General features: G+C 53.6%; 6 protein-coding genes and 1 non-coding gene across 7 annotated transcripts in view; 4 read left to right on the top strand and 3 right to left on the bottom strand.

The window, feature by feature from the left end:
• PIGQ (phosphatidylinositol glycan anchor biosynthesis class Q) overlaps positions 1-32165 on the top strand; it is a 39483-nt gene extending 7318 nt beyond the window's left edge. The window contains exons 3-11 of the mRNA XM_069870158.1: positions 4610-4741; positions 5889-6009; positions 11651-11777; positions 13394-13547; positions 17236-17347; positions 19543-19623; positions 20804-20918; positions 24798-24859; positions 31612-32165. Coding sequence (XP_069726259.1) covers positions 4610-4741; positions 5889-6009; positions 11651-11777; positions 13394-13547; positions 17236-17347; positions 19543-19623; positions 20804-20918; positions 24798-24859; positions 31612-31764 — 1057 coding nt within the window. The 3' untranslated portion in view covers positions 31765-32165. The remainder of the gene's footprint in view (positions 1-4609; positions 4742-5888; positions 6010-11650; positions 11778-13393; positions 13548-17235; positions 17348-19542; positions 19624-20803; positions 20919-24797; positions 24860-31611) is intronic.
• A 9012-nt stretch (positions 32166-41177) lies between these two features.
• Positions 41178-83026, top strand: RAB40C (RAB40C, member RAS oncogene family). Its single transcript, XM_069870253.1, has 6 exons — positions 41178-41503; positions 63236-63296; positions 65874-65934; positions 77310-77387; positions 77767-77989; positions 80053-83026. The coding sequence occupies exons 1-6, from the start codon at positions 41362-41364 to the stop codon at positions 80331-80333; spliced, it is 846 nt and encodes a 281-aa protein (XP_069726354.1). The 5' UTR covers positions 41178-41361; the 3' UTR covers positions 80334-83026.
• Positions 83027-86638: 3612 nt separating this feature from the next.
• Positions 86639-92648, top strand: WFIKKN1 (WAP, follistatin/kazal, immunoglobulin, kunitz and netrin domain containing 1). The gene is made up of 3 exons (XM_069870525.1): positions 86639-86716; positions 87284-87523; positions 90949-92648. The coding sequence occupies exons 1-3, from the start codon at positions 86639-86641 to the stop codon at positions 92437-92439; spliced, it is 1809 nt and encodes a 602-aa protein (XP_069726626.1). The 3' UTR covers positions 92440-92648.
• Positions 92649-92901: 253 nt separating this feature from the next.
• Positions 92902-96507, bottom strand: METTL26 (methyltransferase like 26). Its single transcript, XM_069869807.1, has 6 exons — positions 96307-96507; positions 94288-94450; positions 94097-94156; positions 93658-93725; positions 93373-93451; positions 92902-93290 (listed from the first exon to the last, which is right to left on the bottom strand). The coding sequence occupies exons 1-6, from the start codon at positions 96498-96500 to the stop codon at positions 93243-93245; spliced, it is 612 nt and encodes a 203-aa protein (XP_069725908.1). The 5' UTR covers positions 96501-96507; the 3' UTR covers positions 92902-93242.
• A 110-nt stretch (positions 96508-96617) lies between these two features.
• Positions 96618-96688, bottom strand: TRNAG-CCC (transfer RNA glycine (anticodon CCC)). Its single transcript has one exon. It is a non-coding gene; the product is annotated as a tRNA-Gly (tRNA).
• A 2793-nt stretch (positions 96689-99481) lies between these two features.
• MCRIP2 (MAPK regulated corepressor interacting protein 2) lies at positions 99482-104245 on the top strand. The gene is made up of 5 exons (XM_069870279.1): positions 99482-99582; positions 99679-99745; positions 102714-102841; positions 103067-103168; positions 103759-104245. The coding sequence occupies exons 1-5, from the start codon at positions 99531-99533 to the stop codon at positions 103827-103829; spliced, it is 420 nt and encodes a 139-aa protein (XP_069726380.1). The 5' UTR covers positions 99482-99530; the 3' UTR covers positions 103830-104245.
• A 474-nt stretch (positions 104246-104719) lies between these two features.
• ABCA3 (ATP binding cassette subfamily A member 3) lies at positions 104720-136022 on the bottom strand. The gene is made up of 30 exons (XM_069870283.1): positions 135778-136022; positions 131000-131264; positions 130322-130449; positions 130053-130218; positions 127009-127268; positions 126172-126288; positions 125141-125261; positions 124483-124656; positions 123641-123822; positions 121932-122078; positions 121450-121579; positions 120489-120643; positions 120000-120155; positions 119029-119239; positions 118626-118776; positions 117146-117244; positions 116693-116885; positions 114791-115094; positions 114198-114471; positions 113415-113619; positions 112883-113102; positions 112490-112648; positions 111768-111940; positions 111202-111336; positions 110860-111054; positions 109804-109991; positions 109537-109707; positions 108946-109133; positions 108776-108849; positions 104720-107253 (listed from the first exon to the last, which is right to left on the bottom strand). The coding sequence occupies exons 1-30, from the start codon at positions 135829-135831 to the stop codon at positions 107122-107124; spliced, it is 5127 nt and encodes a 1708-aa protein (XP_069726384.1). The 5' UTR covers positions 135832-136022; the 3' UTR covers positions 104720-107121.
• Positions 136023-137321: the final 1299 nt, after the last annotated feature.

Genomic DNA, 137321 nt, shown 5'->3' with positions numbered 1-137321 from the left:
AAAGCTAAAGAAAGGGATCAGCAATGTCCTCTCGGGTTGGGGGCTGGTTTGGCTGTGCCACTGTTGTGTGTTTGTGCAGGGGAGGCAGAGCAGCGGGGTTGGAGATCTCAGAGCTTGGGTGCTGACATCCACCCACAAAGTGCTCTCAAGTGCTGTACATCTCCAGTTCAGGCATTTCTTCAGCACCACCTTGTGCTGCGGGATGGTCGTTGCAGTTCTCTTCTGAGGGATTGGTGAGCAGGGTTTCCGTTTCCATCGCCACTGAAGGTTTCTCGTGTGCTGTTGGGGACTTCAGGATGGGTTAGTATTGATGCAATAAACTGTGCACTCCACAGTCCATTTACAAACACCACGAAGCCCAGTTCCTCATCCAGAAGGGAGCACTGGTCCTGCAGCTTCCAACAAGGAGCAAGAAGGCAACCAGGGGTTCTGGTCCACGGAGCTTTCACATTCATGTGAGATCCTGGTTTGGAAAGATTGCTTTTGATCCAATATCTGGAAAATTCAGTCTCACTTTTGAAAAAACTTGGATTGGAATATCAAGACTTAATCCTACAGGCTATATTAATTTATTGCTAAAGTCCCTTATGTTGGGAATACCCCAGAGATCTCCTGCTGCCTAATGACACAGCGTCACTGTTTTGGGTTTGGTGGGAGTTTTTTTGGTTGGTGTTCCATTGCACTTGTGAAAATCATTCCCTGTGCTGTCTGGTGAACAAATGAGAGTGTTTATGGCAGCACAGAGTCAGTAGAGGGGTAGGAGATCACACAAGGAGTGGTTTTGGCTTTCTTCCTCAGTACTCGTAGAGATGGGAGTTTCTACAGCACATGCTGTAACTGTTATTTTGAGCTTTTAACAGTATGTTTGTATTTCTATTTAACTCAGTTTGTGCATGGATTTATTTCCCAAAGGAAGTGCGTAAGTGGGATAGAGGTTGTCCTCTTGATGTGAAATGAGAAGAAAAGAGCCAGTCATGGTGCAGAGAAGCACAGACCTCTGATGTGTCCTCTGGGCCTGTCCTGTTCAAGGAGATGCATTTACCTGGCCTGGGGTGCTCCTGAAAATCACAGTGGCTTCTACAAGAGACTCCACAGACAGAACAGAGTGCAGCCTGTCCTTCCCTTTAGACACCAGGGGTGTCCGGTCAGTGGGTGACCACAACCTCACTGCCTCCAGTCTGGAGCAGCAGTGGGTGCTAAGAGACAGGCGTTGGTGGGAGAGGATGGGCAGATCATCAGCCCAGTGAGCGTTTAGCATGGGGCCCCAGAGCTGTTGCTTTGTGCTTGAACTGAGATGCTCTAGCAGCTGTTGGGTTGGCTGGTAATGTGTCACCTTCAATCGTCTGCATGTAACCACACAGGCAGAGCCCTTCTCCTGCCCCCTTCTTTGCATTCCAAGCATCCTTCTCTGCTCTAGCAAAGGTTTGCTGTACCAGGATTTGTAAACACCAGGCTAGGATGTAATTGAAAGAGAAAACTCAGTTGTGCTCATGCCTGGGTGACCCTGCAGACCCCGGTCTCTGTGGTCAGTGGCCATGCCATGGCCCCACGGCTCCCTGCCCTGCACGCTGCTTTCCTCTGACACTTCAGATATTGCCTCCCAACAAGGCAGCTGAGGAACCGTGCATTCCTGTCTCTCTGAGGTGGGAGGCTCTTAGTGAGGAGCTGAGTAACTCGGAGGGCTCACGTTAAGAAGAATAATTCACAGCACAGTGCCTGCGCAGCTGGAGTAGGAAAGGGGAGGGGAAGAGGGCACCTCAACACTCTGTTCTTTAAGCTGACAAACCTTTCATGAAGGATGGTTGAAAACGCTCAGGAGGCTGGGGGGAGGAAGGGGAGAGCAAGGAACCGAGCAGGGCTGTCGAAAGCCATACCCTTGCCATTTGGGTGCAGTGTATAAAGAGCAGGCAGAGCCTCATCCTGACCACCCTGGACAGTGCTAACGGCGCTCTGCTTCTGTCTGGCAGGCTGAAGAACTCCACATGAAATGTGGGACGGCACACAAACATTGCAGGGACATCTCCAGGCCATGCTCACTAATGATCCAAACAGCTGTACAATCTCAAAAACAAAGCAGGATCCCAGGGATAATTTTAGTGTTTGGAGTGAATGTAAACTGAAGGAACATGCCAGAGTGGCCAGAGAGAGTAAGTAAAGCAAGTGACTGATGGTGAACGTAGGCTCCTTGCCTTCAGTGAGACACAGGGAGACAATGCGACAATCGTGGACAACTTTTGTGTAGAGGAAGGGAGTGCTCCAAATTATGTCCACATGTCATGGTTTAGTCCCAAAATGGCCAATTCCAGCAGCTAAAACCAAGCAGTTGGTCTCTTCATTCCCTATGCACCCACTCCAAGTGAAAGGGGAGAGAGCAATGGGAGGAAAAAAACTTCTAGGTTGGAAACTAAAACTGAAGTTTTAATCAAGTAATAATACTACCACTAATAATGGTAAAAAGAAGGCAATAGTAAAATATATACAAATATATGAGATTGCGCCCCTGAATGACTACCACAAACACTACAGAGCAGACACAAGGGAAAGGGTCTGAGGCTGGGAGGGAGCTGGGCCTGGGAACTGGATTGAGGAATGCACAGGTCTGGGAGCAGGAGCAACCAGACAGATGAGGTCCTTGCTGGATGTTGGCCATTCCCAGAAGAGCGGGAGACCTCTCTCTTGATCTCTCAGTTTTATCCCAAGTATGACGTGTATGGGATGGAATCCTCTGGTGGTCGGTTGTCCTGTCCACCCCTCCCTACAGATGCGGCCTTTTTGCACCAGCTCAAGGATGGCCTTCGTTTCTCTAGGAATAAGTACAAGCAATGGCCTCTCTGCACACCACTGCCCCGTGTCATCACTGCTAGAGAGAACACTGTCTAAAAAAACCATGCAGTTAACTATCAGGAAATGAAGTTACTTAGACAAGACTGAGCTGAAGTTAGAAAACTAATGGTGCTTTAGCTCAAACCACACCACCACATCAGAATTTATTCCTCACAACAAACGTGGTGCTTGGTGTTGCTGCACCATTCTTGCGCCTTCTGTGACCGGTGTCATTTCAAACTACTCAAATCACCATTTTTCCTTTCTTTATAGGTTGTATGGCAACAAAAGTAACTCCCCCAAATAAATGAGCATCATCTAGTGCTTTTCATCTGAGCTGTAAAATAGAACCTCATAAGGTTCAGAAGGCCAAGTGCAAGGTCCTACACCTGGGTCGTGGCAATCCACAGTTTCAGTACGGGAAGGGGGATGATGTGATTGAGAGCAGCCCTGAGGAGAAGGGCTTGGGGTGGTGGTGGATAAGAAGATAAACATGAGCTGACAATGTGCTGTCATAGCCCAGAAGGCCAACTGTGTCCTGGGCTGCGGAAAAGCAGTGTGGCCAGTAGGTCAAGGGAGGGGATTCTGCCCGTCTACTCCTCTCTTGTGAGACCTCATCTGGAGTATTGTGTCCAGTTCTGGAATCCTCAACATAAGAAGGATATGGAACTATTGGAGCAGGTCCAGAGGAGGCTACGAGGATGGAGAACCTCCCATACGAGGACAGGCTGAGAGAATTTGTGTTGTTCAGCCTGGAGAAGAGACAGCTCTGAAGAGACCTTATAGAGACCTTCCAGTACTTGAAGGGGGCTACAAAAAAGGTGGGGAGGGACTATTTACAAAGGCTTGTAGTGATAGGATGAGAGGAAATGGCTTTAAGCTGGAGAGGGAGAGATTTAGACTAGACATAAGGAGTAATTTATTCACCATGAGGGTGGGGAGGCCCTGGAGCAGGTTGCCCAGGGAGGTTGTGGCTGCCCCATCCCTGGAGGTGTTCAAGGCCAGATTTGATGGGGCCTCGGGCAGCCTGATCCAGTGGGAGGTGTCCCTGCCCATGGCAGGGGGGTGGAACTAGATGATCTTTAAAGTCCCTTCCAACCCAAACTATTCCATGATTCTATGAATATTTTCTTCCTCCACGGGTATTAACTTTGAAACCTGATTCAATGCTAGATGTCCTGTTACCTGTGTAGTGGCGGTCGCCTGTGGTGAGACAATGGAGAGAAGATAGAAACAAAGAGCCTGAGAGAGGAATTTGGAAGTAATAAAGAGGAAAAGCATAAAAGGATTAAGTGGAAGAAAAGGAAAAGAAGGGGAAAAAGGGACAGAAAGACAGGAACTGCAGCCATTTGTTCTGCTCAACTCACACCAGCTAGAGATGTGTGTGCAGTGGTTTGGGCTGGCAAAGCAGTTGCACCCTTTTGTGTGTCACACTGAACACAGAACTGCTTTGGTTCCAGTCTCCTGGTGACTTAGAGTGGTGTGCAATCCCCACGATGTATCCCAAAGGCCAGGGTAGAATCAGGATTGCCTTCTGGCTTCTTTAGAAGAGCAAGACAGTGGGTTCTACAGAATGGAATTAAGAGGTCTTGATCTGGAAAGGCTACTTTAGTGCTGTTACCCTTTAGGAGAAGAGACAACATCTAATATTCTCTAGTAGATATGTTGACACTGTCACTGGTTGCATGACCTTAGCTTTATGTGGGACACTTTGCATGGGGTTTGTGTGCTGTACATCTCCTGTATGGCTAAAGCCAAAGGGGCTGTTCCCATGGTGTCTCCGCAGGGTGCTGAAGTTTTGGCCATTGTCTTTCCTATGGAGCAAACTCTCAACTTGTGAGCAGCTGGGACATCGCCTGCAGCACCTCCAGGTCATCAGCAGCCCCAAGAAGGCTCAAAACCAGACTCAACTGATGAGGTATGGAATACACATGAAGTAACGCGTGTCTTTGCTCAAGACCTGTCCTCTCTGGGGAGCCCAAACCACGGATCCTGTGCCTGCACAGCACTTCGGGGTGCTCACTGCACCCCCTCATGTCGCCTTCATTGCTATGCTCCCTGATATTTTGCAGATCCATTTATATTAACTATCCCTTTTGCCAGATATATGCCTTTCTCCCTAGTCTGGGGTATTGCCCACAGACAGCTCGTGCTGTGCCCTGGTGAGTAGTGCTTTGTTGCCACAGCTCCCACAAGCTCCTTGCTTTCCCATGTACTGCTGCTAACCAAAAACTGCAACTAATGTTCAGTGGCACTTTCCCTAAGAGCAGAGTGGTTTAAATGCTTCCCTCTTCCACTCAGTCTTCTGGGGAGGCTTTCTTGCAGTGATTACAGAGCAGAGACTCCAGCAGCAGCAGCAAAGTCAGTGTAACAAGAGAAGCAAACACGCAGCACAGTGCGTGGAGCAGGGAGAAATGAAGATCTGAGACAGATATTGAATGCCCTGTGGCCATTACACCGGGAGTCTTGTTCGCTGTGGTTCTCTGAACCTGCAGTAACAGACTCCCAGGGAACACTTAAAATAGATTAGCAGCTTTGAAGGCCAGGAGTAACTGTGATTGTTTAGTCTGATTTCCTGAATACTTCAGGTCATGGAGTTTCATTCAGATGCTCCAGCAGTGGGGGGCTGTTCAGCACCCTTTAGGGTATGTTTGTGTACCCAGAAACACCATTTATTACATTGACTGGTGGTTCAACTGAAGTGGAACTCTTGGAAAGCCATCCAATCTCCATGTGGATGCTCCAAATGCCAGTAAATCCCCCCTGAGTCTATATATGCACACTTCATCTAATGTTCCGCTTTCTAGCTTCAATCCAGCTTTTCACTCCCCTTACTCAGAAAGGGTTTGTCATGTGGCAGGCTCTGAGTGGCTCTGGTTTGGCCACAGAAGTAGTGGCACATCAGTGAAAGTCAAAAGATCTCTACACCGTGCCTCTTCAATGACTTGTCCTGGTGTCCCTGGGACATTAAAAATGCTGTGTAAGTGAAGCCAACGGTTGTCATTGAAACATTAAACACTGTCCTTCCTTTTGTCTAACACTCTTTCTCTTTATCCTGTATGCAGGAAAGCCAACATCTTTGTCTCTCTGCTGGTGGATGTGGCACTGGGGATACTGCTTATGTCCTGGCTGTACAGAAAGAACCGAATTGGACATCTTGCTGACACTCTCATCCCTGTGGCTGATGTAAGTCTGACCAAAGTAATTTCTTTCACCTGCTGTGGGTACCGATCAACTCTTGATGCCTGGGGTAGTTGTAGGGCCATACACACAGGGATTCTGGAAAGCGTCCTGTCTGAAGTCATGCTCTTATGTCCCCTCAAGAATGGTGAAATCTTCAATAGGCCTGCTCGAAAGGAACACAGCTCTGCTTTGTGTGTGCAGTGAGTAGTGATTCACTGTTTAACGTAAGGCTGCTCCAGCTCCTGAAGTAACAGTTATGGCTTGGACAGAGCCCTGCAGCTCTGTTGAGTAGTTATCGAGCCAGAACACTTTTATTCTGGAGTCAACAGGAAGCGTCCTCAAGTTGTTGCTATATGGGGCATTTGAGAGTGCAGGTGTGGGATTTCGTGAGGAAGTCCAAAGGCATTGGCGAGTTGGGCTACAGACACCTGGAATCCTGTCTAAGACCTCTGGGGTACAGATGGCAAACTAGGAAAGCTTGCAGTGTCCAGTGATTTTCCCAAACATAATTCCTCTTGCCCACTAAGACCCCTCAGCATCGGCATAAATTCATGAAGAACAACTATGACTCATACTGTCCTGCTTTTCTGGTGGCTCATTTGAGGTTCAGAACTCCAATATGTGTGTTCCGTGGCAGTGGGGAACATATAATGTACTCCAGAGGCTGGAGACCAGCCTGCTCGTCTGAGGTTAGGTCCATTTTAAGAGCTTCTGTGTCCTGGGAATACATGTGCAGCCAGCACTGAGCAGTGCCGTGCAGCTGCACAGCCTAATCCTTTCTCTGCCCACTTTCCTTTCTAGGAGAGAAGGTGGATCTTTCCATTGATTTCTTTCTAGCACCTGGAGAATGTCCTCTCTTTGCTCTTTAGCTTCTTGGTTGGGAGGAATTTTACTTGGATTAGAGAATTCCAGCAGCAAATTCTTTTTCCTACTTACCCTGTCTTTCTTGGAAAGGACTCACATTTCCCTTGATGATGGTCTGCTTGGTCCATGTTTAACCCTTTAACCATTACAAGCCATGGGGCTCTCATCATTCTGGTACATATTGTGCTTTCCGAAAGTGTGTATGGAGTGTCCAGCATATCTGTGGGTTGTGATTAGTGCTATTTTCGTTATCTTTCATAGTCAGACTTTTAAGGATTGTGTGTTTTAACGGTTGTTGCAGGCACTATTCAGCAGGAGGCAGGGTAGGAAGGACCACAATCCTTGCAGTACATGTGCTCTTGTGTTTGAGTTATACGGTGAAAATATTTCTCTGAGTCTCATTCCTGAGGCTTTTCCCTTACAGATAATCTAGCTGGAAAAGTTTAAGTTCTCTACACCTTTCCCTGTGGGATTACTCCAAGTGTCCAGCTCTCAGAAAAACTGATTTATTAACAAGTCTGCAAGGAAGTGGCTTTTGGCCCCGTTCCTGTTTGTACAGGTGGCTCCAAGCGGGGTACCATCTGCCCAGTGTCTTTGGCAGATGGGCGCTCTCTGTGCTCAAGGTGTACCCAATCCCAGCACCTCTCTGGGATACGCTTGCTTGTGAAAGTCGCTTGGTTTGTTCCTTTTTCAGTAATCCAGCTCATCTGTCACTCAGCTTACACACCATGGTGTCAGTTGTTTTCACCGTGTCTCCTGCATGTGTGGACGTCATTGCCATGCTGTCACCAGGAGCTGTTTACTTGCTTTCCTGGAACTGCAAACTCCTCCTGGTGTGAGTGGCCCAGCAGCCAGGCGGGGCCTTTCTTCTCTGCTTCTCCAAGTTTATCAGTTCAGGCCACTCACAACTCTTCTTACTTTCCAGCCTTACTTTCTTCTTTCAAGCATGTTAGATAGTGGATATAAAATCGTTTGGAGTCCTTTTCCTGCCTTCAGTGGGCATTGATTTGTATGCATTATGTGCAGGACTTAAAAAACGCAGCTCTGAGTGATCCCAAAATACACCGATGACTTCAGCATGTGGCATGCAAGCCAGCACCACTTCTTCTCTAGTATGACAGGAAAATCTCCCCTCAGCCATTCAGCAGTAGGTTTCCTCTTTGCTGCTGAGTGTCCATCTGGTATGCATTATCCCCATTGCTTGGCCTTTCTCGAGTGCTTCTGTGCTGCCAAGTGCAGTAACGCAAGCTTTCCCATGTACAGAACGAGCTGCTTTTCCTTCCCTAACAGTCCTCATTATTCTGCTTTTGATATGTGCCCCAGATTTGACGGTGACTTTGACCTTACATCTCTGCATCTATTAGGAAAGAGATGACACCAAGCTGAGTGGTGCAGTTGTCACACCAGAAGGATGGGATGTTATCCAGAGGGACCTGGAGAAGTGGGGCTGTGTGAACCTCATGAGGTTCAAGAAGGCCAAGTGCAAGGTCCTACACCTGGGTTGGGGCAATCTGCACTTTCAATACAGGCTGGGGGAATGATGTGATTGAGAGCAGCCCTGAGGAGAAGGTCTCGGGGTGCTGGTTGATGAGAAGCTAAACATGGGCAACATGTGCTTGCAGCACAGAAGGCCACCCATGCCCTGGGCTGCATCCAAAGCAGCGTGGCCAGCAGGGCGAGGGAGGGGATTCTGCCCCTCTGCTCCTCTCTCATGAGACCCCACCTGGAGCCCTGTGTCCAGTTCTGGAATCCTCAGCATAAGAAGGATGTAGAACTATTGGAGCAAGTCCAGAGGAGGCCATGGAGATGATCCGAGGGCTGGAGCACGTCCGGTGTGAGGCCAGGCTGAGAGAGTTGGAGTTGTACAGCGCAGAGAAGAGAAGGCTCTGGGGGCACCTTAGAGCAGCTTCCAGTACTGAAAGGGACTCCAGGAAAGCTGGGAAGGGAATTTTTCCAAGGAATGATAGGACAAGGGGGGAATGGCTTTAAATTGGAGGGGGGAAGATTTACATTAGACATTAGGAAGAAATTCTTCATGATGAGGGTGGGGAGGCCCTGGCCCGGGTTTCCCAGAGCAGTGGTGGCTGCCCCATCCCTGGAGGGGTTCAAGGCCAGATTGGATGGGGCTTGGAGCCCCTGATGCAGTGCGAGGTGTCCCTGTCCATGGCAGGGGTTGGAACTGGATGGGCTTTGAGGTCCCTTCCAACCCAACCCATTCTGTGATTATTTATTATAAAAATACATGCATAACCTTATTTTAACCTCATTGATTTATTTTTGGTCTTATATTGACAAAGTGACCTTATATAACGTATAACCTTAGTGGTTCGATTGATTGACTTTAATATTGACAGACTCATAGCTCTGTGGGGCCTGGATGCAGCGCTCATTTGTTTTCCAAGCAAACTTCCCTCTGGTAGAAAGCAGATGCAGGTAGGTTATTTTGGCTCTTGACAACTGCCAGGGTCACGAGCTCAGCCTGCTGACGTGGGATCAAGCCGCATTCCCTGGCCGTCATACGTCCTCCTCTGATATAATGGTTGGCAAATCAGCACTTAGCTGGCAATTGTTGACGAGGCACAAGACACTGCTGAGTGCAGCTCCCACGTTCCCAGCGTGATGCGCTGCACGGTGCTGACTGTAATAACAAGTTCCTTTGTCAGTAAAGGAGGCAGCTGTGATTCAGAGGCACCTAGGGAGGAACTGGCAAGTAGCTGTGCAGTGCGAAGGGCTGATTTTGGGAACACGCTTTCAAATCCAAGAATGGAAAATGTGAATAATCTTCTCTCTGTAGGTGCCCTCACAACTCCTACCCTCCTTCATCTCCATCCCACCAGGCTTCCCAATGCTCGTCCTTGGTTTTGCTTTTCACAAGACAGCCTTCTTTCTAAATTACCCGATTCAAAGTGGTACATGTATCTGTTGTAAAACGAAGAACTGCTTAGAAACCGTCTTATTTGTTTCTCCTTCACGTCTTTCATCCTTGCTGATGTCTCTCTTTCTTAAGCTGTAATCTCTCCGAAACAGTTAAATATTTATCATAGATTAGGCCTCCAAAAATGTTACTGGGGCTTAGAGATAACTGGATGTAAGATGCAGTTCAGTCATGTTCAGCTAATCCATAAACAAAGCCAGCATAGAGGACGCTTCCTGAGCAATATTCTTAGATTATTTGTAAAATAGTCTAAGTTAGAGTCTGAACAGCTGTGACAGACATGGGGAAAATGGCTAGTGGGGAGGACTTTGGCTTTGCTCACTGTGATGCGCACGAGGTGCTCCACCTGGGAAGCTCTCCCTGTGCTCCCCGGTGCCCTCCCACAGTGCACTGTGAGCCCTGCTCCGTCAGTGTCACATCACCATTCGACCCTCTGTGTTTGTAGACTAGAGGAGCAAGCCAGTAAAGACAGCACAATGAACTCCTCCAACCCCTGTTAGAGTTGGTCCTCAACTTGTAATGTCAGCACCTCATTATGAAACCCTTCCCATTCCCTGTATCTCATTGATAAACCCTGCCCACATCCCTTATTCGTGACTGCAGCAGGAGTACTGTGCTCCCGGTCACCTTTTCTCATTCTGCTTGTATTGATCAGTCCTAAAAACGTCTGGCTGGAAAACAACCTGCAAGGTTGTGCCCTAGGACTGTGTTTTGAAATGCCCTGCCCAGCTAAGGAGCAGCAGGCAAGGGCACCTTCCCCAAATGGAATTCAGGAGCTCCTCTGGGCCTGGCAGCCTCCAGAAGAACTCAGAGCTGGAGAACAGCCCAGCTGGAGGATGCTTTCAAGCATTTAAATATTTCATTGAAATCTCCAAATGCTTTTTCTGAGTTACGAAGCCAACGTTTTAAATATTAAACCTGGTCTATTTATAAAGTAGCAAACACTCCTCAGCCACAGAGGTGAGATCCGCGGGTTGAAATTCGTCCTGACTTGCAAAGAGGCAGAGGGAAAATGAATGAAATGAAAAGACAGTCCTTTTGGAGAAGTGGATGGAGCCCTTAATTTTGCTGCTGCTAGGCAGAAAGTAAACGTTTGCAAACTCATTTTGCAAGGAACCTGTTGGTTAGTAAATAAAATGTAATCATTCCTTGGAAATAATTTCCCCTTAGGGGAATTATCCATATGAATGATGGGGAAAGTAGGCTACAGTGTGTCAGCTTTGGGTAGCATGGCTGGATTCTTCTTCTAGGGCTGCAGAGATGATCCGAGGGCTGGAGCACGTCCTCTACGAGGACAGACTGAGAGAGTTGGGGTTGTTCAGCCTGGAGAAGAGAAGGTTGCGGGAGAACTTAAAGCAGCTTCTAGGGCTGAAAGGGGTTCCAGGAAACCTGGGGAGGGGCTAATGATCAGGGAGTGCGGGGACAGGATGAGGGGGAATGGTTTTCAACTGAAAGAAGGGAGATGGAGATGAGATCTTGGGAAGAAATGTTTTGCTGTGAGGGTGGGGAGGCCCTGGCCCAGGTTGGGCAGAGCAGTGGTGGCTGCCCCATCCCTGGAGGTGTTCAAGGCCAGGTTGGATGGGGCTTTGAGCCCCTGATGCAGTGAGAGGTATCCCTGCCCATGGCAGGGGAGTGGAACTCAATGAGCTTTGAGGTCCCTTCGGACCCAAACCATTCTGTGATTCTAGGATTTCTGATGTAACCAGCTCTCTGGGTGGGTTTTTCCCATTGGTTTGCAGGGTGTGGTGAGACCACTTGGTGGGAGGCAGCATGTGCAATGCCCTGGACCTCCTAGATGTGGTAGCAGGCTTTTATCTCAAGCGTGTTCCCTCCGTGTGTTTGCAGCGCGTCGCTGAAGAGCTCCAGAACCTGCTCCAGTGGCTGATGGGAGCGCCAGCTGGACTGAAAATGAACCGAGCTTTGGATCAGGTTTTGGGCCGCTTCTTTCTTTACCACATCCATCTTTGGATTAGTAAGTGCAATTGTTTAACTTTTCACGCTCCCTTTTCATCTCTTCCCTCCTGAGTGCTTAATGTTTGCCTAGAGGTGAATAACAAAGCTAAATGCACTACTGCAAGTACCAACTTGCCTGTGAGTCTTCCTGCTGTGGGAACACAAGCCAAAGTTGGATTCCCACACAAGGAAGTCATGCACATTAAATAAAGTGCTTATACTGATGCTCTGCAAGAAGTGCAGGTTAGGACAGAGCTTCCTTACTCGCTGCCATTAGCGGTGAGTGCTCAGGGGAAGGTTTTGGGCCTCACAGAGACTGTCAGAGGCTTCGTCGTGGAAGAGGCAGCTGACAGAACAGGGATGAGAAGCGTGCTCTTGGGGATGCAGATACCAACCCTATCTTGTCACTGACTCCAACATGGTGCAATTTTCTTATTTCAAGTCCCCCATTGTAGTAACACACCCTGGTTGTCCTTGATAATGTCCTGAGTACAGCCATGAGGGACATGAACTCCATAGTTCTTATACTGATTTACTTTGCTCAGCAATCAAATATGGTCTCCTTTGTGTGACCTTGCTCTGCTTTAGTGGTGAAAGAGACTGTGTGCCTCCACACAACTGTGTTTTACAAAAGCCGTACAGGATAGCTTTTGTGGAAATAAGAAGAAAAAGGGAATTGTTGCAATACAGGTTGATGTGTGCGGATAAAACTGTAATTAGGATCCTGGGCACAAATCATAGAATCATAGAATCACAGAATGGGTTGGGTCTGAAGGGACCTCGAAGCCCATCCAGTTCCACCCTCTGCCATGGGCAGGGACACCTCCCACTGGAGCAGGGGGCTCCAAGCCCCATCCAATCTGGCCTTGGACACTTCCAGGGATGGGGCAGCCACCACTGCTCTGGGCAACCTGGGCCAGGGCATCACCACCCTCATCATGAAGAATTTCTTCCTAATGCCTAATCTAAATCTTACCCCTTCCAATTTAAAGTCATTTCCCCTCATCCTGTCACTCCATGCCCTTGTAAAAAGTCCCTTTCCAGCTTTCCTGGAGCCCCTTTCAGTACTGGAAGCTGCTGTCAGGTCTCCCAGAGCCTTCTCTTCTCCGGGCTGAACAACCCCAACTCTCTCAGCCTGTCCTCATACAAGAGGTGCTCCAGCCCTCAGATCATACTTGTAGCCTCCTCTGAACCCATTCCAACAGTTCCATGTCCTTCTTATGTTGGGGATCCCAGAACTGGACACAGTTCTCCAGGTGAGGATCTCACGAGAGTGGAGCAGAGGGGCAAAATCTCCTCCCTGGCCCTGCTATTTATGCTTCTTTGGTTGCAGCCGAGGACACAGTTCTAGAAATCTAGAAAAGCAAAACACACATGTAGCAAGGTCACCGCTCTGTTCAATTTGAGTGTGTCCTACCCTTCATCACAAAGCTGGACAGAAGCCTTTGGGGAAAACAGTTTTTGTTGGCCCTCCTAAAGAGCAGGTGGCATTTGAAGGAGTTTTCCAGTTTTGCTTCTGTGATGAAGCTGTGATTTCTGGAGCAATGTTCTGGGTGGGGAGAATCAGTCTGTTGAGAATGTCAACAGGAAGATGTCTCCTGTTGTCAGATGCTGACCCTTTGCAATGTTCACTAGGCTACATCCACCTGCTGTCCCCGTTCATTGAGATGATCCTTTGGTACGTCGGTCTTTCAGCCTGCCTGGGCCTCACTGTGGCTCTCTGCATCCTCTCCGACATCATTGCACTTCTGACCTTCCACATCTACTGCTTCTACGTGTACGGAGCCAGGTGAGTTGATCTCTCTTGGTTGTGTGTGGGGTATGTTTGTAGACAAGGGCCACTAGGTACTTTGGTAGGACACAGCTTTACTTTGTGGAGCATTCAGTGCTGGTGTAGTGCTGTTGAATTCACAGTTTAGCCAGTAGTTAATTTATTGCATTCTTTTATGCACTTAGAAGTGATGGCCAGAGAAAGGCAAGCAACCTTAAATATTTATTGTGGCAGTGACCTGGAAAAATAAAATTATGTGGCAGGTAGAGGACAAGAAGGCAGAAGACAAGAAAGCAGTTCATCCTTTCACTTCAATTCAGCCTTATAGTAGTCTCTTCCATTACACCCTAGTCAGTAGTTTTGAGAGGAGCTGGAGGATCATAGAATCATAGAATAACCAGGTTGGAAGAGACCCACCGGATCATCGAGTCCAACCATTCCTATCCTAGACCATTCCCCTTAGCACCTTGTCCACCCGTGCCTTAAACCCCTCCAGGGAAGGTGACTCAACCCCCTCCCTGGGCAGCCTCTGCCAGTGCCCAATGACCCTTTCCAGGAAAATTTTTTTCCTAATGTCCAGTCTGAACCTCTCCTGGTGGAGCTGGAGGCCATTTCCTCTCATCCTGTCTCCTGTCACTTGGGAGAAGAGGCTAGCTCCCTCCTCTCCACAACCTCCTTTCAGGTAGCGGAGAAGGAAAGGGGAGCCCTTGTACTTCTGGAGAAGCTCCCGTGCCCCTGCCTCTGCTCTGCTTTAGGGGTTCTGGTCTGCACTGCGGAGCGCAGATGGCAGGGTTGGGGTTACAGCATGGCTGTGACACCCTCGTAGTGTTACTGTCTGGAGCTACTGGAGAGCTCCACAGCCTGAGAGCCAGGCAGAGGCTCCGAGGGAGCATGTGGGAGTGCAGGGGGCGTTGGGCACATCCAGGGCATGGCAGGCTTCCTGCGCAAATGGTGCCACCAGCATGCTCTGTTCCTGCCCTCGGTTAACACGTGCTGCAGCAGGCTGCTGAGAGTGGCTGCTCTTCTGAGGAGATGAGAGACAAGATGATAAATAAAGAACTTTTGGCTTATAAAGTTCAGAACGGTTACCTTTCCTCCCCGAGCTGTGAGCAGAGGACTCTGCACTGCAGACGGTGGAAGGAATAGTGGAACTGCAGTTATGGTAGTTTAGGGAATGGTTAGAAATATTGAGATATGATTTGTGAATGGTGTCAGTTGTGAGGATGGAACTTACACCCCAAATCAGTGCTGTCAGTAACGGACAGTCTCCTCCGAACACCTCTAACGACTGGAATTTCTGTTTGGGGCTGTGAGGAATGGCCTTGCTCCTCCTAATTGTGCAGAGTGGAAATGGGAAAAGCATTTTCTCAGCTGATTAGTTTTCCCTTGTGAGCTGCGGGGAGCCATCCTCCCCGCCTCGGCTGTTTCTAAGGAGTGGAGAGCAGCTATTTGTTATCTCTCCACTGGCACCAAACACCCCTGCTGTGCCAGGTGCCCCGTGGAGAGCAGTAACCCCCATCAACATAGCCACCACAACACCTCGTGTTCCTGCAGCTGGTGGAAGAGTTTGCTGACTGAGGTGCTGGTGAAGCCCAAGGTTCCCTTCTGAAACAAACCACAGGGTGAAACGAGAGCAGGCAAGTCTGTGCAGGCAGCCAGGGAGGGTGGAGCGCGTGCTGCGGCAGGAACACCCATTTGGTGCCCTGTCATGGAGTGTGGGGAACATGTGTTCTCTTTCAGAGCCACTAAGCAAATGTGTACTGACTTGGAGGAGTTGTCCTGGGTGCTCTTCTGCCTAGGTATTGGGGCTCTAAGCTGTGCCTGCCAGTCTGGGGTCACCCTGCCAATTCCTTGAAGCAGTTGGTGTTCCTCAAACCAGATTCTTATTCAAGAAAAGACCCCTTGCCTTTGCTTTCACAACACTGCCTTGAAATCTGAGCAGCCTCTGCGCCTTAACTAGGCTGGTTAACCAGCCTGGCTTTTGTAGCTCATGCTTTCTCAGGCTCTGTTTGGCCCCACAGGCTGGTTATGTCCCCTTTCTCTACATCCCTGCAGTAAGTTTGCAGATGTCACTAAGCTGGGAGGAAGTGTCGATCTGCTTGAGGGCAGGGGGGCTCTACAGAGGCATGTGAACAGGCTGGGTCCATGCGCTGAGACCAGCAGCGTGAGGTTCAACAAGGCCAAGTGCCGAGTCTTGCACTTGTGGCACAAGGACCCCGTGCAGCTCCAGACTTGGGGAAGAGCATCTGGAAAGCCGCCTGGCAGAGAAGAACCTGGGAGTGTTGGTTGACAGCAGCTGAACATGAGCCAGCAGTGGCCCAGGTGGCCAAGAAGGCCAACAGCATCTTGGCTTGTATAAGAAACAGCGTGGCCAGCAGGCCCAGGGAAGAGATTGTGCCCCTGGATTTAGCACTGGTGAGGCCGCACTTCGAATCCTGGGTTCAGTTTTCGGCCCCTCACTACAAGAAAGAACTTGAGGGGCTGGAGCAAGTCCAGAGAAGGGAACGGAACTGGGGAAGGGGCTGGAGAACAAGGGTTGTGAGGAGTGGCTGGGGGAGCTGTTTAGCCTAGAGAAGTGGAGTCTGAGGGGAGACCTCATCACTGTCTACAACTGCCTGAAAGGAGGTTGTAGAGACGTGGGTTGCTGGTCTCATCTTCCAAGTGGCAGGCAATAGGACGAGAGGATGGCCTCAAGCTGCACCAGGGCAGATTCAGGTGAGACATCAGAAAGAATTTCTTCCCTGAAAGGGTTCTCAGGCACTGGAATGGCTGCCCAGGGCAGCATTGAGTCGCCATTCCTGGAGGTATTTAAAAGACGAGTAGATGAGGTGCTTAGGGATATGGTTTAGTAGTAGATAAGGACGGTTAGACTTGATGTTCTCAAAGATCTTTTCCAGCCTAGCGATTCTATGATTCCATGTTGGACATTGCTGCCCAGGGCTCTTTGTGCCTCTTCTCCATGCCAGGGCCTCTTTCTTCCTCTGTTATTCTATAGGTGTGTCTGTTTCCCACTCCTTTTCACCCCAAGCTTCTTGCACTGTTGCCATTTTTCTGTGAGGGACATGTCTCCATGTGTCGTAGCACCGAGTTGTGAAAGCCTAAAGAGAGGATGCGGAAAGGTTGCCACCAGCCATTTAGTTGCTCTCTTCCCACTCTTAGGGATTTTGGAAGCAGGATTTACTAAAGAAGGCGCAGGGGCTCCAGTCCTCACCCTGGCCTCTTGGTGCCGTGGAGGCAAAATTGAATTGCATTGACTCAAGTGTGAGGGGTGAAACCTTGGCTGCTCCTGTCGTGGAAGGGGTGTGAAGCAAGGGAATGGGGCAGATCTAAACTGGAAAGACAGAGGTGAGCTGGGGCGAATGAGCTTGCTGCTGCTTCTGCTGCAGGGAAGGTGGTGGCATGTGGCTGGTGATTGCTGCTGTTCGCAGAGCCCCCCTCCAGCAGCACTTGCTACTTCCCGTATGCCAGCGTCTTCATCAGCAAGAGAGAAATGGAGAGCCTTGCTACAGCCTGGCTGCCTGTGCCCAAGTACAGTTGACTGAGCAATTCGTACTTTATCTGCGTTATTCTCACACTGATTTCTTTTGCCGCCCTGAGTTCTGCGGCATCGGTAAGTGGGTGGGTGCAGGGTGCAGCGATGACAGCTGTTTTGTGTTGAAGCTTGGGAATTCACAGTTCTGATGCACAGTATCTTCTCTTTGCTCAGGCTCTACTGCTTGAAGATTTATGGCCTGTCATCCCTCTGGCGCTTGTTCCGTGGGAAGAAGTGGAATGTCCTCCGGCAGCGGGTGGATTCCTGCTCCTATGACTTGGACCAGGTAGTGCTGCGGTGCCAGGGCCTCACTGCAGGACACTGCCTATGGGCAATGCAATCCTGTCCTGCTGAGCTAATTGTGGAATCACAGAACGGTTTGGGCTTGAAGGGCCCTCAAAGCCTATCCAGTCCCACCCCTGCCACGGGCAGGGACACCTCCCACTGCATCAGGTTGCGCAAAGCCCTGTCCAACCTGGCCTTGAAACCCTCCAGGGATGGGGCAGCCACCACTGCTCTGGGCAACCTGAGCCAGGACCTCCCCACCCTCACAGCAAAACATTTCTTCCTAAGATCTCATCTCCTTCTCCCCTCTTTCAGCTGAAAACCATTCCCCCTCGTCCTATCCCTGCACTCCCTGATCAAGAGCCCCTCCCCAGCTTTCCTGGAGCCCCTTTCAGTACTGGAAGCTGCTCTGAGGTCTCCCCAGATCCTTCTCTTCTCCAGGCTGAATAATTTTGAGAGAGGAGCCAAGGAAGGCTCTATGGTATCCAGACAAGTGTGTTCCACAGTGCTTTGCAGCCGTGGCTCTTCAGCCAAGCATTCGGGCTCCGCTGCACTGCAGCACCCCTGCAATTCTCTGCATGTTCAAGGGGCCTCAGTCTGGCAAGTGCTGTGCACCTGAAGGCAGCTGGTGAGCTTCAGTGGGTGCTGCAGATGCTCGCAGCTCCTGGAGCCGCATTGGGTATGGGGGAGGGAGGCGGTGTAAAAGTGATGCCCAGCAGTGTTGCCACAGTAACAGCCATGCCAGCGTTTCTATTAAAAGGCCCTGTTCCATTCACGCTGCGCTGGAGCCTGGCCCACACGTTCTCTCTTAAGCAGCAGAGGCAGTTTTCTGTCCAACGCTGTAAGCTCTTTTTGATTTCTGAAATGCCACGCAGAAGTTCAGCAGAGCCTGAATGACTCCACACAGGCAGCTGCAAACATCACTAAAATAACACAGTAATATTGGGTAACTTCCAAGGCCAGTGCCTCTCTCTTGATAATCTCAAACTTCTTACGCCACAGTAGAGGAGTTGTTTTCCTGTTTCTTTGATGATGGAAAAGAGCCTTCGTGCCAGCAAAGCAGTTTACGTCAGGGCTCAGTCCTTCTGTGCTTTGAGGAGAATTGGTTTCACACTTCAGGCTTCGTTCTGCTCCTCCAGAGGCCTGTGGGAATGAAGTTGTTGGCCTGGGTGGGAACAGAGATTCAAAGCAGACCTTAAAAGGCTTCTGGAGATGTTAGGAAACTGCAGCAGAGTGACGGGCGGGGAGAAACAACTACTGTGAAGAGAATTGGTTGGGGAATGCTCTATTTCTGGTTGCGTGAGTGAAGCTGGGCTGTGGGTCCTCCTCTGTGACAAGCCTGTTGAGGTTATTGTCTTTCATAATAAACCACGGCCAGGATCTCTTTTTGCCAAAACAGCAAAAGCCCTGTGGCCTCTGCGTGCTGGAAGTGGTGACTGAAAACTGAAGAGTCACATCGCTGTTTGTCACAGCTCCGCATTTCTTCCAGTTGGAATTAGTTAGACTCACACCAACTGGGCTGGCCCAGAGTAAAAATAACTTTTCCTGTGGGCAGTGGAGTTAATGACACCTGTTTTCCTATGGATTTTCCTCCCTCATCCTCTGAATATTGCTCCCCCCACCCCAGTAACTCCAGCTTCTCTCTCTTTCCCTGTTCCCCACCAAGAAAGTCATGCGCTGGAGTGGCTGCTGTTCCTGGGAATGTTTATCAATCACATTTTGTCAGCTTTTCCCCTTGTTCTGCTAAAACAAGGAAGAGATAAAGTACTTCTCACTTCTCTGTAAAATCTCCTACCAAATTCCTACTTCTTTGTACCCTTCCACCTTTCCCCGGTAAAAACTGACCAATGGCTTTAAAACTTGTGTGGATGGAGAGGGGACAAATAATCTGATCCTGTCCGTCCTGTTTCATGAGGAAGCTGCCCTGAAAGAGGAGGTCCTGAGTGTTGTCTGTAAAGGAAAAACGTGCTGTCAGAATCCAGCTTATTTACCTATCCAGCTAATTAGCTTTATTCCTAATAAGTAGCCTTCTAAAAAGGTACTAAAAATATTCAAGGTAACAGCATTATGCACAGAGAAAGTAAAAAAAATAAATAAAATAAAGCCTTGCAGACTTTCACCATCTCACAGTTTTCCTATGGTTTTATTTTATTTTATGCTCTGCTAATGATTGTTTGTGTTTCCTTTCTCCCCTAGTTATTTATTGGCACTTTGCTGTTTACAATCCTGCTGTTCCTCCTGCCTACGACTGCGCTGTATTATTTGGTGTTTACTCTGGTAAGACTCAGCCCTCTAAGACAGTGAGAGAGAAAAAAAAAGGGTTCCTTGTTCTTGACTGTCATCCGCAAAGAAAATAAAAATTTGCCTCAGTGTCCCAGGAGGGTTTCGCACACAGCCCGTGTGGGCCAAGGAAGTGGAATTCAGGATACAATTAGACATTAGGATGGAATTCTTCACAATGAGGGTGGGGAGGCCCTGGCCCAGGTTGCCCAGAGCAGTGGTGGCTGCCCCATTCCTGGAGGGGTTCAAGGCCAGGTTGGATGGGGCTTGGAGCCCCTGATCCAGCGGGAGGTGTCCCTGCCCATGGCAGTGGATGGAACTGGATGGGCTTTGAGGTCCCTTCCAAGCCAAACCATTCTGTGATTCTATGATACATGTTTGTGTTCCTCCAAAGGGAATTCCCAGCGAATCCCAGTCAGCGGGACAAGCTGTTCCCCTGTCTTTGACTCAGAAGTCATTTCCATCCCCTGTCTGGAGTGACAGCCTTTCTAGTTTGATCCGGAACATTTGTCACAAGCAATGACCTCTGTTTAGCAGGGTCTGCTCAGAGGGCTGGACTTCCTTATTTGTCTTTTCTTCCCCCAACATGCCCAGTCCTCTCTGAGCCCTGCCTGGAGCAAAGTTTTCCATAGACAGTGGCCATCACATGGCTTCAACATCTTTTTTTGAGCCCTCTCTTTTCAGATAAGCTTGGCAGCAAAACTAAATGCAGCCTGACAAAAGGAGGTGCTTTAGTCACAAGGGACAGAAAACACAGGTCAGGAAGCTCTTTTCTGACTGCTTTGCTCTCGCTTAGGTGCTCTCTGTGGGGTTTCTTCAGGCAGAAATCAGCTCCTGCAGTTCTCTGTAAGAGAATAATTTACGTTCAGTGATACGTAGTGATGGGGTTTACTGGAAAGGGAAGCCTGTATAGACCATGGACATTGAAACTGGAATAGCTCTTGTGTCCTTGCAGGTCACAGCCTCTCCAACCGTAGGAGTTTCATTTCAATTGCGCCCCTAAGCTAAGACTGTCTAGGATCCTCATGCCGGATCTGGATGCCCCGCACTTGTAGACATCAAACCCCTTCGGAGGCTTAGTTTAGCACACAACAATGTCTGATTGCAGAGCTCATGAATTTCAAGTGTTGCAGCCCCTGTTTCTCCAAGGTTTTCTTATTGAACTGTTTCTCTGCAGCTCCGTTTGCTGGTGGTGATCGTGCAAGGCCTGATACACTTGCTAGTTGACCTGATTGACTCTCTGCCTCTTTATTCAATCATTCTTCGGCTCTGCAGATCCTACAGACTCGCAGGTAAGTCCTTCAGCACTGCACGTGCAGAAGGTCCAGGATTTTGCATTATGCATTGAATTTTGATGCAGTGGGTAGTGGCTTCTGAATGGAAAGATGCAGGGAGGCAGGAAAGAACCCAAGGCTCAGGTTGTGTAGTTATCCATCGCATTAACCAGTTATTGCAAGGAATGGGATGGGGATGGCAATGGAAAGGAATTTGATGCTGAAGCAGAATCAGGAGCACCTTTACAAAGCCTGTGGCAATGAAAAGTGGCGTCCGAACAAGCATCGTATAAATGAGTACATCCTTTGCTTCCAGTTCTAGTGTACCAGCTCAGGTAAAGCTTCTGAACGCTAAACAAGCTGTTAACCTTGTGGGTTGGGCTCTGGAACAAACCAGATTACAAAAATTACAGAAACACTTGGAAAACCTGTAAGTTTTGTACAGTTTCAAAGGGCTGGAACTACAGTGGCTGTGAGATAGTGGAGCTACTTCAGTTTTGTGCTGGCTTGACTAACTGAAGACCTGAGCTGAGGCGTTCGGGTTAATTTCAGAGCTCTGGACAGATTTCAGATCATTTTTCTCTTTTTGAGACTGATGTGTCCCCATTTTGAAGCGAGTCATTGTTTTTCCACTTCTGGTAACTGTTGGCATCGGAATAAAGGGTCGTTTTAAAGGGGTTTAACTGTCTACAGCTGTAGTTTGTGTAGTTAAAATCAAGCAGGTTGGTTCACTCCCATCAGTTTACAGACCATGCTGCAGGGACTTTAAATATAAGAAAGAGCTTGATCGTCACTGAACCAAGGCTTATCATCAAATGCAAAGAAAGCATGAAGCAACCAGCACCAGCATTATCTGTTGGAGCAGTGCCAGGCTCGATTTTGGGAAGGTAGAGCTGAGCCTTGTTACCAGCTGTGTTGCCTGTGCATGGGTGTCTTCAGGGGGTCCCTATGAATTTCCTGGCAGAGACTCCCTAAACCCTTCAGAGCTTGCTTTGTAGGGCAGGAGATGCTGCTGAAGAAAACCGACCCAATAGACAGTGGGTCATAGGGCAGACAGAAATCTCATTTTCACGGAGAGATGTAAGGCTATATATTCCCATCAGTCTCAGATTATTCCTCCTCAGCTTTGTTCTGCCTTCCGCAGGGTGATCAGCATCCATCCAGGCAGAGGTTTCTCTCCACAACTGAGCTTGTTACCTGACTTTGTTTGCTGTTTGTTTGCTCCTCTTTAATGTTTAAAGAAGAGAGAGCCTAGAGAAAAGAAGGCTCCGAGGAGACTAATTTAAAGCAGCCTTTCAGTACTGAAAGGGTCTCTAGGAAAGCTGGGGAGGGGCTTTTGATCAGGGAGTGAAGGGAGAGGGCAAGGGGGAACGGTTTTCAGTGGAAAAAGGGGAGATTGAGGTGAGATTTCAGGAAGAAATGTTTTGCTATGAGGGTGGGGAGGCCCTGACCTAGGTTGCCCAGAGCAGTAGTGGCTGCCCCACCCCTGGAGGTGTTCAAGGCCAGGTTGGATGGGGCTTGGAACCCCTGATCCAGTGGGAGGTGTCCCTGCCCATGGCAGGGGGTGGAACTGGATGGGCTTTGAGGTCCTTTCCAATCCAAACCATTCTATGAAGAAAGAGAACACAGAGATGCTGTGCTGCCTGCAAGATGAAGAGGTGTCTTTAAGAATTTCTACAGCCTGTGTTCCTGCCCCAGCACACAAACGTGTGATTGGAATGGTAACAGATGGAGCAGTTGAATCAAATTCAAAGGACTTCAGAGTACACATCACTTGATGTCCTCACTGCTGAGGTTTTGCCTCCCTTTTCAGACTAAGAATTTGAATAAGACATCCTCTGGCATATGTTACAGCAGCTGATTTTACAGGCACCAGCAAGATGGTTCCCCCAACAGAAATAGCTTCCCTGTCAGCAGGGGCTAGGGCAGTGTTTCAGTTCACCTCAGTTCAGTCATGACATGTGGCCTCCAAGTTCTTTAACTCAGTTTCTGAATCGATAAAGCATCGTATTGATAAAGCCTAGGTCAGGGTAGATGGACAATCCATCCACGCACAAGAAACAAAAGATGAGAAACATCAAAAGCACATCAGAATTGAAACACTTTGGAATTCAAAAAGCCTTTTACAAATGTGTCAAAGCTGGCATCCTCTCTGTGAGAGTTCTGGTTCCCAGTGTCAGCTCAAGGGATGCCACCATGGTTGGGTTGGATACAGTCATGTCGGTTTAAAGTGTGAAGGCAGGTACAGCAGAGGAGTTCATGGGTCTTGAACTCTGCCCACGCATGGTTGCCAACATGCTGCTTGATCGTGCACAGGGCACTTCAGTTTCTCTGTACTTCTCTTTCACTTTTCCCTCATATGGAGATCACAAACTTTGCAGCAGATTTTGTTGTGGTTCTGTAGGGGTGTAGGAGTTGCCATAGAGTCCCGGAATGGTTTGGGTTGGAAGGGACCTCAGAGTCCATCCAGTTCCACCCCCTACCATGGGCAGGGACACCTCCCACAGGATCAGGGTGCCCAAGGCCCAAATCCAACCTGGCCTTGAACACCTCCAGGGATAAGGCAGCCACCGCTGCTCTGGGCAACCTGGGCCAGGGCTTCCGCACTCTCATCATGAAGATTTTCTTCCTCATGTCTAATCTAAATCTTCCTCCTTTCCTGCCTGGAAAGCTGTTCCTGGAACAGATTGGACGCTTCCTTTTAGCAAAGCTCAGGGAATCACACTGAACGCTTCTTGTCATCCAGCACATCCACTTATTGAGTCCTGGGGCACTCAAACATCTTTTTGAAGCCATCGGGGAAGCCCCTGTTTCAATGTAACCCAGCAAAACACAGATAAATCTTTCATGTCTGATAGAAAAAAGACTTTGTGATTTGGGGAAGCACTTGAAACCAGCGCTGTCTGCAGGACAAGAGGTGTTCTTTCCCAGAAGGAGCAAAATGTGTAATTTGAATTAATTCAAAGCTTGAGGAAAAAGAGAAAATGTTTTGGTTTTTTAAATGTGTTAGAATCACACAGGTACTATAGTGATAGGGCTTACACGGCGGACGAGTTTTATTTCTGTTTGTACCCCTGAGCCACTGTTCGTCTGTGTCAGATCACATCAATACTCTTACCTCATCTTCTTACCTGTAGAAGGGAGTAATAGGGGCCCATGTGGCTGGAACAGGTTTGCAGAAGATGGATTGGTTTTGTTTCTATGAAGTGATTTGAGGTCTTTCAAAGGGTAAAACCTCGCTAGTCCTGTGTTTGAAACTTTGCATTGAGTGTTGGTGTGCAGCAGGTCACCGTTGGAATCCAAACTCTTTCCTATTTATCTTTGATGTGTTTGGAACATAGCAAGTCCAAGAGGAGGTATAAAAGCGGCAGATTTGGTGGGGTTGATGGTGTGTTAAAAACATGAATGTGGGGGTTAACAGGCAGCAATTGCTTTGAAGTGTCTTTAATGCCTCCAGGCCAGCCACTTCCCTCCCTTAGTCTGAAAGAGGGAGAGATTTGGGCTCCTGCTGTAACATAAACACTGGTTAAAGGTGAGTTCTCTGCCTGCTGTTAATGTGGTGTTCCATTCTGGTGGAAGTCTGGGAGAAGAGAAAGATTTTCCTCCAGTCTGGCTGTCTGATTCCTAGGATTTATTTGCTTCAGGACTGTTTTCAAGCTGGAAGTCAGAGGGCTGCTCTTAATGGAACCTAAGAGAAACACATTGTTTGTTGTTCCTCTTCAAACCACAACGGAGCGAATCTGAACCTCCTGCTGAAAATACAGAAGGATTCACAAATCAGAAAGGGCTGAAGCCTCAGTTTCTAGGAAATGGGTGCTTGACCAACAGAGCTGAACAGCAAATGCCATGGGCTTTTCTCCCAAATGGAACTGATTTCCTTGGTTTGTTTCGTTTCAGCTGGTGTGAAGTTCAGAGTCCTTGAGCAGCAGGATGGAAAACCTCTTCGACTCCTGATGCAGGTAAAAACCCCTTATGCCCTCCTCCGTGGCATTTCCTGCTGCTGGCTCCCCTCAGACTGACCTCAGATCCTTTTCAGCTGGAGCAGCTCTGGGACCAGGTCTGCTGAAAGTCCCCTCCTAAATATCAGCTGTGAAACAATGGAACAAGGGAAACGCCTTTCACATTGCAGTGCCTGGCTGTTGCTTTCTCTTCTTTTTAATACCTTGCTCGAGTCCTGCCTTTAGAGAAAATGGCAGCGTCCAGTGTGGAAATGTGAAAGAGAGGAGTAACATGGAGCTCTGTTACTTCTGGAATTAAGACTTCACCTCTTTATCACTTTGCTTCCTGCTCTGTGCAGCTTCACTGTAATCATTGCTGAGCACTGAGAGAAGCAAAAGGTGGCTGCTAAACCCCCCAGAATGAAGGACAGTGAAGGACTTGCAAAAGGTGTTCTCCAGATGTGCTGAAGAGTCTTCGTGGCTCCATGGTGCTGGCAGGATGAGCGTGTGGGCTAGTCAAGAGAGGGAAGGGCCTCCTGGTTTCTCCTGAGTTGCTCTGGTGAGATGCATAGGAAAAGGTTCCCTTTGCTTCTGTAACCCCGTGTTTCCATGCTCTGTCATCAGAGATACTACATCAGAGATACTAAAGGGGATTTTTTTCTGAGAAGAAACAGTGTGATTCTCCCTCTCTACTGTGCTCTGGTGAGATCCCACCTGGAGCCCCATGTCCAGTTCTGAAATCCTGACATAAAAAGAATATGGAACTGTTGGAACAGGTCTAGAGGAGACCATGGAGGTGATCCGAGGGCTGGAGAACCTTCCATATGAGGCCGGTCTGGGAGACTTGGGGTTGTTCAGCCTGGAGAAGAGAAGGCTCTGGGAGACCTTAGAGCAGATTCCAGTACTGAAAGGGGCTCCAGGAAAGCTGGGGAGGAGCTTTTCACAGGGGCCTGGAGTAACAGGACGAGGGGGAATGGCTTTAGCTTGAAAGGAGGAAGATTTAGATTAGACATTAGGAAGAAATTCTTCATGATGAGGGTGGTGAGGCCCTGGCCCAGGTTACCCAGAAGAGCGCTGGCTGCCCCATCCCTGGAGATATAGGTGTCCTTGCCCATGGAAGGGGGTGGAACTGGATGGGCTTTAAGGTGTGTTCTCACCCAAGCCATTTTATGATTCAACGGTAGCAGGGGAGTGCTTGGAATCTGCAAGGAGTGTATTGAATTTATACACAACTCTTGGACACTGGGGGAGTGCATGGGAAGGAATTAATTGCATCTTCCCTGTCCTCTTGCTCTTTCTACTACCCATCTGACCCCAGCCCTGTTTCAGTAGAGATCAGATCAGCTCGGAGGCAGCACACCAGCTAGTAGCGATTCCAGAGGGAATCCCTTCAGTGATGGCTTCTCAGGCAGAACTGGCAGTTCCTAAGCATGCTGGCCTCTCAGTTCCTGTGGTTCAGTAGGGTAAGAATCAAAATCTGTCATTCTCTGTGGCCAGAAGACTCCATAGAAAGGAAACCGAGCACCAAAGAAGAGACACAGGAGCTGCTGAGCAGGGAATTTGTGTGTTTGTGAGATGAGGTGGATGGCTTCTCCAGAGGAAAAAGATCGTGACTTAGAGAGCAGAGGCAGTGAGTCATATGAATATGATGAATTTTCCTTGGACCGCTGCGGAAAGATCCTTCTGCTATCTAGAGGATAGCATAAGTCATCATCTGCAGAGGTGGAAGTGCTTTAGTGGATGTCTCTCTTGGCCTTCTGTTCAAATAATCATGAGCAGAGAGTCCATAAAGGCACTTTCTTGTTTTCTTTTTTGCTGGTGGAAATGAAAAATGGGCTTGTGTCAGTAATTCTGCTGAATACACCACTTTCTGATAGGTCTTTTGAGATGATGATCTAAAAGCCTGTTTTTAAGTGATGTGTTAAAATCCTTTTTTGTGCTATGTGATGCTGTCCCTCTCTAGAAGTGCCCGGTGGCTCTGTCCCCACCCAGCGTGGCAGCCTTCGGAGCCTCCAGAGCCTCCAGAGCCATATTGCAGGGAAGCAGGCGGGCGTGCGTGGAACTGTGCCCAAAGCACTTTCAGCTCGGGGTGGCTGGGACATTCCCCACTGTCCTTTGGGGCACTGGTAATGGATCCGGAATCAATAACGCTGGGGCTGAGCAGTCGCTTTCACCTTGTGGTTCAGCCAACCGGCTATTTTTTATTTTTAAGATAGAATGCAAAGTCCAGACCCAGGCAGCCGGAGGGCGGGGGATGGTATTTCCATTCCAAATGCTACTTAATTTTCTCCAGGCAGTCTTACATAGGTCAGTATTTTCATTAGCGGTTACAATCATTTATTCTGGTGTACAAGAAGAAATCTTTCTGGCAGGGAGGCTCAGCTGAACTGATAGCCCAGGGAGAGGACATGGTGAGTTTGATTCATCTGTCGACCTTCTGCTAGGAGAGTCATCTTCCACAGCAATTGGTTTGAAAGGGGTTAAGCGAAAGAAGAAAAGGGAATGGATCCATTGTAAAACAAAGGATATATGTTACAGCAGGGTATATTACGGCTTTGGACACAGAAATTGCATAAAAGTAGCTCATATTACTGCTTACCTAATGAACGGTTGTTTTTGGTTTATCACAGAATCATAGAATGATTTGGGTTGGAAGGGACATCAAAGTCCATCAAGTCCCACCCCCTGCCATGGGCAGGGACACCTCTCACTGGATCAGGGGCTCCAAGCCCCATCCAACCTGACCTTGAACACCTCCAGGGATGGGGCAGCCACCACTGCTCTGGGCAACCTGGGCCAGGGCCTTGCCGCCCTAATCATGAAGAATTTCTTCCTAATGTCTAATGGAAATCTTCCCTCTCCCAATCTAAAGCCATTCCTCCTCATCCTATCACTCCAGGCTCTTGTGAAAATTCCCTTCCCAGCTTTCCTGGAGCCTCTTTCAGTACTGGAAGCTGCTTTACAATCTTCCTGGAGCCTTCTTTTCTCCAGGCTGAACAACTCCAACTCTCTCAGTCTGTCTTCATAGCAGAGGTTCTTCAGCACTTGGATCATCTTCGTGGCCTCCTCTGGATCTGTTCCAACAGTTGCATGTCCTTCTTATGTCAGGGATTCCAGAACTGGACATGGGGCTCCAGGTGGGATCTCGCTAGAGTGGAGCAGAGGGGCAGAATCCCTTCCTTCGCCGAGCTGGCCACGTTGCCTTTGATGCAGCCCAGGACATGGTTGGCCTTCTGGGCTGTGAGTGCACATCCCGGGCTCAGTGTGCAGTTCTGCTTGTTTGTTCCCATTTACATAGGAGAGGCAGGGGCCTACCTTGCACTGGGCATAACGCTGTCTCCTGTTAGTTCTCAGCAGACACGCATCACCACCCACTCTCACTGCTGCCTAGGGATGGTCTCCAGTGAGCCATGTTCTGTCCAAACCTTCCAGCCCACGCAGTGAGTAGTCAAAGGTCTGCGCACCTCTCTGGTACAGCAGCAGCTCCTGTCCTCCCCCAGCATGTTTCCACTTCCAACATCGTGGTTTACCTGCAGCTGAGGAAACAGGCAGAAAGATGTCTCAGGTTTGACTGGTGGTTGGTTTGGGGCAGGTTTCTTGGGTCTTTTTTCCTCTTTTTCCCTGTTATAGCTAACTGTCTGTGCTCACAATGTGATGAGGTTCGTTGGAGTCATGCAGAACATCCCATCAAGGCTGTGGTCGCTCCTTTGCCTTTAGGCTGTAGGATCTGTTTGACATGTGAGTTGTGTGAGTTTGGGTCAGACATCCCTCAGGTGTGAGCTCCGCTCTCCCCTGTCTGGTACCAATGTTCATTTTGATTGTGTTCAGAACTAGCGGCCTGTGAATCTCTTTGGAACTACTTAGTATCTGCTAACGAGTCAGTGTTCCACAGCCGGACTGCACGGGGTCTGGCTGTTCCGTGCCTTCCCTCAGCCTGCGTGAGCTGCTGCCCTGGCCTTTCACCCAAACCTCAAAGGTTTGCTTCTGCATAGGGGCATTTTCTCCTCCTGCTTCAGCAACGTTGTACTTTGAAACTAATTTGATAAAAGGTTTCCAGGATTAGTTCTAAAGAAGGCTGCTTGATCGCCCTTTCCCAGAGCTCCATCTTTGTAGGCAGTTGGAGTTCATCCTCCCTCTCTCCTTGGGCACTGGACAGCTGGAGCAAACTGGTGGTGCAGGCAAACTCTCAGAAAACTGGTTGCTCTGCAGTGGACAAAAGAAATATTCAGCTTTTGACAAAGTACCGACTGTCCGCGTGTGGTTTGCTGTCTCTCTTTCCTTTTTGTGGCTGGATTTTCTGCTGTAAATTATAGTCTGCTTTCATGCAGCTCCTTGCTTGGTTCCAGCATAGCTGGGCCTTTTCACTAGATGAGGATGTCCTTCCATTTCTGCCCACTTCCCAAGCTTCCTCTGGCTCTGTAAGTCTCCCTGCCTCGGCATCTCTCATGGTCTCTTTTTTGAGATCTGCCGTTTCTGTGCATTTGAGTCTTTTGGAATCAATCGATTGCTGTGCATCCTTGTCATGTATCAAATCTTGGCCAGGCTGGACTTGATCTGTCTCTGTACCCTGCAATACTTCACTGGAGTGAGATTTCCCAAGGTTTACATGCTTCGCTTGCCCCTTGTTAGCTGGACTAAGACATCTCTCTGCCTCCCACATCTTCCAGAAGGTCAGTACAGAAGCTTTGTGGCCATAATTGGAGGCCATGAGCATTTGTAGGCAGAAACTCCAAATGTGGTCATTCTTGGGATGGTGATGAAAATCAAAATAAAAAATATTATCTCAGCCAAGGAGACTTAATTTAAAATGGTAACAGGCAGCTTTCCAAGGCACTTTGTGGTGTGCATCCTGTTCTGCCGGGACTCGATTCCGCTGGGTGGATATGGGATTATATCAGGGTTAGCTTGAAGCCCAGCTGTGTGCTGAGGGCTTAGCACATTAGAGCAGCAGGCCTGTAAGAGATATGGCTCAGCTGGCACAGGATGGAGGAGTTCCTGGAGCCACAGTGCAGCCCGATGGAGCGTTGGGGTCTGTAGAATCTGTTTGACGCGTGAGCTGTGTGAGTTTGGGTCAGACATCACTCAGATGTAAACTCTGCTCTTCTGTTTCTCATACCCTGTCTCTCCAGCCACTCCAGCTCCTCACCCAACAAGGCGGCAGTTCCACAGCCTCTCAAATTCTGCTGCTGTTTGCGTCTGCCTCTCTTCTTGAAAATGATTCTAGGAATACTCCCTGCCAGCCTTAATTGGTTACTGTTTTGGGATGTAGAAGGCTGAACACCCTTAACAATCCAGTGAGGGATTCTGATGCTCCGAGAGTGGCAGCTTTGATGTTTGAACAGAGGCCAGTGCTGTGCAGGATTTGCCCTTGCCCTCTCTAGCTGCTTGTGTTTCTTCCAGGCCTGTCAGTCTGACCTCAGTGCCAGGGAAAGTCATGGAACAGGTGATCTTGAGTGCTATCATGAAGCACATGCAAGAGAACCGGGTGATCAGGCCCAGTCAACACGGGTTCACAAAAGGCAGGTCTTGCCAAACTAACCTGATCGCCTTCTATGACAAAGTGACTCGGCTACTGGATGAGGGAAAGGCTGTGGATGTATCTTCCTGGACTTCAGTAAAGCCTTTGACACAGTTTCTCACAGCATTCTGCTTGAGAAACTGTCACCTCTGGCCTGGAAAGGCGCACACTCTCCTGTGTGGAAAACTGCTTGGCTGGCCAGGCCCAGAGAGTGGTGGGAAATGGAGTTAACTCCAGCTGGAGGCCAGTTACAAGTGGTGTCCCCAGGGCTCAGTGCTGGGTCCAGCCCTGTTCAATGTCTTTATCAATGACCTGGATGAGGGCATCGAGTGCACCCTTAGCAAGTTTGCAGACAACGGTGGAAGTGTGGATCTGCTGGAGGGTCAGGAGGCTCCAAAGAGATCTGAACAGGCTGGGCAGATCTCTGGACCGCTGGGCAGAGTCCAATGGCAGGAGATTTAACAAGGCCAAATGCCGGGTCCTGCGCTTGGGGCAGAACAACCCTGAGCAGCTCCAGACTAGGAGAAGTCTGGCTGGGAAGCTGCCTGGAGGAGAAGGACCTGGGGGTGTTGGTTGACAGCGACGGAACATGAGCCAGCAGTGGCCCAGGTGGCCAAGAAGGCCAATGGCATCTTGGCTTGGATCAGAAATGGCGTGACCAGCAGGTCCAGGGAGGTTCTTCTCCCTCTGGACTCGGCACTGGTGAGACCGCTCCTTGAATCCTGTGTTCAGTTCTGGGCCCCTCACCACAAGAAGGATGTTGAGGCTCTGGAGCGAGTCCAGAGAAGAGCAACAAAGCTGGTGAAGAGGCTGGAGAACAGGCCTTATGAGGAGTGGCTGAGAGAGCTGGGGGTGTTTATCCTGGAGAAGAGGAGGCTGAGGGGAGACCTCATTGCTCTCTCCAACTACCTGAAAGGAGGTTGTGGAGAGGAGGGTGCTGGCCTCTTCTCCCAAGTGACAGGAGACAGGATGAGAGGAAATGGCCTCCAGCTCCACCAGGGGAGGTTCAGGCTGGACATTAGGAAAAAAATTTTCCTGGAAAGGGTCATTGGGCACTGGCAGAGGCTGCCCAGGGAGGGGGTTGAGTCACCTTCCCTGGAGGGGTTTAAGGCCCGGGTGGACAAGGTGCTAAGGGGCATGGTTTAGTGTTTGATAGGAATGGTTGGACTCGATGATCCGGTGGGTCTCTTCCAACCTGGTGATTCTATGATTCCTACAGCACATTTTCGTCACTGCTCTCCTTCTTCCTTCACAGATCAACCCTCTCTCATATGGCAGCGTGGTACAGACGTACAGGCTGCCAACCTACAGCTGTTACCCCAAGGATTCCTGGTCGTCGCTCTGCAAGAAGCTGTTCCTTGGAGAGCTGATCTACCCCTGGAAACACAAAGGGGAGAAGCAGGACTGAAGGCAGCAAAGAGCTTGAAAGACTTGGTCAGAAAAACATATTGAATCCTAATGCTTTTGGACCAAAGGATCTCAGAGCACGCAGCTGCTGGATCCCTTTCATTACATTTTGGTTACATGTGGGGGGCCGAATTTTTAAAGGCAAGTATTTTTACACATTATTTTTCCACTTTCCCCTGTGCTGTGTTTGTGTAACCTGTGAATGATTATTTCTGAAGCAAAAGGTTCAACCCCTCATTGCCTCATGAAGCCAGCATTTGCTAATGGAGGCGGTACCTCCCAAAGGGTTTGGTGATGTGTAGATCCTCCAGGTGAACTCCCAGGGCTGTATAAAACCAGCCTTTCGGCTGTTCAGTGTCACAATCATAGAATCCTTGGTTGGAAAAGATATTTGAGATCATTGAGTCCAACTGTATCTGTCCAGTGCTAAACCAGATCCTAACCAGATCCTGAACTAGACCCAGGCACCTTGTCTGTCTGTCTTTTTAATATCTCCAAGGATGGACACTCAACCACCTCCCTGGGCAGTCATTCCAGTGCCTGAGAACCCTTTCTGTGAAAAAATTATTCCTGATGTCCATTCCAAACCTCCCCTGGCACAACTTGAGGCCATTTTCTCTCATCCTATCACCTGTCACCAGGGAGAAGAGACTAACACCCACCTTTCTACAATCTCCTCTCAGGCAGTTGTAGAGAGCGATAAGGTTTCCCCTCAGCCTCCTCTTCTCTGGGATAAACAACCCCAGGTCCCTCAGCCGCTCCTCATAAGGAGATGCATTCTGCCAAAGGGTATTTTGGAGCTTTTATGCTTCAGCCTTCAAGCCAGCTGATGAAAACCAAGACGGAGGATCAGCTTGTGGAGTCACACTTTGGACCCGTCCACTGGGGTTGTCTGGGTTCATAGGAGATTTGTTCTTTTGCTTTCAGGTGGACTTGGATTCACCCCCACTGCAGCACCAGAGGAGGTGTTAAGCATAGAACCAGCAGGGCTGGAGGTGCAGAAACACCAACTGCTGTACAATTGTGCCTATGTGGTCTCATCTATGTTTTTTTTTCAACAGCAAAGAGTGTTTTGGGGAGTGCTGAGCCCTGAGCTGACACCAGAGCTGAAGCGCAGCACACAGCCTCAGCCCCCAGGCTGAGCCGTGGCAGTTGAGAGCTCTGGGCTCTCCCAAAGCTTGAGGTTTCTTTGCTTTGTTGCAATGTAAGGCGAACGTGGCTGTGCTGAGCCCCGCTCTGGCTGGCGTCTCTGCCAGATGACCGCAGCAGCCTGGCTGCTCACCCAGCTCAGGGCGGCGTGTGCTGCGCTCCCTGCCAGGGCCAGAACATCTCTGTTTCTCAGAGACCAGGGCAGAGCCTCATCGTGGGGTGCCTCGTCTCTTGTGCTTTCTGATAGTCAAGGACTAGGAATGGTTGGACTCGATGATCCAGTGGGTCTTTTCCAACCCGGTGATTCTATGATTCTATGACTTTTTAAAGTTATCTCAGATACGAGGCATTTAAATCCATTTCTGTCCCCAAAACTGTAGACATGTATCTCCTACGAGAGCTTTCCTGCCTTGCTTCCACAGTGCAGGAGTGCTCGGGTTTTGCGTGTCCCAGTCTGATTGCATGCTCTTTGGGATTTGAGTCTTCTCTTCCCTTCCTGGGGATGTTTTCTCTGTGCACACGAGTGTGATGTCCCTTTCGGTTGTTGTGTGGATGTTAGGCAGGAGTAGTAAGCTGCTTCCAGGCGTGCCAGCTCTGCTCACCCCAGCTGAAGGTTTTAGCGTCACCATAACCTGCTGTCACTTTTCACGCCCAAAGTGACTGCATGAAATGGGAGGTGAGAGGTGGGCTGGATCCTGCCCTGTTCTCTGACTGTTTAAGGAACTGGGGGTGGAGGAGGAGGAATGGGAGGAGGAGGAATGGGAGGATGCGTTGTGGCTGCATGGAAGGTTGTCTGCATGTTCGAGTGGGAGAAGGTGGAGGGGAGGCAAGGAGCCGCAGCAGGGTGCCCTTTCATAGAATCATAGAATCACCAGGTTGGAAAACACCCACCGGATCATCGAGTCCAACCATTCTCATCAATCACTAAACCATGTCCCTCAGCACCTCATCCACCCATCCCTTAAAACCCCTCCAGGGAAGGTGACTCAACCCCCTCCCTGGGCAGCCTCTGCCAGTGACCAATGACACTTTCTGTGAAAAATTTTTTCTTAATGTCCAGCCTGAACCTCCCCTGGCTGAGCTGGAGGCCATTCCCTCTCATCCTGTCCCCTGTCACTTGGGGGAGGAGCCCAGCTCCCTCCTCTCCACAACCTCCTTTCAGGTAGTTGTAGAGAGCAATGAGGTCTCCCCTCAGCCTCCTCTTCTCCAGGATAAACACCCCCAGCTCTCTCAGCTGCTCCTCATAAGGCCTGTTCTCCAGCCCCCTCACCAGCTTTGTTGCTCTTCTCTGGACTCACTCCAGGGCCTCAACATCCTTCTTGTGGTGAGGGGCCCAGACCTGAACACAGGATTCGAGGGGCAGTCTCACCAGTGCCGATTCCAGAGGGAGAAGAATCTCCCTGGACCTGCCTTCAGTCAGCACTTGCACTGGCAGGATACGAGTGTCCTACTCCAGCCCTGTGTTTCATCTTTGTACTTGGAGAGGTCACAGCAGAGAAGGGATTATGGCCCCAGGAACATAGGCTGCTTCAAGATGTCTCTGGTGAGATGTTTGGTTTATCTGTACCTGCGAAAAGCCTCTTGTGGTGCAGCCGCTGCCTATTCAGTCACAGCTTAAGCAGGAGAAAAGGAAGCTCTGGGCAGGTCCAGACATTCCTGAGCAGAGGAATCAAGGAGCTGCCCAGAGAGCCTTCAATGTCCTTGAGGACATTGTGGAGGGAGGCAGTGTTACACGTTCACTGCTACTGAGAGGAGATGTCCTCTTACGTTAATCCAGGGGAAAAGGGCACATCACTGAAGAAAGCAGGCATGGCAAAGCCCCACCACCACCACTGCGGACTCGGAGTGGAACATTACCAGATGCTTGAACTGAGGAGACAGATCTTTGTTGTTCTTTCACAATCAGTGCTCCAAATTCTTGTACAAATACAGTACCTTCTTGTTGTGGAATATCGATGCCCAAGTATTGCTCTCCTCTCCAGATGTGTGTGACTCCAGGTTGTGATCTGCCAAGTGGATGGATGCTCTGAATGATGTTTCTCACTTCAGCTTAAGTCAGAGGCAGGGAGCCCCATCCTTACCTTGTGGTCAGCAGAGGGATTTGCACTTCACCTCCCTCTCATGTTTTCACTGCAGCTACTAAATGAAATTCCTCCTGCTTCCTCCCATGCCTGCATAGTTTGGGTTATTAACTGCAGTGAGAAACTTCATTATTTTTGGTTTTGTGAAAATAATGTTCCTAAATATCCTGGCTTTCAAAATCTTTCTGAGACCAAACAGCTCGCAATGGTCCTGATCATGGTTGTCATCGGATCAGAGAATGGACTGGGTAGGAAGGGACCTCAAAGCCCATCCCATTCCACCCCCTGCCATGGGCAGGGACACCTCACTCTGCTTCAGGGGCTCCAAGCCCCATCCAACCTGGCCTTGAACACCTCCAGGGATGGGGCAGCCACCACTGCTCTGGGCAACCTGGGCCAGGGCCTCCCCGCCCTCATCATGAAGAATTTCTTCCTAATATCTAATGTAAATCTTCCTCCCTCCAATTTAAAGCCATTCCCCCCTCATCCTGTCACTCCAGGCCTTTGTAAACAACCCCTCCCCAGCTTTCCTGGAGCCCCTTTCCAGTACTGGCAGGGCCACTATGAGGCCTCCCTGGAGCCTTCTCTTCTCCAGGCTGAACAACCCCAACACTCTCAGCCCGTACTTTGGGACTGAGTGACCCGAAAGCCCCAGAGACAGCACAGAGCCATGAAAAGCAGATGTGACCTTCTTGTTGGGAACCTGCCATATGAGACCTTTGATTGCTGGATCTAGTTACTGAAGGCTCGTATTGACTCCTGGGATGGTGAAATAACAAACGGAGCAAAAAGCTCCTCCTCAGACCCAAGAGCTGGAATCTTCTGTGATGCAGAGGACCTTGAGTCACTCAGCTGGTAGACAACAGCCCCCCGTGGGTGCAGTTCTCCTGTCAGGCAGAACCCATGCCTGGGATTTGTTTCTCACACTTGTTGTTCTCCCTGCCCATGATGATGTCCAAGCCTGTGAGTTTCTTCTGCTGGACATTTGCCATGGATCTCCTCTCCCTTCCGAGTCACTGCGGTGGAATATTCTCCCACACCCTCTTCCGATTCTGCGCGGAGACATCACAACAACTCAGCAGACATCCTGCTTGGGAACATTTGACCTTATGTCATCTCTCTAATTAGAAGCTGGGATCAGCATCATCTTCCACAGCAGCACAGACTGGCCTAGCGCTGGCATTTCCTCGAGGAAGTGCCTGCTGGTAAGGGTCTGGCTCTCAGTTTATCAGATCCATGTTGTCCACATCAGTCCTTGAAGGAGTAGCTCAAAATTCCAGATCCTCTCTGATTCCCACCACCACCCCTTGCAGCTGGCACCAAGCAGGCTTTGCCAGCCACCATTCAGTGTCATCTTGCAGAGTTTTTTTTAATAGAATCATAGAATCATAGAATGATTTGAGTTGGAAGGAGCCTTAAGGATCATCTAATTCCAACCCCCCTGCCATGGGCAGTGGCACCTCCCACTAAACCAGGCTGCGCAAGGACCCATCCAACCTGGCCTGTAGCATTTCCAGGGATGGAGCAGCCACAACCTCCCTGAGCAATCTGAGCCAGGGCCTCCCCACCCTTATTGTGAAGATTTTCCTCCTTATGTCTAGTCTAAACCTGCCTCTTTCCAGTTTAAAGCCATTCCCCCTTATCCTATCACCACAAGCCTTTGTAAACAGCCCCTTCCCAGCTTTCTTGTAGCCCCTTCAGGTACTGGAAGGTCACTCTAAGGTCTCCTTGAAGCCTTCTCTTCTCCAGGCTGAACAACCCCAACTCTCTCAGCCTGTCCTCATACGGGAGGTGCTCCAGCCCTTGGATCATCCTTGTAGCCTCCTCTGGACCCGTTCCAACAGCTCCATCTCCTTCTTATGTTGAGGGTTCCAGAACTGGACACAATACTCCAGGCGAGGTCTCACAAGAGAGGAACAGACTGGGCAGAATCCCCTCCCTCACCCTGCTGGCCACGCTGCTTTGGATGCAGCCCAGGACACGGTTGGTTTCTGGGCTGCGAGCACACGTTACCGGTTCATGCTGAGCTTCCCCTCAATCAGCAGCCCCAAGTCCTTCTCCTCAGGGCTGCTCTCAGTCACGTCATCGCATTAATACTGCATTCCATTATTATTATTTCTCCCACCTTACAGTTCCCAGCGCCGACACAGCCCTCAGGTCGCCTCTACACGTGGGCATGGGGTTTGTGCAGGGAAATGTGACTCGCTGCCTGCAGAGCTCCATCCCAGAGAGAAACTGCCTTTGAGAAATACTTTCCTTTCCCAACCAGAGGAGCGTGTGGCAATGCTGGGAGGAGATCTCAGTAATTACTGCTCTGAAGGCGCTAGTTATGGTTTGGGGAGTTTTCGCTGCCTGTGCAGCTGGACTGTGCCTCATTCTGCTGGCACGTGTACCATCAGGCCCACACGTCTGTATAATCTATTCGTTGACTTCCACTCTCAGTACCTTGAGGCAGGAAAATCTCCTGCTTTGTTGTCACGCAGGTAGTGAGTTGCTTTCCTCCTGCCCTGCGCTGCCTGATCCTGCTGCCACACCACCATCTTCTTGCTTTGCTCCAGCCCTTAGTGCTTTCCTCTCTATACCTAGACCTGCTGACTACACCACCACAGAATCACAAACTAGGTGAGTTTGAAAAGGGCCTCTCAGGACCATGGGGTCCTACCCCCCTGCTCAAGCAGAGCCACCCAAAGCCAGTTGCCCAGGACTGTGTCCACATGCTTTTTGAATATCTCCTGGGATGGAGACTCCACCACCTCTCTGGATAACCTATGCCGGTGCTTGGTTACCTTCAGAGTGAAAAAAGTATTTCCCGATCTAAAGACAGAATTTGATGAGTTTCAATTCATGCCTCTTGTCCTGTCATCGTCTTATGCTGCACTAGGAGACACCACAACTCAAACCTCTTCAGTGAGCAGAAAGATTTGCAGTCCTGTGTCATCTCTGTTCCCAAGCAGTTGTGTTCACGGACTGCTCGACCATTCCTTTGGCTTCTTGCGGGGATCGGAGCCCTCTGCCACGAGCAACAGAGGGAACAGAACTGGTGGAGGGGCTGGGGAACAAGGGTTATGAGGACCAGCTGAAGGACCTGGGGTTGTTTAGCCTGGAGAAGAGGAGGCTGAGGGGAGACCTCATCACTGTCTACAACTGCCTGAAAGGAGTTGGAGCGAGGTGGATGCTGGTCTCTGCTCCCAAGTGACAGGAGATAGGATGAGGGGAAATGACCTTAAGTTGCACCAGGGGAGGTTCAGACTGGACAAAGAAAAAATTTCTTCACAGAAAGGGTTTTCAGGCCCTGGCAGAGGCTGCCTAGGGAGGTGGTGAAGTCCTCATCCCTGGAGGGTTTTAAAAGACAGGTAGATGAAATGCTTGGGCATATGATTTAGCAGTGGGCAGGTACAGTTGGGCTTGATGATCTCAAAGGTCTTTTCCAGCCTAGCAATTCTATGACATTTGCAGTTTAATGAGAAGTGTCCGAATGTGTTTGCAGGTGATGTTTGATTGAAGAAGTTTGATGTCCTGATTAAGAAACACTGGTACACTCTCTCTTTGCATTCTGGTACCAAGCGTTAAGCAGGAGCCAAGGGCTTGCCTTGCAGCAGCACTGGTTGATTTTAAATGTCACCATAAACACCATTTGAAGGTGATTTCCTTCCCACCACAGCCTTGATGTAAAACACTGCAGTCCTGCTTAGCAGCCCAGGGAACACCCCCTGGCTTAGGAAATAGCCTTGCTTCCTGCTCACTGCGGTGCCGTTCTGCGGACAGGAGCACCGAGCAGAGTGGTGGCTATGCTGACGGTGCCGGTGGCTCCATGCGCAGCAGGGACCGGAGTGGCTCTGCGTGTGCCAGCTGCTTGCAATTGAGAGCTTTGGGATGGAGGTGTTTGTCCTGCTGACAGGTGTGGACTTTTTGGTTAATTAAACCTTTTAATCAGAACTTGAATGGATTTTGATTACACTGGAGTAAAGATGTTGGGAGAAAAATTGAGCTCTCCCCTCTTGTTTAACTTGCTGCCTCAGCAGCGTGTGCTACGGGGACAGGGCAGGAAGGCTGCTGGAGGCTCAGCTCGTCATCGCGGCCCTGAACCCTGACCAGGCAATTCCTTGGTCTCTGCTCTCCACACACACAAAGTATTTTCCTGCTTATCCAGCTGAGAGCGTTTTGCTAAGGCCAAATCATGAGCCTGTGCAAGGGACACTGATCTGGTGGATCTGCCACAGACCTTGGAGACGGAGGGTCGAGGAGGTGCTCCTCCAGCTCTGTTTGTCCCTCTGATTCAGTGCCTGGGTCCATTCTTTTCTGTGAGCTGCCCAGGCGACAAGCCTCTGTGGCACTTACACAGCACAGGCTGAGCAGGAGCGCAAGCTGTTCCTGGGATGATGCTCCCAAAACAATCCCAGCACCCTGGGCCACCCACCTTCTCTTGTGATGCTTCCCAGATGCTGAGGGAACTGGCGTTGTTTAACCTGGAGGAGGCTGAGTGGAGACCTCATCACTCTCTACAACTACCTGAAACGAGGTAGTGAGGTGGGCGTTCATCTCTTCTCCCAAATGAGAAGTGATAGAACAAGAGGGAATGGCCTCAAGCTGCGTCAGGGGAAGTTTAGATTAGACATTAGGAAAAATTTCTTCACAGAAAGGGTTCTCAAGCACTGGAACGGCTGCCCAGGGAGGCAGTGGAGTCCTCATCCCTGGAGGGGTTTAAAAGGCGGCTGCCCTCAGAGGCCACCTTCCTCTGAGGGTGGAAGGTCCCCTTGGCTGCCCTCTAGCCAAGCCCTCTCCCTTCATTCCTTCTCTATCCTCCATCCATCCCTTCTCCATCCACCCCCTCTTCCTCCATCCCCTTTTCCATCAATTCCTTCTTCCTTTTCCCTCCACCCTCCCTTCCCTTTCCATCCATGAGTGACCCCAGCGTGGGCAGCAGCGCCTGGGCGAGTTGGGGTTGGTGGGGATTTGCCCCTTCAATTGCCCCAAACATCTTGGGCAGGGTGGAGGAAGCAGAGCCCCCGTGTGCTGCTGTGACGCTGCCCCTGGCGCCAGTGACACCCCAGCGGAGCCGGGAACCTGCAGGCTGATGGCCTTGGACAAACACACCGGCTCCTGCTCCTCCGGCACAGCCCTAGGGCTGGCACCGAGACTTAATTTGCTGCTGCACACACCTGGATGCCCACCCACATCTGGATGCCCACCCCACATCTGGATGCCACCCACTCCTGGGTGCCTCCACACCTGGATGCCCACCCCATGCCTTGATGCCCTCCACACCTGGACGCCTCACATCTGGACACCCACCCTACACCTGGATGCCCATTCCACATCTGGATGACCATTCCACACCTGGATGCCCCCCACAGCTGGATGCCCCCACAGCTGGATGCCCCCCACAGCTGGATGCCCCCACACCTCTTTGTCTGCCCCACAGCCGGGTGCCCACCCCACAGCTGGGTGCCCCCACACTTGTTTTTCTGCCCCACATCTGGATGCCCCCACAGCTGGATGCCCCCACATCCGGATGCCCACTCCACCTGTTTCTCTGCCCTACATCTGGATGCCCCCACATCTGGATGACCACCCCGCCCACCCCCCATGCCCCGGCTGGGCGCTGAGCCCCGCCGCCCCCCCCTCGGACTCGCTGTCCCGTCATGCTCTGCTCCAGCGCCCCCCTCGCGGCCGCGGCTGCCCCGCCGCAATGCACGCCGGGAGTTGTAGTCCGCGCGTGCTCCCGGCCCCGCCCCCGGCCAATGGGCGAGGAGGGGACCGAGGGCCCGCGCTGTTCCCCCCTTCCTCCCTCCTCTTCCTTCTTCTTCATCCGCCTCCCGCTGCTCCTCCCTCCCCATCATTTCTCCTCCCCATCCTCCTTCTCTCCCTCCTCCTTCTCATTCTCGCTCCTCCTCCCTCCCCATTCCCCTCTTCCTCCTCTGCCTCCTTGTCTCTCGCTCCTCCTCCCTCTTCCTCCCCATCCTCCTCCCCCCCATCCCTTTTCTCCTCCCTCTCCTTCTCCCCATCCTCCTCCCCCCCATCCCTTTTCTCCTCCCTCTCCTTCTCCCCATCCTCCTCGTCCTCTCCCTCCTCCTCCCCTTTCTCCTCCCCTCCTCCTCATTTCTCCTCCCCATCCTCCTCTCCCTCCTCCTTCTCCCTCTCGCTCCTCCTTCCCCCCCATCCCCCTCTTCCTCCCCATCCTCCTCCTCCTCCTCGCCTCTCGCTCCTCCTCCTCCATCCCCATCCCCATCCTCCTCCTGCCTCTCTCCTCCCCCTGCTCTCCCATGCTCCTCCTCTCCTCCTGCTGCTGCTCTCCGGCCGCAGGTCCCGGCGCGGGGCCCGGCGCGGGGCGGAGGATGCGGAGCGGGGCCGCGGGGCGCTGAGGGAGGATGGGCACGCAGGGCAGCCCGGTCAAGAGCTACGATTACCTGCTGAAGTTCCTGCTGGTGGGCGACAGCGACGTGGGCAAGGGCGAGATCCTCGAGAGCCTGCAGGACGGCGCCTCCGAGTCCCCCTACGCCTACAGCAACGGTGCGGAGGGGCTGGGGCTGGGGCTGAGATGGGGCTGGGGCTGAGATGGGGCTGGGGCTGAGATGGGGCTGGGGCTGAGGTGAGGCTGGGGCTGAGGTGAGGCTGGGGCTGAGGTGAGGCTGGGGCTGAGGTGAGGCTGGGGCTGAGGTGAGGCTGGGGCTGAGGTGAGGCTGGGGCTGAGGTGAGCTGGGGCTGAGGTGAGATGGAGCTGGGGCTGAGGGGTGAGATGGAGCTGGGGCTGAGGTGGGGCTGAGCTGGGGCCGGGGCTGAGCTGGGGCCGGGGCTGAGCTGGGGCCGGGGCTGAGCTGGGGCCGGGGCTGAGCTGGGGCCGGGGCTGAGCTGGGGCCGGGGCTGAGCTGGGGCCGGGGCTGAGCTGGGGCCGGGGCTGAGGCTGGGGCTGAGCTGGGGCTGGGGCTGAGCTGGGGCTGGGGCTGAGCTGGGGCTGGGGACGAGATGAGAATGGGATGGGGGTGCGATGGGGCCATAGCAGCACCGGTACCCACAGGGTCCTCGGGCAGGAGCATGGGATTTGCCTTTTTCTTTGTTATTCCCCCAGCTGGGAGCGTAGCGCAGTCGCTGGCAGCGGCAAAGCCACTGCTGTTACCTCCCATGCTTAAGCCCTGCAGAATAATTCAGCCAAGGAGGGGTCTGATCTAACCTGGGGATGCAGGAACCCCGCAGCCCAGCTGGACTCTTCCAAGCGGAGCTCGGCCTCGCGCCTTGAGCTGCTCTGCCGTGGCCAACGCCAGGGCCCAGCCGTACCCAGGGTGAGCAGGGTCCGTAACAAAGGAACGGGAGCCTTGTTTCCAGGCTGGCACTGCTCACCCTTGGCGGCTTGGCTACCTCCTGCACAGCTTGGCTGGCCACCTCCCGCAAACATCAGGGTTTCTGATGGGGCCCGCGACAGCCCAGTGTCACAAGATCGTAATTAAGAGCCAGGGAGCGGCGCAGGGCTGATTCCTACATCCCCTCGCTGCAGTCAAAGCATAACACGGCCTGGCAGGGTGCAGGTCCTGGGGTGGTTTGCAATCTGTCATCCTTCCCCCAGCCTCCGTGCAAAATAACATCCCCAGGGGCTTGACAGAAGTGATGCAGCTCGGAGCCGGCCTCATTGCTGCAGCTGGTGGGGCTTCGTTGTGCCCGTAAGCAGGAGTCTGAGGGGAGCGGGTGCTTCCTGATGCTCTGTGAGGCAGCTGGCTGATTTCGGAACGCGAAGGAGCAGCGTGGCTCCTGGCTCTGTGCTCGGTCTCCGGAGCTACTACGGCTTCGAAGAAGCTGATGCAAGCACGCACCTGCTCCATGGAGATTTACGGGGAGGTGGTGACTCAGAAGCCAGGATGCTTGTGAAATGAGAGCAGCAAATTCTGGAACTAGAAGACTGTGGTATCATTCTCCTCCTTGGGTGTCTGGCTGGGCTGGTGCGGTTTGCCTTTGGGGAGATGCTCGGTGCTTTTAAGCTTCCCTGAAAAGAGTTTGTGCCTTGGAACAAGCTGCCTGGTTGGGAGCTGTAGAGCTGCTCCTGGAGTTAGCGATTACTGAGCAGGCAGGGATGAAGAGGGTAACGGGGCTGCTGTTTGAGGTGTTAAAGCTGGAATTGTCTGCTGACAGAAATGGTTTTGCCTGCTGGTTTGAAGCAGGCGATGCAGGAGTAATAACTGCAGCTGTGGAGTGCGTGCGTGGTGGGTTCTGTGCTGTGTAAACCCCACAGAACTGTCGCTTTGGCTGTCGCTATAAACGCTTTGTCTCTGTACTCGCTATTTTAGAACAACAGCGAGCCACCATCTTTCCTCTAGGGAAAGAAACCCCTGTGAGCTGCGATTTTCAGAACCTTCCCTCGTCTTGCGGGCAGTCAGACCTCTTCCGAATTAGAGAGTTGGCTCCTGTACTGGTTTGTCACAGGGACAGACCTTCAGATCGGCTCCGCTTCTGCTCCCTCCGCGAAGCTGTGCGCCTTTTCGATAATCAGATGGAGTAGCTTTGAAATCTGAATGAATTTGATGGTGCTGATATTGCTGACAGCTTCAACAATCAGACTCCCTCTGTCTCTGGCTCAGCTGGGACGTTCGTATGGGCAGGGAACGCCGTGGCTCTGCCCTGACAGAGCCCGTCCCTCAGCGGGAAGGCACCTGGATGCTGGGAGCAGCAGCACTTGGCCTCCTTTCGCACACGTGTCTAGTGCCGTCCTGAAAATACGATGCTGAGAGGTTATGGAGAGGCTCCTTCTGTAACTCTTTTACTTGCAAGTGCATTTGCCCTCTGCCAGGGGAGGTTCAGGCTGGACATCAGGAAAAAATTTTTCACAGAAAGGGTCATTGAGCACTGGAACAGGCTGCCCAGGGAGGGGTTTGAACCACCTTCCCTGGAGGAGTTTAAAAGACGAATGAATGGGGTGCTGAGGAACATGGTTTAGTGATTGATAGGAATGGTTGGACTCGATGATCCAGTGGGTCCTTTCCAACCTAGCGATTCTATGACTCTGTCTGTTCGGCTCTGGGAAGGGGCACTTTTCAAAGTGATGCTCTGGAAATGAAGTGCTATATTTTTACTGCTTTCGTCTGCCGTATGCCTGGCTTCTGGAAGAGCGTTGGAGGGATTCCTCACGTCTCTGTGTGCATCTGGGTGTTGGAACAGCAGGAAACTGAGAGATCATAGAATCACTAGGTTGGAAAGGACCCTCTGGACCATTGAGTCCAACCATTCCTATCAGTCACTAAACCATGTCCCTCAGCACCTCATCCACCCATAAAGCTAAAGCTCTTTTTTTTTTATCAGCATCGCTCTGTGAGCTGTAAGCAGCGGGCAGCCGCCGCTTGCTTGTGTCTGGGATCGGAAAGCCTCGGACACAATGTGAGCCGTGTCTTTCCTGTAGTTGCTTCTGTCCTCCTCGCTCAGGATCCCTGAGCTGAAGCATCGCCTCTCGACACAGCCTCATACCTTGGCACCTCATAAATTTAGACACCGTGGTTCCAATTGTATATGGCAAGGCCTTAGCGATGTCCTGTATCTAAATCGATGCTAGAAATCAATCTGCTCTGTGGTGGTGGTAACTCCCTGGGTGCTGGTGGCCTTTGCAGTGCAAGGTGAGTGATGCCCCTGACCATTGCTGCACCCGAGCTCAATGCAGAACTTCTGGTGACATGAAAACAGCATGTTGAGGAGGAATTTGAGGTCTGTTTGTCGCCCACGTGGTTCATTGTAGGTTTGTGCTGAAATTACTGAGCGTATTGGTCTCCGGGAGCATCAGGGCAAGAGCAGGGAGTTTATGTCCAGTGGCTGGATATTGTCACCTCCCACCCCAGGAGAGTTTGGAGTTGAGTTGCACTTACGTTTTGCTTTCTCTTGGCCAGCTGCAGAATGCCCTAAATTAAGTAATCTTACCAGTATTTTGGTGAAAACATGAGCTTTTGGGAGAACATTACGGTTCTTTCTTCTGGGCTTCCTGTGTTGTCCTTTTCCCTGATCTGCAGGGACGGAGGCAGGAGGCTCCTCTGAGAGCCCTGTTGTTGCTCTTAACACCTGGAGGACCTCACCTGGGCACCGAAAATTCTGCTTTTCCTCAGATGCCCTCCCCTCTCAGCCCTCACTCCTTTCCTGAGGTGCCGGGGAGGGTGGCTCTGTCCCCTCTGTCATGAGCTGCCGTGGTAGGACGGGCTCAGAACGAAGCTGCCCCCCTCACTTGTAGGTACAAGTCAGCCACACGGGTCACATCTCACTTTGGTGTTTCGTTGTCTGTTTGGGGTCTGTCTTTGTGTCCTTGTCCTTCCCCAAGTACCCAGGTGGGACAGAAGCGTCTCTGGTTGCAGGGTGGATGGTGAGATGTGGTGGAGCCGGGTGTTGAAGCAGGTCTGGTGCGTGTGTCCCACCAAAGGGAGCGAGGCTGCTCCTCACCCGAGGGACGCAGGCTGTGTCACTGCCCTGTCACACCTCCACTCCAATACCCGGTTACTCGTGTGCTGAAATGATCTTGCCTGGCTAGTTTGTTGGCTTTGCTGGAGAAGCCTGTCCTGCTGGGGCTGTGTCAGCCCCGGTGAGTCAGGGTAGGACGCCGGGCAGGTTCGAGTGGCATCGCTGCCAGGTGACGCGGTGCCCTGCGTGCAGCCCATCTTCCCACGCAGCCGTGACTGTGGTGTGCTCCATCCTCACATGACGCAGGGCTTCTTCTGCAGCAGCCTTCCCCCTCACCTGCTGCCGTTCCCATGGGAAAGGAGAAACGTGTGTCAGGGAAAGAGTAGAACGTGGTTTGGAGCAGATGGCTTTGATTGGAAGGGGGACGGGTTTTCAGTTTTATTTTTTTCCCCTGTCCTCAGCTCGTACTAAGAAAGTGGTGAGAAGGAAGCCTTGTGCCTGCGCTCTCGTCTGCTTTTGAAGAGCATGTGGAAGCTAAATGGAAAGCGTTGCGCTCCCGCAGGGATGGAGCTGTGTCTGGCTGGGGTGCAGGCACCCCCTTAGCTGGGACTTTGTGTCTTTGAGCACCGTCCTTGGGTGCTCTGTTACCCCTCTGCCATCCAAAGATCCAAGGAAATGTTCAGAAAAAGCCAACTTAAGTGCTCAATTGCAATAGCTACTGATGAGTTTTATGGTTCAGATGAAAACCAGAGCTTTCCGAGGAGTTTTTCCCCCAAAGCAGCAGTGCAAGGAATGCAGGTTATAGGCTGGGGCAGCTTGTTGTGTGTGCAGGGAGCACAGTCCAGGGCAGTGCAGCTCCCTGGCTGGGAGAGGCAGAGGCAGCATCACTGAAAAGTGGCTGAAGATGCCACTTAGCCCAGGGAGGGGGTCAGGGACCGCATGAGTGCTGCTTAATTACCAGCTTGTTTATTTGAGTGAGCCGCAGCTTTGGATGTCTGTCCCCTCTGGTTGTATTTTGTGCAGCTGTCTAAATTTGGAAGTCCCCGAGCCGTCCCTTTCTTTGCAGCAGTTGCTCTCTCGGTGTGTCCTGTGAGCCCTTAGTCACCAGAAGCATCACCTGTAGAACCGCTTTGCTTTGTGCCACAGCAGCTTTCAGATCATACCCAGCAAGAAGAGCGGCTGTACCACAACCGGCATGCAGGGATAGAGGAAACGTGCACTTTGTCCGGCTTCCACGTCGCCGTGGAGGGCGTGCAAGGGGATGCTTCTCCATGCTCCTGGCCTGTTGAGGTTCCCAGACTGACCGGGGCAGTCTCTTGCCCCTCACCTGCATCCTCTGCATGTGCTGCTGTGTTTGCCTGCAGGTCCTGCTGCTGCAGAGTTTGCCATCACCGGTTCGCTTTCCCCTAATGAAAAGCTCTTCTGAAAGTTTGCTTTTCCTTAACAAAGCATGTGGCCGAGCCGTTCTGCTTTCAACTTCTGCAGCTCCAATAAGGACAGGACCTCTGTAATCACCCGACAACATCTTGCATCCCCTTCTCGAGCGTACACGGAGCAGTCGCCGGGTGTCCTGTGAGCAGGGACACCTCGGGCAGGGACAGCACTGATGTGGTGGCACCTTTTGGGCCAAGAAGGCCAATGGCATCTTGGCTTGGATCAGAAACGGCGTGACCAGCAGGGCCAGGGAGGTTCTTCTCCCTCTGGAATCGGCACTGGTGAGACCGCTTCTCGAATCCTGTGTTCAGTTCTGGGCCCCTCACCACAAGAAGGATGTTGAGGCTCTGGATGTTGAGTCCAGAGAAGAGCAACAAAGCTGGTGAGGGGGCTGGAGAACAGGCCTTATGAGGAACGGCTGAGAGAGCTGGGGGTGTTTAGCCTGGAGAAGAGGAGGCTGAGGGGAGACCTCATTGCTCCCTCCAACTACCTGAAAGGAGGTTGTGGAGAGGAGGGAGCTGGGCTCTTCTCCCAAGTGACAGGGGACAGGACGAGAGGGAATGGCCTCAAGCTCTGCCAGAGGAGGTTCATGCTGAACATTAGGAAAAATTTTTTCACGGAAAGGGTCATTGGGCCCTGGCAGAGGCTGCCCAGGGAGGGGGTTGAGTCACCTTCCCTGGAGGGGTTTAAGGGACAGGTGGATGAGGTGCTGAGGGACATTGTTTAGTGATTGATGAGAATGGTTGGACTCGATGATCCAGTGGATCTTTTCCAACCTGGTGATTCTATGATTCTATGGCACGAGAGCTGCAGAGGTGGAGCACTGGCGTGGGATTGCAGCTGAGTGCTCATCCTGGTGTTGCTGCAGTGTATCCAGGCTCTCTTTGGCATCAGCAGGGAGGGAAATATCGATCCTGGTGCCACTTCTCTGTGGCTACCTTCTCCTCCTGGCCTGGCCGTGTGCTGCCACGTGTGTTCCTGCTGGCTGTGGAGCAGTCTTGTCCCTGTCACTGCTGGACGCAAGCTGTCCAGAGGGGCTGCGCACCCACAGAAACGGTTATTTGTTTTCTGCCATGACAGTATTACTCGGAATAATGTTTTATTTTGAGGTTTTAGCGCTCTGATGCGAGGGGAATTGAGGCAAAATGTTCTAAGTGCAGCCTTGCCATCACGGCCCTGCAGTGGCTGCAGAATTGATCTGTGGGGGATGCTTCATCTGGACCGCCCCGGCCGTGCTGCTGGAGATCTCTTCCTCTGGCTGGTAGCGTGGAGGGAGGTTGCTGCAGCAATTCCCTGTGTCTGCCAGCATTTGCATCAGTGTCCTTCAGGGATGTTCGTTTCCCTGTCATCAGGGACGCAGAACTGATCTCATCAGAGCAGGCTTTGGCTCAGAAACAACTTCAGCATCTCTTATTTCTGCATTGTTTACTACTTACCCTTTGCATGAAAAATAGTTCCAAACATACGGTGTTGAAACTCTGCCTCTGCTTGATGTGGGAATAACTGGCTGTGGCTTCAGCTTAACACAAAACAAACCCTAAAACGAAGCAAGCAAACAGAACAACAACACCCACCCTGCAGACTGAGTGCTTGGCAGGGTTTGATGCCTTCAACGCTCTCTCAGGTCAGGGTTCAAGATGCACAGCACTGTAGGTTCTTGGGTGTGCGTTGTCATTTAGGGAGTTTGTGGGTTTGTTGTGATTTTGTGAAGCTGGGGACTTACCCTGCAAAGTTCTCAATGGCACCAGGCAGCTCTTGCCACCTCTAACCTCTGAATAAAAGCTTTGCTGTCAATGCATTTGAGCTCTAAGTGCACAAAGCTGGCACGAGGATAAATTGGGATCAGGAAGAATGTTCTTCCAGTAACTGTTTCTCAGAAGTTCCTCTGTGTTTTTTATTTTTAAAAAGCAGGTAGGCTTTGCTCTGTCCCAATCATTGTCCCCTCCTCTGGGTGTGTGTGGGGGTTTGTTTGGTTGTTTCCGTATATATAAGCCGCACAGGAAAGCCCATGGAAAATGTCTCCTCCTCCTCCGCCCTGTCTCTTTCAGCTTTTGTTTCCAGCTGTTCCCTGGCATGTTTTCCGCCGCCAGCAGCCTCCCTCTCTCGGAAGAGCAGAGCATCTTTCCCTTGTGCTTCGAGATGAGGGCTTGGAGCTGAGGTTTTATAACCCTGCTTTTCATCTCGTTCTCTCTCCCTTCACTCCTCACCTTCCCCTGGCAGCGCAGGCTCGGCCGTGGTACAGAACGTGATGTCATCCCGGTTTCTGTTTGATTGCAGGCAGAGGAGGAGGAAGGAAGCTCCGATGTGAAAATCTTCAGCTCCGTTTTGCTAAAGGCTTTTGCTGTGAGCTGGGACTCACCTGGAGGAGAATTGCCCTGGGCTGTGGGTGCCAGTGGCTCAGGGCTAGGTCCTGTATGTGTCTGCAAAAGCTGCATGTCCTGCAACGCCGTCTCTGAAGGCATTTGTTCCTGTAGGGCTTCTCCCTGCAGAGAGCATTTTTTATGTAGCCATAGTTTTTTAGCTTTTCTTCCTCTTTTCTGCCTCCTCTTTGTCTCATTTCCATCACCCAGCTGGGAAGCCAGGCAATATCATATCATTTTGAAGCTCTGGTGCCTGTCTGGATGTGGATATCGCCCTGGGGTGCTCTGTGCCCTGTGGGTGCTGAGCAGTGTGCTGCCCTTTCGGCATCGGGCACTGAACTTGGACAAAGACCCTCGTGACATTCAGACAAAATATTTGATATTTGAACCATCAGCAGTTAAGGAGGAGACAGGCAGAAAGGGTTGTGGAGGGGCTGTGTTTACCTGGCCATTTAACAAAAGGTGCTGTACATCTCTGCAATAATCACATTTCAAAAATACACGTTTTTTTCACTTCTATTTTTCCAGAGATGTTGTTTTAACTTATTTTCCAGCCCAGCATTTGAGTTCCCTGACCCATTTGGGGGTTTTATTGTGCCACCTTCCTGTCCTAGCAGATGGTTGCTCTGCACAACCCCGATCACATAAGCAGGAATGACCCCCTCTCCTATTTCCTTCTCTTGCAGTTCTAGCAGCAGCAGCCTGCAAGCAGTTTCATGGAGGATCCTGGGTAGTGCAAGGATTGGCTTAGTCCGTACGAGGCCAGGCTAGGAGAGTTGGGGTTGTTCAATCTGGAGAAAAGAAGGCTGTGGGGAGATGTTAGACCAGCTTCCAGTACTGAAAAGGGCTCCAGGAAAGCTGGGGAGGGGCTCTGGATCAGGGAGTGCAGGGATAGATCAAGAGGGAATGGTTTTCAGCTGAAAGAGGGGAGATTGAGTTAACATCTTATAGAATCATAGAGTGGTTCGGGTTGGAAGGGACCTCAAAGCCCATACAGTTCCACCCCCTGCCACGGGCCATTGAGAACACTTGCCCCATGTTAAGCTGCACGGTGCCGAGAGGTGGAACTCTGGCTGGGGAACCTCTTCCATATTCTGACAGTGAAGGGAGTTTGGGCAAATACTTGGATTTTTTTTTGAGTGTTGCAGGGTTTTTATCTCTCCAAGTGTTTGTATGGTAATCCAGCAACAGTGAGCATTGTTGTGGTGCCCTCTGCTTTTCCTCACAGCCTGGCTTTGTTTCCGAGTGCAGCTGTAGAGTTTTTATGGAGATCTGAACTGCAAAGCATGAAGAAACTCTTTTGTTTGTTGTCGCTTCTGTACATAAAATCATTTTTTATTTTCTTCTAAAGCACAAACCCACTTAACATCCCTGGTTCTGAGCTGACTTTGGACTGTTTTGGTGGCTTCCCGGGTGTCTGCTGAAATTGTCTGAGCTTTAGGAACACATTTGCTTCTGGCTCCAAACGCTGTTTTCGGCTGCAGTTGTCATCCTTACATGAGGCCAGCACAGAATTCCTCTCTGTGAGGACCTTGTAGCTGTTTAATGCTGCTGGGCACTGGATGGCGCGGCAGGGAATCGTAGAACCAGGGCTTGTGTTGGGTTGGAAGGGACCTCAAAGCCCATCCGGTCCCATCTCTGCCCTGGGCAGGGACACTTCCCACTGGATCAGGTTGCTCAAAGCCCCATCCAACCTGGCCTTGAACCCCTCCAGGGATGGGGCAGCCACCACTGGGCCACCTCTGGGCAACCTGGGCCAGGGCCTCCCCACCTCACAGCAAACCATTTCTTCCTAACATCTCATCTCAATCTCCCCTCTTTCAGCTGAAAACCATTCCCCCTTGTCCCATCCCTGCTCTTCCTGATCAAGAGCCTCTCCCCAGCTTTCCTGTAGGCATGACAAGACTTTTGCAAATCTGGGCTTCCTAGAGGTCTTGGAATAAGTGGTTTGCATTTGGTTAGTTGCAAAACCAACTGAGCAGTTACTTGTCTGAGATCCCCATCTACAATCCCTGAGCTGCAGGTGAAGGTGCCTGCGAATGAACACCCTCAGCCATGAGAAGCCCACTTGTGAAAGGCTTCCAGTGTAAACCAACAGCACTCGGAGATGGAATGAGGCAGGCACGAGGGGAAGACGAGGTATGTTTTTCAGGAGATGACCCAGAAATTTGGATAGCATCAAATAACTGTAAGGTGTTTGTACTCTGTCCCTGCATGTGTCTGTACATGCCGACTGTATCGCACGGAGCTGCAAAGCACCACGGGAGCAACCCTGAGCTGGCAGGTGCTCCGTGATGCACTGAGCTGCCTTTGGGGCCGTGTGCTCCTGGCCTCAAACCAGCTCCAGCTCATCTGCTGCGCAGTTAAAGAATGGGAAGCTCCTGGTTACCTGCTGGTGAGTTGTGCAGCAGGAGTGGATGTGGTGTTTGCTGCGTGAGCAGGAGATGATGAAGGCTTGAGCAGATGGCTTCTATCTCTCCCTGTCCCCCAGCCAGCACCGTGTTGGAGCTTCGCTGGTCTCCTGCGTGCCTGTTGAGAGCAGAGACCTCTTGTTCCCGTTCCCAGGGTGGCTACTCAGCTGCAGCTAACGACAGGAGTGCAGGAGTAAAAGCGTGTGCGTTGGAGCCCTCAACCCAGCTCTGCAGCCAGGTCAGGGGCTGTTGTGCAGTGGTGCTGTTGGGGGACTCCTGTCCCCCAGCTCCTCACAGAGAAGTAGTGGTACTGCCAACATGAGTGCCGACACCAAAAGGCACAGACCTGGATGAATCCACCTTTGGTTTAAAGTGTGTGTTTTGCAGAGTGCTCTTTTGATGGAGTTAATCTGTTGTTTGTCTCTCTAAAAAAAAAAGGTGATGGAGTGCGTGACTCAAACTGATGAGCTCATGTGTTGTTTGGAAGGGATTTTTTTTCTGTGGCTTACAGCTCTGAGCTGACTAGCTAAATTGCTACTGTTAATGTGCTGTTGCACACACTTTTTAGGGTCGGATGACTTCATCGGTTGTTGTTTGAATAGCTCGAATTCTCATTTTTCGTCAGCTGGTGTTCATGTGCTCATACCACGTTTTTTCTAAACAACTTAGTATCACTTAGAGCCGATGGAAAAAGTAGCCCCTCCTCTGAGTTATCAGGAGGAGCTGCAGTGGCAGGGAGTGCTCTGGTGTTTTACATACAGGTGCTGCCGCCAAGGTTTTAAGTCCCTTGAATTGGAGGATCCTGATCCCTTTGGATTGTCTTTGGTACACATTTTGGTGTGGGTGCTGGCCCCAGCACTGCCTGCCGAGCGGGTTTTGCTGTTGGACTAAAGCATCCGCTGGCTACACAACCTGTTGGTGTTGAACATGTGTCCAGCAGCTGGCAGCCCCCAGCCTCATTTGGCTAGAAATGAAATGAGTCTTTCTGTATCGACGACTATCCACAAGTGAACGATTCTGAGATGAGCCTCCAACCCCAGCTGCCTTTACACTCGTGGGCTGGTGAAGGCACCAAAAAAATCCGGAACCCAAAAACCCCCAAAATAAGACATTTTGAAGTACACTCATAATGCATCCCAGCTTTGTATTCTGCTTCTTGGAGCATCCTGGTTGCTGGACTCAGAAAGTGGAGGTTGGTGGGTGTTGGACATCTCATTATAAACCCTTCTTAAACGAAGAGGTGGAGGATGTGGGATGCAAGAGAGGGAACGTGGTGACAGGGGTTCTATGTGCGTGTGAGTAATAACTACAGTTGTGCTGTGGAAATACAGTTGTTCTGCAGGAAGGTGAGTCCCAGGAGCCAGTGCCCACTTGGTTTTGAGCCAAGAGGCTGTGGAGTAGCTGGTGAGTTTGTACAGTGCTGCCCATATTGCAGGAACATGCTCTGGAACTTCTGGAGTTGTGCTGTCTCTCTTGGCCTGCTGCACTCATCTTTTGACCTCAGTTTTGTGACTTCCCACCTCTTGTTTGTTCTCTTGGGTTTGTTGGTGAGGAGGGGACTGGCTGGATGTCTCTGCTTCAACCTTGCCCCTGGTGCTCCCAGCTGTCAGGTGTGGGGCGGTGCTGCTGCCCCAGAGGAAACAATTAGTGCTTTTCATCATTAAGTTGCCCCTGTGGAAGTGTGGATCGGGGTCAGTTTACCAGCCGGTGCTGTTGCTGGCCATTCCCTCTGCAATGCGTGGTGCACCACGCTCGCTCCGGCTTTCTGAAGGAGCCAGGCAGCTTCACACAGAGCCTGCATGCACAGGGGCAAGGCTTTCCATTTCAAACCCAGCCATGTCAGCCGTGGCTTAGAAAGGTCATAGAATCACCAGGTTAGAAAGGACCCACCGGATCATCGAGTCCAACCATTCCCATCAATCACTAAACCATGACCCTCACTCAGCACCTCATCCACCCATCCCTTAAACCCCTCCAGGGAAGGTGACTCAAGCCCCTCCCTGGGCAGCCTGTTCCAGTGCCCAATGACCCTTTCCGGGAAAAATCTTTTCCTGATGTCCAGCCTGAACCTCCCTTGGTGGATCTTGAGGCCATTCCCTCTCGTCCTGTCCCCTGTCACTTGGGAGAAGAGCCCAGCTTCCTCCTCTCCACAACCTCCTTTCAGGTAGTTGGAGAGAGCAATGAGGTCTCCCCTCAGCCTCCTCTTCTCCAGGCTAAACACCCCCAGCTCTCTCAGCCGTTCCTCATAAGGCCTGTTCTCCAGCCCCTTCACCAGCTTTGTTGCTCTTCTCTGGACTCGTTCCAGAGCCTCAACATCCTCCTTGTCGTGAAGGGCCCAGAACTGAACACAGGATTCAAGGAGCGGTCTCACCAGTGCCGATTCCAGAGGGAGAAGAACCTCCCTGGACCTGCTGGGGGGCTTCTGATCCAAGCCAAGATGCCATTGGCCTTCTTGGCCACCTGGGCCACTGCTGGCTTGTGTTCAGTCGCTGTCAACCAACACCCCCAGGTCCTTCTCCTCCAGGCAGCTTTCCAGCCAGACTTCTCCTAGTCTGTAGCTGCTCAGGGTTGTTGTGCCCCAAGTTAGCATCTGTGTCCGGTTAGCATCTGTGACACCCTGGGACTCGTTAGAATAAATAGTCATCTTCAGACACTGGTTGGTTATTGCTGATGCTTGGGATAAATGAATTTGTGCACTAATGGCACTGGGCTGACCTTCGCAGCACACGGAAAGGCTCTGGTTACCTGGTCTGTTGTAGAGTCAGAGGTGCAGCCACTGTACTGGCTTTTGCACAGATGAATTGATTGATTTTCCCTCTTTTAATCCAGCTGGAAGGTTTGCACAAGCCATTTGGAGGGAGAGAGTGGGAACTCTTGGTAGCTTGTGTCCTGCTCATATACGTATAAGACGACTGAGAGCTTATGTTACTCATGACTTGCCCATCCCAAAGGCCCAATGCATTGCCCAGCCAGGCTCTGCCAGTCCTGCAGGAGGGTTTCAAGAGGGGACAGCCTGACCAGACCCCTCCTGGGGCTGTCCTGGGAGCCTGGCCGGTCAGGGACTGCCAGGGAGGGAATAGGGCTCTCATGCGTCATCCCAGTTCCGAAAATCCACAGTTGGCTGTGGTATTCTTGCTGTCATCCACAGCATTGTCTGAACTGGTGATAAAGGTTTTAAACTCAGTTTATCCACAGCTCTTGGAGTTCTTGCTGCTGAGAAGCTTCACTGAAGATTCATTCTTAACATTTTCCTTTTGCAAAAGGGAAGATAAAAAGGGTTTACAAACCACTGATCCACTCCAAAGCTCTTCTTGGTGTTTATCTGCTTTTGTCATGGTGAAAACAATCATTTAAGACCAGCTGCACCCTGGGTGGTTGTGGCTTCTGATCCTTCCTAGTGTGTGAAGTAATATGAGCCGGCAGTGGCCCGGGTAGCCAAGATGCCATTGGCCTTCTGGCCAGTATCGGAAACAGCGTGGCCAGCAGGACCAGGGAGGTGATAGTGACCCTGGATTTAGCACTGGTGAGGCCGCACCTCAAATCCTGGGTTCAGTTTTGGCTCCCTCACTCCAGGAAGGACATTGAGGGGCTGGAGCGTGTCCAGAGAAGGGAACAGAGCTGGGGAAGTGTCTGGAGCACAGGGTTGTGAGAGGTGGCCAAGGGCCCTGGGGTTGGTTAGCCTGGAGAAGAGGAGGTTGGGAGGAGACCTCATTGCTCTCTGCAACTGCCTGAAAGGAGGTTGTAGAAAAGCGGGTGTTGGTCTCTTCTCTGAAGTGACAGGTGATAGGACAAGATAAAATGGCCTCAAGTTGCAGCAGGGCAGGTTCAGATTGGACATCAGGAAAAATTTCTTCACCAAAAGGGTTCTCAGGCCTTGGCAGAGGCTGCTCAGGGAGGTGGTGGAGTCCCCAGCCCTGGGGGGGTTTAAAAGATGGGTAGATGATGTACTCGGGGATCTGGTTCAGTAGTGGACAGGACTCAATGATCTCAAACGTCTTTCCCAACCAAATGACTCTGTGATTGCCGCAACACCTGGGTTACAGATTCATCACAGCTTGTCTGTGGAGTCAACTGTGCTGACTGGGAGGTGTTCGGTGCTGCCCCAGGAAAAGCAGGGTTTGCTCGGTACTCTTGACGGTGGTTGCCTGGTTTATAATCACAGCACGCATTTAAACTTTTCAGTTACTGATTTGCCAACTGCTCCCAGAGACCTGCATCCCTTTCTCCTGAGGATGCTCTTGAACACTTCACAGCACAACCCTCCACAGCTGGTTTCTCAAGCTCACTGCGACATCTCAACGAGTTAAAGATTTGACATGTATTCTCTATTTTTGTGTTTTCTATTCCAGCCCTGTGCTCTCCCCTCTTCCCAGCAGTCACTGGTCAGTGTGGCATTAAAACTGCAAACCTTTCAGAAGACCTTTAAGAAGTCCTAGACCTTTTTCTGGACTCAGCAGTGTTGGTGCCTGTAGAAAAACAGAAGAATCTGTTGGGGCTTTGGGGGGAAATCCAACACTTTCAGGTGGACGGTTGCGGCACGGTGGCTTTGGCTGCACCTGTGACAGTCACAGATGGAAGTTCCTCACCAGCCGTGCTGTGCGAGGCACTGCAATAGTGTGGAGAGTATTTCTGGTGGCCTGTGAGCCCATATTAAAGCCCCCCAGAGCAGTGCATTTCTCTAGGGCTACTGACGGATCTGGCACATCTTGGTCCTCAGTCCTGTCTTGCTCCTCAGTCCTCGGAGGACTCGGATGCCATTGTTATTAGAAGGGCTGCAGAACAGAGCCACTCTGGCTTAATTATATCTATAAATGAAATAATAATCCACCAAAAAGCAGCATTAGTCAGGTCAATTGATCGTATTTTCTTATTTGTATAATGCACTGAGTGAAGGGTTGACCTTGGCTTGTCATCATCGTACACCACAAGTTTTGCCCATTGACCTTAGATATCACTTTGAAAATGGGCTGGCTGACTTCTTTTGAATTATAAATAAACTGAACCCAGTTTAATTTAATTTAAAACAAAAGAGAAAGAAAAGCTGAGGCAGCATCTACAGCATCTCTGTACACTGGGGAAGCTGGTTGTGTTTTTAATGTGTCAGCTAACGTGCTTTGGGTGGACAAACAGAAAGTGAGGTGGTGGCTTCCAGCTCCTGCATCAGAAAATGATCCACGTAAGAACCGAGGTGACAAAAGCATCTTTGGCCAGTCTGTTTCATAGACACTGTAAGTGACTTTAAGTGATAGGTAGGATGCCTCTTGGTAGGACAGTAAGCGTGTCTAAAACGTGTCTGCATCTTATTTGAGGGCATTAATTTTTCTCCTATTTTTTTACCTTTGGGAAGAGATTTTTGAGCATCTCCTGGAATGACTTCTGCCCTAGATTTGGAAATAAACTATGTTCTTCTTAAAGATGATGGAGATGTTGCTGCTGGCATGCTGCAGTCCAGCCTTTGAGGGAGCTCACAGGGAAACCTGCTTTAATGTGGGGCAGCAGAGTCCCCCCATCCCTGTGTCATGAAGCCCTTCATCCCTCTGTCATGGAGTGATCCCAGTTGTACAATTTGGAGGTGTTTAAGGGACGGGTGGACGAGGTGCTGAGGGACATGGTTTAGTATTTGATAGGAATGGTTGGACTCGATGATCCGATGGGTCTTTTCCAACCTGGTGATTCTATGATTCTATGATTTTGGTATTTGCAACGGTGCAGCGAAGCTGTTGTTTAGGGGTTGAATCATTAGAGCACCTCTGGAGGAGAACACAGCATTGGGACCAGTAACCGACAACACAGAATTGACTCTAGGCTTGCACTGAGAGCTGGAATCGCTCTCGCCACAACACTAAGTGCGGATCACGTTGGAAAGCTAAAGGGTGGAAAAGGCACATGCTGCTCTGCCAGCTGTAAGGTTTTGCTGGAATCTGTTTTTTTAAGGGGAGGTGACCCTTCTGGTCCCCTGCGCCAGTGTTAGGGCAGGATCATCCCAAGAATCTGCTGCGGCGAAATTGCCTCCTTTTCTCTAAACACAGGGCAAGGAAGCAGCTGTGTTCACAGTAGTCGGTATTTGTAGACCCTCATTCACATAAGCCATTTAAAGCCATTTTCCTGAGATATTAGTCTGTTTCAGGGGAGAGCACAAGAGTGGCGTGTTCTACCTTTTCCAATGCAACTTCCAGTTCCCTGTGTCTGCTTACCTGCTGCCTCCCCTGTTGTGTTTCCAGTTGCTGCTCCTGCAGATGCAGGTGAGGGCTTGGCAGAGCAGAGGGATGTCTTTCTCCGAGCCCTGACTTCCCAAGAGGAATGGGGACACTTGTCATTTCTCTCAGAGGGGTTTTGCTTCCCACCTGCTCACATCAGGTGTAATCTTTCAGGTGGAAGCCTTAAGTTTAAACTAAGTTAGGACTGGGTGCAGCTTTTTTTCAGGTCATAGAATCACAGAATGGTTTGGGTTGGAAGGGACCTCAAAGCCCATCCAGCTCCACCCTCCTGCCATGGGCAGGGACACCTCCCCCTGGATCAGGGGCTCCAAGCCCCATCCAACCTGGCCTGGAACACCTCCAGGGATGGGGCAGCCACCCCTGCTCTGGGCAACCTGGGCCAGGGCCTCCCCACTCTCATTGTGGAGAATTTTTTCCTAATGTCTAATCTAGATCTTCCCCCTTACACTTTGTAGCCTTTCCTCCTCATCCAATCACTCCATGACCTTGTAAAAAGCCCCTCTCCAGCTTTCCTGGAGCCCCTTTCAGTACTAGAAGCTGCTCTAAGGCCTCCTCAGGGCCTTCTCTTCTCCAGGCTGAACAACCCCAACTCTCAGCCTGGCCCCATAGCAGAGATGCTTTGTGGTCTCCTCTGGACCCGTTCCGACAGCTCCATGTCCTTATGTTGGGGATTCCAGAACTGGACACAGGATTCCAGGTGGGGCCCCACGAGAGCAGAGCAGAGGGGCAGAATCCCCTCCCTCACCCTGCTGGCCGTGCTTCTTTGGATGCAGCCCAGGATACGGTTGGTTTTCTGGGCTGCGAGCACACATCCTGGGCTGCGAGGTCACATCAATGGAAAGTGTGCTGTGCTCTGCATGAGTAATTTGGAAGAGGTCAGACTTTCCTATCACACATCCTGCCTATTCCCATGGGAAAATGGCTTGCTTTCTTAGATACTCCTTATACCAATTGTCAAAGGGAATAAAGGTTTGGAATTCCCTGGAGTCTTGCCCGGGAGTGTGAAGCCTGTCTCTGTGGCAGGGAATGCGGTGTTTGACATCAGGCTCGGTGACAGCAGATCACTTTGCAGAGCACCCTGTGCCAGCTTGGCTGCCGCTCGGGAAAGCAGGATTGAAATGGCATCAGCATCAGTGGGAGCTACAGCAGGGCTGGAAAGACAGCAGAGGAGTCAGCCTGAATGCTAAATGAGAGCGAACAGCCCAGACTTGTCCTCCAAGCCTTGTTGCATCATGCTAGATATTGGTCAAGAAAGAGATGGGTTGATATCAAACAAGCTTTAAACAAGACGGGTGGCTTTTCCCCCAGTGCCATGGCCCCCGGGGCCGGGCAGGGCTGTGGAGGCAGCTGCTGGGCTGCTGCAGGAGCATCGTGGGGCGTTGGTAGCAGCGAATCCCTTCCGGGGGATCAAAGCCAGTTGTGGCGGAGGCGAAATGTCAGTCTCGCAATGAGCTGTGCCTGGCTGCCAGCAGAGGTGATGCTCAGGTGGGGAAAACCCTGCCGACTACAGAAATTCCATTGTAAAAATCTTCCTGTAACTTCTTGGGCTCAGCTGCCTGAGGTGGAAAGGAGAGGAGAAGCCCTGGTGTGGTGGTGGCCACTGGTGGCTGCTGGGACCCGCTGTCCCACATCCCTGTGAGAAGGGAGAGGGTGAGGCTGAGCTTGAACAGGGGAAGGGAGCCAGGAGCTGCTCTGAGTGCTAAACAGCAACAAAATACAGGAGAAAAAAACCATATTGCATGTAAGCTGTAAGGGGAGCTTGAGCTGTCCAGCTGCACCGAGTGTGTATGGAAGAGGGAAGCAGAGATTTTCTTCAGCTGGGCAGGTTTTGTCCTTCTCGGTGAGTTTATAGGTGGAGATTTTGCTCAGAAACCTCTTTGTAAATGTAGTCCCTGCTCCTGAGCTGGGTATAAGCTGGTTAAAGCACATTTCTCCCTCCAGCCCTGCTTAAAAGCTGACTGCAGGCTGGGATAAAGAGTCAAACCAGCTTTGCTTTTTTGGGAGTTCCTCGAGCCTGTTCCATGGCGATACCACGGGGATGTGACCCTCAGAAAGGCCCTTGCCCCTCACCTCCAGTGTTCAGAGGCCAAGGAGAGCAGTTCTGCACGAGGTGAGGATGTTGGGTGGCCAGGCAGCAAGCCTGGCAACTGGCAATTCTCTGGAAGTGTGAGGAGCTGGATTTAGTGCTTCCCTTTCGCTGTGCATTCAGCATTCGATGCCGAGTGTGGTGAGAAGCAGGTGCGTGGGGAGTGCTGGAACCCTGCTGTGGTGGTGAGCTCGCTGACTTCCCGGACAAGCCATGGGCTGCAGTCCCTGCCTGTACCCTGAGAAGGACGTCTGCAGGGGCAAGCACAGCCGTGCACTTCGTGCTTTCTCCCTCCGTCTCACACACCTTCTCTTCTGAGCATAGACATCACTGGGAATCATAGAATCACTAGGTTGGAAAAGACCCACTGGATCATGGAGTCCAACCATTCTCATCAAGCACTAAACCATATCCCTAAGTACCTCATCTACCCATCTTTTAAACACCTCTAAGGATGGTGATCCACCACCTCCCTGGGGAGACGTTCCAGTGCCTGGTGACACTTCCAGAGAAAATTTTTTTCCTATTGTCCAATCTGAAACTTGAGGCCATTCCCTCTTGTCCTGTCCCCTGTCACTTCGGAGAAGAGCCCAGCTCCCTCCTGTCCACAACCTCCTTTCAGGTAGTTGTAGAGAGCAATGAGGTCTCCCCTCAGCCTCCTCTTCTCCAGGCTAAACACCCCCAGCTCTCCCAGCTGCTCCTCATAAGGCCTGTTTTCCAGCCCCTTCCCCAGCTTCGTTGCTCTTCTCTGGACTCACTCCAGAGCCTCAACATCCTTCTTGTGGTGAGGGGCCCAGAACTGAACACAGGATTTGAGGTGCAGCCTCACCAACGCTGAGTCCAGGGGCAGAATCAAGGAAGGATATGAGGTACTTCTGCTTTGCTTATTTATCTTCCCTGAACATCCTTGGAGCAAGGAGCCATTGCAGCAGGAGCTCAGGAAGTTTTGCAGAGGTGGTTTCTGGTGGTTGCTCACTTTGGTCATGGCTGCATTGCTCTGCTCCAAGGCTGATGTTGCTCTGATTTAAAGTACGTGGCGTAGTTTCAGACGGGCACGGAGAGAAGAGGGGTTGAAAGCATCACTCTGGTGCCTGAACAGGAATGCATTTGCTGTGCTGGAGGTGCAGGCTGGGCAGTTAGGAGCATGGAGCCTCGTGAGGGCATCACTGGACTTGTGCGTTTGCCCTTTCCATTAATGAGTTTTCTACTCTTTCCACTCCAGCTGAACCTCTGTTGCTTTCAAGAGCTGATAGCAGAGTGCTTCGTTTCACCCCAACAGTGGCATTTTTTTGGAAGACTTTGTGCCCTAGAAATAGCGTGTTATTCTCAGTCCTTGTTGCTCACGTGTGTTGCTCTTCCATGCACCTGGGCTTCTGGCGTGGAGGATGCTGAGGACTCGCTGCTTGCAGGGAGCTCTTCTGTCTAAGGAGAAATGGGACAATTTTGCTTGGAGCAGAGGCTCTGGGGATATGGGATCTGAAACAGGGCAGTGGACTCAATTAGCCCCTTCCCTAATGGCCCATCAGCCTGTGCCAGGGGGTGATCCTGGTTCTGGAACTGGAAAGGGACATGTCTGGATGTCGCTCCTGGTTGTGGAGCTCCCACTGCTGCAGCGGAGCCGCTCGCTGCGGACAGGGGAGATTTATATCAGAAAATAAATACAGATCGTTCACTTGTCTCTGGAGGAAGATGAAATGCGAACTGTCTATTTTCTGTGATAAAGCACTGGAAATAGTTGGAATTTAAGATAATTATCTTTATTGCTCTTTATAGCACCATGTGAAGGGTGAAATCTAATTTATTGTTCACTAACAGGGAGCTCCTGCTGATGACTCAAGAAAATCCATTTGCTTTATTGACAAACTCGTCTGTTTGGTTACTGGGGCAGCGTTCTCCTTGCAGGAAATAGGAAACACAGGGCGTAACACAACAGTGAGGTTTTAATATAGATTCCAGGTTTGGTATCTGTTGGCAAGAGGGGCAAAAATGAAGCTCATCCAATTGGAGTAAAGCGACGCTGCTTTATTAAAGGCGATTATAAATTAGTTTAAACATTGTTAGGTGCACAGTGATGGTGCACAGTGCTTTGTTGAAGCAACTTCACTGTACTCAAAGCTTAGGAAGCTTGTGGAGAAGCTACTTTTCCCAGGCACCTGGTGCCCCTTGGCTGTTCCCGAGCCCGGGATTTGGGGAAGGGGGTGGGAGGCCGTGCTTCTTTCCTCCTGTGCCTGGGGCCACGACGAGCAGTGCATTCGGCTCGTCCGGACCTGTTGCTTGCTAGTGGGGTTGCCCCTTGTTTAAACAATTTCTCTGCCTGAGCATGAGAGACAGACTCCAGGTCTGTAACAGACTGCATGTCCAGAGGTGCTGGGCTGTGTGACCAGCACAGCCTGGCGTGGTGGCTTTGGTGGCTGCTGCTGCTCTGGAACAGTGGCTGGGTGGAAAGGAGTTGTCCACGCTGCCTTCTCAGGTGCTGCTAGAGAGGCTTCTGCCTTGCCTGACCCTGTGTGACACCCACCTAGAGCTGCTCAGGAGAAGAAACAGCTTTCTCTGGACAAGCTTCCAACGTCACCCACCTCCCACATGTTCTTTGGTTGTTTCAGGCAGAGGTGTTTGAGAGATGGTGGGTCTGCAGGCTCACTTAGCAGAGATGCTTCTAAATTGTTTGTCTCTCTGGTTCACCCCCCCCAACAAGTGTGTAATTTAACTCTGTCATTGGGATGATGCCACCGTATCCCCGACAGCCTGAGTCCTAATGCATTTTAACTGACAAAAGAGAAGTATCATAGAATCACTAGGTTGGAAAGGATCCACTGAATCATCAAGTCCAACCATTCCCATCAATCATTAAACCATGTCCCTCAGCACCTCATCCACCCGTGTCTTAAACCCCTCCAGGGAAGGTGACTCAACCCCCTCCCTGGGCAGCCTCTGCCAGTGCCCAATGACACTTTCTGTGAAAAATTTTTTCCTAATGTCCAGTCTGAACCTCCCCTGGTGGAGCTCGAGGCCATTCCCTCTCGTCCTGTCCCCTGTCACTTGGGAGAAGGGCCCAGCTTCCTCCTCTCCACAACCTCCTCTCAAGTAGTTGTGGAGAGCAATGAAGTCTCAAGTAAGAACAATCTAGGGGTTGACTGTATTTTCTGGAGGAGGACTAAGAGCTCCACAAGGATGGGCTTTGCCTTGGAGCAGAGCTCTGTCTCTAGCAAGGCTCTGTAGCCATCCACAAACACACAACACAGCAAGAGGGAGTCACCCTCGCTTTCTGTAAGCATGAAGTGATGGATGGGGATGGGGAGAGCAGAGATGTCTTCAGAGATGTCTGTCTCTGAAGACCAGTTCAGGGTTTGCTCAGCGTCTTATTGGTTTCCTTTCAGGAATTGACTACAAGACCACTACGATCCTGTTGGATGGCAGAAGGGTCAAGCTGGAACTCTGGTGAGTGTTTCTGAGATGCTCTGGTTGTCAGTGCTGGGCTGGTGGGATGCTGAACCGGGCTGCAGAGAGTGCAGAGCATCCCCGGGCATGCGGTGAGGCTGGCTCGCTGCTCCAAACTGGGAGTTACTCCAGCAAGCCAGAGCCCTTGCTGCAAGTCAAATAGCACATACAGCATCCTGTTCTGTGCTGGAACAGTCCAATTTCTGTCCATCATACCTGACCACATTCCCATACAGTCCTCAATCACTGTAAGCAATACGGCATTTTGCTGATATCCTAGAATGAGGAATATAGAATGGTTTAGATTGGAAAGGACCTTAAAGATTATTTAATTCCAACCCGCCCTGCCATGGGCAGGGACACATCCCACTGGATCAGGGGCTCCAAGCCCCATCCAGCCTGGCCTTGAACCCCAGGGACGGGGCAGCCACAACTTCCTTGGGCAGCCTGGGCCAGGGCCTCCCCACCCTCATCATGAAGAAATTCCTCCTTATTTCTAGTCTAAAACTGCTCCTCTCCAGTTTATACCCATTGTCTCTAGTCCTGTCACTCCAAGCCTGTGTAAACAGTTCCTCCCCAGCTTTCTTGTAGCCCCTTCAGGTACTGGAAGGTCACTATGAGGTCTTCTCGGAGACTTCTCCAGGCTGAACAACTCCAACTCTCTCAGCCTGTCCTCGTATGGGAGGTGCTCCAGCCCTCGTGTCATCCTTGTAGCCTCCTCTGTACCCGATCCAATAGCTCCATCTCCTTATGTTGAGGAGTCTGGAGCTGGACACAATACTCCAGATACTCTAATACTCATGGGTGAAGCCCTTTGTCCCTACAGAAGCTGGGTATTTCTCTGTGACTTGAGTAGAAAATTAAAGCAAGAGGAGTGAACAGACCTCACAGTTGGTGTCAAGAGTATGGCAAACCCCTGGAGAGCAGGACTAACTGGAGTGACCTGACACTGGGATGGAGATGGGAGAACGCTGCGTGGGAGGGGCAACTGCTGCCTTATCTGTCAGCTCCGGAGGGAAACCGGAGTCCTTCTGTCCCAGCTTTGTCTGAGGTGTGACCTGCTGGAAGCTGACACAGCAATCCCGTAGGTGAAGAAGGACGAGTGGGTAGCCTGCCTCACTTCTGGGTGTCTCATAGGGAATGACACAAGCCCCAAAGCCAGGGAGTTAAATATCCCCTTTGCTAACAATTGTATCAAGTAACAAGAGTATCGTTGATCTGCCTGGCTTGTTAAACTGGAGGGGATGCTTTGTTCTCAGCCTCAGTGATGGACTCCAGCAGCACGTAGTTTCGTGATTTAATCGCACCCTGCTCTCTGGAGCTAAGTGTCCCCATTTTTCTTACAAAAGAATGGAAGCAGCTCAGTTTTCTCTTCCAGCTGGTAGGTTTCTTGGTCTGTGCTTCTTATGTCCTTTTGTCTTTCTTGTTGGATGTTTATTCGAACATTTCAGCCCCAAGTGTGTAGTGACTTACTGCTTCTCTCTTGAAACTCTTCTTTTTATACTGAACTGGAGAACCTGCACAGGTCCTTTCCTGACAAGCAGGTAGCTTGTGTTTATGATGCTTTAATGTAACCTTTTACCATTGCTTTCCTCAGAGGAGAAGGAGGTTCAAGCACAGACTTAGACCGATGCCCAGGACCAGTTCTATGATCCTTGAAAGCTTTAGATCAAAAAGAATGACTGTCCAGAACCTGAGGTCACTGTAGCTGGTGCAGGTCTGTGGTTGAGAATTTCATCAAGCTCCTCAGTGATCGTTCATGTCTCTTTTATCCTGGCCCTGTGAACAGAAGTGAGAAGCACAGTAACGTGTCTGCGATTACCCTGACACGTTTCAGTATGTACTGGATGAATGAGTGTACTGGGCTCTGCCTTACTGTCCCAGCTGTTCCCACAGGCAGTGAGAAGTGCTGGTAATGCCATCAAACTGACTTGCACCATATCAAGAGGTACAGTCAGGACCAAGGAATGTGACAGAATAGCTCCGTATTGTCCCAGGGGGCTAGAAACGCTCTTCCCTGGGCAGGTTCATGAGCTCTCTGCGAGGTGTGATTGACCAGGTCTGTCAGATCCAGGGTATAAAGGTACTTCCTTTCATTTCTGGTTAAAACGTGTTTGGAAAAATAAGTAAAACTAGGAAGTGCAAGACAACTTCTCCTGTCTCAAGTGGTTGTGTTCATTTTATGGTCAATAAGCTGTTCTGACTAGAAGTCTGCAGTCTTGCTCTGCCTTTGAGCTTGCAGGGACTGCAGAGAACTAGAGAGAAGATCCTTTGCCCAAAGGAGTAAAATGACTTGTACATCATCAGGTGGCGCTGAGGCTGAGAGGTTTGTGGTTGTACTCTCTCCTTGGGAAACACGGTGACACTGAGGTCAGACACGCTCTGACTGTGTCTGAAGGTGGTGATGGACTCACCAACTCTTCCCACTGTGCAGAGCAATTTGGGTACCGAGCGTGTTCTAAAGATCCAACAAGATCAACACTGACTTTTATTTATTGGTTTTCAGGTTCTGCGGGAGATGTGCAGTGTGGGATTTGATTCTCCACATCTCACAGCTGTAACTTTTCTGTGTTGCAGGGACACATCAGGGCAAGGAAGATTTTGCACCATTTTCAGATCCTACTCTAGAGGAGCCCAGGTAGGTGCTGCTCTTGGCGCTTTGATGGGGAACCCTGCTTTTCCTTTGCGCTGTAAAATCTAAGGTGCTGGAGTAAAGAGCTCTGACAAGGAACGCAGCAAATGTCGAAAGGATGGGATCTATGGAAATGCCAAGAGGTGCTGTGTGTCATCTTGCTGCCTGGTGTTCTGGTTTGGTGAAAGAGTGGGAGAGAGGGGAGCGAATGCCAGAGTTTTTGGAAACATCTGTCACCGTATTCAGCATTCATTTCTGGAGACGAGCTGAGAAGCTGGGGTTAGAGAGGACAAGGCAATTCCAGCTCCAGATCTGCCTTAGCTTTAGTGTGGGAGCTCAGGCTTTCTGAGGTTTGTCAGGTTTGTTTAAATGTGGCACTGGCTTTCCCAGTGGAGTTCTTCCAGTCGGTGTTGCCTTCAAGTCTGTTCCAAAAATAGGGTGGCTCCTACTTGCATGCTTGATGCTGACTTGAAACTAGAGCAGCTCACTTGGATCATGAAGAGTGTTCCTTAAAGCATGAGGAAGAGCGTTGCAGTGTGAGTTTCTTTTCTGGGCCCTGCTCCAGAACTGGATGTGGATGCTGAACAGAAGAAACTTGTGGTCCTCTGAAAAACTGCTGTTAGTTCCTAGCACTTTTTCACTGGTTTATTCTCATCCTTTTAGTAACGTGACATGGTCCCTCCAGGATGAAGTTTCCCTAAGTTAAATGAAATACTGTATTTTCTCTTTTGTTTCTGAATTGGAAAACTTTGGAGGAGATTCCTCCACTCTTGGGCACTCAGAGTCGGAAGCTGTATATCAGCCTCCTGACTGTGCCGGTGTCCTGGCAGATCCCAGCCTTTGGAAAGTTTTGCTACCTTTTTTTCAAGCTCTTGCCACTATTGGTTTTGGCTTTTTGCTCCTTGTAGCTGTAGAGTTTTGCTTTCCTAACTGGCAAAATCCATCCTGCTCTCTTTCCGTAAGACCCCCAGCAAATTCACTCGTGCTGCAGATGTGAGAGCTCTTCGCCTGGGATGTGCTGTTGGTATCCACACCGGGGGCTGGTTTATTCCTGTTAGGGCACATCTCTGGGGCTGTGGGTGATTTGAGGCAGCTCCTTTGAAGCAGAGACCAATTTCCTGGTACTTGCAGAAGTGCAAGGCAAGGAGTGTTGGGGTGTGCCTCAGGCAGTGGGAGAGTACGGGATCTCCCGTTTGCAAGCTTCATCCAGCGTGTGAGTTTAACTTCCCTCTGCCCATACTGTGTTTCAGAAAAATCAACAGTGCCAATCCTAATGAAACCTGTGGGCTTGAGACCGTGGAACCTGCCTTACCAGTTGTAGATGACCAGTCAGCATGGTTTTCTGGTGACCAGATAATGTAGCTTTGGTCAGTCTTTTTCTGAGACCTTGCTGTGTCATGTGTCAAAATCAAACTAGGAACAGAAAGCAGCAGGCTTCCCAACTAACGTGCCTAGAAATATCATCTGAGAGCTTTTGCCTCTGTTGGCAGCATGACCTGCTTTTCCAAATTGCTGTGTTAGACATTTTTCCCTCTGTGTAGCCTGTGAGTTCCTCGGAGCAGGAGCTGTGGCTGCCCAAGGCTGCACCCTGCAGAGCCTGCACCCACACGCCAGAACTTGCTGTGCGGTGAACTGGGGCAGACAGGAAAGGCGAGATAGGTTGTGATGGGGATACCTGAACTGGATGGTGAGACAGGTACATGCGTGCCTGGAAACTGCAGTGGAGCTGTCAGACCCTTGCGTGGTGCATCCATTGGGTTCCTGCAGCCTCTCTCCCTGCAGGCTCTGGTGCAGGATGCCGTGAGGTGTTGTGTATCTGCCTGACCTTAAGTTTGAAACTGAAGATTGCTTTCCTCTTCCTTTCTCAAAATGAATTTCCTGACCGTCTTTGCTTTGGAAGCAACATCTTGCCCTTCTGCTCTATTTATCAGTGTTGCTTTAGGAACTCACCTGAACGTCTGCAAAGTTCACCTCATCCATCACAGCTGCTTATCCCTCCTGAGGAGTCTGTCTGAGAAGTGCTGGCAGTGACCCTGCAGAGCCAGGGCAGAGGCACCATTAACGCGACAGCTTTGTTGCTGAATGCCAGGCTGCGGAGCTCACTTGTGCAGCAAGGCATGGCTTACACCTTTTCCTTAAGGCTCACATTCTGCTTGGGCAACAACTGCCTTTTCCCAAGTCCCGTTGTGATGCCTTAATCCTGATCTTCCAAAGTAGGCAACCTTTACCCCTAAAACCAACAGAACTGCCCCAAACAAGGAGCCTGCCCAGCGGAGGTGGTTCCCACGTGAAGGGTCTTTGCTGCCCTCTGAAGTGTTGGTGAGGTGAGCACAGTGAGGAGCAGAGCGGGTGCCTCTTGAAGACTGACGACAAGAGTCCTCGTACAAGCTTCTCCGGGTGGCTCGGAATAAAACTTGGATTGGTTTCAGCATTGGTGGCTGGCTCCCACGTCGGAGCGATATTCCTGTCTTAGCAGGAATACAGGGGATCTCTCTCTTAATTCACCACATCTTTCAATGAAGAGGAAAATATCTCAGTTTAAACATTTACTGGTTAACCAAAGCAAGAGGGCTGTTTGTTTTGAATAACAAATGCCTGGGTGACTGCCAGAATGGACTTCAACACCTCCAGGTATTTTCAGAATGCAGAAGCCAACTTCTTCTGGCATAGCGTTAGCAGAAAGACAGCTTAAACCAGTGCAATCTTAGGGAAGAAGAGAGAAAATGCTCCCTAGGTCTCTAGTTTCAAGATGTGTTTAATGCTGCATGTTGTCCTGGCTTCTTGGCTTCAGCTTTCTGCTTTGCTCTCTGCTGCCTTGGTATCAGCAGGCTTCAGGACTTCTGCTGTGGGAAGCCTGATGCAAATCCAGTCAGAGGCAAGAGAAACAGCTTCTTTTTAGCCTAACAAACCAAAACCTCAGGAAGAATAAATCCACTTGAGAAGAGAGACATGAGAGTGGGAAAAGCTCTGTTTAAAACGCAGTGTGATATTTGTACAAGAACATCTTAGTATCTAACTGGCCATGAGCGGCTTCACACTGAAGATCGGCAGAAGGTTCTCACTGAGCAGAGGGGTGAGACTCTGAACTGAGCATCCTGTGAGGACCACACAGGGAGCTCCAAGCATGAGTTTCCAAAGAGGACTTGCCAGATTGGCTATGAGAGCAGGGGCTGGTTTCAGTCTGCCTGGGAGCAGGGTGAGTGTCTGAATAGCCTCTGCTTAAGAGAACACTTGGTATGAAAAGTGCCTTCAAGGAAGGGGAGTACCCTGACTTTCCCCCACACCTCACTGTTTCTCAAGTGTAGCTTTAAGAATCTAATCCTCTGAAGTAAACCCTGAAGAGGTTGCAAAGTGGAAAACTAGTCTCCAAATAAGGAACAGACCTTCTCCGGAGTTTTCCTTTCCCCACAGCACAGCCTCATGCTTTGCTCTGTCAGGATGGCAGGCTCGTCCTTCCCCAGTCCAAGGACTCTTCTTCAGCACCTCAATGCCTTCGCCAGTTTAGACTCCACACCATTTACCTGGTTACCCAGCCATAGGGCTTTCATCTTCAGCAGAAACTTCTTCCTCTTGAAAACATCTGAAGTAAAATAGCCTTCGCTGTTCTTGTTGAATTGGCTTCAAATGAGGACCAGTCCCTTCTTGAAGCTAAGGAGGAGCAGCCATGTTCACCTCAGGATTTGTGAGGACCACAGCTCTATCTTGCTTTCTCTCCCTCCTTGCCTTGCTTGGCTGATCCAGTCTCATCAGGGATGCAGTGAGCTCTTTGGCTCAAGGTGGCTTGTGGCTTCCTGGTATGCCTAGGACCCTCCTCCTTTTCTCTTCTTGCTTCCCTAAGGTTTTAGTTTCCCTTCTGTCACAGCTGCTTTCACCATCCTTTCCCTCTTAGGCTCTGTTGGGCCAGCAGGTGCTGGCTGCATCACTTCGGGGTCTCACTCTGCGGCCAAAGAGGAGCAGTTGTGTCTGGGATAGCAGAGCACCAGCCTCCAGGCTTTGATGGGGCAGGGAGAGTGTGCAGGTCACCTCCTGGTGACTGCAGGGCCACAGGAGGTTGGAGACAGAACCCCAGACTCCCAGACAGAACCCCAGAGGGAGGTTGGAGCTTGCAGTGTTGCAGGAGGATCTTTCTATTAATTGCAGCGTAGTGGATGGTGAAAGCCATTCACTGGTGCTCAAAGATGCTTCAGAAGTCTTTCATTTTGCTCTTGGACTTCTGCTCGTTGGCTTTTTCTGCTTGGCTTTAAGGTTGCAGTCATGCTGGCAGCAGAGCTGATGCGCTGTTCTCAACTGTTGGGTGCAGCTGTGGCTCTCCTGGCTGCTGTGAGCAAGTGCGAGCTATTCCAAGAGTCGTCACGGAGGGGAGAAAGAGGCTTGCGGTGGTGCTTTATGATCTAGCAAGGAAGAAGCAGTGCTGGTGTCGTTCCTGATGTCCTCACATGCCGGTGATTTGAAGTGTTTCTGGAAAAGTTACTTGCCAGCTCTTCCCAGGCGGTATGATACAAAAGGTCCTTCATGAACAGTTTCAGACCATCTACAGGAAGATATAATGACTGTTGAAAAACACTCCCATCTTACTGCAAGGCTGCAGCCTGAACAGAATAATGAATGTTGCTGAGTTCTGCTTAGGCAGGCGATTTGAGCTGCTGCTTATCCTGTTCACAGGGCTTCTTAGTATGCAGAAAGGTTGTGGCTTTATTGGCAGCTCAGCAGATTTTGGCTCTGGTCAACCTTATGGCTTTCTTGGTTGCTGCAAATACTCTACCTGTCTTGGGATCATCTGGATGGGGTTTTCCAGCTTCTGGAGGAGCCTGCCCTGCCTGCCAAAAAAGTGTTCATCAAAGTCTCTGTGATGAATAACACCCTCCCAGTGTGTTATGCTGTTGAGAAATGGTTTTGCAGCAGGATGTCATTGTCCATGAGCCAAGGTTCAAGGTGCCAGCTGGAAAGCCATGAGCAAACGTAGCTCTGAAAGAGCATGCAGGAGAGACAAAGTGTTCTGGTTGTCATCAGTGCTGGGTCTTTTGTTTATAGTTTACTTATTCTTATGGGCCACAGAAGCCCAGTCTGGGGGGACCTTCCAGGCTTCTTCAGCAACAGCTCTTTCCCATTGGTGGAGAATGGCAGTGAGGGACATAGTATCACAGAATGGTTTGGGTTGGAAGGGACATTAAAGCCCATCCAGTTCCACCCCCTACCATGGGCAGGGACACCTCCCACTGGATCAGGGGCTCCAAGCCCCATCCAACCTGGACTTGGACACCTCCAGGGATGGGGCAGCCACAGCTTCTCTGGGAAACCCTCATCGTGAAGAAATTCCTCCTTATGTCTAGTCTAAATCTTCCCCTTTACATTTTGAAGCCATTCCCCCTCATCCTGTCACTTCAGGCCCTTGAAAAAAGCCCCTCCGCAGCTTTCCTGGAGCCCCTTTCAGCACTGGAAGCTGCTCTAAGGTGTTCCCAGAGCCTTCTCTTCTCCAGGCTGAGCAACCCCAACTCTCTCAGTCTGTCCTCGTAGCAGAGGTGCTCCTGGATCATCTCTGTGGCCTCCTCTGGACCCGTTCCAACAGTTCCGTGTCCTTCTTCTGTTGGGGATTCCAGAACTGGCCACAGGACTCCAGGTGGGGTCTAAGAAGAGCGGAGCAGAGGTGTCCTGGCCACCTCCCTGTCTGCCTGCACTGAGCTGAGGGCTTTGGCTGTTGTGTGAGCCCTTCCTTCCCCCCAGCTATATTCTTGTGTGCTTGTGTGAGCAGCTGAGATTTGGCTCCTAAGGTCTCTGAAAAGCTTCTTTGCAGAAGCTTGCTTTGCCCTGATGGGTGAGCGTGTTGCTTCTCTGTTGCCTCTAAAAGCTTATGGCTTGTGAGCCTGGTCTGGGCACCTGCAACGAGCAGACAGGACTGGGGTTTGGATTTTTTTTCCCCCTCGGTTCTGTGGACAGATCTTTGTATAAGCTCCTGCTGAAAAGAAGTTTGGGTTTTGGCAGAGTTAAGTGTCCACATGTGCTGCTGGGTACAGTAACAGATGATCTCTCAGCATTCCTTGCTCACTACGCAATGTACTCCTGTGGAAATTCCCATGGCTGGTGCACTCAGGGCTCCACCAACCCCAATCGTGTGGACCAGAACCAGAGGGGAAAAGTACTTTGTGAAAAGACCTGAGACAGATCTTTGGATAAGCCCAGTTGTCTTCCACCTCATGCAGAAGCCTGTAGGCAGGTTGAGGAGAAAGTGAAGACAGTCAGCTGGAGGGTTGGTGAGAACTCGAGGACACCCTTGATCTGAGAACCTGAGTGCACAGTCTTCGCTTCGTGCTGTGGGAGCCTGGGGATCTAACGCTTACAGAAAGTCTCTGTGAAACTAAAAATTGAGATGTGTGGTGATATTGAGAGAAACCCTGAGGAGAAGGACTTGGGGTGCTGGGGGATGAGAAGCTCAGCATGAGCTGGCAACAGGTGCTCACAGCCCAGAAACCAACCGTGTCCTGGGCTGCATCCAAAGCCATGGGACCAGCAGGACAAGAGGGGATTCTGCCCCTCTGCTCTCCTCCAGAGGGAGATGTGCCTGCCCATGGAAGGGGGCTGGAACTGGATGGGCTTTGAGGTCCCTTCCGACCCAAAGCATTCTCTGATTCTCTGATTAGTATTGCCAACCATTGAGGCACGTGGAGAACAATTCAGGCTGCAAATGAAAAGCTGTTCATTTGTCCAGTTGAGTCACTTAAAATTCTGTGCACATTATTCCAAAGGAGACTTTTAAAAGGAAAAACTGAAAAAGCCCAACAGCTCTTGCTTGGAATTGTGTGAAGAGCTGGAGCCGCTCCCTGTCTGCCTGCGTGTCTGGACTGGTCTCTCCAGGGGAGAAAATGGTGGGGACAAAGTGTATTTGGGATGTGTGCTCTAGAAACGTGGTGGCTGTTGTGTGCCAGCACTCCTTGGAAGAAGGATGAGGTTACCCAACAGCACCACAAGCTGGGCAGAGGTTTTTAAGACTGATCCCTCCACCTTCTGCTGAGTAGAAGTGAATCTGGTCCTAAATCCCTGCTGGGGAGGGTGAGGAGCAAAGTGAGGCATTAGGCAACTTGGCTTTGGTGTCTCCTGACCTTGGGGCAGCTTTCCTTGGCAATCATAACTCTAGCTGTGCATGCGTGGAGCTGCGATGTGACTCAGAGGGCAAGCTGGAGAGCTGCATCTCTGCTAGCGGTTAGAGATTGTGGTCTTGACCCTCCACCCTGCCACTGAGAACTTGGAGCTGCTTTTTTGCTGATCTATTCTCCTTATTCCTATTTAAAGAAGATCCAGGCAGCAGCTGCCAGCAGCCTTGAAAACTCTGTCCTCCTCTGCGTTTCTGGCAGCAGCAGTCACACAAACTAGGGCTTAGGTCTGCTGCTCTTGCCTGAAGGAACTTGTCAATCCAGGAGTAAAATAAGTAGACTTCATTTAACTTGCTGGCAGTTTGTCTTGGAAGGGGTCAGCGGACTTTTTGCGTTGTTACTTCCTTCATTCGTTCACATGTGCAGCCTGGAAAGCCAGGAATTGAAACAAATGGAATGAAGAAAAAGCTCAGAGTGTCTTTTTTTTCCCAAATGGACTTAAAATAGGGTGTATCCTAGTAGCATTGATTTGGTTCTTGCACAGAGCTAGGATTTTTTAATTATGGAAAATTATTATTTCCTTCTGATTTTTTTCTATCCAAACCTAGGAGAAACTGTTTCTCTTCTCCAAAACAAAATCCACTTCCAATTCTTTTTGAGCGTGAAGATTTTTTGACTGTTCTAGGAACAGCACTGCATAAAACTCTAGACTCTGGACATGAGCTCCAGGCTGCTTTGGAGGAAACTGAAGACGCATCCTCTCCCCTGACCGCACACGTGCTTCTGCAGTTATCAAAACTCATTGTCACCTCCCTCAGAGCAACCTCAAACCCAGCTGTTGAAGGGCTCGCTCTCCGTGTTGGGCTGTCAAAGACGAAGAACAACCCACCACACGTGACTTGCCTTTTAGAGCTTCTCCACTTCTTGCTCTGCGTTTGAGCCTTTCTGCAACTGGGATGGGCACAGAGGTGCAGGGGTTGGAGGGGCAGCAAGGACGGTAGGAGCAAGGTTCTCCTGGAGAGCGACTGCCTGAGGTGAAGTGCGGTGCAGTGAGGCTGGGGACAAAGCTCCTGAATCAGAATCCTTGTGATCGAGACTTGGTGAGCTGTGTGTTCTGAGAGAGCTTCAAGAGGAAAGGCAAACAGCGACGAGGCACACGCAGCATGCACGGAGACCGGGTAGGAACTCTGCAAGTGCCAGCTGAGGACATGACTTCATTATGAGGATTCCAGTGCTCTGTGGCTCAGATGCCCTGGCACTGGTCCTTTCTGTGGGCTCCAGATCTCACGCTGCTGGTTATGATTTTTATGAGCTTGAGGTACGTCACATCTTTGTATATGGCTGCTGCACAGGCTTCCCCCAGCTCCTCACAGGCTTTGGCAGCAGCAAAAGTCATAAAGCTGTGTTTCAGGAGGGCTGGGTCATTTATATTTCCCATCTGTGGAGTGGATTTTCAGGTTTCCTATTTTAATGAATAAATTGGCAACTCCGCTGGTACGTGAGGGTGCTGGATGGTCTCTGACTTGTACCAGGACAGAGGCGAGGCAGTTTGTCAGCTCCCTCCTTCGCTGTGCCCTGTGCAGGTGTCTCCTGGGGAGGACTAGGCTGCTCACTGAGGTTTTCCCAAATTAAGGTCACTTTTACTTGCCCTGAGGACTTGCTGTAGGGGAGGCTGTTCCTGGGGGACACCTCTGAGTCAGAAAAGACTGGTTCTGCCAAGCTCGCTGCTCAGTGATCTGTCACCCCGGAGTCAGCTTGGCCTGGTTTGGTTTGTCCTTAGCTTAGTCCTGTTGCTGCTGGGTTACCTTTCATCCGACACTGCGATCCCAGCTGCGCTTCTTCCTCTCACCATGCGAGATCATCTGTTCCTCCGTCATTCCCATTTCAAGGCATCTTCAGCTGCAATTCTGGGAAGTAACCTTGGAGGGCCTGTTGTCACTTGAAATGTCCTTGATTGCAGAGAAGAGACTGGCATGGAGTCAGAAAAATAACGGGTGACTTGCAGAAAGGCTGTTGCTTACGACAGTTCTCTAAACGCTGTGTGTGCCCACCCGGTCCCAAGAGGCAGCTTCTGATGCGCTGACTTGTGTGCCTGCAGGGCCAGGCATAGCCTACTTTCCTTCTGCCTGTCCTCAGGAACACTTGGATTTGAGAAAAACTCACTTGGTCAGGGTTGCTGTTCAACCGGAGTGGTGGCCGATGGTCTGCTCGTGGTGCTGAGTCCTGCTAGCCAGGCTTGGAGCGAGGGGGAGGGTTAACAAGGCCAAATACTGGGTCCTGCGCTTGGGGCAGAACAACCCTGAGCGGCTACAGACAAGGAGAAGCCTGGCTGGAAAGCTGCCTGGAGGAGAAGGACCTGGGGGTGTTGGTTGACAGCGACTGAACATGAGGCAGCAGTGGCCCAGGTGGCCAAGAAGGCCAATGGCATCTTGGCTTGGATCAGAAACGGCGTGACCAGCAGGTCCAGGGAGGTTCTTCTCCCTCTGGACTCGGCACTGGTGAGACCGCACCTCGAATACTGTGTTCAGTTCTGGGCCCCTCACCACAAGAAGGATGTTGAGGCTCTGGAGCGAGTCCAGAGAAGAGCAACGAAGCTGGTGAGGGGGCTGGAGAACAGGCCTTACGAGGAGCGGCTGAGAGAGCTGGGGGTGTTTATCCTGGAGAAGAGGAGGCTGAGGGGAGACCTCATTGCTCTCTACAACTACCTGAAAGGAGGTTGTGGAGGGGAGGGAGCTGGGCTCTTCTCCCAAGTGATGGGGGACAGGACGAGAGGGAATGGCCTCAAGCTCCGCCAGGGGACGTTTAGGCTGGACATTAGGAAAAGATTTTTCCTGGAAAGTGTCATTGGGCACTGTCAGAGGCTGCCCAGGGAGGTGGTTGAGTCACCTTCCTTGGAGGGGTTTAAGGGATGGGTGGATGAGGTGCTGAGGGTCATGGTTTAGTGATTGATGGGAATGGTTGGACTCAATGATCCAGTGGGTCTTTTCCAACCTGGTTATTCTATGATTCTATGAAGGGTGGAGACACTCCGAGAGGCTGCTCCACATCCTCGTGTCTGCAAGCGCCAAGTCCCCGGCCTCGAGCTCCGCCTGTCCTGGTGTCCAGCACCGTTGTGCTGCACTGCGAGAGGTGGCTGGGCAGTCAGTTATGGATGTGGGCAGTGTTTAAGCGCCTGAGGATGCAGTAGGTCCAGAAGAAAAGGCAAGGACAAAGGCCCTTCAAGAGGACCTTTAATGGGACCCTCTGTGGTTGGCCGGCATGGCTGTGCTGGGTGTTATCTGCCAATGCAGTGGTGGCCATGGGCAACCACGGCTGCTTTCAGCAACAGCTGATCATGAGATCTGTCCTCCAGAGATTCTGGGTTGCTTAGTGCCATCACTCAACTCCTTCTCTGCCAGCAGGGGGACAACAGAGTGAGACAGGTCCTAGAGATGAAAAATGTGCTGAAGATGGATGTGCTTAAGAAACTCCATCATGTTCTGCTACCATCCCACCACTGGATGCAGCTGGGCTGTGTAAGAGGACAAGAAAAAGCCTGTTTCTGCCCCAGTGAGGAGTAGGGGGTCTTCTACACAGCCTTGCTCCTCCAGATACACAGTCACTGAGGCAGCCCCTATGCCTTTGTAGAAACTGCTGCTTTGGAAACTATTTGGGGCATGTTCAAGCCAAAACAGGAGTGAAACCTTCCTTTAAATGTCTGGGACTGGTTAGTACCAGCTGCTTTTCTCGGTTCTTCCCCTAGCAAGTGCACAGATAATGCAGCTGGAGCAAGCATAGAGTCATTAGGTTGGAAAAGACCTTCGAGATCATCAACTCCAACTGTACCTGTCCACTTCCACTACTATATCATGTCCCCAAGCACCTCATCTCCCTGCTTTTTAAACACCTCCACGGATGGGGACTCCACCACCTCCCTGGAAAGCTGTTCCAGTGCTTGAGAATCCTTTATATGAAGAAATTTTTCCTAATATCCAATCTAAACTTCCCCTGGCGCAGCTTGAGGCCATTCCCTCTTGTCCTGTCCCCTGTCACTTGGGAGAAGAGACCAACACCCACCTCTCTGCAACCTCCTTTTAGGTAGTTGTAGAGAGTGATGAGGTCTCCCCTCAGCCTCTTCTTCTCCAGGCTAAACAACCCCAGTTCCTTCAGCCGCTCCTCACAAGACTTGTTCTCCACTCGAACGTTCTGTCCCTAAGCCTTTTGGTTCCTGCATGTGGGGATGGTCCTTCAGATGCATCTCCTTTCCAATTTGCCTACTATGAAGCTTCCTGATTGCTCCTTCTTTTCTTCCACCAGGGAATTCTCTTGGTATATGACATCACTAATCGCTGGTCCTTTGATGGGATAGACAGATGGATAAAGGAAATCGATGAGGTGAGTTGCAGTGGTCTAGAGTAAATATCCGTGGAGGTGCCACCTCCAATACAGGGACAGGAAAGGCTCTGCCGTGGGGAGGGAATGATGGCGTTGAATCACAGCAAGGGGATGTGTCTGTCCTCCATCTCTGTATAAACCCAGAGGAGCAGGAAAGGGCTTGGGAACAGCCACGGAAGAGGTTCCCTCTAGAATGGCATGCAGAGGAGATAAATTCCTCTTCCTCGCTGTTTAGTGCTGATGTTGGCAGTCCTGCTTGGTCATAGAGCGGTTTCTCTTGTTTTGCCCTTCACGGCTATTGTAGCTGAGCAGAATACAGGTTGTGAGCTGTCCTTACTGAGGACAAGCAATGATTTTTCCACTTCTTTCCCTCTTTCAGCATGCCCCAGGTGTCCCTCGGATCCTGGTGGGAAACAGGCTTCACCTCGCCTTCAAGCGGCAGGTGCCCACGGAGCAAGCGCGGGCCTATGCTGAGAAGAACTGCATGACATTTTTTGAGGTCAGCCCCCTGTGCAACTTCAACGTCATCGAGTCCTTCACGGAGTTGTCCCGGATTGTCCTCATGCGGCACGGCATGGAGAAGATCTGGAGACCCAACCGAGGTCAGTGGTGAGGGAAACGTCGCGCCTGGGGAAGGTGTGAGAGCTGGCAGGGTGGAAACAGAAGAGTGAGACTGAGAGCTTGAGTGGGAGGTGTGTTTGTTTGTGGGGTCTGAACATGCCTGGTGTGGAGAACGGCCTTGGGTGGGAGAAGCTGAGCAAGACGCGGAGCTGCCTGTACCAGCACAGGAACCCGGCAGCCAGCGCTGAGGGATGTTCAGCATGTCTAGGATCTGAATCGCTCCGGGACATCCCACACCTCTCCACTTATTTTGGATGAGGGCGATTAAGCTCACAACTTGAAAGTACTTCAATCAAACGGCTGTGTGGGATGGATCCAAGTGTAAGCATCGCTCTCCTTACCCTTTGCCTGGACCTGTGTCTCCTGTTTTGGAGAGACGTGGAGGCAGGGTGAGCTCAAGGAGCTGAAAGGGACCAAATCTCATCCCTGCTGTCAGCACAAAGCAGTGGGCCGGGATGTTCCGTATATCCAGGCAGACGTGGTGCTGTGTGGCAAACTGCAAGCAGAGCCTGTCTTACATCTCAGCCTGTTGCGTTTGAAGCAAAATAGTCTTAGGTGCCACGTTCCTGGCTGGAGATAGCAGTGTGCCGTGCTGGCAGTGTGAGTTTAAGACTCCTGGGATGACCTGCCTTCCTATGGATCCTATGGATATGCTCACAGGGGAGGGAAAATCCCGTTTGCCAGCCCCAGTCACCAAAGTATCTACCAGGATTCCTGCCTCTGGCCTGGCTGCCGTGCTGCTGCCTCCAGCTTGCGGAGGGGTGGCAGGAGCTGGGCTGCACTCACAGATCTCCTTGAACCTCTTCCAGAGGCAGGAGTTGGACCTTCTGCCCGCTGGCTCTGCAGGCTCGGGAATGGGAGCTGGAATGGGAGCTGTCAGCTTGGGAAGAGGAGCTGTCAGCTTGGGAATAGGAGCTATCGGCTTGGGAATGGGAGCTGCCTCCTTGGGAATGGGAGCTGCCTGCTTGGGAACAGGACTGCTGGCTTGGGAATAGGGGCTACAGGCTTGGGCATAGGGGCTGCCGGATTGGGAACAGGGGCTGCCAGCTTGGGAGGCGGAGTTGCTGGCTTGGGAATAGGGGCTGCTGGCTTGGGAATAGGGGCTGCTGGATTGGGAACAGGGGCTGCCAGCTTGGGAAGAGGAGTTGCTGGCTTGGGAATAGGGGCTGCTGGCTTGGGAACAGGGGCTGCTGGCTTGGGAACAGGGGCTGCCAGCTTGGGAATAGGAGCTGCCAGCTTGGGAATAGGAGCTGCCAGGTTGGCAATGGGAGTTGTCAGCTTGGGAATAGGAGCTACTGGCTTGGGAATAGGGACTGCTGGCTTGGGAATAGGGACTGCTGGCCTGGGAATAGGGACTGCCTGCTTGGGAATAGGAGCTACCGGCTTGGGAACAGGGGCTGCCGGCTTGGGAATGGGAGCTGCTGGCTTGGTAACAGCAGCATGGCTTTCCCAGCGGGCTGGAGGTGAACGCGTGCCCTCGTGTGGCTGCTTGCTGGGAGATTCCAACCCAGTAGACTTCCCAGAGCAGGCTCACATGATGTACGCTGAGCTAAGAGGACACTGGGAAGCCCAGAAGGTAGAGCCTGCTTCTGCCGTGGTGGGATCTCTGTTGCTGCAGGCACTCTGCGGGGAGCTGGCCCCACGGCTGCCGCTCCCCAAGCAGGTCCCAGGTGAGACTCCTGCTCCAGGGCTTGCTGACCCTGTTGCCTCCTGCCCTGGGTGTGTCCTTGTTGCCTGAGAAGCCAAGTGCCTGGCAGGGTTGCGAGAGGCCCTGGGCGCTGTGCAGAGAGGAGGAGTGGCAGCCTCTGAGCTCCGTGTTGACACCAACGCTGGTCGCTTGCAAAGCGCTGACCTCCAGCAGCAGAGCTTACCTGTGGTTGCCCAAGCTGTTGTCCTAACTAATCTGTTCCCTCTTGAAGGCTCCTATGCAACTATTATTAGTTTCTTTCCCAAAAGGAGCATGAACTGCACGGCACAGGAATAGTAGGGAGAAAGCAGCCCTTGAAATCTCTTGGCTCTTGACTGTCTGGTCTCTTCCCACCAGTGTTCAGCCTACAAGACCTGTGCTGCCGAGCCATCGTGTCCTGCACCCCGGTCCACCTCATTGACAAGCTGCCGCTGCCCGTCACCATCAAGAGCCACCTAAAATCCTTCTCAATGGCCAACGGGATGAACGCAGTGATGATGCACGGCCGGTCGTATTCCTTGGCCAGCAGCGGGGGTGGGAGCAGCAGCAAAGGTAACAGCTTGAAGAGATCAAAATCCATTCGTCCGCCCCAGAGTCCCCCACAGAACTGCTCACGCAACAACTGCAAGATCTCTTAGCAGGATGGACGCACCGTGAGCTTCGAACGTATCCACACCCACCCACCAATGTACAGCTGTTTGCACACTTAACCCTTTTCGACTGGATCCTTTTGGATGGGCCGCTGCTTTTTCCAATGGGGCACGCAAGCATTGGGAATGTGCTCACATTTTGGCTTCACATCCGAAGCGCGGTGCCGGCTGGATCTTGCGGCGCTGGCAGGGAGAGGACTCTGCCAAGTGACCCTCCAAGAATGCTTTGGGCTTTGCCTCTCGGCCTAGGGTGGAAAATTCAGCAGCTGCCGGGTTGGGGAGGGGGGAAGGGGAAAAAGCTCATCTAGTCTTAATGGAGAAATGGATTTAATGGAAGATTGAGAGGCTTAAGGGAGTAGGCAAGGAGAGTCTGCGCTGCAACTTTAACTCTTGGACTCCTGAACAGATTGCTGGTGCAATAGTGAGCGTTGGATGTTGAGAAAAAAGAAACGGGGACAGGGGACTACAGACAGTTTTCACCGGGATGTTAACCTGCTGTTGCCAAAAACAAAGAACAAGGCAAGAGCTGGCCTGTGGGAAAGGGGAAGGGAGCAATCTACTTGCCTTCCTCGCTTATTTATATAAATATTATACATATATATATATCTCACTTGTTTTTTAAGGGTTTTTTTAAGAAGTAGTCAGGGAAAATTTTATACAGCCATGTAAATACAAGCACTGGATGAACCTTCGCAGTGCCAGCAAAAGGGGAAAAGCGGAGCCGATGAAAACGTAGCGATGCTTTATGGGACATTCAGTTGCTACCAGGGCTTGTGCTGGGCTTTTTAGATACGTGTGCAGAAGGAAAGAACGACTCCTGTGGAACGTAACCCCAGGCTGCTTTATTCCAATCATTCCCTAAAACTTGTGAGTGCCGAAGGCAAGGTGGGATGTCAAGGGGCAGAGCAAAGAGGCCAGGGGCATGGAGTTTGTTTCCGGCAGGCAGAACGAAGGGGCAGCTCTGAGGTCAGACTGATGCCTTGCTCACTTTGCACCTCCCGATGAGCCGCCGATGGGAGACTGAGGAGCAGAAGCTGGAAACGTCGTGCCTGAAGCAATGAAAAAGTCCTGGATTTGTCCCCAGCTGCCACTTCCCGAGCCCTCCAGCCCCGAAACCACCCCTCGTGACAGCCTCTGGATCCCAGCTGCTTCTTGCTTTGCTTTCCCAAAGCTGTTCTGCCTGAGCTCACGTTGCTGCGGCTGCTCCTGGATGAAAGTGGGGAAAGGGCAGAAGCAGCTTTTCCCACTGGAGCGTGATGGAGCGGGGCCCGAGAAGGTGGAAGAGGCTTGTGTGTGGAAACAGCAGACCCCAGCCCATGGTCCCATCGCAGGGATTGTGCTTGGCTCTCGTGGCAGCATCAGGAAGCTGGGAAAGCAAACTGCTCTGCTCTGTAGGACCGCTCCTGGATTTCAGAGCGCAGGCGTACTCAGCTTGAGGTGTGCATGTGCTGTGGGAGAAGATCTTCGGTCAAGGAAGGCAATGAGCTTCCCTGGCTTGGTCCCATGGCTGATCTGTGCTGGGGATTCACCTGGAAACTTAGGAATAGCACCGAGCCCTTGTTGCAGAAGCTACATGGGACTTGGCAGCGGGACTCAGCTGTGTCAACAAGTTCTCTTAGGCAACTGGGATGTGTAGATTGTGAGTAGCATGGTAGAAAGTGAACTGCTTTTCCTTCTGCCAGGCTGGTCTTCTCCTTGGGAAGGAACCCAGCTGGTACAACGCTCCATCTTCCTCCTGATGTCAGCAACACCTCAAGGCCTGAGCTTGTTCTTCCTCGGAGCAGCTTGTTGCATTGCATGGGCAGAATGAAGCCGCAGCAGTTCCTGCGTGGCCGACAGACCCACTTTGTTCAGGCAGGGGCACATCTTCCCTTCTGAGCTGACCCAGAAGGTGAGCGAGCCTTCCCCCTCCCGCTCTGCAGCGGCAGGACTCTTGGCTCGTCTCTAGCGTGCTTTATCACCCGGCTCAAATGAGCGAAGAGAGAATTAAACCCCAGGCAGATGGAGGCAGGGGGAGAATCCTTTGTAGTGGTGGTTTGGCTCAAGAGCAAAGTCGCAGCCGAGCTGGGCACGGTGGGGCGAAGGCCGGGGGATTTGGGAACCTGCCTGGGATGGCTGGCACCTGTTTCCCAGCCCTTCACATGCAGCAGAAGACAATTGCTGGCTCGGCAGCCCGGGATATACGGCTGACAGGTGATCGGCATCGCCAAAGGCGGCTGCTCCCGGACACCCGCGGGGCCCCTCTATTGGGCTGCTCCCGGCGCTGGTGCACAGGGCGAAGAGGGATGAAGAGTTCCTGCCTGGAATCACGAAGCTGCTGCATGTCTCAAAACACTTGATGTACATCTGCTTGGTTTGGCTTTGCCGCACGTGGCACCTGCCCACCCCTTTGTCCCTGCCCGTGGGTTTGTTTTCTACCCGTCTGTGGTAAGGATGAAAGATTGACCTGGAGCAATCGCTCAGCAAAACCGCTTTTTGTTTGTTTAATTTAAAAGGCAGAGATTCTTGGATTCAATGTCAACACTAGTCTGTAGCTGCTCTCCAACACTTGTACCATTCCTGAGTTGTTTTTTCGGACTATCCTTTTATTTTTGTATTCCTTTGTACAGTCAATGTTGTACAACTGATTACACATGGGTTTGTTTTGTATAAATTAAAGTCTTTTTTTTTGTTGTTTTGAACTACCAGTTGAAAAGTGGAGAAGTTGCATCCCTTTTCATATGGGCTGGGAAGAGGTTGAAGGGAAAAGACAATAGTTTTGCCCTGGCTTTGGGGCTGCCTGTGGTGCAGGTGGATATTGTTGCAAAGCTCATGTTAGCCTCTGACTGCATTTGAGGGTGGGTCTTAAAATCACAATTCCTGACTCTGGGGATTTTTTGCCCTTCTCTGCACATGCAGAAGCTAAAACTTTTTGTATTAAAAGCTTGATTCTCACAGAATTGCTGATTTTGGGTAGCAGAACTCTTAGAAGACACAGGCTAGCCTGAAACATGTTTAACATTATCAGAGGCTGCAGGAATCCAGGGTCCCCAGCAGCTCGCATGGGGCTGCGCAGAGATGGGGTTTGCAAGCACAGTTGAAGCCTTCGGTCGCCTGTTTGGGTTGGAGTGATCTCAGAGGGAGAAGAACGAGGAGTGTTCACCGTCCTGTCCGGACCAGAACACGTGGAAAGTCAGCCTGGGAGAAAGGTGATGCTGAAGTGGAGAAGATGCTGCCGGGAGCTCAGCACCGGCATCGCCGTCGGGCTTGCAGCCCTGGAGAAGGGGTTTGCTCTCGGGGTAGAGGGAAATGTCTTTCCTGATCCTTTTCTCTCTCGCTCCCAGCCCACCTCCCCTTGACCTCCCTTTTCCCCTGCCTGCTTGCTTCCCCAGGATCAGATTTTCCACTTCGTACCAGACTGGCCACGCTTGTTTTAACAGCTTAAGGAGTAATTGCCGGGGCTGGGAGGGGGCAGGGGGAAATGAGATAGTGTCTGCAGCCAGGAAAACCCTGGAGCTGAGGTGAAAGCCTGGTCAGGGAAGAGTCAGGGAGACTTTTTTCCTCCTTTTCAGAGGGAGCCTGGAAATGTCTGCTCCCTCCCACCAGCAGAGCTGAAACAAAGGCTGTGTGTGGTTCCACATGGGGTGCAGGCAGCCAGAGCTGGGGAAGAGCAGGGCAAGAAAACCCACGGCACAGCCTGAACGTCGGGAAGGGCTGAGACAGAGCTTGATGGGGGGTCTCAGTTCCTTGGAGAAAGAGGGAAGGAGCAGGTTGCTCTGGTCTGTTCAGGTCTTCCCTAGTTGGGTGCCTTTCTCCAACCTCACCCTCCCAATTCGAGGGTGTCTTGGGTTGGTCCTGCCATCCCCTCAGGGCCGGGCCGTGCAGGGTGTGAAGAAAGGGTGACCTGCGTCCCATCACACGTGAGATGTTTGATAATGAGGTTGCACCCACCCATGGGTGCAGTTTTGGGGCAGGAGCCCTTCTCCAAGGGGTGTTATTGGAGGGGGGGATGTGGTGCTGTGCTCTTCCCTCCAGGCCAGGTACTGAGCTGCTTCCTGCACTCCCTTGTCTTGAAGGGAGAAGATGGGCCATAAAACTCACATCAGTGCCTGGGATCTTTGAAAGCAACCCTAGAAAATTCCTGTTTGCCGTGCAGTGGGTGCCAGGGAGGCAGCTTGGGGCCACACTCGGCTTCCTCTGCTGCGTGGGGCTGGTACCTGGCACTGGGCACAGGCTCCCACCCGCCCAGGCGCGGAGGCAAATGCTTGTAGGGAAAACCAAAGCTGTGGCTGTGTTAAGCCTTTGGATGGAGCAAGTTTGTCATGGGGACAGGCAATTCTTTCCCCTTAGAATCATAGAATCACCAGGTTGGAAAAGACCCACCGGATCATCGAGTCCAACCATTCTAATCAATCACTAAACCATGTCCTTCAGCACCTCGTCCACCCGTCCCTTAAAGCTCTCCAGGGAAGGTGACTCAACCACCTCCCTGGGCAGACTCTGCAAGTGCCCAATGACCCTTTACATGAAATTTTTTTTCCTAATGTCCAGCCTGAACCTCCCCTGGCGGAGCTTGAGGCCATTCCCTCTCGTCCTGTCCCCTGTCACTTGGGAGAAGAGCCCAGCTCCCTCTTCTCCACAACCTCCTTTCCTTCACCTTCTGCAGAAGCAGCACTAGAAGAAGCTGGGCCAGGGCCCTCAGGCGTGGGTGAGGATCTCAAGGTGTTGGGAGCTGCATTTCCAACCAGGTGGCATCGCTCAGAATGGCCTCACACCACTGAGGCAAAGGTTCCTGGCAGGTACTCATCCCGGCCTCGCTGCTTTTGATGAGGCATCATGGGCTCCCATGTGAAACGGGGGCCACCCCAGAGGGGGTCATCAGGGCAGGAGCCCCCCCGCAGACCCCAGCGCTGGCTCTTTCACAGACACTTGCTGTGGCCACATGGACCAGTGTGGGGATGGGCAAAATCTGGACTCCAGGTTTTCTCTTCCCCTGCTTCCCTCCTTGCAGTTTATCACCCTCAGAAAGACCCTGGGGCGTCCCAAGTGTGCCCCAACATGGCTCTGTGCTCCTGGGCTGTATCCTCACGGACTGAGCCCTCAGCTGAGTTGGAGGGGGGGTTGTGGGCAGGGTTTGATAGGAATGGTTGGACTCATGATCCAGTGGGTCCTTTCCAACCTGGTGATTCTATGATTCTATCTCCATGGATGATGATGCTGTTCCTGCTTGCCTGGGGGCAGCTGGAGGGGCTGGGGGGCTCTGAGCTGTGGGTGTAGGCAGGGTACAGCCTCCACAGCTCCCAGGCCACAACATCCTGATGCAATTCCATTTGCAAAACACCTCATCAGCCTCCCCACAGTGTCCTGGCGCAGCGTAACCTCCCCTCCATGCTCAGACCTGGCTGGACCCCTAGGCAGCCACTTGGTCCCTGGGCACAGCTGGGGGTACGGTGCTGCCCTCCACAAGCGGGCACAGCAAGGCGATGTCGGACTGTGTGTTGGGATTTCAGGGTGCCGGGGGGAGCCCTGGCACGGAACCGCCAGCAGTGCAGCCGTTGGGCAGCCCCGGTGGCTGCTCAGGCAGGGTGGCCAGTTACGGCACCGTGTCAGCAGCACCAGCTGGAGCTGAGCGCTCCAGGGCAGCTGCATCCCACTCACCCCAGCTCATCGCCGGGTCCCATGCAACCGGGGTTCCCCCAGGAGCTGCAGTTTGGGAGAGCATGGAGACATCACGGTCACCACCACCTCCGGGGTGCAGCTGAGTTGGTTCCCCCCTCCTAAAAACGCCAAGAAAAGCCCCCATTGCCTTTTTTGTGTGTGTGTGTCCCCAGTTTGCAGCCACGCAGAAGAGAGGTTTGGGGCTCTTGGCTGCTCTCAGGGTGGGGATGCTGCTTCCCAGGAGCTGCAGAGCTCTTGGTGCTGAGCAGGGAGAGGCATGACCCCAGCTGGGGCCCGAGGAGTTAATGCTCCCCAAATGCCATGAAATGTTCCTGCTTCAGGTCGGTCTCCAGCAGGGATTAAGGGAAATCTGGCCGGGGAGCCAGGCCCGGCTCCTGCCAGCTTAGGGACGTGCTCGGGGACGCAGCGGCGGGATTGAAGCACAGGCACAGCGAGCCGGGGTCTGGCACAACCAGATGCTGCCTTCCAGCTCTGGAAAACACCCGCGCTTCCCAAAGCCTGGCTGTAAATCAGGGGTGCGCTGGGAGCCACCGCTGAGCCAGGGGAGCTGCTCTAGGGGGGCACTGGGGGCACCCCTGCTGCACAGCCAGGCTCGCAGCGCGGCACTGGTGGGATGCTCGCTGGCCATGAGCAGGATGGACGCGTGCTGGTGCCGGCAATCCCACTCCTGGGTGCTGGGTCGCCTTGGCCCAGCGGGCACCCAGAGGCAAGATGTGGGCTCCCAGGGAGCCCCCAGTATGGGTTCCATGCGTCTTGCCACCAGCAGCCCAGTCCAAGTGGACAACAGGCTCTGGCTGTTTTCTCATCCTGCAGGAATTCGGCTCCACGGGTCGGGTGGTTCTTTGTGTGTCCCCCCTCCTTTCACTCTCCCTCTTTGGATGAAGACTTTCCGCATTCTGCCTTTGATCTCCCCCGTGTTTGCCCAGCCGATCGCCGGGCTCGCCGGGGTTAGAGGCTGAGGTCAGCGCCTTTCCCATTCCAAACACCCAGAAACATCAGTGGGAAGGGAGGGGATTCAGATTACAACCTTCCCGTCCTCCCCTTCCACCCCACTCGCCGTGCCAGAGCCCCTCTCGCCCCGCTGCTGCCGTGTCCTCGGCATCCCGAGAGCCGAGCGATGATGGATGGAGGTGGCGAGCGGCATCACTCCCGAGGCAGAGGGCGCAGGGCGTGCTGAAGGGTCCTCTCCTCCTCCTCTTTGTCCCCCCACTCGCCTTCTCCCTCATCCCCTCCATCCTGAATGTGATTGATCCCAAGCCCTCGCCAGGCCGGTGCCGTAGGGTGGCCAGATGCCTCCTCGTGGGACTTCGAGCCGCCCGGGAAGAGGCCGGCGAGCGGGCGAGCGGCAGCGTGTCCCCATGGGCATCGCGCTCCTCCTGCCCGCACTGGTGGCGGCGGCGGCCGGGCTGAGCCTGCAGCCAGGCAGGACGCGGCACCTGGGGGTCTGCCCCAACCAGCTGAACCCCAACCTGTGGGTGGACGCGCAGAGCACCTGCGAGCGGGAGTGCCAGGCCGATCAGGTGAGCGGGGCGGCGGTGGGGATGGCGCGGGGGGGACAGCCCATGGTCCCCCGAGGGAGATGCTGCGGGGTGCGTGTCCCCTGCCCGGTGGTGAGCCAGGGCAGCTGTTTCAGTGCCACGCGCTCAGCCCGGCTGCAGATCCCCCGACCCTGAGCCCCTGCTGTTGGACGGCACAAGAGGTGCCAAGAAGACACTCGTTGCCCCACCATGTCCCGTGGCCGGGACACCTCCTCCCTGCACCCTTAGGATGCTCCCACCCAGCCAAGGGGCTGAGGTGAAGAGAATGGATGCTCTCGGACAGGGACCCCCGTCGGGCAGTGGAAGCCACCCCCCGGGGTGTGTCCCCCCACGCTTTTCCCTTAGGGCAGGAGCTCACCCACAACTCAGGCTGCCCATCCCAGAGACCTCCTGGGCTGCACAGCGCTGAGCGGGGACACCAGCACCTCTGCCTGGACACAGGGGGAGCATCTCCATTGCAATCCATCCATGCAACGAGTTCTGCATCCCCTCAGCCAGCACAACCTGAGAAGGTTTGAGCGACGAAGCTGGTGAAGGGGCTGGAGAACAAGCCTTATGAGGAACAGCTGAGAGAGCTGGGGTTGTTCAGCCTGGAGAAGAGGAGGCTGAGGGGAGACCTCATTGCTCTTTACAGCTCCCTGAAAGGAGGTTGTGGAGAGGAGGGAGCTGGGGTTGTTAAGCCTGGAGAAGAGGAGGTTGAAGGGAGAACGTAATGCTCTCTATAACTACCTGAGAGGAGGTTGGAGAGAGGAGGGACCTGAAGTTATTTAGCTTGGAGAAGAGGAGGCTGAGGGGAGACCTCATTGCTCTCTACAACTACCTGAAAGGAGGTTGTGGAGAGGAGGGAGCTGGGCTCTTCTCCCAAGTGACAGGGGACAGGACAAGAGGGAATGGCCTCAAGCTCCACCAGGGGAGGTTCAGGCTGGACATTAGGAAAAAATTTTTCATGGAAAGGGTCATTGGGCACTGGAACAGGCTGCCCAGGGAGGGGCTTGAGTCACCTTCCCTGGAGGGGTTTAAGGGATGGGTGGACGAGGTGCTGAGGGACATGGTTTAGTGATTGATAGGAACGGTTGGACATGATGGGTCCGGTGGGTCTCTTCCAACCTGGTGATTCTATGATTCTAAGGGTGGCACTAATCCTGCTCGGGAGGGCTGGACCAACAGGGGTGAGGCTGAGGGGGAGCTGGGGCCAGCGCAGCTACATGAGGCAGGTCCGACTCCCAGAGCCCCGTGATGCTGGGGGTGCATAGAGCTGCACAGGGGACTCCTGTCCATCCAAAAGCCCCAGAGAAGTCAGAGCAGCACCCATGGCCATGACAATCTTTCTATAAATATATTAACAATAAAAGGAGGACTGGGGAGAATATTCAGTCCTTATTGAATGCAAATGGAACAACTGTGACAAAGGATGAGGACAAGACTGAGGTACTTAATGCCTTCTTTGCCTCAGTCTTTATTAGTAAGGAAAGTTGTTCCCTGTGTATACATACCCAGGAGTTAGAGGAGCAGAACAAAGCTCCCATGATCCAAGAGGAGGCAGTTAGAGCCTTGCTTGCCCAGCTAGACACCCACAGGTCTATGGGACCAGATGGGATCCATCCAAGAGTATTGAGGGAGCTGGCGGATGTGCTGGCCGAACCCCCTTCCATCATCTTCCAACAGTCCTGGAAGACTGGGGAAGTCCCACTGGACTGGAGGCTGATGTTGTGCCCATCTACAAGAAGGGTCACAGGGAGGACTCAGGGAACTCCAGGCCTGTCAGTCTGACCTCAGTGCCAGGGAAAGTCATGGAGCAGGTGATCTTGAGTGCTATCGTGAAGCACATGCAAGAGAACCGGGTGATCAGGCCCAGTCAACACGGGTTCACAAAAGGCAGGTCTTGCCAAACTAACCTGATCGCCTTCTATGACAAAGTGACTCGGCTACTGGATGAGGGAAAGGCTGTGGATGTATCTTCCTGGACTTCAGTAAAGCCTTTGACACAGTTTCTCACAGCGTTCTGCTTCGGAAACTGTCACCTCTGGCCTGGACAGGCACACACTCTCCTGGGTGGAAAACTGGTTGGATGGCCGGGCCCAGAGAGTGGTGGGAAATGGTGTGAAATCCAGCTGGAGGCCAGTGACAAGTGGGGTTCCCCAGGGCTCAGTGCTGGGTCCAGCCCTGTTCAATGTCTTTATCAATGACCTGGATGAAGGCATCGAGTGCACCCTTAGCAAGTTTGTGGATGACACTAAGCTGGGCGTTCAGTTCTGGGCCCCTCAAAACAAGAAGGATGTTGAGGCCCTGGAACGAGTCCAGAGAAGAGCAACGAAGCTGGTGACGGGGCTGGAGAACAAGGATTATGAGGAGCAGGTGAGAGAGCTGGGGTTGTTTAGCCTGGAGAAGAGGAGGCTGAGGGGAGACCTCATTGCTCTCTCCAACTACCTGAAAGGAGGTTGTGGAGAGGAGGGAGCTGGGCTCCTCTCCCAAGTGACAGGGGACAGGATGAGAGGGAATGGCCTCAAGCTCCACCAGGGGAGGTTTAGTCTGGACATTAGGAAAACATTTTTCACAGAAAGGGTCATTGGGCACTGTCAGAGGCTGCCCAGGGAGGGGATGGAGTCATTATCCCTGGGGTATTTAAAAGATGGGTGAATGTGGTGCTCAGGGGCATGGTTTAGTGGTTGATAGGAATGGTTGGACTCAATGATCTTTTCCAACCTAGTGATTCTGTGACACGGCGATAATCCTAAGTGCTTAGGGTCATCAATGTGCTCAGGTGGCCAAACAAGGCCAATAGCAGCCATGGAGTGACCAGCAGGAGCAAAGCAGAGATTGTCCCCCTGCACTCAGCACTGGTGAGGTTCACCTCAAATCCTGGATTCAGTTTTTGGCTCCTCACTCTAAGAAGGACATTGAGGGGCTAGAGCATGACCGGAGAAGGGAACAGAGCTGGGGAAGGGTCTGGAGAACAGGGGTTGTGGGAGCAGCTGAGGGACCTGGGGCTGTTGATCCTGGGGAAGAGGAGTCCGAGAGCAGACCTCATTGCTCTCTGCAGATCCTGGAAAGTAAGTTGGGGCAAGGTGTGTGCTGGGCTCTGCTTCCAAGTAACACAGGATAGGATGAGAGGAAATGGCCTCAAGTTATACCAGAGGAGGCTTAGATTGGATATTGGGAAAAACGTCTTTGCTGACAGAGTGGTGAAGCCCTGGCAGAGGCTACCCAGGGCACTGGAGGCGTCTCCGGTCCTGGCGGGCTCAAAACCATGTGGCTGTGGCACTTGGGAACACAATTTGGTTGGCACAGTGGGCTTGGGCTGATGGTTGGACAGGATGAGCTTAGAGGGCTTTTCCAGCTTTAATAATTCCATGATTCTGCGATTCTATGACCCCTCCACCTCCCTCTCCTCTCCTCACCCCGGCCAGGACTGCGAAGGCTTCGAGAAGTGCTGTACCAATGTGTGCGGGCTGCGGAGCTGCGTGGCCGCCCGCTTTGCTGACGGCAGCGTGCCGGCCCTGGCCCTGGCCCCGGCAGCCTCGTGCGAGAGCTTCGTGTGCGCGCAGCAGGGCTCCGACTGCGACATCTGGGACGGGCAGCCCGTCTGCAAGTGCAAGGACCGCTGCGAGAAGGAGCCCAACTTCACCTGCGCCTCCGATGGCCTCACCTACTACAACAAGTGCTACATGGATGCCGAGGCCTGCCTGCGCGGCACCCGCCTCACCACCGTGCCCTGCAAGCACATCTTCACCTGGCCTGACACCAGCCCCGTGCCGCAGGAGACGACGGCGCGACCCACGCCAGGAGCCGGCCCCGAGGTGCCGGTGCCCCCCGCGCTCTACAGCAACCCCTTCCACCAGTCGGTGCACGCCGGCGGCACCGTCAGCTTCCGCTGCGACGTCAGCGGGCGCCCGCGGCCAGACATCACCTGGGAGAAGCAGAGCGAGCGGGAGGAGAACTTCATCATGCGGCCGGACCAGATGTACGGCAACGTGGTGGTCACCAACATCGGCCAGCTGGTCATCTACAACGCCCGCCACGAGGACGCCGGCATCTACACCTGCACCGCCCGCAACGCCGCGGGGCTGCTCCGCGCCGACTTCCCGCTGTCGGTGCTGAGGCGGGAGCCGGGGGGGACGCCGCGGGCCAGCAGCCCCCAGCCCTTCCCCAGCGCCGAGTGCCTGAAGGAGCCGGATCGGCGGCGGTGCGAGGCGCTGGAGGTGCGCTGGCACTTCGATGCCAAGCAAGGCTCCTGCCTCACCTTCCGCTACGGGGGTTGCGGGGCCAACAGGAACCACTTTGAGACCTACGAGGAGTGCCGAGCCGCCTGCCTGGGCAGCGCGCGCCCCACCTGCCTGCTGCCCATGGTGCAGGGCCCCTGCCAGAACTGGGAGCCCCGCTGGGCGTACAACCACCTGCTGAAGCAGTGCCACTCCTTCGTCTACGGCGGCTGCGAGGGCAACACCAACAACTTTGAGAGCAAGGAGAGCTGTGAGGACGTCTGCCCCTTCCCCAAGACTGTGCAGTGCAAGGCTTGCCGCCTGAAGAGCAAGATGGTGCTGAGCCTCTGCCGCAGCGACTTCGCCATCGTGGGGCGGCTGATGGAGATCGTGGAGGATCAGGACTCTGGCATCGCCCGCTTTGCCCTCGAGGATGTCCTCAAGGATGAGAAGATGGGCCTCAAGTTCTTCAACATCAAGTACCTGGAGGTGACCTTGACCAACATGGACTGGAGCTGCCCTTGCCCCAACATGACAGCCGAGGACGGGCCGCTCATCATCATGGGCGAGGTGCACGACGGCATGGCCACGCTGGACCCCAGCAGCTATGTGCGGGCAGCCAATGACAAGCGAGTGAAGAAGATCTACGAGCTGATGGAAAAGAAAACCTGCGACCTCCTGAACCGCTTCCAGGACTAGGGTCGAGCCGGGACGCGTCAACGTGGGGGGCTGCAGACCAACCATGAAGGGGAGGGGGCAGCCTGGGGAAGCCCCTGCACCAGTGCTTGTATCTAGGGGTCACCAGCATCAGGTAGTTCCTCCCAGCCGCGCGCTGAGCCCCAGCCCAGCTCCCACCTCCCCTGTAATTTATCTGCCGCATGCCCCCCTTATGTACCACCCCCAGCCCAGTCAGCAGCAATAAAGGCCTGGGTTGGCTTGCAGAGGGGTGGGAGGTCTTCCACGACTCCCCAACCCACCATAAAAACCCTCCCACTGCACCAAAGCCTCCGGGCCCGTGTAGCACCCCCAGGCGCTCCTGGTGCAGGATCTGACCCCGTGTTGATGCTGCCGGGGGGATGCTGGGATGCTCCCCCCACCAGCATCAGTGCCGAAAGCATCAGGGGGCTGCTGGGGGTGGGATGAAGCCCCAGCATTTATTGATGGAAGGGATGGGCTCCCCGGGGTGGGAAGAGGGGACAGGTCTCTGTGACATTGGCACAGCATCTTCTGGGGAAAACAGCACCAAGGTCTCCCCCATTCCAGGGGGGGCTGTGCCAGCACCTCTGGGCGAGGCTGGGGCATCCCATCGCAAAGGGAGCTGCCGGACCCCCAGCCCTGGCTGGGACACTGGGGCACCGTCCCATTGCTGCTGATGCCCTGGCACTGGCATGGGGATGGTGGCTGATGCCCTGGCACCGGCACGGGGATGGTGGCACCGCTGGAGGAAGCATCAATGAGAGATGGCCATGCTGGGAAGGTGCCGAGACGTGCCTTTGGGGCACTTACTTCTTATGGAAGATGAGACACTTGTTGTTGGCTGGCATGTCCACCTGGAAGCACAGAGCTGGGACTCAGAGAGAGGCCCCCCCAGCGTGTGGATTGTCCCCCCCAGCCCCAGCCCCCAGCACCTACCATCCTCTCCAGGCGCAGCCCATTGGTCTCGGCCAGCTGCCACAGCAGCGCCGTGTCCCGCAGACCCCAGGCGGGATTGCTGCGGGGAGGGAAGGGGGGTCAGACAGATGGATGCCTCACCCCCACACTCTCCAAAGTGCCCCCATCGGCCAAGGTTGCCCCAGGTTGGGAGTGGGGGGCTCTCCCCGGCTTCAGGTCTTATCTTGAAGGACCATGCTGGGTGGGAGCTCCCTGCATGGGAGGACAGACAGACAGGAGCCCTGGGCCCCCAGCTCCCACTCCTACCTCCGCCTCAGGCTGCGGTCAAAGTCCACATTGCTCTGGGGGCTGATCCGGCCGTCCACGGCGTAGGGCTGCCATGACACGAAGACAGAGCTGTGGGCACGAGCCATCGTACGTGTGTCCCCCAGCCTCCCAGCTGCTGTCCCACCACGCACAGGAGTCATGCAAGAAGAGACAGGGACTCCGAGAAGGACCACGGGTCCCATCACCCACCGTAGCTCCTGTCACCACCGCGGACCCCCTGAATGGGGCAACGGAGGACAGGATCCCCCCCCCGCCCCGCCGTAAGCAGCCGATGCAGCCCCATCCAGGGCTGAGACCCCCACCAGATTGAGCCTCCACTTGCCCCGCACACCCACAACTCATGTTTGGAGTCGCTCCCTCCCAGCATCCCCAGTGGCATCCCCATGTCCTTCTCTTGCAACGAGACGGGTGCACCCACCCCATAGGTGAAGAGCACGCCTCCGGGCTTCAGCAGCACCCCGGCACCCTTGAACAGGCCCTGGGCAGAGAGAGAGGTGGGGACCAGGTCAGGGGGCTGGGGACCTCCCCCCAGAGTCCCCCTCCTCAGCTCCAGAACCCCCAGAGCAGGGGACGGGGATCCCAGGAGGGCTCCAGCCCTGCCCCGCTCACCTCAGTGCATCGCAGCTCCGTGATATGCATCATGTTGATGCTGACGAGGAGGTCGAGGGTGGCGGGTTGGGTGCCCCCCCACGTCTCCCAGCTCTGCGAGACGTCCAGCTGGATGGGGGGTAGCATGTTGGGCACCCCCATGGCCTCTGCGTAGGCAGCTATGCTGCAGGAACCAAACTCCACGTCAACCCCAGATGGGGCATCGCCTGCCCTGTCCTGCCTCCCCCAACCAGCACCCGCTGCAGGCAGACCCCAAATCTGCTCGCAGCACCTCGCCGGTGGTGTCTCTGGTGTCTAATAACAAGGTTGTGCTTGTGGCACAGCCACGGGGACTCTGCACAGGGTAAGAGATCTGGTATCGCCAAGATCTGCAACAGGCCAAAGGGTGCTGGGGCAGCCAGAGAACCAGCGGCACGCAGACCGAGACCCCAGTGCCTGAAAAATCCCAATTCGCCGTTGCCTCTCAACAGGGCAACTCAAGCAGCCTGCACGCCAGCTGCTCACTCCCGCGTGCTCGCGCTGCCTGCGCCTGCACTGCCTGCACGCTGCATGCATCCCTGTGCCCATGCAGCCTGCACCCACACTGCTGCGCTGTCTGAACACACACGCCCAGGCTGCCCGCATGCTTCCTGCACCCACATGCTCAGGCTGCCTGTGGCCCTGCCTGCACCCATGCACCTGAGCTGCCCGTATGCCACCTGCACCCACGTGCTCAGGCTCCCCACATGTTTCCTGCACCCAAGCGCCCAGGCTGCCTGCACCCGGGCTGCACCCACCCAGCCTGCGCGCTGCCTGCCCCCCTGCGCCCAGGCTGCCTGCACCCCACCGGTATCGCTGCACCGGTACCTTGCGATTTTGAGGCCATTTCCCCCCTTTTTGGTGCACTGAGCAGCCCGTTCTCCGAGGCAGCGGCACAGGGAACCGCAGCTTCCTGGCCCTGCACCCAGGGGTTATTTTTAACCGGGCGCAAGGACACCAGCTGCCACCCCCATGGACAGGCGCCCACCGTGGCACCTCCCCATCGGCTTTCTTATTTTTTTTGGACGGGGGAATTCCTCCTCATGCTGCAGAGCTGGCGGTTATTTTTGATTTCTGAATGGAAATGGAGTCCTCGGAGCGCAGCGCTGTGAGGCCTGGATGGGCATTTGGCTGCAGCCAGACCTGTGCAACCCAACGCCGAGCAAAGAACCACAGCCTGGCATCACCGCAGGGCCGGATGGGAATAAAGCATCGACTTTTGGGGAGTCAGGGTTCTTTGGGAGTTGGATATCAGGGCGCTAATGGGAATAAAGCATCAATTTTGGGGGCTGTCTGGGACTTGTATATTAGGGCTTTCCCAGGAAAAATACATAATGCATTGACTTTTGGGGGAGCTGGAGCTGTTTGGGAGTTGGATATTGGAGCTTTCCTGGGAATAATACAGAAATCATGGATTTCTGGGGAGCCTGGGCTGCTGGGAGTTGGATATCGGGGCTTTCCTGGGAATAAAGCACTGATTTTTAGAGTACCAGGGCTGTTTGGGGATTGCATATTGGGGCTCTCCTGGGAATAAAGCATCAATTTTTGGGCACCTGAGGCTGTTTGGGGGTTGGATATTTGGGTTTTCCTGGCAATAATATATAAAGCATGCGTTTTTGGGTAGCCTGGGCTGTCTGGGACCTGGATATTAGGGCTTTCCTGGGAATAACAGGGAGCCTGGGCTGTCTGGGACCTGGATATTGGAGCTTTCCTAGGAATAACAGGTAAAGCATCAACTTCTGGGGAGCCTGGGCAGTTTGGGCATTGGATATTGGCGGTTTCCTGGGAAAAATAGATAAAGAATTAACTTCTGGGGAGCCTGGGCTCTTTGAGTGTTGGATATTGGGGCTTTCCTGGGAATAAACATTGATTTTGAGGCGCAAGGGCTGTTTGGGGCTCACTCAACGCGGAGCCTGCGCTGCCTAGAGGTGGAATCGGTGCTTTTCCCGTGGAATAAGGAATCCAGCGGCGGATCGGTGGGGCGGGAAGGAGCTCACTCACCTTCGCAGGGCTGCGGGGTCGATATCCGAGGGTCGCCAGCGGGTGTTGGGCAGCGCCCGAGCGAAATGAGCAGCGTGCAAACCCACCCCAGCTCCCACCTCCAGCACCCGCACCTCCCCGGGCCCCACCACCTCCCTCAGCACCGCCAGGATGGGGCCCTTGTTGCGCTCCGAAGCTGCCGGAGCCGCCTGCATGGCTGAAAAAAAATTTAAAAAAAAAATAAATAAATAAAGGGAAAGGAACAGATCTCCCAGCAGCACCACGCGCAGCGGGTGGAGCTTCTCGCGGCAGGGAGCGGAGAAAAAGCGAAGTGCGCCGCCCGGGAATCGAACCCGGGTCGCAAGAATGGGAATCTTGCATGATACCACTACACCAGCGGCGCTGATGTAAACCAAGCGCCCCCGGCCCGCACTCCAAGCTCTCACGCGTGAACCGTGGGGCGGCGCGGAACCCGCGCCGCCCCACGGTCACGCGTGGGAGCTTGGAGTGCGGGCCGGGGGCTGCTGCCCTCGAGGCTCTCCCACACTGTCCCCCTGTCCCCTGGGTCCTCCCATCCCATGTGTGTCTCCTCTGTCTCCTATGTCCTCCCATCCCATGTGTGTCCCTTCTATGTCCCATGTGCCCCCAATCCTATCTATGTGTCCTATGTGTCCTCTCTGTCCCCCGTGTCCCCTATGTCCTCCTATCCCATGCGTGTCCCCTCTGTGTCCCATGTCCCCCAATCCTATCTGTGTCCCACGTGTCCCCTCTGTCCCCTACGTCCCTCCACCCCATGTGTCTCATGTGTGCCATGTGTCCTGTGCCTGTCCTCTCTGTCCCCTGTGTCCTCTATGTCCTCCCATCCCATGTGACTCCCCTCTATGTCCCATGTCCCCCAATCCTATCTATCTGTGTCCCATGTGTGTTCCCTCTGTGTCCCGTCACCCCCCGTGTCCCGTGCCTGCCCCCTGTCCCATGTCCCCCACTCCATGTGTGTCCCCTCTGTGTCCCCCAATGCTCTCGGTGCCCCAGGTGTCCCCTCTGTGTCCCGTGTGTCCCACAATCCTATCGATCTGTGTCCCACGTGTCCCCTCTGCCCCCCTCATCCTACATACCCCATCCCATGTGTGTCCCCTCTGTGTCCCATGTCTCCTCTATGTCCCACGTGTCCCATGCGTGCCTGTCCCCTGTGTCCCCTATGTCCTCCCATCCCATGTGCGTCCCCTCTGTGTCCCAGGTCCCCCAATCCTATCTGTGTCCCACATGTCCCCTCTGTCCCCTACATCCCCCATCCCATGTGTGTCCCCTCTGTGCCCCATGTCCCCTCTATGTCCCATGTGTCCCATGTGTCCCATGTGTGCCATGTGTCCTGTGCTTGTTCTCTCTGTTCCCCATGTCCTCTATGTCCTCCCATCCCATGTGTGTCCCCTCTGTGTCCCATGTGCCCCCAATCCTATCTATGTGTCCTATGTGTCCTCTCTGTGTCCCATGTGTCCCCCATCCCATGTGTCCCCCATCCCATGTGTCCCATGTGTCCCATGTGTCCTGTGCCTGTTCTCTCTGCCCTCCCATCCCATGCGTGTCCCCTCTGTGTCCCACATCCCCCCATCCCATGTGTCCCATGTGTCCCATGTGTGCCATGTGTCCTGTGCCTGTCCTCTCTGTCCCCTGTCCTCTATGTCCTCCCATCCCATGTGTATCCCCTCTGTGTCTCATGTCCCCTCTATGTCCCATGTGTCCCACGTGTGCCATGTGTCCTGTGCCTGTCCCCTGTGTCCCCTATGTCCTCCCATTCCATGTGTGTCCCCTCTGTGTCCCATGCCCCCCCATCCCATGTGTCCCATGTGTCCTGTGCCTGTCCTCTCTATCCCCTGTGTCACCTATGTCCTCCCATCCCATGTGACCCTTCTGTGTCCCGTGTCCCCCCTCATGTCACGTACCTGCCCCCTGTCCCCGTGTCCTCTATCCCACGTGTATCCCCTCTGTGTCCCATAAGTCCCCCAACCCTATCTATCTCTGTCCCAGGTCTCCTTTTTGTCCCCTGTGTCCCCTCTGTCCTCCTGTCCTATGTGTCCCTTCTGTGTCCCACATGTCCCCTATGTCCTCTCATCACATGTGCGTCCCCTCTGTCCCATATGTCCCCCAATCCTATCTATCTGTGTCCCACGTGTCCCCTCTGTGTCCCACGTCCCCCCATCCCGTGTGTCCCATGTGTGCCATGTGTCCTGTGCTTGTTCTCTCTGTTCCCCATGTCCTCTATGTCCTCCCATCCCATGTGTGTCCCTTCTGTGTCCCATGTGCCCCCAATCCTATCTATGTGTCCTATGTGTCCTCTCTGTCCCCCGTGTCCCCTATGTCCTCCCATCCCATGTGTGTCCCCTCTGTGTCCCGTGTCCCCCAATCCTATCTATCTGTGTCCCATGTGTCCCCTCTGTCCCCTACGTCCCTCCATCCCATGTGTCCCATGTGTCCCGTGTGTCCTGTGCCTGTCCTCTCTGTCCCCTGTCCTCTATGTCCTCCCATCCCGTGTGACTCCCCTCTATGTCCCATGTCCCCCAATCCTATCTATCTGTGTCCCATGTGTCCTCTCTGTGTCCCGTCACCCCCCGTGTCCCGTGCCTGCCCCCTGTCCCATGTCCCCCACTCCATGTGTGTCCCCTCTGTGTCCCGTGTGTCCCACAATCCTATCGATCTGTGTCCCACGTGTCCCCTCTGCCCCCCTCGTCCTACATCCCCCATCCCATGCGTGTCCCCTCTGTGTCCCATGTCCCCTCTATGTCCCACGTGTCCCATGCGTGCCTGTCCCCTGTGCCTGTCCCCTGTGTCCCCTATGTCCTCCTATCCCATGCGTGTCCCCTCTGTGTCCCATGTCCCCCAATCCTATCTGTGTCCCACGTGTCCCCTCTGTCCCCTACATCCCCCATCCCATGTGTGTCCCCTCTGTGCCCCATGTCCCCTCTATGTCCCATGTGTCCCACGTGTGCCATGTGTCCTGTGCCTGTCCCTTGTGTCCCCTATGTCCTCCCATCCCATGCGTGTCCCCTGTGTGTCCCACGTCCCCCTCCATGTCCCCCCCGTGTCCCCTGCCCCGTGTCCCCCGTCCCCGCCGTGTCCCGCCCCGCCCGGTCCCTTTAAGGCGGGGGCGGCGCCGCGGGGCGGGTTGCTGAGCGCGGGGCGGGCTCCGCCGGTGCCGGTGCGGGTCCCGGTGCGGGTCCCGGTGCGGGTTCGGGTCCCGGTCCCGCACCATGTACACGCTGACGCGCGGCCCCAGCAAGCTGGCCACGCAGCGCCGCACAGGTACCGGGCCGGGGTGGGGGGGGGGCGCGGGGGGCGGTGTCGGTGCCGGTGCCGGCGCTGACCCCCCGGTGCTGACCCCCCGCCCCGTGTCCCCAGGGCCCTCGCAGCAGGCGGTGGAGAGCAGCAGCGCGCGGGGGCAGCCCCCGGCCTGGCCGCCCGCGGGGTGAGAGCGGCGCCCGCGCTGACCTTGGGACGGGGCGGGGCCTGCGGGCACCGGGAACGGGACCGGGAACGGGAGCGGGAGCGGGCGGGCACGGGGGGGAGGGGGGGCGGGCGGACACACGCGCACGCTCCGCGATCGGTGCCTGCCGGGAGCGGGGAGGGACCGGGGGAGGGACCGGAGCCTGCTGGGGGGGGGGGTGGGGGGCATCGGGACCGGGACGGGGGGAAGGAGCGGGGGGGACCGAGACCGGGAGCGGTGCCTGCGGACGGGGCTGGGGGGGGACGGCCGGGACCGGGACGTGGGGGAAGGGAGCGGGAGAGGGACCCGGAGCCGGGAAGGAGGGACCGGGACCGGGGGACGGGGGGGTCGGGGGAGGCAGCGGTGCCTGCGGGCGGGTGGGAGCACCGGGACCTGAGGGGAACCGGGAGCCGGGGGGAACTAGGAGCGGGGGGAGGGCACCGGGACCAGGACCGGGACCGGGACCGGGGGAGGGAGGGACTGGGGGAGGCACCAGTGCCTGCGGGCGGGGGGGACCGGGACCGGTGCCTGCGGACGGGGCTGGTGGGGGGCGGGGACCGGGACGGGGACGGGGGGGAGGGACCGCGAGAGGGACCGGGACCGGGGGGAACCGAGAGACCGGGACCGGGAGCCGGGAGGGAGGGACGGCACCAGGGGAGTGGAGGGGGAGAAGCAGGGAAGGGACCGGTGCCTGCAGACGGGGGACCGAGGACAGGGAGCGCGGGTTGGGGGGACACTGTAACCGTGACCGGTGCCTGCGGGCGGGGCTGGGGGGGGACACCGGGAACGGGAACGCAGGGGTGGGACATACACACACCCCGGCCCGGGAGAGGCGCCTGCAGGCGGGGGGACACCGGGACCGGGAGCGGAGGTCGGGGGGGATGGAGCCGCCGTGCCGGGCGGGGGCAAAGGGCAGCGGGGCGGCCGCGTTGTGCAACCCCCCCCGGGGCACCGGTTGCATAAACCCGCCGAGCCCGGGCTGTGTCCCCCGAGCGGCTCCGGGGGCAGCGGGACCTGGCGGGGGCAGCTCGGCAGCTGGGGACAGGGAGCGGCGCGTCGGCGGCCGCTGCGAGCGGTTCTGCTGCCCCGAGGGGCTTTGGGGTGCATTGCTCTGCTCCCCTCGTGTCCCGCCATGGATGCTTTGGGGTGCAGTGCTCTGCTTTCCTCATGAGGGCTTTGGGATGCATCACTCTGCCCTCCCTGTGGTTGCTTTGGGGTGCATCACCCTGGTTTCCCCAAGGGTGTTTAGGGGTGCATCGTCCTGATTTCCCCATGAGGGCTTCGGGGTGCATCACCCTGCTTTCATTGTGTCTCTCCGTGGATGCTTTGGGGTGCATCGCTCTGCTTTCCCCATGGTTGTTTTGGGGTGCATCGCCTTGTTTTCCCTGTGAGGGCTGTGGGGTGCACTGCCCTGCTTCCCTCGTGTCCCCCCATGGATGCTTTGGGGTGCATTGCTCTGCTTTCCCTGTGGTTGCTTTGGGGTGCATCACCCTGCTTTCCTCAGGGTTCTTTGGGATGCATCGCTCTGCTTTCCCCATGAGGTCTTTGGGGTGCATCACCCTGCTTTCCCCATGTCTCCCCAGGGTGCTTTGGGGTGCATCGCCCTGCTTTCCCTGAGGGTTCTTTGGGGTGCATCGCTCTGCTTCCCCGGTGAGGGCCTTGGGGTGCATCACCCTCCTTTCCCTGAAGGTTCTTTGGGGTGCATCTCCCTGCTTTCCCCGTGGGTAATTTGGGGTGCCTGACCCTGCCTGCAGACAGAGCCGGGGGGGGCTCAGGTGGGGTCTCTGGGTCTCACCCGCCCCGCACACTGTAACCCGTCTGCGATCCTGGGGCCTGTTAGACTTTGTCCCATGAGAAGCGCGGCCGTTGCAAACGTCCTGCCCTGAAGCTGGGCAGAAAAACCAAAACACTGAAGTTTTGCACTGAACGTGCCCTGCAAGTCTCATCCCAGGCTTTTCCTCCTGATCCACTCGCTTTTGCTGTTTCTGGGCTGGGGGTGGTTTAAGTGCCCTGCTACCCCTGCTTGAGTTTAGGATTTTTTTAAGAAGAAAAATTGCTGAGAGCATCTGGCCAGAACCCAGAGTTGGTGGCATTTTAGGGCCATGTTTTCAGAAGGTGACTGAATCCCCAGCCCTGAGGAAGCTTGACCTGCTCCTGGTCGGCAGAGGGTTCCGTCCCAGCCTTGGGGCACCTCAGCGACGTGTCCAGTGAAGTTGGGCTGTGGAGAATGGCACCACAGTACATCCCCCTGCCCAAGGCCCAGCTGGATTTCGCTTCCATTTTCCTGATATTGCAGCAACTTTGGTGGCAGATTTATATTGGGGACTGTGCTCAGTGCTGGGGTTGGTCAATGGGTGGTGGACGGGCAGCCTGTACTTGGGGATCTCCCCTTGCTCTCCTGGGGGCTGGAGTCCCTTTGTGTCCCGTTCTGTGGTGGCAGCGCTGAGCAGGGAGGCTGCAGCCGTATCCCTGGCCTCGCTGGGGCTGTGGGCAACTGTTCATGCAGTGGGGCAACCCGGAGAAGAGGAGGCTGAGGGGAGACCTCATTGCTCTCTACAACTACCTGAAAGGAGGTTGTGGAGAGGAGGGAGCTGGGCTCTTCTCCCAGGTGACAGGGGACAGGATGAGAGGGAATGGCCTCAAGCTCCACCAGGGGAGGTTCAGGCTGGACATTAGGAAAAATTTTTTCCTGGAAAGGGTCGTTGGGCATTGGCAGAGGCTGCCCAGGGAGGGGGTTGAGTCACCTTCCCTGGAGGGGTTTAAGGGATGGGTGAATGAGGTGCTGAGGGACATGGTTTAGCATTTGATAGGAATGGTTGGACTCAATGATCCGATGGGTCTTTTCCAACCTGGTGATCCTATGAATCCCTGTTTGTGTTCCAAACTGTGGTGGGAAGAGCTCTGTGTGTGTGTGTCCCCCTCTTCACGTCCTCCTGGCTTCCCTCGACAGCCCAGCCCAGAAACTCGTCTTCAACAGAGTGAATGGCAAGAGGCCGCAGGTGCTGCTGCAGCAGGTCTCGGCCCCTGAGGAGTGCTACACGCTCGCCCACGAGGAGAACGTCCGCTTTGTCTATGAAGGTGAGGACAGAGGGTCCCTGGGGGCAGGCACCAGCTCCGTTTCGTGTCCTGGGGGCCTGGAGGACACAGGATCCCTCCTGAGGCCACTGCATCGTGCTGGGGACTTTGATGGTCCCCAGCCTGGGCTGCTGTCCTCCCTTGCACCAGCTCCTCTCCTGAAGTCCCTCTGGGCTGGGAAATCCCTGTCCCAAACCCCTCCACTGCCTGTTTCCCTCCCTGCTCCAGCCTGGCAGCAGGTAGAGCAGCAGCTGGATGGCAGCCGGAGCGGGGAGAGCGCCTGCGGCCCCGTGCAGTATGTAGAGAAAAACCCCAACCCCGGACTAAAAAGTAAGTGAGAAGCGGTCGTGGGACTTGGGGAGCGCGTCAGGCTAGGGGGTGCAGTGAGCTGAGGTGGGCTCAGCCAGGCACCCGAGATGGGAGGACGGGGAGAATCCCCGTGTGGGATGTGCCGGGGGGCTGGGTTGGGTCTGTCCTCCCTGGCCCTCGCCCTGCGCTGGGGATGTCCCACTGTGCCCTGTTGGAGAAGCGCAAGCAAGCAGGATGCCTGGTTGATGACCTTTCTGGGAATCCTGATTTCTCCAGCCACCCAGGTGGGTTTGGCATCGCCCTGCTTCTCCCAGGGCCAGGCGGGACTGAGGTGGAGTGCAGCGAGGATGGGGACATCGTGCTTCTCCGAGGGCAGCTGGAGCAAGGGCTGGGAACACAGCCTGGGAGCTCCTGCAGCAGCTGAGAAGTCACCAAGAAGATCCCTGAACACCCAGCCTGGCCACATGGGGACAGGGCACAGGGGTGGGGGAAGTTTTGCGCTGTAATTTTTTCCAGTGGCAAATGGTCTGGCTAGAGGGGGAAGCACCAGAGCTCTGCTCCAGCTGCTCTGCTATGCTCTTCTCTCTCTCTCTTTCTCCCCTCTCTTTCAGACTTCGTTCCCATTGACCTGGAGGAGTGGTGGGCACAGCAATTTCTGGCCAAAATCGAGAACTGTTCATAAAAGGGAAGAAAGGTTTGGGGATGGGGTGTTTTTTTGGTTTTCTTTTTAAGAGGAAAAAAAGGCTGACAGCATCTGGTTCATCAGAACCCAGAATCAGTGGCATTTTAGAGCCACGTTTTTAAAAGATGACCGAGATCAACTGACCCAACGCTGCCAGCCCGGCGAGGCCAGCGGGACCGGACCACAGCCATGCACCCTCCCTGCACCCGGCTTGGAGGAGCAGCGTGCGGCCCCAGCCAGGATTCCTTAAGTGCCAGTTCTCGGACTGCTGCAGCTCCTGCAGCCTCCAGCTCCCAGGGACACTGCGGTGCCGTGCTGGGGAGCACGGAGCGCATCCCTCCCTGCGCCCGCGGCCATGGGGAGGACAGCAGGGTGCTGTAGCAGGACTGCCAGACAATAAAGCGCTCAAACTGCCAGCTTGTGGCATGGGGAGGATGTGTTTGCAGGAGGCAGTGAAGCAGCTGGGATGCAGCATCCCTACGGAGAGAGGATGTTCCTGGCTGAGCAACACCGTGCTGCTCTGGGGGCAAAGGGCTTGGAGCTGCATCCTTGCTCCAGTGCTGCCTCATGGGCCTGGGTGCTGAGAAAAAGCCATTTTGAGCCCCAAGCTCCAGGTTCCCCTGCTTTCCTCCATGCTGGGGGCTAAGAGAAGGGTGGTTGTGCCTGCCTGTGGTGGAAGGGATGGAGACCCCCACCCCTTCTCCCAGAGGTACCTGGCACACAGAATCCCTCAGCCCTGTGGCTTTTCCAGGCTTGGCAGTCCTTCCACGTCAGGTTTTGGAGACCATCTACCCCTACTTCCCCCATGTTCTCCTCTGAAGGCAGGCAGAAGAGCAGCACAAGCCCACGGGAGCAGCTCCCTAATTCCAAAGGAGACTAGGAAACACCTATTGGAAAAAAAAATCTTTATTCCGATGATGGGACTAACAACCACAGCACAGCCAGAGGGGAGCAGCAGCTGCCCAGGACCCAGGAGGGTTGTCCCACTGCACGTGGCCACCACAGCCTGGTGGGCCCAGAGTGTTGCCCACAGCAGCTGTGACCCTGGGCAGCACAATGACCCTGGGCAGCATTGTCTGTCCAGTGAGAGGTACTGGTGCTGCTGCCAGGCTGATGCCACGCGGTGCTGAGGCAGAAACCCAAACCCAGTGAGCAGCAGCTCCTGCCACAGCAAGAGGGCAGGGTTGCTGCAGCACCATGACAGAGAAATGCTGCTTCGTTAAGACTTTCTTTGTTCAGACCAGGGTGCCAGGGGATGCCATCCTTGCCTCTGGCTCCTCTACCACAGGTTTTACCAGGGTGTCCATGGGCGCAACAGGTGTTTTGGTGCAATTCAATGTCAGGAGGGGCACCTGTGCCCAACAGGACCTTGGCTGCCCTGCCTGCTGCTGCTGTGCTGAGGCCCTGCCAGCTTGTTGTAATTTGGCATCTTGTCCTCCTGCAGCCTCCACTTTGCTACTTCTCCCCTTCCCAGGCAAAGCCCTGGAGGCTCTGCTGCATCTTGCCCTATCTCCCCTTCAAAACCAACCCAGTGACCGGGAGTCTCAGCACTCCCCCACCCTGATCCAGCGGGAGGTGTCCCTGCCCATGGCAGGGGGTTAAAACTGGATGGGCTTTAAGGTCCCTTCCCACTCAAATCATTCCGCTATTCCCTGCTGGCTCCAGGCACCCTCCTACCAGAAAGCAGCCCTGCCTTTGCTTGCCCAGGCACTGCCCCAGGGAGGCTGCAGCTTCCAGGGGCTCCGAGGTTTCTGGGGATGCTGTTCACCTGCTGGCTGCTAAGAGAAACCACACAGCGTTAAGATCCAGGGAAATTCTTAGTAACATGATGCACCATTGTTTTGAACAACAACATTAGGCAAAAGGGGAAAAGAAATGGAACAGGAAAGAATGAGTCACAGGAATGAAAGAAAAAAAACCAACCCAAAAATCCAACCCAACCCTGACAATGCAATCACCAGGAGGGAATCAGCACCCCTCGCCATAAATATTAATTCATTCCGTTCTGTGCAATTGTGTGTATTACTATAGTGCAAATAGCTCTGCATTGATCGCGGAGCAGCTGGCCCCAAGGGACTGCCCCAGTGACACAGGAACTCGTTAAAGGACAGACAAGAATCAACACGGATTTCAAACAAACAAACAAACAAAAATAGCAACCCACCCTCTGGGAGACGCCGGCCAGAAATCCCAGTTGCTGCCTGGTGCCCAACAGCAGTCCCACAGCTGGCATGGTGCCAGAAGCGCCTCCGCTCCCAGCCCAGCGTGTGGAGGGGACGAGGAGGGGGACATGGGCTGTGGTCGGAGCTGTACAGGGTGCAAGGGGCGAGCGCAGCAGGATGTGGGCACAGCGAGTGCATCGCTGCCCTTTGAAACCGGTCGTGCAGCTGCACGTGGTTAAACCTGTTCATGGACATAATGGTGAGGCTGGCAGCGTCCCCTGCACCCTGTGACACCTCTGGCCCGTGGCTGCCAGCTCTGGCTCGGCAGCCGTGCCCAGCACACCGAGCTCTGGGCATTCCTCCATCTCCACCTCCTCCCTCCTGCCCAGCGCCAGCGCTCAGCCCCGCACCCCCCAGCTCGGGCCGGTGCCAGCTCCTCGGGACAGGCTGGCAAACAGGCAGGAGGGAACAGCGCTTTCCAAGAGGATTAAAGGATGTGGAGCCTCCTCTGTGTCCCAAAGGGGACAGAGGGACGAGGGGAGGCTTGCCTTGTCCCCTCCAGCCAGACACAAAGTGCTTCTAAGGGAAACCACAGCGCGTCCTTACGAACCCAGCGAGCGGGGTGGATCTAAGCTATTTGACGGCCTCCTGTTAAACCATGAGCAAACCACCTAACAATACATGTCAACAAGCGGGCCAAGACCACAAAGCAGCGTCCTGGTGGGTGCAAGCGTGGGGCAGAGAAGAGGGATGGGGACAGCATCCCGCTCCCCCTCTGCCAGCCCAATCCCCAACACCCGCCCAGGCTTCCTCCTGCCATTCAGGCTTTTGGTTTTTGTTGTTTTTTTTTTTTTGCGGTACGGATGGGAATGAAGGCTGGAGAGTGGAAGTGTCACATGCACGCAGGCGCTCAGACGCAGACCTGCGCCGGTGCTGCGGTGGCCGCGATGCACTCGCATCGCTTGTGTTCCCGACGGCAGGAGCTACGCTGCCATCTCCCCCTCCCCGGTGAAACGCTTCTTACATTTATACATTATTTAAGACACGCCGATATATAAATTACTGTCTATGTATACTATGTATAGGCAGCAGGGCCAGTCCGTGACGAAGGGCACCGATGGCAGCTCCTCTCACTTCCCTCTGTCCTCTGTGTAGTGCTGGAAGCGCGTGAAGCTCATGAAGACTTGCTCCAGGGAGATCTGGCTCACCGAGTAGTCCTCCAAGCGGTACTTCTCTTTGGCTTTCTCCAAGGCCCCGAAGACCTGCGAGGGGTGGCACAGCTGTTAGTGCAGGGCACGTGGTGGCTGGTGGGAGAACACAAGAGCCGAGGAACCTTTGTCCTCCAGAGAGACCTGGGGGCACCAAAACCTTCACCAGCAGGAGGGTGGGGGAAGCCAGGAGGTGGATTATGGGGACAGCACCTGACACCTTTAAAAATACAGATTCATAATGGTTTGGGCTTGAAGGGACCTCAAAGCAGTTACAACCCCCTGCTCTGGGCAGGGACACCTCCCACTGCATCAGGGTGATCAAAGCCCCACCCAGCTTGGCCTTGGACACCTCCAGGGAAGGGAGTTCTCCTGTTAAGGGACTCCAGGACTGAGTGCAGGGCTCTAGGGGAGATCTCACAAGAACAGTTATATATGTTTTATATGTATTTTTTTATGTATATATGATACATGTATGTATATGTGTTTTTTTATATATCCCTGGGCCCTAGTCCTCACCACAGGACATGGAATGGCTGGAGCAAGTCCAGAGGAGGCCACGGAGATGATGCAAGGGCTGGAGCAACTCCTAAACAAGGCCAGGCTGAGAGAGTTGGGGTTCTTCAGCCTGGGGAAGAGAAGGCTATGGGGAGAGCTTAGAGCAGCTTCCAGTGCTGAAAGGGGCTCCAGGAAAGCTGGGGAGGGGCTCTTGATCAGGGAGGGCAGGGACAGGGCGAGGGGGAACGGTTTTCAGCTGAGAGAGGGGAGATTGAGATGAGATGTTAGGAAGAAATGTTTTGCTGTGAGGGTGGGGAGGCCCTGGCCCAGGCTGCCCAGAGCAGGGGTGGCTGCGCCATCCCTGGAGGTGTTCAAGGCCAGGTTGGATGGGGCTTGGAGCCCCGTGATCCAGTGGGAGGTGTCCCTGCCCATGGCAGGGGTGGAACTGGATGAGCTTTGAGGTCCCTTCTGACCCAAACCATTCCATGATTCTATGATACGCCAAATATATATAACAAACAGAAAAACCCTCCATGGTGTATTTATTGTATACATATCTGCGTATAGTATACAGATAGGTTTTTGCATATAGTTTGTAAATATATATAGTTTATATATGTCTTTATACTATGTGCTTTATATAGTTTACAGCACAGATAATATATACTCTATAGCAGATTCTGTAAACTACAGACTACGCATATTATATATATATAAAACCTTTATCTATTATACACTATACACAGAGTATACAGATATATATAAACCATATACAGTTCTATACTATACACACACACACACACACTCTACACAGAGAGCTACACATTATACATAAAAACCTTATAAAAACTGTGTCAGGGGAAGTTTAGATTGCACATTAGGAAAAATTTCTTCACAGAAAGGGTTCTCAAGCACTGGAATGGCTGCCCAGGGAGGTGGGTGGTGGAGACCCCATCCCTGGAGGTGTTTAAAAGGTGGGGAGATGAGGTACTTGGGGACATGAGTCAGGAGTGGACAGGTACGGTTGGAGTTAATGATCTCCTGCAAAGGGTTGGGACGTGCTCCAGCACCCGTTTACCTGTGCCCAGCTGAGGTTCTTGTTGGTCAAGTGATAATGTACCATGCCCTGGTGCTCGTGTTTCAGGACGCTGCCTGCAAGAGACCAGCAAGGAGAGGCTCTGAGTTAGGGAACTCGCTGAAGCTCCCAGCCCTCCCTCAGAGGGCAACCCCTCCAGCAGTTCACAGTACCTGGGAAAGTCTTCTCCACAAAGGCCTTGAAGGCCTGCAGCTCACCCTCCTCCTCACTCCGCGTTTTGGCCAGCAAGGTATAGCCGCTGCCAAACTTGCTCTTGAGGTGCTGGGGGCTGCCGAGGCATTTGAACTGCCCGTTCACCATGATGGCCAGACGTGTGCACAGCGCCTCGCACTCCTCCATGCTGCGGGACACAAGAGGACTTGTTCAGCAGGGCAGGAGCTCCAAGACACAGTAGCAGAAGTTTCTGGGAAGGGGCAGGAGGTGGATTCTCTCCTCTCCAGGTGTTTGGAGGAGGGAGATGTGGGTAAAGCTGCTGCTGCTGGTGTGCCCACCCACCTGGCTCTCCATCCTCTGGACCCCACCACCCTCTTGGCTCTCCATCCCCTGGAGCCCACTACCCTCTGGCCTTTCCATCCCCTGGACCCCACCACCCTCCTGGCTCTCCATCCCCTGGAGCCCACCACTCTCCTGACTCTTCATCTCCTGGAGCCCACCACCCTCCTGACTCTCCATCCCCTGGACCCCACCACCCTCCTGGCTGCTACCCAACCTCTCATGCCAAACCCTGCCCAGGCAAGTGTCACCTGTGGGAGGTGAAGATGATGGATTTTCCACACTCCCGCGTCCGTGTCACTGCATCCCAGAGCAAACGCCGGGCTACAGGGTCCATGCCGGTTGAGGGCTCATCCAGGAAGATGACAGGGGGACCGCCGATAAGGGCAATGCCAGCGCTCAGCTTCCGCTTGTTACCACCACTGGAATGAAATGGGGACAGAGACCCGATATGAGCACAGGGAGAACCCCACAAGATGAGAGGCAGAGGGCATGGGTGTCTCCACATTTCCTCACACCTGTAGGTCCTCACGAGCTTGTCAGCGTGGGGCTCCAGGAGCAGCCCTCTCAGCATGTTCTCCACGCAGCTGCCGATGTAGCGCTCCGGAATGCCGCGCAGCCGGGCGTACATGCTCAGCGTCTCGCGGCCTGTCATGTGGTCCAGGAGGGCATCGAACTGCGGGCAGTAGCCGATCCGCTGCTGGACCTTGGGGCAAGAGGAACCCAATGGCCTCGACACACACAGGGCTCTCCTGCACCTCGACAAGGGTTTTGCTCAAAGTGATGGGGCCTGAGCTGCAGCTCCAAAACCATGGGTGAAACAAGAGGGAAATTCACCCATTGCTGTTGCAGCTGGTCTGATAGTGATGGACACATGCAGCGCACATCAGGATGGCAATGGCATGGTCTCACACTGTGTTTCACTAGCCTGTTCCTCATGGTGAGGAACCATTTCAGGTGGCCCAGGCTCTCAGAAGGAAAGCACTGGATGGTCTGTCCCTTCCCCATCTCCTGGTCTCCTCTGGGGACAAGGGCCCAATAGAAAGCAGTCCCAGAGGAGGAGGAAGCAAGTAGGGCCAATCTTTCAGGGCAGACTCTCCCTATGTTCTCCTTGCCTGATGTTGTCTGGGATTGGCAGCAGGAGAGATACTCAAGGACTGAACTGAACTGGAAGTTTGACCCCTGCTTGCCACCTGCTCTTCCAAAGGGAGCGGGCAATTCCCAGCAAGGAGGCCTCCAGCAAAGTTCTGGAAAGGTTTGACTTGCTTGTTTTAGAGAGACCATCACTGAATGGTGATTGCTAACTCACACTTTTCACATTTCCAGCTGCAGAAATAAGCCCATTGATGAAGGTTCGCCACCCTTGCAAGGTTTGGCTTCCATTTGTTTCACATCTGTCATCCCAGTGGAGAGGGGACTGCTTCCATGTGGCCAGATAACAGAAAGCTGGGCCAGACAAGGATCCAGCATCCCTGGGATATAACCTCCACCCTGGCAACTGCAGCCGTGTCCTCCTCAAAGGCACTCGAACAGTAGCCCAGCCCAGGCAGATGCAGGACTGTCACTAATAGTACCTTCTTGATGTTGGCCAGAATGCTGTGACCATCCACAAAGGCGTCTCCTGACGTGATGCTCTCATCACCAGTCAGCATCTTGAAGGTGGTGGTCTTGCCTGCTCCATTGAAGCCGAGAAGGCCAAAGCATTCCCCTTTGCTGACCGCCAAGGAGATCCTGTCCACCGCCAGCAGGGACTCCCGGCTGTCGTAGACCTGTTGGAGACCAACACACGAGCCTTGCCAGTCACCACATATGCCAAGTACCCGAGGGAACATCAAGGTAAGAGGTGACGAACAGCCCCATGAGGGCCACAGCTCTGCTGGCAGCAGGATGTGCATGAATAGCCATGCTCTCCTCACCTTGGTGAGCTCCTTGATGACCAGGGGGCTGCTGAGAGACGACAGCAGCTCTGGTGGTGACTCCAAAACCTTCTTCCTCTCATCTGCCACGTCCCGGTCCTCTGGCAGCACAGACACCCTGTTCAGCAGTGCCACCTAAACACGGGGGAGAAAAAAACTCTGCTACCCAGCTGCTGTGGGACAAATGGGTTCCTCCAGACCAAGCTGGGGCAAGCATCCCCAACCTAGGCAGGATCCACCTCTTACATCAGCCACCTCGCTCCCTTTGCCAACCCACACAATTCCAACAGGATCTGCCTCTCTGAGCAACTGGCTCCACAGATGCTACCTCAGGAAGACAACTTAGGTGAAGAGGCAAACGGCCCATGGGGTTTGAGACCTACAAGTGACACTTTGTGTGGAGTCCTGAACAGCGGGAGAAGCAGGATTTGCATTCCTGGGCACTCCCCAGGAATTCAAACAAGATTTGAGCAGGTGACACAGACATGTCTCCAGGTCACAGGGCCTTCTGGGTTTGGTCTGACACAAGCACACTTTACTTCTCCCTCCCACACGCTTCAGCTCACCCATTTCCGCCGCCTACAGATGCCACAGACCAAAGTTCTCAGTCTCCAGAGAAGGTTTGTCTCAATGAGGAAAAGGAGGAAGAGGAAGGAGAAGCCCTGGATGGCCAAGGAGGTCAGGTATCGTCCGATGCCAGGCATCTCCCAGGAAAAGTAGTTCATCTGATAACTGATATCTAAGCAGGGATGAAATAAAATCAGACTTGGATCAATTCACACTCTGGGGAGGAGCAGATAAGCTCCAGAGAAAGCTGAGAGCCCAAAGCCTTGCCAGGCTCATCTCCATCCCAGCCCACACTGGGCTCCTTGCCCACAGGTCTTTCCAACACTCATCTCCATCCCAGCCCATGCTGGGCTCTCTGCCCACAGCCCTGTCCAATGCATCCCCCACGAGGATTCAGGTCAGGAGTGGATTTGGCAGAAGAAGCCCAGTGGAGGCTTGCAGTGGAGTTAAAGTCACTCTTGGGACTGGGATTTCTTTCTTTGTCTATAAGACTTGCTCCAGCCAACGTTCTCCTCCAAATCATTAGTAAGGAAAAGATTGGATCAACTCTAAGTGTCAAATACTGCCTGGTGCTTGCTTTCAAATGGTACCTGGAGCTCCTGCCCAGGTTGGGTAGAGGCCTCAAGATACCACCGAGCTCCACCACCCATCCACAGAGACCCCAGCTCGGCTGCAGTGGGATGGCCTGGGCAGCTGGGTGAGGACCCACTCAGAGACTCACTGAAGGCCTTGCAGATGAAGACGGCTTCAACGGAGGAGGTACAAAACTGAATGAACTCATAGTTCTGGTAGAAGTCACTGATGCATTGGCCCAAGCAGTAATTGGGTAAGATGAGGAAGACTTTATCCAGGGTTTTGGAGAGGTCCACCAAGCCCAGCTCTGAAAGAAGAGCACAGGAGGATGAACAGGGTGGAGTTAACTGTTTTGGAGAAAGACCTTGATGCTTCCAAGTTTGAAAGGAAAAGCAACAAATTTTGTCATGTTTAATGGGCGAGAATGGATGTCACAGTTTTTTTTGCTGGTGTGGGGGCAGCCCTGGGGTAAGAAAGCTCCCTTAGGGGCTGGATCTTCTTGGTGATGGCAGGGTGCAAGGCATGGAGGGCAGCAACCCACCTGGGATGCTCATGATGGTGACCGCCAGGAAGGTGGCCGTGCCTGAGAGGATGTTGAAGATGGTGAGACGGGTGTAGGCTGTGGCTGCCACTGAGAAGAAGAAGCTGAGGAGGTACATGAGGGGGATGATGGCCCAGCCATAAAGGAGGAAGATCAACATCACATCAACGAGGTGGCTGTCTTGGGTGAAGGCTTGCACATCAAAGGCTTGGAATATCACCTGGGGCACAGCAATGCGAGGAGAACGCATGTTTGTCTCGACCACAAATGATGCCACCTTGTCTCAACGGTCCAGGCAGCACCACACTGACCTGGCTCAGCTGGCTGGCCACGGCCCAGCTCCCAGCATGACCAAGGACCAAGGGACAGCTTTCGTGCTGGTCCCTTCTACTAACTGCGACAGTGCCAAAAACAGATGGCCTCGTGCTCTTCCCTCCACCCACATGCATCCCAGCTCTCCTAGAAGAGCAGCACCCAGAGCTCCCGCGCATGGGGAAGACAGGAGGGTATCAAGATGTTATGGATGACCCACCAGCATCAGAGCACAAGGGATGAGGAAGTTGATGATGTCCCAGAGCAGGGCAGAAAGCCAGAAGTTGACCACGTAGACCCCGCTGACGAACTGGACGTGCTTGGCTTTGATGGCCCGCTCGCTGACCAGCAGCAGAGCAAAGGTGCTGGCAAGTGAGGCCATGCCGTACAGCAGGTTGATGGCAATGGCGAACCCAGTCTGGCCTCTGTGGGGAAAGCAGCAGGGCAGGTTAGGACAGCGACGGCTCGACAGACCTACGCTGAGGCTACGCAGGGACAGCACACCCACACTGTGCTTCCTGTGGAGGCCACGCTCACCCAGCGAGCCAGCATGCAGAAGAAAATCCCCACAATAGAAGAGCATCTCAGTAAGATGAGCATCTCCCCCGTGCAGTCCTCCCAGCACACCACAAACCTCTAACCTGGCTTTGTGATGCCCCACATGCTGAGGTTCAGAGACCCTGGCTGCAGGATCTCATGAAGTGTATGATTGCACAGCCCCCTCTGCTCCCAGGTGGAGAAATGGGCTCTGAGCACCCAAGAAAAATCGTCCCTAACCACAGCCATGAGGACCCAGCGGGGAACACCCAACCACTGAGATATGTGCACAGGGTGATATCTACACAGCTTTGCTCTCCTGACCTCATAAGTGCAATCACAGCTACGTTTGGGTCTGAGGAGCTCCAGCCTGGTTCCACCACTGACTCCAGGACAACCAAGCTCATCTGTACTGACGAAGTCACAAGCCCTAACAGGAAAGCAAGTGCTGCGCCATCAGACATACTCCATGAGCTGGTCTTTGGCCTTCTCGGTGATGTTGCGGGGCTGAGGGTAGTTGGTGAGTGTGATGGAGGCGTTGGGGCCTGCCAGTGCCCTGAAGACAGCGTTGTCGGCCAGCATAAGCGCTGTGGCAGGGGAGTGGTAGGCCTGGTTGTTGAAGAGCGCAGTGACCACCGTGCGGTTCCCGGCTCCTTCAAAGGAGGCGGCTGCAATGTAGTGCTCATTGAAGGCTCCTCCTTCCTCAGAGGCTCTTGAGATGAGATACTCCTCCAGGCCACCTGCCAAACACCATGGCTATTAGAGCCAGCTCTGCCCTGTGAGAACCAACTGGGAAAGACCCCAAGCAGCCCCAGCCCTCGTGGTCCACCCTAGCCCTGATGATGGCCACAAATGCAGAGTTATGGAGAGCACAGCTCTGCTTGGGTCCCCCTGACAATGGGGACTCTCCCGTGCAGGGGAGGATACAAGAGGATCCGTCAGATCTGCTGCAGCTGGAACCTGAGCCACCCACCCCAAGGGTCCTGGCAGGAGAAGCCTCTGGCTCCTGCACAGGCCACCAGGCACCTTCTGCTCCATGGGTGCTCCACGAGCACTCACCCAGCACTTCCAGCGCTGACTGTCGCTGGGCATCCAGCAGCTCCACGTACTGCTCCGCCAGCCTCTGTGGCAGCCCTGAGGCGGCCGAGACAGAGAAAGGCACGATAGTCTGGCCGTAGGGCTCCAGCGTCAGCTTCAGCTGGGAGGAATCCCTGGGTCCTGGGAAGGTCTTGGCCACAATGAGGGCAAAGGCAGTGAAGATGAGAGGCACGAGGAACTGCGCTGCCACCATCTTCCAGTTGCGCCAGCTGTACATGGCTCGCTTCATGAACATGGCGTAGAACTGCTGGCAGCACAGGTAGAACTGCAAGGGGAGAAGTCAGGTCAACGCCAGCCTCGACAGCTGTGGGCAATGACGCCACCCACATCACCCCACGCATGGAGAGAATGACCCCAAACCCACATCTCGTGGGTAGTCCGTGAGCCCGCAGCAGAGCCTGCCCTCCAGCCAAGCCTAAGGAATTAGCAGGGCAGCTGCTGGCCTCCAGCACAGCAGGGCAGCCCCCCAGACTTCACGGCTTCCCACCAGGATGCAGTCAATTTGGGATCTCAGGTTAAAAGCAGCTTCAGCCCTGACCTTTACCTCCCTCCGCCTCTCAGCACCTGAGGTGCACAAACAGGATTACCGCAAGGCGGCTGCCTGCCAAAGCTCCCGGGCTGAGCCGCCTGCAAACTCCCAGCCTTGCCCCTGCAAGCACCTTTTTGCTTTTTAAACTCATAAACATCTTTCTCCGCTTCTGCCTTTGAGACATGCCCTTGAGGAACGTGGGGGAATTTATCACCGGTGCATGGGCAGCGAGCCATGAAGGGCTGCCAGAGAGCTGAAACACAAGCCTCGCGAGGGAAAGGAGATGGCTTTTCTCATCCTTCTGCTGGAAATCCCAAGTGATGCAGCAACAGCAAGAGAAAACCACTTTAGATCACCCGGGACACCTTCAAAAGCAACTCTGAAGACCTCAACATTAATATGAAGAGGGTGGCAGTGACCAACCCCGCAAAAGCCTAGGAATAGTTTGCACTAAAGATGCAGATTCCAATTTGATTTCTCATAGAATCACCAGGTTGGAAGAGACCCACCGGATCATCCAGTCCAACCATTCCCATCAATCACTAAACCATGTCCCTCAGCGCCTCATCCACACTGTGACTCAAGCCCCTCCCTGGGCAGCCTCTGCCACTGCCCAATGACCCTTTCCATAAAATATTTTTCCTAATGTTCAGCCTAAACCTCCCCTGGCAGAGCTTGAGGCCATTCCCTCTCATCCTGTCCCCTGTCACTTGGGAGAAGAGCCCAGCTCTCTTCTTCCACAACCTCCTTTCAGGTAGTTGGAGGGAGCAATGAGGTCTCCCCTCAGCCTCCTCTTCTCCAGGCTAAACACCCCCAGCTCTCTCAGCCACTCCTCATAAGGCCTGTTCTCCAGCCCCTTCACCAGCTTCGTTGCTCTTCTCTGGACTCGCTCCAGAGCCTCAACATCCTTCTTGTGGTGAGGGGCCCAGAACTGAACACAGGATTCAAGGAGCGGTCTCACCAGTGCCGAGTACAGAGGGAGAACTTCCCTGGACCTGCTGGCCACACCATTTCTGATCCAAGCCAAGATGCCATTGGCCTTCTTGGCCACCTGGGCCACTGCTGGCTCATGTTCAGTCGCTGTCAACCAAGAGCCCCAGGTCCTTCTCCTCCAGGCAGCTTCTCCTAGTCTGTAGCACTGCATAGGGTTGTTATGCCCCAAGTGCAGGACCCGGCATGCCATTGGATTCAGTCCAGTGGTCTGGCCTGTTCAGAGCTCTTTCAAACCACACACAACGAGCCTATCCAAGGTGGAGGCTCCACTTGGTAACTTTGCTCCAAAGACTACCCCCTTCTCTCTCTGTTCCTGCTGCTCTGACAGCCCCAGCGCTCACCCCAGTGTTGAGCTTGATGCTGGAGCAGTCCTCCGTAATAAGCGCCCCGCTGTCATCTGTCATATCCGTCATGCCGCTCAGGCTGCTGGAGTCATCCATGGCCCAGTCATTGGAGCGTCTCTCGTGTTGATACTGCAGCGCAGGCAGCTGGATGGCTTGGATATCCATGCTGGAGTCCACCAGCTTCCCAACCCTGCATCAGGAGGGAGAGTGGGTGATGAAATGCAGACCCACGCAGGATCGAGCTGCTCTGAGCTGGGGAAGCCAAACCCAAGAGACAAAACCTAACGTCTGCCCTGGAGAGTTGTGTAGGACACTGACATTGATGGAAGTACACGAGGACTAGACATCATCAGATGACAGAATCACAGAATCACCAGGTTGGAAAAGACCCACCGGATCATCGAGTCCAACCATTCCTATCGAATGACCAGGGCCACCCCTCCTGCCTACCTCAGGAAGACTTCCTCCATGGTGGTGACCGAGGCACCGTAGCTGGCGATGCCCAGCTCCTCGCGCTTCTGCTCCAGCTCCGTGAACAGCGCCTCAAACCTGAACGCAGAAGCGAGGCATCAGTTGCTGCTGTTCAGCCCTTCTCCTATTATCAATGATCAGACCCGCGCAGCAGAGAGAATACTGTCTGGGGAGACCAGGAGGGTGGTGCCTCCTGCATTTAAAGGATGGCAGGCAAAGCTGTGCTGCACACCACTCTGGGTCAGCACAGCCAGAGTCAAGAAGATCAGTGCAGGAACGACATGGATCTGTTGGAGCGAGTCCAGAGGAGGCCACAGGGATGATCCAAGAGATGCAGCACCTCCTGTACAGGGACAGGCTGAGAGAGTTGGGGTTGTTCAGCCTGGAGAAGAGAAAGCTCTGGGGAGACCTTAGAGCAGCTTCCAGTACTGAAAAGGGCTCCAGGAAAGCTGGGGAGGGGCTCTTGATCAGGGGTAGGATGAGGGGGAACAGTTTTCCACCCGAAGAGGGGAGATGGAGATGAAATCTTAGGAAGAAATGTTTTGCTGTGAGGGTGGGGAGGCCCTGGCCCAGGTTGCCCAGAGCACTGGTGGCTGCCCCATCCCTGGAGGGGTTCAAGGCCAAATCGGATGGGTCTTGGAGCCCCGTGATCCAGTGGGAGGTGTCCCTGCTCATGGCAGGAGGTGGAACTGGATGGGCTTTTAGGTCCCTTCTGACCCAAACCGTTCTGTGGTTCTATGGGAGGGGGCATGCAGAGGCTGAGGCCCCTCTGCACATCGCTCCTGCAGCCAGCTCTGGGGCTGCCCGCAGCGCTCAGCACCCACTGCCCCCAAAAGAACAGCTTTTGGGCTTCACCTTGCCACAGGCAGCCTCAGCTATCCATAGGTTTGTTTTCAGAGCCAAAGCAACTGGCCTGGTTTGTGCCACCCTCTGCAGTGCAGCCGTCCCCAGCTATCAGTAACCAGCACTGCCCGGTGTGGCTGCCGCACCAGTAATGATACAGTGGGCATAGGGCCATGAGATCAATGTGCCAGCGCACATGAGGAGGATCATATAATCATTAGGTTGGAAAAGACCTTTGTGATCATCAACTCCAACCGTAACTGTCCACTACTAAACCACATTCAAGCACCTCATCTACCTGGCTTTTAAACCCCTCCAGGATTGGGGACTCAACCACCTCACTGGGCGGCCATTCCAGTGCTTGAGAACCCATTTGGTGAAGAAATATTTCCTAATGTCCAATCTAAACTTTCCCTAGCGCAGCTTGAGGCCATTCCCTCTTGTCCTATCACTTGATAGGACAAGAGACCAACACCCAGCTCTCTACACCCTCCTTTTAGGTAGTTGTAGAGAGCAATAATGTCTCCCCTGAGACTCCTCTGGTGCACCCACGACCCCAGCGTGTGCAGACGAGGGGACCCACGTGGCAAGGGAAAGGCAGGGCCGGTGCCATTACCTGTGTGTGCTTTCCTTGGGCAGGATGAAGGACAGCTCTGCCCCAGCATTGCTCTCCATGGTGGCGTTGGGCACGTACTGGCAGATGAGGCGGGAGATCTCCCCCAGGTTACAGTAGGGCTCCTTCACCATCACCATGTGGTACCCTGCCCCTGCACAGACCACGAAAGAAGGGAGAGGAGAGTGAGTGGCGGCCCAGCCTGGCCTTGGCATGGTAGAGCAGAGAGAGAAGGTGCTAAGTCACCACAGAGCATTGATAGCTTTGCCTGGGCTATGGACCAGATGCAGGAGCAAGTGGCCACTAGACAAGATGCAATGGGTCCCCCTCCTGGCTCTTTATCCCCCTCCTGCTCCTCCTTGGCAAGGAGAAGACACTCAGTGTGACCTGCCTGCTCCTCCCTTACCATATTTCCGCTTGAGAAAGAGTGAGGAGCCACAGCACTGCAGCTCGCCCTTGGCCATGATAGCGATGCGGTCCCCTAGCAGGTCAGCTTCATCCATGAAGTGGGTGGTCAGAAGGATGGTGCGGTTGCTCCTTTGCTGCTGCAGGAGGTCCCACGTGGCCCTGCGAGAGGCTGGGTCCATCCCTGACGTTGGCTCATCCAGCATCACCACCTGCACGCAGGAGACAGGTGCTGGTCAAGAAGGGGCTGGGAGAGGTGCAGCTGCCCCACCAAGGGACAGAAGGAGTCTTGACCTCCCAACACAGAATCACAGAATCACCAGGTTGGAAAAGACCCATTGGATCATCGAGTGGGTGATCATCCTATCATTCACTAAACCATTCCTATCAATCACTAAACCATGTCCCTCAGTGCCTCGTCCACCCATCCCTTAAACCCCTCCAGGGAAGGTGACTCAACCCCCTCCCTGGGCAGCCTCTGACAGTGCCCAATGACCCTTTCCGTGAAATATTTTTTCCTAATGTTCAGGCTAAAGCTCCCTTGGCAGAGCTTGAGGCCATTCCCTCTCGTCCTGTCCCCAGTCATTTGGGAGAAGAGCCCAGCTCCCTCCTCTCCACAACCTCCTTTCAGGTAGTTGGAGAGAGCAATGAGGTCTCCCCTCAGCCTCCTCTTCTCCAAGCTAAACAACTCCAGCTCTCTCAGCCGCTCCTTGTAAGGCCTGTTCTCCAGCCCCTTCAGCTTCGTCTGGAGAAAATGCATGCAATGATCTTGCTTGGGGGAGCAGCTACCAGACAGCAGAGCTGCACTAAAGCCTCAAGGTGGACCTCAGAGCTGTCCCCTTTGTGGGGTGCTCCTGCCCCTCTTTGCTGTCCTTGCGGTTCCCATCGGCTCACACAGGTGAGGGACAACCTCAGAGCCACCAGAAGGGCGAAAGGTTCACCAGGGAGTAAGGTTCCATCAGAGAAGCTTGCCTTGGAGTCTCCAATGAGAGCGATGCCAATGGAGAGCTTGCGCTTCATGCCGCCGGAGAGCGCCTTGGTCAGAGCGTGGCGCTTGTCCTCCAAGTTGAGGATCCTCAGGATGTGGTTGATCTCCTCGGGGCACTTGGAAGGTGGATACCCCTTCAGCTGCCAGACAGGGAGAAGAGAGGGTTAAACCTGCCTGTAGGGTAAGTGTCTCTGGCAAAGACCCTTCCCACCACGCTCCCTCCTCCACACCAGGCAGGAAAGTGGGGAAGCACAGAGACAGACGCCTGCCTGGCCCTGAAGGAATTGGTGCAGCCACGCTGCCCGTCATCCTTCACTCCTCCACCAGCCACGCAGACAGCTTCTGCCTCCAGATGAGGCAGAAAGAGGAGGCAAGGGTTGCCTGCTCCATGGATCTCACCATGCTTTGCCAGCCCCAGGGGCGCTGCCGCGGTGCCTCCCCCACGGCCAGCTCCTCCCACACGCCACGCTCACCCCTGCGTAGAACTGGAGGTGCTCCTCCACTGTCATGTTGTCGAAGAGGACGTCATGCTGGGGACACAGACCCAGGCTGCGGCGGATCAGAACCATGTCCTGGGAGATCTCGTAGCCACTGATGTACGCCTGGCCACTCGTCGGAGAGTGCAGACCTGCGAGGAGTGAGATGCAGCAGCTTTGCCTCAGGGCTGAGGATAAGCCCGGGTGGCAAAGAGCTGGCAGAGAGACGGGGGTCCTGCTGAACACCCCATCACACACAGCTTTTTGTCAAAAGTCAGAGCAAGCCAGCTTCTTGCTGGAGCTGCAGCACAGCAGCTTTGTCCTCCCGCCCACAGAGTGGGCTGCACAGCATCCACAGGAGGGAGATGGACCTGGCAGCGCTGCAAGAGCAGGCAGGGAAGGGGTGAAATGGGGTGGCAAGCCAGGCAGAGCTCCAGGGGACGCCAGGGCAGGCCTCCAGGGAAGGTCCTGTGGGTGCCCGGGGCTGGCAGGAGCAGCAGAATGACAGGGAACAGCGAAGAACAGACCATCCAAAGTCACTTAAATTTGCCCACCATGCCAAAAAAGGCTGCCTGGAGCTCAGCAGCTCAGGAATGAAGACAAACAGTTCACGGCCCTGGCCTCCCTGCCTTATCATGACAAAGCCTGCAGGAACCCATTGTACAGCCCGTTCTTTCTCTTCTCAGGGCTCTCCAACACAAGGACTGGCTGTCACTTTCCCTGCCGGCTGATCCCACTCTCACAGAGGGCTGGGCAGGGTCCACCATGATCCCTTCACCTCCCCAGGCCCCTCAATGGCCCAGCAACCCTGGCCAACAGCTCAGCAAACCAAAGGGACTTCAGGGAAGAGCAAACCCCCCTCTCCAGCCTGAGAGATGAGGCACTGCTCTCCTTTGCAAGTCAAGCCATCAGCCCATCCCCGCCCCATGCCAGCCCCACAACAGAACTCGGCTCTGACCTGTGAGCATGGACAGAGTGGTGGTCTTCCCAGCACCGTTGTGTCCCAACAGGACAGTGATCTGCCCTTCGTACATGTTCACCGTTAAGTCCTTGACTGCCTCTTTCATCTTGTTTCCCACTTTGAAGACCTGTGGAGATGACGTTAAGGAGTCGCTGCCGCACTCGAGGCGAGTGCTCTCAGGTCTGCCCGCTCTGTTCCACCCAGCAGGCAAAGCCCACGAAGCTCTCATGGTGCTGGCATCAGACAACAGGTCTAATTTAGGTTAAATATAAATGTCACTGCTCCTGCAAGTACCTAACATTTCAGCCCACAATAAAAAGCAGCCAGCTCTGGGGAAGAGCCTCACCTGCCTGACAGCAGCCAAGCGACACAGCCCGGGGGCGAGGAGGGCAGCAAAATGACAAGGAAGCTGCCTGCAGGCAGCAGCTTTTACAAAAACAGCGTTCTAGTGTGTTTGTGTGGTGCTGAGCAGTCGGTACCTTCGAAAGGTGCTTTATTTTGATTCCTGACACAAGGTCTGCAGGTTCCTCCTCAATGTACTGGCTTTTCAGCGCTTTCTCTGGGTCCTCCTCCTCCTCCTTTTCTTTGCCCACCACAGTCCTGGGGCGCCCACACCAGTACGAGGGCTGACGGAAGAAGGCAGAGAGAAAAACTCAGGCACAGGCAGAGACCTTTTTTAGTCCCCAGCTTCATCAACTCTCCTCCTCCCACACGGGTGCCTCCTAGATATCTCCAAGCCCACTCTCTTTGTCCTGGGGAGTGCCAACCAGCACATCTTCAGAAGGCAGGGCAGACAGAGGATTGCCTGTCATTACAAGCAGCTTTTCCTCATCTCCATTCCCATGGAAGAGGTCAGTACTTTGATTATAAGCAAAACCACTCAGACGGAAACATCCTTCCTAGAAGAGCCCACGAAACAGAGGACCACCCCCTTCAGAAACCTTGACGTGCACTAAATACAAAAAGCCTGGGGCTCAGGTGCTGCAGTTCCAGCCTTTCTCACATCTGGCTTTCTAGGAATGAAAATAAGCGTTGGGGACCTTAAATACCACTGGAAATAACAATTCAACAGCTCCTGGATGCACAATCAGCATCCTGCTGGGGCTATGACACAGCTGTATCTTCGCAACCCTGAGGCAAGAGTGGGTGGGATGCTGGAGTGAAACCGCTGAGATAAGGATTTTAGAAGGGAGGAGGGAAAACCTTCCGTTCAAATAGCAAGAGCTAGATTCACGGGATCAGAATGGATTGTTGCTGTGGCTTAGCCAATTCACAGCAGCCACCCCAACAGCGACAGTCGCTGGAGACGATGCCAAGCATCTGACTTGGCAGAGGGAGGGCAGCTCAGCTGACGGGGTGACAGTCATCGCCATCGCCTGGCACCAGCACGTGGGGGCTGGCAGAGGCACCCACTCTGCCCAGCTCCACCCGGACGGTAGCACTGGGGAGTTTCAAATGACTAGATCTGGTTGCTCACACCTGCAGCTTCCATCCAGCCCATTCGCTTCGGGCATGGAGACACTTAACAACGCCCTGCACGTCGAGCAGTGTCAGGACAAAGATTTAAAGCCAAGACCTTCACATTCAATGAAAAAAATATAGCTGCATCAGCCATTACTGAGCATACACTGCAGATGAACTGAGGGCTGGAGCACCTCCCACATGAGGACAAGCTGAGAGAGGTGGGGTTGTTCAGCCTGGAGAAGAAAAGGCTGTGGGGAGACCTTAGAGCAGCTTCCAGTACTGAAAGGGGCTCCAGGAAGGCTGGGGAGGGGCTCTTGATCAGGGAGTGCAGGAATAGATCAAGGGGGAAGAGTTTTTAGCTGAAAAAGGGGAGACTGAGATGAGATCTTGGGAAGAAATGTTTTGCTGTGAGGGTGGGGAGGCCCTGGCCCAGGTTGCTCAGAGCAGTGGTGGCTGCCCCATCCCTGGAGGTGTTCAAGGCCAGGTTGGATAGGGCTTGGAGTCCCCGATCCAGTGGGAGGTGTCCCTGCTCATGCCAGGGGGTGGAACTGGATGGGATTTGAGGTCCCTTCTGACCCAAACCATCCTGTTATTCTATGGTTTTGGAGGCCAGAGGATGCCACCTTTGTATGTTAGTCCAGCTCACTGCACAGTACAGAAGTGGGGACCATCCCCACACGATAACCATCACGCCAGCTGGAAGAAGTCCATAAGCAGTGCTCACCGTCAAGAAGAAGTACCAGGGCTGGGGCACACCGTACTCCCCTGGAAAGACGGCCTCCACGTACCAGGCCACCACGCCATAGATCACCGAGTCCAGGAGCAGCATCCCCAGCACTTGGGCTAAGGTAAAGTTGTCGTCCACGCTGACCGGCTTCATGAGGTCCCTCCACTGAATGCCAGTCCCTGCAATGCACACAGGGCACTGCCTACTGCTGCCAAGAGCCCTCATGCCCCCCAGGAGGACAAACTGCTCTCCAAGACTGTCAGATAGCACCCCGTGTCCAAATCCACTGCTTAATAATGAGGAGCACGGACAGGGCTCTACATCCCCCTTCTCAGGATGAACACAATTTGACATTTCGAGGCTGTCACCCCATCACGCTTCTTCCATCACAGCCTCTGCAGCTGCCCAGGACAGAAGTGATCTCTTCTCCAGCCATTGCCCCCTTAGTCACCACAGCTACATTTTTAGTGCCATTGCTTTGCGACAGTGTGGCCTCTGCTGGAACCCACAGCAAATTCTCATTAACACAGAAATTAGAGAGGTATATTGGGAAGGAGGGAATGCAATGGATTCCCATCCATTCAAACAGAATTCGTTTGGTAATTAAAGCTATGATGCCGATTCGCACAGCCCAGAGCACCAAGGGTTCAGAGGGGCAGAGGCCCGGTGCTGATAAGACCTGCAGGAGCAATCAGCAATTAACCCTCCCGCTCTCATTAGGAGCAGCAAACTGTTTCTTCCTGACTTCTTTCCAATCTACACCCAGTACAAAATCCAGTCCCAATCCACCTCCAGGAAAGGCTGGCTCCTCTCCCAAGGAACAAGAGGCACTTGCTCACCTTTCCCTTCGAACATGCCGATCAGCTGTGCCCCCATGGCCATGGCCACGTTGGAGATGAGGCAGGATGCCAACTTCTGGCTGTGGGACATCAGGTCGTAGCGGGGCGAGATGAAAAAGTAAGGGATGTAGGAGAAGAAGTAGAGGAAGCCGCCAGCGGCTGCTGCAACATTTGCTGCCAACATAGAGAAAACCAGGAGGGAAACCATCAATAACTCAGTGATGCCATCAAATATCCCTCACCAGCTTTTCATAAGGATCAGAACTGGATGATCTTTAAGGTCCCTCCCAACCCAAACTATTCTATGATTCAGTCCTGCACAAAGGGGGCAGGATGAGGACCTGCCCAAGTCCCACAGGGCAAGGCAGGAGCACGGCCAGCTTCCAACCCCGTCTGTCCCAGAGCAGAGCATCCTGGGACCAGGACAGCCAGAGGAGGCCCTAACGCACGAGCTTGTCTGGTTGGGGAAGTGACCGTAGAACATCCCTGCTCACATGCTGCCAAAAGAGGGAATAAAGGCGTTGCAAGTTACCCAACCCAGAGCCCCGTGCAACCTCAGAACACTGGAGGCGGATCTACTTGGAGCAGGATGGGCTGATGGGCTCCAGAGCTTCCTCCCACACAGGAAGAATGCCCATAACGCTGGGGAGGGACTCACCTCTCGAGAAGAAGGTGCTCACCATGAAGTTGAAGGAGATAGAGGAGATGGAGAAGATGGCGAGGAAGGTGAATACCAGCGTGGGGTCACTGTTGGTGAGCACTGCTCCCTGCTCGCTCACCTACCGAGAAAACTTGGTTGCACCCAGGGCTGCTGAAGCCAGGGCAGCTGCAGACACTTGTGGGCAACTGAGAACTGATGTTCTCCATGGGTTAAAGAGAAATTGAGGAAAGAGTGAGACCATCCAAGCCCTCCTAGACTGCTTCAGAGGGAGGAGATGTGGGCTGCTCTCACGTGACATGAGTCTAAGAGGCAGTCTTCCTCAGCATCCAGGCAACTGCCTCCTGCTTCTCATGGTGTGGGGACAAGCAGAGGGGAGAGTTCAAGTCCCTCCAAGGGCACACAGGGAGCAAGGTGGTTCTGCTTTCCAAGAAGTTGGGGTTGTTCAGCCTGGAGAAGGCTGAGGGGAGACCTCATTGCTCTCTACAACTACCTGAAAGGAAGTGGTGGAGAGGAGGGTGCTGACCTCTTCTCCCAAGTGACAGGGGACAGGACAAGAGGGAATGGCCTCAAGCTCCACCAGGGGAGGTTCAGGCTGGACATTAGGAAAAAAATGTCATGGAAAGGGTCACTGGGCACTGGAACAGGCTGCCCAGGGAGGTGGTTGTGTCACCTTCCCTGGAGGGATTTAAGGGACAGGTGGACGAGGTGCTGAGGGGCCTGGTTTAGTGATTGATAGGAATGGTTGGACTCGATGATCCAGTGGGTCTTTTCCAACCTGGTGACTCTATTATTCTAAGTGCCTGGGTCTCCTCGGTGCTTGTGGAGCTCCCACCCCAAGCCCCAACTCCTGGGGAGGTCACACCTGCTGCGAGGGACAGCTACGGGGGACAGTGCTGGGAACAGCTCCAGTGCCATCACGCAAGTGGAGGAGTCCTGAGACACTAGGACAGTTCAGTCCATGGCAGAGGAGCCTTGCCATCCTTGCACTCTGCCAACACAGAGCTTCAGGCCTGGGGAAAGACACTCACCTTGACACAGAACAGCACGGTGACGAAAAAAACGGACACCAGGAGGAAGAGGAAGAACATGAGGAACCAGGCACTCCAGTGCAACCAGTTGCTGAGGCCCATCATGTGCATGTACTCCTGTGAGGAGGGGGGTCACATCGTCACCTAGGGCTACACCCACACCTCCTGGGCATGGTCAGGGTGAGGTGAGGGCCCTGGTCAGGGGGTGGGGGTGGTAACCTTGCCCTGCAGCATTGGGAATGGCGGTGGCAGCCCTGGGTGCCACCAAAGTGATCCTGCAGCCTTCAGCATCATATGGTGACAGGGGCTGTACCACCCCAGGAGAACATCATCTCCTGCTGAACCCAAAACCACAGCAGAGCCACCACAGTCACCCACCCACCAGTGGGGCAGCAGGCAGGACAATCCAGCGCCCAGGGAAGCCAAGACCTGCATGCTCAGCCCTGCTGTCACAACCCTGCTGAGCTCCAGCCGCCCCAACAGAGCAGCTCAGAACATGGAGCTCAGGAGACAAAATGCTGCCCACATGCTGGACTCTCCAATCTACAAAAATCTGGAATCCACAAGTGTTGTCCTCTCCCCAAGCCACCTTCCAGCCCAAGAGAAACACCAGCCCTTTGGTCCAGCAGCCTTCGCCGTACAGCAAGGAGAGCCGAGCTGTGTCCCAGCAGCAGGATTAGCAACATTCCTCCCTTGGTTTGCTAATCCGCTGCCATCCCCACCTCCTGCTCACTGGCTCCAAACCTGATGGGGATTTTGTTCCTAATTTAAAGGCAGCATGCATTGAGAAATAGCACAGAGGGAGAGGACACCCAGATGTCCCACCACTCACGTTACCTTCAGCTTCTTCTCCTTCTCGTGCACAACAGCGCGGACAATGTTGAGCGAGGTGTAGGTGAAGCTGAGCATAAGCAGCAGGGGCAGCTGGTTCTGGATGGCAAGGAGGAAGAGGTCATTGACGTACGCTGGGTAGGGGAAGCGCTGCACCACCACTGTGATGTTCTCCAGCAGGCTGGCCGAGCTGGCATTGGTGTGGTACTGCATGATGGCTCTGTCCACCGCATGCTGCATCGCCAGGAAGCCTTCTCGAAGATAGCCTGCGTGGCAAGAATGACATAGGGGAACAGAGATCGCTCTGGGGTTCAGAGGAACCATAGAATCATGTCTGGAGTTGGAAGGGACCCCCAGGGACCATCAAGTCCAGCTTCTGTCCCTGCACAGGACAACCCAACATTCACACCATGGGGCTGAGGGCCTTGGCCAAACGCTTCTGGAATACTGTCAGGCTTGGTGCCGTGACTGCTTCCCTGGGAGCTGTTCCAGGGCTCCACCACCCTCTGGGGGAAGAACCTTCTCCTAATGTCTAACCTAACCCACCCCTGACATCTTCCTGCCATCCCCTCAGGTCCTGTCCTTGATCACCAGAGAGAAGAGCTCAGCGTCTGCTCCTCCTCCTCCCCCCGTGAGGAATGTATCGGCAGGAAAGAAACAGCCTTTGCAGGAGGGATTGCTTGGAAAGAAGAATAGTGGGGGAAAAAAGGGCTGGTAGGAAAAGGTAAATAAACATCACTGTCAATACAGCCCTGCAGACAGAGGGGCTCAGGAAGGACTGAAATCCCAGCAATTTCAATCTCTTATAATCATAATTTAAAAGCAGCTGGCAGGAAAACTCAATTTAAACTGCAGTTGGCTTCCTGTTGGAGCGAGTCCAGAGGAGGCCACAGAGTGGAGATGATTCAAGGCCTGGAGCACCTTGCGTACACGGCCAGGCTGAGAGAGTTGGAGTTTTTCAGCCTGGGGAAGAGAAGGCTGCAGGGAGACCTCAGAACAGCTTCCAGTCCTGAAAGGGGCTCCAGGAAAGCTGGGGAGGGGCTCTTGATCAGTGTGTGCTGGGACAGGATGAGGGGGAACGGTTTTCAGCTGAAAGAGGGGAGATGGAGATGAGACTTTGGGAAGAAATGTTTTGCTGTGAGGGTGAGGAGGCCCTGGCTCAGGTTGCCCAGAGCACTGCTGGCTGCCCCATCCCTGGAGGTGTTCAAGGCCAGGCTGGATGGGGCTTGGAGCCCCTGATCCAGTGGGAGGTGTCCCTGCCCATGGCAGGGGTGGGACTGGATGGGCTTTTAGGTCCCTTCCAGCCCAAACAATTCCATGATTCTATGATATGATCCTTTCTGCAGGCACGGCTTTATTTTTGTGAGTGGAGAGATTCTCCATCATCATTAACCAACGTCTCTGAGCCTGTACCTGGTCCCTTTTTTTTTGTAAACCAAGAGAATATGGCTACTACGTGTGTTTTGGTGAGGAAATCATATCCCATCAGTCACATAATTGGCTTACATTTCTGTGCATTAGAAAACATTTTTAATTTCTAATCTGTTTACTTTTATGTGTCATTTCTGCTCCACGTTACTGGCATGGAAACTCAAATTCTGCTTTCAAAGCCCCAGACAAGCATCTCAAAAGTTACCTGCTTAAAATGGCCTGGGCAGAGAATGGAAGAGTATGAATAACAGATCACAAACCATGTTTTATATTAACTAATTTAGTAAACAAACACTGTAGCTCAGGAGTTGATGTCAACTGCTGGTTACCCTGTCCTGCAGAACATGAGAGCCAGCAGGGATCGGCTGCTCGTGCTCAGGGTTATTTACACTGCAAAACCCGTCTGCCCACTTTCTCGGCCTCTGTTTTTCCCTTGATATCGCTACTGAACAGAAGGAGAAACCCAACTGAGGGAACTAAACCCTTAGCAGTCACAGGGGAAGCTCCCAAACATCCAGTGCTGAGGCAGCGGCAGCCCCAGCAGTGTCCTTGCTACCCCCGGCTCGGTTTAGCTTCCCGGAAAACCCTGTGCTCAAACCACAGAGCTGCTCGATTCACTTTAGAAGTATTCAAGCAGCACAAAAGACTGTGAGCAGTTTGGACCCTGAAATCAATTTTCCATTAAAAATACATTGAAAAAAGAGAGGGAAAAAAATTAAATCACAGTATGGTTTAGGTTGGAAGGGACCGTAAAGTCCAGCCAGCTCCACCCCCTGCCATGGGCAGGGACACCTCCCACTGGATCAGGGGCTCCAAGCCCCATCCAACCTGGCCTTGAACACCTCCAGGGATGGGGCAGCCACCACTGCTCTGGGAAATCCTGGGCCAGGGCCTCCCCACCCTCACAGTAAAACATTTCTTCCTCAGATCTCATCTCAATCTCCCCTCTTTCAGCTGAAAACCATTCCCCCTCACCCTATTCCTGCATTCCCTGATCAAGAGCCCCTCCCCAGCTTTCCTGGAGCCCCTTTCAGTACTGGAAGCTGCTTTAAGGCCTTCCTGCAGCCTCCTCTTCCCCAGGCTGAACAGCCCCAACTCTCTCAACTTGTCCTTGTACCAGAGATGCTCCAGCCCTTGGATCATCTCTGGCCTCCTCTGGAGTCACTACAGTCATATAAGTAAAATCTCTTCCGATCCAACTGCTCGCAGCAGAGGCACCCATGAGGTGATGGGATATTTATTTAAAATGTTTAAATAAAATTAATTTAATTAAAATAATTGTTAAATTCATTTAAACTATTTATTTAAAAGCTCAGAGTCTCAGTGGATCCCTGTAATTACAGCTCTGGCTGAGAAGCAGCTTGCAGTAGAGGATATGGCCTCAAGCTTCGCCAGGGGAGGTTCAGGCTGGACATTAGGAAAAATTTTTCATGGAAAGGGTCACTGGAACAGGCTTCCCAGGGAGGTGATTGAGTCACCTTCCCTGGAGGGGTTTAAGGGACAGGTGGACGAGGTGCTGAGGGGCATGGTTTAGTGATTGATAGGAATGGTTGGACTCGATGATCCGGTGGGTCTTTTCCAACCTGGTGATTCTATGATTCTATGATATGTGGCCCTACCTGGTGTCCCACCATCGGCAAACTTGGCCTCCCGGGGTCCGGGCAGCTGGAAGAGTGGGAAGAGGTAGCTGGTGTGCCAGTCCCGGTCCAGGTTGGGATTCAGACCCGTCTGCTCACTCCGCGGTGCGTTCCTTGGGCTGTACTTAAAGCGCAGCTCATAGTCAACCTGGCAGGAGCACATAAAGTCGGGACAGAAAGTGGAGGAGCTGGGATTGCAGTGGGCAGGAGGCTGCTGACCCTGACAGGTGTGTCCCCCTGGCTCCACTCACCTGGAGGGGCAGCGGGGCCGTGCTCTGAGGGAAATGGTGCTTGAACACGACGGCAGCTAGAACGTTGCCTGAGCGGTTGTCCGACTTGATATACTCCTCAAAGTCCCTCTCTGAGGCAAAGCCCTGAGCTGCGGAGCAGAGGAAGATGGAGATGCAGACATGAGTGTGGCAACTCAACATAGGCAGATGCTCAGCCCCCACCAAAACCATCATTCTGATCCAGAACAGGAGGGATGTGCTCCAGCCTGAGCTGGGAAACCACTGCTGTCAGGCACGGGGAATTAATATATGATACTGCCGTACCCATGTCGGGCATGCAGACAATTCCTCCTCCTTGAGGCAGGAGCCAGCTCTCCTTTTGGAGAAAACCCTACCAGCATCTCCAGTTTGGAACACAAAGCACTAACATTTTCTGTGCGACAACATCTCCAGAAATACTCTGTCTCAGGGAAGCGACAGCCGCTTTCATTAAACTATTTTAGGGCAATACTTTTCTAGATGGAAACTGCAACAAAAGGCAACCAAAAATCAACCCAAAATCCTGTAGCTTCAGTGAAACAGAAATAAAACTGCTGTCTGGAAGTGCTGACAAAACTGAGGCATCCCTGGAACAGAGCATCAGAGTGAAAACCTGTACCAGTTTCCAGGGTGGAAGGTGGAGCCCCAGGCCCCTCTCACCTCTAATGTTGATGGGCAAAGAGTTCTCCACTGCTTCGGCGATGCTCCTGACAGCGCTGCTGTTGGAGGGGACGTACGCCAGCTCCCAGGGGTTGCTGGGGTGCCGGCGGTAGAAGAAGCCCGGCAGGTCATCTACAGACTCGGAGGGGTAGAGCGTGGCGTTGGGGTGGTTGACAGAGTGCACCCGGTGCCGCAGCGCTATCAGGATGGCAGCAAAAAGCAGCGGCAGGCAGATCTCGATGACTGTGACCAGGATCTGCCGCTTCTGCAGGGAAGAAAAAGGTAGGAAAGAAGAGGTCATAGAATCATAGAATCATCAGGTTGGAAATGATCCACCGGATCATCGAGTCCAACCATTCCCGTCATACACTAAACCACGTCCCTCAGCACCTCATCCACCTGTGCCTTAAACACCTCCAGGGAAGGTGACTCAACCCCCTCCCTGGGCAGCCTCTGACAGGGCCCAGTGACCCTTTCCGTGAAATATTTTTTCCTAATGTTCAGGCTAAAGCTCCCTTGGCAGAGCTTGAGGCCACTCCCTCTCGTCCTGTCCCCTGTCACTTGGGAGAAGAGCCCAGCTCCCTCCTCTCCACAACCTCCTTTGTTGGAGAGCACAATGAGGTCTCCCCTCAGCCTCCTCTTCTCCAGGCTAAACAACCCAAACTCTCTCAGCTGTTCCTCATAAGGCCTGTTCTCCAGCCCCTTCACCAGCTTCATCGCTCTTCTCTGGACGCAAAACCTGACGGCAGCTCAAACACAGGAACAAGGTGCCAGGCACGCGGATCCCATCTAGCAGAAGCACCCTTTCATATCACGAGGATTCACAATTCAGGGTTTTCCAAAGCTGCACCAGTTCCTGCATCCTTCAGGACCTTCTAGCCAAGGTGTCCCCTTCCCTAAGCATGGCTCCATCTCAGAGCTCCCGCTGTCGGAGTCGTGTCTGCCATGCTGCTGGGTTGGAATGAGTTGTGCGGGTCCTTTTTTCCTTTCTCTGAGCTTTGGAGCTCTGCTGCAAAGCAGGCAGCACTTGGGGCTCACCTAAACCCCTCCTGTGAAAGGGCAGGGGGGAACATGCTGTGGGACAGACATCGGCAGAGCGGAGAGAATGGCTTTGGCCAACGCAGAGCAAACTTGCTGGAAGCTAAAAATATTGAACCTGCGTGAAAGCTGGGACGAACAAGCAGTGGGGAGATAAAGCAGAGAGCAGCAAAGCTATTGCAGCCAGGGAAGGTTCCTCTGCTGGAGCTTAGCGGCTGCAGGCAGTGGGACAACCACATCCCAGCCCAGGGTGGGACCTGGCAGAGCCTCTGGCCACAGGCACCGGTGCCCTAACACAGCACAGAGAACGTACGCACAAGCTCAGCAGCCACCCCAAGGCCTGTATCCACTAAACGCGGTGGCTCCTTAATTTTGTTTAATTGAAGTTCAAGCAATCAGACAACAAATTCGAGTCCAGTGAATGCACCCAGGCAGCAAACCCAGAGCCTCCAGCTCCAACCACCTTCCTGCAGGGCTGCTCCTCCTGCAAACTTCCCACTAGCTGCCAATACAAACAATTAATCCCAGATTAATTAGCATCCAACCCAGGTTAATTGGCATCTCTGACCAGAGGGACCAGGGGAGTGACGGTCCCAACTAGAGCCATGCAAGCCCACATCCCTGCAGCGAGAGCTGCCAACCGGTGGATTAACACTCATCAAAACACTGCAAGGGTCACACTCACATGCAGGGAGGGGAGCAGTGGCCACAGGCTGCTCGCACGGGAAGCTGCACCACCTGGCTGGGGAAGGGATGGGAGGGAGGCAGGGCCTGGACCTCAGCTGGGCACACCACGTCCCACCATGGGCAGCGGGCACAGCTCAGCCCTCTGCTCATCACAGCAGCCAAGAGGCTCTGGGTGGGAAAGGTGCAATCTGTTGCCTCATTAGAAAATCACAGAACAGTTTGGGTTGGAAGGGACCTCAAAGATCATCCAGTTTCACCCCCTGCCATGGGAAGGGACACCTCCCACCGAATCAGGGAGCTCCAAGCCCCATCCAACCTGGCCTTGAACACCTCCAGGGATTGGGCAGCCACTACTGCTCTGGGCAACCTGGGCCAGGGCCTCTCCACCCTCACAGCAAAACATTTCTTCCTAAGAGCTCATCTCAAGCAGCTCTTTCAGCTGAAAAACATTCCCCCTCCTCCTATCGGTGCACTCTCTGATCAAGGGCCCCTCTTTCCTGGACTCCCTTTCAGCACTGGAAACTGCTCTAAGCTCTCCTTGCAGCCTTCTCTTCTCCAGGCTGAACAACCCCAACTCCAGCCCTTGGATCATCTCCACAGCCTCCTCTGGACTCACTCCTACAGCTCCACGTCCTTATTACCTCCTGCAAACCGAGGTGCTTTCACCCAAGGCAAGCCCAGCCTGGTCGCAAGAGCACCACAGCCCCAACTGCTGTGTGATGCCCTCGGCAGCCGGGAGCTGCTCCGAGCACCAGAATTCACAGCTGCTCCCTGGGAGCACCTGCCTGGGCAGAAGCAGCAGCATTAACCTCTCCAGAGGGCTCTGGCTCTGACAGACTTTATGAAACCCAGGGTGGGTTTCCAACCTCCTTTCTGCTGGGCTGGAAAACCAACAAGATGTACAAGAGGAGCACCAAGAGGTTTATTCTCACAACTCTGCTGTCTCAGCAACTGCTTTTATGGTGGGGCTCAGCCCCACGCCAACATCTCTGCACACTCAGTGCTGTGAAATCACCTCCCGCCTGGCCCCACGGCACCGGCACAGCGGTGCCAGGGCCTGGATCACCCCTTGGCACAGGGATGGTCTGTGGTGCCCTAACAAACACGCCAAGCACCCAGATGGGTGAGCACGCTTCAGGGAGGGCCCTTTGGCTGCCAGGGCTCCTCTGCTACCAGCACAGACCAGGGCTGGAGGCAGAGCCCAGGCAGAAGGCAGCGCTCTCACTGCCACTAAAGCTCCTGCAGCTCTGCAAACACTCAGCTGCGCTGCCCATGGAGTTGTATCTCCTCTCCTTCTGCAGAGTGGAAAAGGGGCTTATTTTCCAAATAAGGGGAAAAAGAAAAGCAGCAAGTAGGCACATTAAGGTGGGCAGAGTGTCCAGTTGGGCAGAGACGGAGCCCCTAAGCACAGAGCAGCACAGAACCCCAAGAAGGCAGACAGTAGGTGGGCTGAACTGGCTCTCAGCTGCTTCTTCAGGAGGTGGCACGTGGGTGTCTGCTCACAGAGCTGCTCCCCGCATTGCCCTGTCTCTCAGCACCCGCTGCCAAAGCTAAAACCCCTCTCCAGGCTCCCTTTGGGAGGAGCTGCCCACTCTGACCACAACCAGGACCCAGCCACTGCCACAGCAGCCCCGGCAGTGCAGCCAGCGGCTCTGAACAGGCAGGGAAAAAGGAGCCTTCCCAAAGGCCACACTCATAAGAGTGAGCGCTGCAGATGTCTGATGGGTTTCTAATGCAGCTCTGGCGGAGCAGCTGCCTCCCGCTGATTTACTACTGTATTAACCCCAGCTCAGTGTACGGAGCTGTCTCCAGAGCAGTTGCCTGGCTCTCTGAACTCACAGGTCAACACATGTTTACCAGCACAGGCTTTTGCTGCCGCAGAAATCATTTAAGCTGCTGTATTCCTGAGGTGACAGAGACACTCATCCATAATCACCACCTCTGCCTGGGCAGGGCTGCCCCAGCTCTGAGCAAGCTACGTGTCCCGGCATCCATCTCCACACGAGGGTGATGACGGCACGGGAACTCTGTGTCTTCAGCCACAGCACATTTGTTTTGGTGGAGGGGAGCAAAGACTTCAGGTTATACTCTGGCACGGTAGATCAGAGTCAGCTTGTGGCCTCAGAAGACAGGGTGAGAGCAATCCCTGTCCCAGAGCACACCCAGAAGAAGCCGCTGTTCCCTTGCAGAGAGAAGAGCGGATTGTCTGACATGGATAAAGGGGGATTTGCAGGACTGGCCATCACACACCCCCACAGAGCACGCTGCAAGCCAGCCTTGCTGCTGCTGTCAGTGGTGACAGCTGAGCCCTGCTGCCTACTCCCTGTCCTGCCCGACACAGGCAGCCCAGCCAGCTCTTCCCTTCTTTTATTTTTAAAGCACTGTGGTGCTGCTCTGCAGAAAGGTAACTGAAAGCATAAAGCCAGGCTGCAGCCACCTCTGGTCCCTCCTCTTCCACCACCCTCTGCCAGGGCTGGCTCTGGGTCCCAGCAGAGCAGCAGCATCCACCCAGGAGCACCCACACATAATTCAGAGAAGCCTGGGGCAAGGAGGCCCTGAAATCCCTCAGAATTATCCAGCTGCCCAGCTGGGCAGGGAGCAGATGCCAGGGTGACGGTGCTGTCATTTAAGCCTCTGAAAAGCTGTTTCTGAGGGCTGTAAAAAATATTAGAGCAAGAAGAAAAACACCTGAGTGCTGGTGGGTTTACAGGAGCCATGCAGCAACTGGCACCTCCAGGGGTGGTGGGGTAGCCAGGCAGCTCAGGAAACCTCCATCCCATGGAGGGCATGTGGGCAATCCTGCTCTGTGGGAACGGAGGGCCGAACCCACAGCTGGATGGCAGGAGGAGGGGACAGGCACAGCGGGCAGTGCAGGAGACAGAGACAACCACACACACAGCCCTGCCCAACTCCCGGGCACAAAAGTGAGACCACATGCACAAACGGATCTCCAGGAGCCGCCCTGGTCCATTCCACTGCTGGGGAATCCAGACCCTCTGAGGTATCCGCATTAGTGGGGACAGAACAGTTGTCGACGCGTGGCACCAGCCTACCTGCAGGATGTAGTTCTTCCAAAGCAGCAGCCCAAACTGCCTGAGAAGAACCATCCTCCCATCAGAAGGAGGCCACCGCCGCTCCGCAGGACCCTGGAAGAGAGGACAGAGCTGTGAACACTGGGTGCTGGTGGATCCGGGTGGCAGTAGGGCAGCATCCACCACCCCACCCACTGGCAACCCAAGGGCAGTCACTGTTTCCAGCCTGATATTGCGAACTCGGCCCCAAACCAGGGAAAATAACAGTTGTACTCCTCTTAAAGGGTCATTTCTGACCCCAAAGAGCCAGAGCTCCTGGGTTTTGGCACAACACGTGCCCAGTAACCAGCATGACCACAAGTGCAGCAGCTGTTTAAAGACCTAACCTGGGAGCACCAGGGGTCCTTGACCAGCAGTAGGCAGAGAACAGCTTTCCTGCTGTTTCCACCATGATACAGAACTGCAAACACTGGCCTGAGGAAAGCCACTGAACTCCATGCAGCCCATTATTTTGTGACTGGTGAAGATTTCAAGTTGTGCCTCCACCTCCTGCAACATGAAGGGCTGCGTTTGCAACATTTACAGTGCTTTCCCAGCACAAACTCTCCTCGGAGAGGCAAGGATGAAAAAAAGGGCAGCAAAGCGGAAGGGAAGGTCAGTGCTTGAGGACAATACACTCGAGGACGAAACACCCACGTCCTCCCCATCTTGGGAAGCATCTGCTATCCTTCCAAGTAGTTTTGTCTCCATTTGCTGCAGCATTTCTTGATGAAGCCCTGCCGTTCCATGAAGGACACGCTCACAGAGGGACCCTGCAGCGTGGCCCAGAGCAGGGGCAGCCCTGGCACATGCAGAGCTGCTTGTCCACAGGGCAGTCCCTTAGCTTCTGAGCACAGCAAAATCCCTTTTCCCACAGCAACAGGGCCAGCCCGGGCTGCCTGCTGTGCCCGTCAGGTCTCTGGGAGATGCCCAATAGCAGCTTTTCCAGCCCCGATCAGAATGGATTTAGATCCTTGGATCCAGCCAACACCCATCAGCGTCAGCAGGGAGTTTGGGGTGTCACAGTGGAAGAAGAGGGGTGGCTGGAGACCCAGCCTTCACTCCCAGACCAGTGACTGGTAAATGCCGATCGCAAGTGGAGCCCTGACAGCCTGGAGAACCGAGCTGCAGCGAGAGCAAGATAAAACCCACATAGGTCTGTAGGCAAAGCGATGAGCAACCATCTACCCAGCCTGCCCTACACCACTGGCTCCTTGAGTCCTCCCGAAACGTCCCCTGGCACACACTTTCCCATTCCCAATCCAAAACTCAGAGCAAAACCCACTCCCTGCTTTTTGCCACTCCATCCAACAGCAGCTGGATTCCCACAGCAGTGAGCGACATCCGGGCTATTGTGTCCTGCCCTGGCCAGTGACCTAGACAATGAGCAGCAGCAGCAGCGCAGTCCTGCAGCTCCAACGCGCCCGTCAGCCCCTCCCAAGCATGCAAGCAGAGAAGGGGCAGCAAAGGGGACTTTGCAAGGGTGGCTGCTGCCAGATTTCAGCCGAAAGACCCTCAGGCTCCTC

Source organism: Phaenicophaeus curvirostris, chromosome 16, assembly GCF_032191515.1.
Source record: "Phaenicophaeus curvirostris isolate KB17595 chromosome 16, BPBGC_Pcur_1.0, whole genome shotgun sequence".
NCBI classification, from domain to species: Eukaryota; Metazoa; Chordata; class Aves; order Cuculiformes; family Cuculidae; genus Phaenicophaeus; species Phaenicophaeus curvirostris.
Note: the sequence above shows the minus strand (reverse complement) of the source record. Positions and strands in the feature narration are given on the sequence as shown.

What these genes read in the sequence shown, in the direction of transcription:
- ABCA3 (XM_069870283.1), bottom strand. Translation starts at nt 135,831, where the DNA reads ATGGTTCTTCTCAGGCAGTTTGGGCTGCTGCTTTGGAAGAACTACATC. An exon ending in TGCCGATGGTGGGACACCAG is followed by an intron (nt 127,269 to 130,052) that starts GTAGGGCCACAT and finishes CTTGCCACGCAG; the next exon opens with GCTATCTTCGAGAAGGCTTC. An exon ending in CCTGGTACTTCTTCTTGACG is followed by an intron (nt 122,079 to 123,640) that starts GTGAGCACTGCT and finishes TTCTTCCGTCAG; the next exon opens with CCCTCGTACTGGTGTGGGCG.
- METTL26 (XM_069869807.1), bottom strand. Translation starts at nt 96,500, where the DNA reads ATGCAGGCGGCTCCGGCAGCTTCGGAGCGCAACAAGGGCCCCATCCTG. An exon ending in GACCCCGCAGCCCTGCGAAG is followed by an intron (nt 94,451 to 96,306) that starts GTGAGTGAGCTC and finishes TGGTTCCTGCAG; the next exon opens with CATAGCTGCCTACGCAGAGG. An exon ending in GGCTGCGCCTGGAGAGGATG is followed by an intron (nt 93,291 to 93,372) that starts GTAGGTGCTGGG and finishes CTGTGCTTCCAG; the next exon opens with GTGGACATGCCAGCCAACAA.
- WFIKKN1 (XM_069870525.1), top strand. Translation starts at nt 86,639, where the DNA reads ATGGACGCGTGCTGGTGCCGGCAATCCCACTCCTGGGTGCTGGGTCGC. An exon ending in CGGGCACCCAGAGGCAAGAT is followed by an intron (nt 86,717 to 87,283) that starts GTGGGCTCCCAG and finishes CCGGTGCCGTAG; the next exon opens with GGTGGCCAGATGCCTCCTCG. An exon ending in GGGAGTGCCAGGCCGATCAG is followed by an intron (nt 87,524 to 90,948) that starts GTGAGCGGGGCG and finishes CACCCCGGCCAG; the next exon opens with GACTGCGAAGGCTTCGAGAA.
- MCRIP2 (XM_069870279.1), top strand. Translation starts at nt 99,531, where the DNA reads ATGTACACGCTGACGCGCGGCCCCAGCAAGCTGGCCACGCAGCGCCGC. An exon ending in GGCCACGCAGCGCCGCACAG is followed by an intron (nt 99,583 to 99,678) that starts GTACCGGGCCGG and finishes CCGTGTCCCCAG; the next exon opens with GGCCCTCGCAGCAGGCGGTG. An exon ending in CCCCAACCCCGGACTAAAAA is followed by an intron (nt 103,169 to 103,758) that starts GTAAGTGAGAAG and finishes CCTCTCTTTCAG; the next exon opens with ACTTCGTTCCCATTGACCTG.
- RAB40C (XM_069870253.1), top strand. Translation starts at nt 41,362, where the DNA reads ATGGGCACGCAGGGCAGCCCGGTCAAGAGCTACGATTACCTGCTGAAG. An exon ending in CCCCTACGCCTACAGCAACG is followed by an intron (nt 41,504 to 63,235) that starts GTGCGGAGGGGC and finishes GTTTCCTTTCAG; the next exon opens with GAATTGACTACAAGACCACT. An exon ending in CCTACTCTAGAGGAGCCCAG is followed by an intron (nt 65,935 to 77,309) that starts GTAGGTGCTGCT and finishes TTCTTCCACCAG; the next exon opens with GGAATTCTCTTGGTATATGA.